This window comes from Camellia sinensis, chromosome 1, assembly GCF_055761805.1.
Source record: "Camellia sinensis isolate YWXY chromosome 1, ASM5576180v1, whole genome shotgun sequence".
Taxonomy (NCBI): domain Eukaryota; kingdom Viridiplantae; phylum Streptophyta; class Magnoliopsida; order Ericales; family Theaceae; genus Camellia; species Camellia sinensis.
In genome coordinates, this window is record NC_138961.1 from 132298036 (window position 1) to 132442214 (window position 144179).

Genomic DNA, 144179 nt, shown 5'->3' on the forward strand with positions numbered 1-144179 from the left:
TTTATTTCTGAGGGTTACAAGAATTGGTTTGGAGCTCTTGCATTAAATCTCTCTCTCTCTCTACTCCAAGCACCAAAACACTCTTAATCCTATACCATTTACCCTACACCTCATAGCACAAGGCCTCCATCCTCCATTCCAGCAACTTGAGGCTGCTTTCCAGAGGTGAAGAGCTCCCAAAATTGGTCCAAGAGCTGCTGGTCCATTGGTCTACAAGGGTGAGTCCCATTTTCCCTCTTTTGTGCCTTATTTTGCTTTGTATCTAAGCCATACTTGCTAGCATTTTTGGGCTCCGACCCAAATTGTAAATAGTCATATTTTATGCTCATCTCCATATTTGATTAAGGGTCTTTCTCTGTTTGAGGTCCCCTTCTCACCCTTTGTGTTTAAACTCTCTTTTAGGCCAATTTTTGCATAGTATTTTAGGCCTATTTGTGAGTTGTTTTGGACTTTTCCATAAACTGTAAAATAACTTTTTTTGAGCCTCTCTTCAACATTGTTGAAGGGCTCTCCTCTGTTTGAGAACAGAAGCTGCCACTTGTCTCTTTACCCCTCTTTTAGGCCTTTTCTTGCATGATAGTTTGGCCTTATTTGTGATTATTTTTGTGGCTTGATGTAAACTGTAAAGTGCCTTGTTTTGAGCCCCTCTTCAACTTTCTTGAAGGGCTCTTTGCTATTTGGGGCCATCTGCTGTCCCTTTGTGGTTAATCTCTATTTTGGGGCCATTTTTGCATGATAGGTTAGCCCTATTTGCGTTTATTTTTAGGACTTGTTATAAACTGGAAATATGCATGTTTTGGGACTGTCTTGCATCTGTCTTCATGCTTTATGATCAAATAATACATGCTTTGTATAGCTGTAAGTCATTCCATGTGCCTAGTTTCGAATTTCAGGTTTCATCTCGTGCATCAAGTGCCATATTGCCATGTTTCGGGGCTGTTTAGCATCATATTTTAGTGCTGAAATTTGCATGTTTGCATACCATATTTCATGCCTTGCCATGCTTTGGTAGAGTGGCATTGGTTGCCTTAGGCTCAGTCTTCGGTTTGCGTGCATGCATGCACGTATTTTGAGAGTCTCATTTTCATCTCATGGCCAGTAATGTGAGTGTGGCTGAGGTCCATTCATGTTGGTGTAAGTCCATTATGCATTGTGTATGCCATTTCAATTCATAGCATTGCGTATGCTAGGTTGTATGTTAGAGCATCGTGTGTGCCATGTTACATCGCGCGTTGTGTATGCCATTTCATAGCATTGTGTATGCTAGGTTGCATGTTATAATTGCATTCATGCATGTCATGCATATTGCATTGTGTTTGGGATAGGAGTTAGCCCGAGCACAGGAAACGAGGGACGTTTCGTACTTCGAGTGACGGAACGTGTCTCAATTCCCAGTCACCGACACTCCAGATTATCCATGATGGAGTTTCGGTCTTGTTGTGTTTATGTGTGCATTCATTTCATATTAAGTCGTGCAAATCGACTCCTCGGCCATCATGCATCGATATGCGTGATTGGTGGCACGAGGATCGAGGACTACACTTCCTGAAGAGTAGTCAAGCATACATATGTGAAAATACATTGCCATGCCCCTTTCCTGCTCTCTGTTGCAGCAAATCAGAAGTCAGCAGCTTTCAAAAGCCTTGCACAGCATTCTGGCATCAATTGCAAACAGAGGCTAATTGGGGCATCGCGATGGATTTCCGTGCCAAGCAACCCGAACATGCATCATTCATCATCCAGAGCAGAGTCGAGGCAGTCCCTAGCTTGTATGCTAGCTTACTACTTTCCTAGTTTAATTTGTTAATTAATTAGGAATTTGTATTTATTCGGACTGTATTGTTCATTTGGGACTGTATATTATTTATTCGGACCCTCCGAGCGAGGGCAATGTTGAAATAAGTGTGCGTGCGTGTGATGTATGTCTTCCAACCCCACGTCTTTCTCCCTTTTATTTACCAGCTTATGATGGTTAGATTAGGGCATGTTTTAATTAGCATACAGTATGATAGCATGTTTGCATTCATTCATCTGTCTTGCATGCACCGGGCTCGGCGCATCATACTAACTGCATTGTATTTTCAATTCCAAATTGAATACGCGTTAGCTGTAGCATCATCATATGCCATGTTTAGAATAGCCGAGCCTATCTTAGTTGCATCTTGCATGTGTTGCATTAGGCATTCCTGTATAGTTAGGATCATGCATGGATTTCTAATTAGCTTCTGTTTTGGCTTGGAGTACTCGGTAAGTTTTATGCTTTAGCATCCTTGCATGCGTGTGAGTGAATGCCATGATAGCATGCTTACCATGAGGCTATATGCGTGAAGGTTGGGTCATTTGGATTGGAACAATTCATCAATTGTGAGTTTTAAGCCCACTAGATAGTGGCAAAACCATGTTTTCTAAGCCCACCCGAGGGTGGCAAAATCTGCATTTTAAGCCTACTTGCGAGTAACAAACCACTTTCAAATAAACAAACACGAGACATTTTGTTCCAATTCAGACGATCCAGTCTATACTTGTATGCTGTGCGCATCACATAGTAAATCTAGGCTAATAACCGGAATAAGAACGCATTATGTTTTCAAAAATAGATATCATGGTTAGTAGAGGCCGATCTTTGATCGGGCGAGCGGGGGTGCTCACGAAGTGACCTTCCCCAATCGTACCCAAGTTCCCGAGCCGAGGCAACTTTGGTGATGACGGACACGTGGCCTTAGGCAACGAGTCAGGGTTTTGTTAAATTTTCCAAAAATAAAATATTTAGGTGGCGACTCTGTATCTGGCAAAACAGTCCATCTGTGACAATTTGAGAGTCCGAGCTGTAGTGAGCCCAATACGAACGGAACGGGGGACTCATTCCTCCCGGGGCGTTTGGGTACGTCTACAGTTTTTGGCGACTCTGCTGGGGATTTAGAGAACTTGACTCGAACTCATGATATCTTGTTTTGACTACACTTGTATGTTTCTTTGCATTGCATGTGCATTGGTGTGCCTAGGACACCGTGTCTGCCATCTGCTATTCCTGAACGGTTTGCCGGAGGCTTGTCTTGTCAAGGCATGACCATAAGGCTTACCGATTATGGCTCTGCCAGTATAGCAACACAAACCCCGGTTTTACCGGGGCACCCTTTTTGACCATTCGACCTAGTGCATATTCGGAATCCATAGTGACCATTCCAAGCTAAGATAGGTTGCTTACCCGATTTAGGTTGTTTGAAACCGCTACGTGCGTAGTGAAACCCCAGCTCCTGACAAAATAGGACAGGGAAACCCTACCCCAACATAGGGGTGTTTTGGCTCTCACTTGTCTGCTATGTGCTTTTAGAGTGCGTCTCTATAGGAATGCATGTATCAGTCTACAAGTTTGGACATCAGGCCTGCGGGCACCAGTTTAGTAGTTTGGGCATCTGGTCTGCAGGCACCAGTTCAGTACTTTGGGATTCAGTTCACCTGAGGGTATCAATTTACGGGCAGAATTTTGGGCAGAATTCTGTAGGAGGCACAGTTATTCAGCTCTGCTCATATGGGTTATCGTGAAATCGGGCTGAGATGCTGTATGTTTTCCCTTTTACAGGGTAGTCTGGGAACCATAGCTTCAGAGGGCTCCAATATCCCCCGGGTACACCGAACTTGTGTTGATAGACTTTGTCGGGTCAAAGATTCAGTTCAAAGGCAATCAATGTTCCTTTACCAGAGGCAGGGTGAAAAGGTCGGTCAGGCACAGACCACCAGTACAGCAGCTACCAGCTCAGTGGTCTTTGAACAGTCAGGTTGAGATTTCTGAGCCTACTGCAGACACAGGTATCCCAGTTGCCCAGTTAGATCAGGACAATATGTCGGGTCTGGAAGAGATGGTGCGCCAACTCCAGGATAGTATGAAAGCCATGCAGCAAGATGTTGTCCGTCAAGCGGAATTCACCAGGCAACAGGCCGTGGTCATAGCCCAACAGGCAGAGATAATTGCCAGGTTAGAGCAGCAAACTGGAGTATCTACTTCACACCAGGCTCCCCCCCCCACCAAGAGTTCCCATACTCGGGGAGGCAACCCACGTCCAGGATGATACGGACATTCCAGGCGGGCCAGCTCCGCCCCCGGTGCTACCCCAGCTGTCTAAAACACCCACCAACCTGCCAGACTCCCTCTTTGAGTTCAAGATGGACCCCACAGCATTGAAAGTGAGCAAGCTTGAGGAATTGTTCAAAAAGTCTCAGGGGGCCCGCTCTATTCCCGATATAGAGGATGGTTATACCGACTCAGTGGTGACCTGCCAGAGCGGTTTAAAATGCCGCATATCGATCGATTTGATGGCTCTGAAGACCCAATGGTGCACCTCCAACTGTTTTCTGATATCTTGAAGCCAATGGGTTTGACCACAGCCCAGAAATTGTCACTATTCGGCCGAACCCTGTCTGGGATAGCTGCAATCTGGTATGTAAAATTGGAGAACTCTGTGAAACAGAACTAGGAAGGGCTGGCTGAGGCCTTTATTACTCAATACTCCTACAACACACAGATCGAGGTCACGACTCGTGATCTCGAAGTCACCCGCCAAGAGCCAAAGGAGGGTTTCTCAGAGTTCGTGACAAGATGGAGAGCAAAGGCCTCAATGATGACTACAAGGCCTTCCGACAAAGATCAGATCAGGATGATTGTTCGGAATCTGCATGGCAAGTTGCTGCAAAAGATGGTCGTTCTACCTTTGTTTACCTTTCCAGCCCTTTATGAAATGGGGGTTCAAATCGAGGATGCCATCAGACAAGGGATCTTTGCAAAAGATAATGAGCCTTCAAAGAGGAATGTTGCTCGCAGTTCCAATACTACTACTGATGGTAGCACAGCTGCGAAATGCTCAGAAGTAGACACTATCACCACTTCCCTCAATGACCAAAAACCAACCACTTCAACTCGGCCCCAAGCCCGAAAATTCCATCCTCTTTACATGAGTCTCTCCCAAGCTTTGAAAAAACTGCAAGAAGAAGGGCACCTAGAACTCCTAGAACCCCAACCCCTTCTAAATCCTCTTCCACCAAGATATGACCCAGCTAAATACTGTGCCTATCATCAACAACACAGTCATGATACGAACCGTTGCATCTGCCTCCGTCATAAGATTCAGGATCGTATTGACGAAGAGACCCTAGCCCCACCAAAAGGACCTCAGGTTAGTACTGATTCGTCACCTCCCCATCTCAACCTCATTCATACACTACCATCCACCTTCGACCCCAGCATATACATCACCCCAGCCCATCTACCCAAGCTTGAGGTGTTCATTCCAGAAAGCATGGACTTATGCATGATGGATGCACCTGGACCCCAATCATCTCAAACCCGTGAGCCCACTACTTCTGAGCTGAAGAGAATGATCGAAGATCTTCAGAGAACTGTGACAGATTTGTCATCAACCACATCACATACCAGGGAGTTCATGTCAAAAGGCTCTCCAGTCTTGGAACGGGCTGTATTTGAAGAATGCCAATCCCTTGGCAATGTGGAGGCGAGTGGAAAGAACAAGATAGGGGCGGACCTGGATCCCCATGAACATCTTCTGTTGGCTATTGAGGCTTTGAAAGCCGAGGGACTGAACAAAGAGCAAGTGCTCGCAGTTGTTGCAAAGACTGTGGACGATATTTTTGCCACTCAAGTTGGGGGCAGTTTGAATCAAGGGGCAAGCCGGGAGAAGGGTCGTTGTATCAGAAACATTCCTTTCAGCTATAATCCTGCACGCGGAAGAGATCAGCAAACCAGGCCAGCACCTGCTAATCCCTCTGCTGGTGCGCCCAGCAAAAATCCACAAACCTTGAAGTACCAACCGCGAGGTCAGAGGGTCTTCCATGCCCTCTATATGCCTTTGTCCAAAGCTCTCCAAATCCTTATTGGACAAGGCCATCTCAAACCCCTTGAGCCTCGGCCTCTCCCGAACCCTCTTCCGGCTACACATGATGCTACCCAGTACTGCGCGTACCATCAGCAAACTGGCCATACTACCGACAACTGCTTTCGTCTTCGCCACGAAGTACAGGATCTGTTTGACAACGGGGTCATCCTCCCACCGAGCTCAGCAAAGTCTATTGGCACTGGATCGGTGAACTTGGGGGATAATGTGATGTGATCAAGGGATGAACCAGCTGCGGGTGGCGCTCGATTAACTCCAGACGTGGGAATGGCACGCACTGTTCTGAGCAATATGCAAACACCAGTTTTTGTGCTTTCTAACTTGGGTATTGAGTCAGTCTTGTTGTTTTGTATAGAGTCGGTCTTTTTGTTTTGGGTCTGTCTTGGTGTATCGAGTTAGTCCTGTTTTGTTGGAGTCGAGTGATTTCGAGGGTGTTACCTCGGACATCACTTGCTTATTTTGTGTTTGTCTTTTCGTTTTCTTTTGAGTCTGTTTCTGCCTTGGAGCCAGTTGTGCCAATAGATTCTGATTGAAATAGCAATGATTTTCGCACTCTTGTGTTTGCTTCTGCCATGTGCTAGTTGTGCCAGGATTTGAATGAAACGGCAGTGCATTCCACCTGCTCTCTTGTGCCTTGAAATTATTGCATTGACCTAAGTTTTTCAAAACTTTTTTTTGAACACTGCGGTGAAAACGAAGAGGAAGGAATTCCTTGGGTTTTGCAAAAAATTGATCAATTGAGAGAAAGAGAGGCATGCTAAGCCCTTAATGAATGAAATCATGCTTGTTAGTGTGAGTACTGGGAAGGATCCTGGCTTGATCCAGATTGGTTCTACATTGTCTTCATCGCAAGCGACTAGTCGCTTTCTTAAAAGATTTCAAAAAAAATGTTTTGCGCGGTCCTGCGAAGACCTGTGTGGAATCGCTCTTGAGATTGTGCAACCTAGGATTGCTCTCAGCCTCGAGACTCGACCCCTTGTTTTCAAACCTCGAACTCGGACTCAGAAAGTTCAAAGGTCAACCATAATGTGAGGCCTGCGTGGCCAGATTCGAAGCAGCCCTCGAACTAGGGGCAAGAAAAGTCAGATCAAGAAGATCAAGTGTTTTCAAAGGAAGCTTGCGAAGCTAGATCAAAGGCCCTCAAACTAGGGGCAAAACTGTCAAATGTGCTCGAAGAGTCAAAAAAATTGGGATGTTTCTCAAGCTAACAAAGATCAGCAAGAATGCCAAATCCCAGAGGGGAAGAGAGAAGAAAGTATTGCTAAAGAAAAACTGAGTTTCGATCTACAACACTAGGGGCAAATTCAGCCTCCACGGTATGGACTCCTGCATCGTCAGTGAACAGCAGCCACTCTCTTGGATTCAGATGGATTCGAGATCTCAGAACCATTTGACATGGACCAAGCTACACTTTTACCCTTGAGAGGCTCGCTGGGCCGAAAACCCAAAAGGGCGACCCAAGCAAAAGTTAGAGCAAGAAAAAGAACAAAAAAAAAGAAGAAGAAAAATGCATAGAACAAAAAAAAAAAAAGAAGAAAAAGAAGAAAAAGAAAAAAGATGAAAAGAAAAGAAAAGAAGAACATAGCTCGCAAGGTTGAAAACCCGGAAGGGCGGCCTTGGCAAAAGTTAGAGCGCAAAAGGAGAGGTTAAAATACCCAAGTGTACCTTAACTCCGAACTACGTAAGGCTTGATTCCCATCTTTGGGATACGTAGGCAACTTCATTCTGAAGTCCAGCCGTAAAACACTTCAAATTGATTGTGCCCATGTAATGGTTTTGATCATCTTCACTTTCTCTGTATCCGAGAATTTGGTTGTGTTCGTCACTCTAAGGACTGACTACAATGCGCTGCGGGGCCATTCAGACAAGGGGTAACTTTCCGTTGCCATTCAATGCGCTGTGGTGCCGTTCAGACAAGGGGTAACTTTCCGTTGCCATTCAATGCGCTGTGGTGCCGTTCAAACAAGGGGCAACTTTTCGTTGCCATTCAATGCGCTGCAGTGCCGTTCAAACAAGGGGCGACTGTCCGTTGCCATGCAGCTCCCCTCAAGCAAAGGGCAATTTTCCTTCGGATCTGAGGTTGTACATCTCGAGAGTGGGTTCTATGCTTGTTGAGCAGTGGTCATTTGAAAAAAAACAGTTTTTGAGAATTTTTACTAAGGTTGACTGATCTTCTCTCGAAAACTGTTCCATTTTTCCAAAACTGGACCTTTTTCTTGGACCCAAAAAAGGATAATTTTCAGTGCTCATAACCTAACTTGTATGATTTTGAATCAGAAAATCGAACAAGCGTGTTAATCTAACTCTCATTTTGGTTAAAATTGTTTTAGTAGAAAGCCAAAAACAAAAAATGGTGAAAATAATGAACTAGGGGCACAGTTGAGTCAGGTGTTATGTCTTTTCCCCATTGTCAACATACATGCCAGAAAAGGCACCATACTTGCTAAGAAGGGCACTCTACCTGCCAGAAAAGACACAACTGAGGGCGGCAACAAAAGGGCTGAAAGCTCTCTCATCCTCCAAGCAGCGAGATATCAAACCAAGCGCGAAGCACAAGATTGGAATGGATCAAGGTACTCCATTCCCTCATCCGGCGCATCGACAGATGTCACCGGAGGAAATAGCCGCGAACTAATTATGTTGGGCAAGAGCCCGCAACTTTCTGTTTATCCATCAACCACCCAGGGGAGGGATAAAAAAAATGAGAGATTGAAGAATAGAGAGGTGTGCACTGAGAGAAAAAGTGAGGAAAGGGCTTTTTCAGAAAAACAGAGCCTGAGGGCCGAGTGATGTGAGAATCACAAATTAGAAAAGGGTGGGAAACAATACCTGGAGAAACTGGCTCCTCGTGCACCAAGAGGTCTCTTGTCTTTGTAACAGTTGAGTGTTGTGTTTGTGTGTCTCGATTCTTGTTTTGAGTCGTTTAAGTGTCAATAGATGTGTTTAGGTTGCTCTACCTTTGTTTTCCATTGTTGAGTCGTTTTGGCTGTGGTCAGTTGTAGGCTCAATACCCGGTTAAGAACCCTTTTCTCATTTCAATTTCAAAAATCGTTTTGTGCTCAGAGTGCCGTGTCGTTCTCCACATTTGTGCAAATCAGGATTGGTTCTTTCATAAAGCCGCAGGATTCAACCCAGGTCATGTGAAAACAGTAAAACCAGGACCCATCTGAAGCTATGAAAGTTCCGGGCTACAAAGCAAAAGAAAAGAGGGAAAATGTCGGGCATCCGAGATTGTTTCAACTTCGGCAAGTTTCGTCATTGCATCCTGTATGTTCAGAATGAGCAGTGTCTTGTATGAGCTGTGTGCCGAATAAACAAAATACTGTGTTATGGGCTGTGAGTTCGGAATGAGTTGTGTTCAGAACGGACCGTGTGTTCAGAATCAGCGGTGTCCTGTGTGAGCCGTATGTTCCAAAATAAGTAGAATATTGTGTTATGAGCTGTGTGTTCAGAATAAGCAGTATGCCGATACGAGCTGTGTGTTCAAAGTGAACAGGATACTGTGTTGACTGTTTCACTGTTTCAAGCCAGAATGGTGATCAGAAGTGCTCTCCATGAGTACTATTCCCCGTTAGAGTAAAGCGGTTTACCGCCACTCACTCCATGAGGTGCTTTCTAAAGTGCCGCTTTGCTTGTTTATTGCATTCCTTAAACATCACGCTCCGCATTGCTTGCAACATGTATCGTATCATCACACTTATTGCATTTATTTGCATCTTGTGTTATCTCTTATTGTTTATCCTTTTACGCTGAGCAGCGTTTAGGATCGTTGTCCCCCGAGACTCAACTTAGGTTGCGTGGAACACGCTCCCGAGTTGTTTACCTCTTCTCACGGCTTCAGCATGGTTAGAGTGTTCTTTTCCTCACACGATTTCAGCATGTTTGGAATTTATCCCAGGTTGCGTTGTAGACGCGCTGGGCGGGTTGTCTTTGGACCTCCTCTCACGATTTCAGCGTGGTTTGAGTGTCCCATTCCTTATGCGATTTCAGCGTGTTTGGAATTTATCTCAGGTCGCGTTGTGCGCGCACCTGGGCGGTTGTTGTTTGGACCTCCTCTCACGATTTCAGCGTGGTTTGAGTGTCCCGTTCCCTTACGCGATTTCAACATGTTTGGATTTTATCTCAGGTTGCGTTGTGTACGCACCTGGGCGGTTGTTTTCGGACCTCTTCTCACGATTTCAGCGTGGCTTGAGTGTCCCGTTCCTTACGCGATTTCAGCGTGTTTGGAATTTATCTCAGGTTGCGTTGTGTACGCACCTGGGCGGTTGTTTTCGGACCTCTTCTCACGATTTCAGCGTGGTTTGAGTGTCCCGTTCCTTGCACAATTTCAGCGTGTTTGGAATTTATCTCAGGTTGCGTTGTGCACGCACTTGGACGGTTGTTGTTTGGACCTCCTCTCACAATTTCAGCGTGGTTTGAGTGTCCCGTTCCTTACGCGATTTCAGCGTGTTTGGAATTTCTCTCAGGTTGCGTTGTGTACGCACCTGGACGGTTGTTTTCAGGCCTCCTCACACGATTTCAGCGTGTTTGGAATTTATCTCAGGTTGCGTTGTGCGCGCACCTGGGCGGTTGTTGTTTGGACCTCCTCTCACGATTTCAGCGTGGTTTGAGTGTCCCGTTCCCTTACGCGATTTCAACATGTTTGGATTTTATCTCAGGTTGCGTTGTGTACGCACCTGGGCGGTTGTTTTCGGACCTCTTCTCACGATTTCAGCGTGGCTTGAGTGTCCCGTTCCTTACGCGATTTCAGCGTGTTTGGAATTTATCTCAGGTTGCGTTGTGTACGCACCTGGGCGGTTGTTTTCGGACCTCTTCTCACGATTTCAGCGTGGTTTGAGTGTCCCGTTCCTTGCACAATTTCAGCGTGTTTGGAATTTATCTCAGGTTGCGTTGTGCACGCACTTGGACGGTTGTTGTTTGGACCTCCTCTCACAATTTCAGCGTGGTTTGAGTGTCCCGTTCCTTACGCGATTTCAGCGTGTTTGGAATTTCTCTCAGGTTGCGTTGTGTACGCACCTGGACGGTTGTTTTCAGGCCTCCTCACACGATTTCAGCGTGTTTGGAATTTATCTCAGGTTGCGTTGTGCGCGCACCTGGGCGGTTGTTGTTTGGACCTCCTCTCACGATTTCAGCGTGGTTTGAGTGTCCCGTTCCTTACGCGATTTCAGCGTGTTTGGAATTTATCTCAGGTTGCGTTATGTACGCACCTGGGCGGTTGTTTTCAGGCCTCCTCACACGATTTCAACGTGTTTGGATTTTATCTCAGGTTGCGTTGTGCGCGTACTTGAGCGGTTGTTTTCGGACCTCTTCTCACGTTTTCAGCATGGTTAGAGTGTTCTCTTCCTCACACGATTTCAGCGTGTTTGGAATTTATCCCAAGTTGCATTGTAGACGCACTGGGCGGGTTGTTTTTGGACCTCCTCTCACGATTTCGGCGTGGTTTGAGTGTCCCGTTCCTCACACGATTTCAGCGTGTTTGTATTTTCTCTGGTTGCGTTGTGTGCGCACTTGAGTAATTGTTTTCGGACCTCTTCTTACGTTTTCAGCATGGTTAGAGTGTTCCATTCCTCACACGATTTCAGCGTGTTTGGAATTTATCCCAGGTTGCGTTGTAGACGCGCTGGGCGGGTTATTTTTGGAGCCTCCCCTTCCTCACACGATTTCAGCGTGTTTGGAATTTATCTTAGGTTGCATGGAACGCGCTCCTGATTGGTTTTCTTTGTTCTTCCTCCACTCACGAGTCCAGCGTGGTCGGCGTGTGTTCACCCTTTGCATCTGTTGCATCACATCTTACATCGTATCTATTTTACTGTCTGGTCTAGGAGACCTTAAATCCTGCATCTTTATTCGCACTGTCTTGTGCACTTCCGGGTCTAGGAGACCTTAAATCCTCTAAAGGTGCAATTCCTTTGGTGTTTGTCGTGCCCGAACGACTTCCAGTGGTCAGGTATAGCCACCTGCCTGTGTTAGCAGTGAGTTCCTAGGAGATCAACTGAGACGGTGGAAACTAGAGTTCGAATAGCTCTTGCCTAGAACGTAATGGTTCGGGATTTCCGAGAATAAAGTCTGGTTTAAATACCCAGAGGTATATCCTCGGCTTGAAATCTGTATGGCAGCCCCATAGATTGAGATAGCATGTGTATGCGCCTCAATTCTGGATACTGAACCAACCTAGTCTGTCACCCTGTTGGAGAATAGGGAAAGCTGCGACCATAGTCAGGGAGAAAAGTAGTACCTGTGGCTCAATCAAGAAAAAGCGAGAGATCCCCAGCAGCATGAGGCACGATATTGCATGTATGGTTCATTCGAAGCTGGTGCAACCAGACGAATTGCGCAGGTATTGTATCTTCTCCGTGTGAAACGTGGCGAGAATCGAACAATTCTCCGCATTCTTAACTGCTTGAAATGTGGTTATTGCTTTGCATTCTTGCTTAAAATTGTTGCATCTATTGTGAATATGTGCTTTATTACAGCTTACTGCATTTGCATGATCATGAAGTACCTTCGGCTTCTTGCATTGTCGGTTGCATTTTGCCCTTGCCTGCGGGCACGCCTGCAGGCGCATCTCTATTTATCTTGCCTATTTGTCTAAGTCTTCGGCCTTGTCAAAAATGGGTCGTCTCTAGGCTTTGACATTCACTCCCGTCACTTATGACTTCCGAGTTCTGTCAAAGAGGGGCAACTGTAGACACCCCATTTTTGACCGACCTTAAGACTCAGACATCACTAATTGAACGCTCGGTGATATTGCATATTGCGCTCGTTCAGAAGTTTTAGAGTCCCAGCTACAAGCCTTGCCTCCGGACTTCCGGACTCTTTCGTGTCTTGCCTCGGTTTGCAAACCAGGCTCTGTTTTCTCTATTTTCTCTTCCCGAAGGGAGGGAAAGGTCTCGTAGACCATCTCTCAGTGGCCATAGGCTACGTTTCGCGATCGTAGGCCATTTTTCCCGTTTGGAGCCCGGTTTCTAGTTTTTCGGAGCCGTCAGCCGTGTGCCTCGGTTCGGGACCGCTTAACCACCTCCGTTTGCTCTGGTTTTTGGTATACACCTTATTTCCTCCCTTTTGAGGGACACTGTGGTCCGAGAGACCAACTTCGTGGTCGAATGCCACCTCCGGTGCTTAACAGCCCATTTTCGGGGCCCCAGGCCGCGCGTTTCGGTCCCCGAACCTCCGTTTTGCATCCATTTTGGTTCATTTTTGGTGGAGACCTTATTTTCATAGTTAGGAAGCTTGTAGGAGGGTGGGAGGCCAGCAATTGTTCTGAAAAGCCAGCTTTATTTCTTCATCGCTCTCCGACGCCCGTTTTCCTCACTTGAAAGCCAATGTTGACCACCCCGGGGCCACTTTCTTGAACCCTAAACCCCATATTTGTGTTGTACACACCTGGGAGGCCACCAATATTTGATGGCCGACCAGTAATTGTTCCTAACCCTTTTGAACCCCTCTAAAAAATGGGTTTTTCTCTCTCCTGGTTCACATTCTCCGGGTTTCAACCACACAGTTGTGTTGTGCAAACATGAGAGGCCACCAATATGAGGTGGCCGACCAGCAATTGTCATTGACCCCTTTGACCCTTGGTCGGCCGGCCATGGGGGGTGGCCGGCCGGCCCCCTGAACCCTCAAAACCTGGCCGGCCATGACCCCCTCACCTGGTTCCTTACAGATATGCCCTCTTTTCCCCCTCAGATCCTGTATCCGAGAGGGGCTCTTTTGGGGGGGAAATTTGAATTTCATTTTCCCTTCCTTTTCCCTTAGCCTCTCCTCTATATAACCAGCCCCTCCCCTTTATTTCTGAGGGTTACAAGAATTGGTTTGGAGCTCTTGCATTAAATCTCTCTCTCTCTCTACTTCAAGCACCAAAACACCCTTAATCCTATACCATTTACCCTACACCTCATAGCACAAGGCCTCCATCCTCCATTCCAGCAACTTGAGGCTGCTTTCTAGAGGTGAAGAGCTCTCAAAATTGGTCCAAGAGCTACTGGTCCATTAGTCTACAAGGGTGAGTCCCATTTTCCATCTTTTGTGCCTTATTTTGCTTTGTATCTAAGCCATACTTGCTAGCATTTTTGGGCTCCGACCCAAACTGTAAATAGTCATATTTTGTTCTCATCTCCATGTTTGATTAGGGTCTTTCTCTGTTTAAGGTCCCCTCCTCACCTTTTGTGTTTAAACTCTCTTTTAGGCCAATTTTTGCATAGTATTTTAGGCCTATTTGTGAGTTGTTTTGGACTTTTCCATAAACTGTAAAATAACTTGTTTTGAGCTCCTATTCAACATTGTTGAAGGGCTCTCCTCTGTTTGAGGCCTCCTGCTATCACTTGCTTCTTTTTCTCTCTTTTAGGCCAATTTTTGCATAGTATTTTAGGCCTATTTGTGAGCTGTTTTGGACCTTTCCATAAAATGTAAAATAACTTTTTTTGAGCCCCTCTTTAACATTGTTGAAGGGCTCTACTCTGTTTGAGACCTCCTGCTATCACTTGCTTCTTTATCTCTCTTTTAGGCCATTTTTTGCATAGTATTTTGGGCCTATTTGTGAGCTGTTTTGGACCTTTCCGTAAACTGTGAAATATCTTTTTTTGAGCCCTTATTCAACATTGTTTAAGGGCTCTCCTCTGTTTGAGAACAGAAGCTGCCACTTGTCTCTTTACCCCTCTTTTAGGCCTTTTCTTGCATGATAGTTTGGCCTTATTTGTGATTATTTTCGTGGCTTGATGTAAACTATAAAGTGCCTTTTTTTGAGCCTCTCTTAAACTCTTTTGAAGGGATCTTTTCCATTTGGGGCTAGCTGCTGTCCCTTTGTGTTTAATCTCTCTTTTAGGGCCATTTTTGCATGATAGATTAGCCCTATTTGTGTTCATTTTTAAGACTTGTTATAAACTAGAAATATGTATGTTTTGGGACTATCTTGAATCTGTCTTCATGCTTCATGATCAAATAATGCATGCTTTGTATAGTTGTAAGTCATTCCATGTGCCTAGTTTCGAATTTCGGGGTTCATTCCATGCATCGGGTGCCATGTTTCCATGTTTCGGGGCTGTTTTGTATCATATTTCAGCGCTGAAATTCGCATGTTTGCATATCATGTTCCATGCCTTGCCATGCTTTGGGTAGAGTGGCATTTGATGCCTTAGGCTTGGTCCTCGATTTGCGTGTATGCGTACGCATATTTCGAGAGTCTCATTTTCATCTAATGGCTATGATGTGAGTGTGGCTGAGGTCCACTCATGTTGGTGTAAGTCCATTGTGCATTGTGTATGCCATTTCATTTCATAGCATTGCGTATGCTAGGTTGTATGTTAGAGCATTGTGTATGCCTTGTTACATCGTGCATTGTGTATGCCATCTCATAGCATTGTGCATGCTAGGTTGTATATTAGTTGCATTTATGCATGTCATGCATATTGCATTGTGCTTGGGATAGGAGTCAGCCCGAGCACGGGAAACGAGGGACGTTTCGTACTTCGAGTGACGGAACGTGTCTCAATCTCCAGTCACCGACACTCCGGATTATCCATGATGGAGTTTAGGTCTTGTCATGTTTATATGTGCATTCATTTCATATTGAGTCGTGCAATTCGACTCATCGGCCATCATGCATCAATATGCGTGATTGCTGACACGAGGATCGAGGACTACACTCCCCGAAGAGTAGTCGTGCATACATATGTGAAAATACTTTGCCATGCCCCTTTGTTGCTCTCTGTTGCAGCAAATCAGAAATCAACAGCCTTCCAGAGCTTGGCACGCATTCCAAGAACAATTGCAAACAAAGGCAAACCGGGACATCACAAGGGATTTTCCGACAAAGGCAACCGGAGCATGCATCATTCATCATCCGGAGCAGATTTGAGGCAGTCCCTGGCTTGCATGCCAATTTATTGCTTTCCTAATTTAATTTGTTAATTAATTAGGGTTTTGTACATATTTGGACTGTAATTATTCATTTAGGACTGTATATTATTTATTCGGACCCTCTGCGCGAGGGCAATGTTGTAATAAGTGTGCGTGTGTGTGATGTATGTCTTCCAACCCCACGTCTTTCTCCCTTATATTTACCCGCTTATGATGGTTAGATTAGGGCATGTTTCAATTAGCATACAGTATGATAGCATGTTTGCATTCATCCATCTGTCTTGCATGCACCGGGCTCGGTGCATCGTACTAACTGCATTGTATTTTCAATTCCAAATTGAATACATGTTAGCTGTAGCATTTCATATGCCATGTCTAGAATAGCCGAGCTTGCTATAGTTGCACTCTTGCATGTGTTGCATTAGGCATTTCTGTATAATTAGGATCATGCATGGATTTCTAATTAGCTTCTATTTTGGCTTGGAGTACTTGGTAAGTTTTATGCTTTAGCATCCTTGCATGCGTGTGAGTGACTGCCATGAATAGCATGCTTACCATTAGGCTATATGCTTATATGATATAACTGCCTGAATGCCTGTGGGTGAAGGTTGGGTCATTTGGATTGGAACAATTCATCAATTGTGAGTTTTAAGCCCACTAGATAGTGGCAAAATCATGTTTTCTAAGCCCACCCGAGGGTGGCAAAATCTTCATTTTAAGCCTACTTGCGAGTAACAAACCACTTTCAAATAAACAAACACGAGACGTTTTGTTCCAATTCAGACGATCTAGTCTATACTTGTATGCTGTGCGCATCACATAGTAAATCTAGGCTAATAACCGGAATAAGAACGCATTATGTTTTCAAAAATAGATATCATGGTTAGTAGAGGCCGATCTTTGATCGGGCGAGCGGGGGTGCTCACGAAGTGACCTTCCCCAATCGTACCCAAGTTCCCGAGCTGAGGCAACTTTGGTGATGACGGACACGTGGCCTTAGGCAACGAGTCAGGGTTTCCTAAATTTCCCAAAAATAAAATATTTAGGTGGCGACTCTGTATCTGGCAAAGCAATCCATGTTTGGCACTTCTTTCAAAAATCTGTTTTCTCAAAACGATTTGCCGGATTTGGACTCTTTGGTTCAGATTAAGAACCGTGACAATTTGAGAGTCCGAGCTGTGGTGAGCCCAATACGAACGGAACGGGGAACTCATTCCTCCCGGGCCGTTCGGGGACGTCTACAAAGGTTCAGCTCCAGGAATTGTTAGATAAGGGCTTCATTCCCCCTAGTGTTTCGTCGTGGGGAGCACCGGCCCTCTTTGTTAAGAAGAAAGATGGTGCCTTGAGATTGTGTATTGATTACCGGAAGTTGAATCGGGCTACGGTTAAGAATAAGTACCCTATGCCCCATATAGATGATTTGTTTGACCAGTTGAAGGGTTCCCATTGTTTCTCTAAGATAGACTTGAGATCGGGTTAGCACCAGTTGAGGGTCAGGGAGGAGGATATTCCTAAGACGGCATTCCGTACGCGGTATGGCCATTATGAGTTTCTGGTGATGCCATTTGGGCTTACCAATGCACCGGCAATCTTTATGGACTTGATGAACCGAATCTTCCGGGAATTCTTAGATCGATTTGTAGTCGTTTTCGTGGACGACATTCTGATTTATTCGCCTTCTGAGGAGGAGCACGAGGAACACTTGAAAGTGGTGCTTGAATTGCTTAGAGCCCATAGGCTGTATGCCAAGTTTGGGAAATGTGAGTTCTGGCTAGGAGAAGTAAAATTCTTAGGCCACGTGGTATCCGAAGAATGAGTGTCTGTTGATACGTCCAAGGTTGAGGCAATGCAAGATTGGGCACAGCCTAAGAGTGTCTTTGAGATCCGCAGTTTTCTGGGATTAGCTGGGTATTACCACCGGTTTGTGAAGGATTTCTCCAGACTAGCTTCACCATTGACTAGATTGACGCAGAAAGGGGTCAAGTTTGTGTGGAGTGAGACTTGTGAAAAGTCATTCCAAGAGCTAAAAGTTAGATTGACCACTGCTCCAATTTTGATTATTCCGGAGAGAGGGTTGGGTTATGCGGTTTATTGAGATGCCTCACGAGAAGGTTTAGGTTGTGTGTTGATGCAAGAGGGGAAAGTGGTAGCTTATGGCTAACGTTAGTTGAAAATACACGAGAAGAATTACCCTACGCATGATCTTGAGTTAGCAGCCGTGATTTTTGCCTTAAAGATTTGGAGGCACTACCTTTATGGTGAGAGGTTCAAGGTGTTCTCGGACCATAAGAGTTTGAAGTATCTGTTTACACAGAGAGACTTGAATTTGAGGCAGAGAAAGTGGATGGAGTTCATTGAGGACTATGACTTTGAGTTGCACTATCACCAGGGAAAGGCCAATGTTGTGGCCGATGCCCTTAGTAGGAAATCCATTAGTGATGTAGCTTGTATAGCCATCCGGGAATGGGAGATGTTGGGTGCACTTGGCGAGTTTGATTTGCTTCTAAGCGAATCTGTTGAGGCTGCGGCCTTGTTTTCTGTTGTTACGCAGCCGACACTTGTGACTCGAGTGTTAGAGGCACAGAGAGGTGACCTTGAGGTATAATCCCTCCGAGAGAAGATCTCGAGTGGGAAGGTTGAGAAGGGTTTGACGGTGTATCCCGACTTGAATGTGAGATACCGAGACCGTTTGTTTGTGCCGGAGTCTTGCCGAGAGGAAGTACTCCAAGAGTTTCACCATTCACGTCTTGCGGTGCATCTGGGAGGCACTAAGATGTATCGGGATTTGGGTTGCCAGTTCTGGTGACGGGGAATGAAGAGAGATGTGGCAGTCTTCGTGTCTAAGTGCCTTACTTGTCAGCAAGTGAAGGCCGAACATCAGAGGCCAGCGGGTTTGTTGCAACCCTTGCCTATTGCCGAATGGAAGTGGGAGCATGTCACTATGGACTTCGTTGTAGGTCTTCCGAAGACTCAGCGGGGTAGTGATGCTATTTGGGTGGTTGTAGACCAGTTGACTAAGTCAGCGCACTTCATTCCTATGCACGTGAGAGATTCGGTAGATCATCTTGCCGACTTCTATATTCGGGACATAGTGAGGTTGCACGGGGTCCCAGTGACGATCGTCTCAGATAGAGACCCTCTTTTTACTGCTAGGTTGTGGCAGAGTTTGCAGAGTGCCTTGGGCACTAAGGCCTCGTTTGGGAACAGGCTAATTTAGTAACTTTTTGGCTATTTGGCTAAAAAGGTAAGTAAAAAAAACTTGTATGTTTGGGATGACTTTTTGGCTAATTACGAAAAGATGTGCAAAAAGTAGAGAGAAAAGAGAATCTTTGACTTTTTGGTATGGGTTGTTGGCTTTTTGGCTAATTTAGTAACTTTTTGGCTAATTGGCTAAAATAGCCTCTTGCCAAACGAGGCCTAAGTTGACCTTTAATACGGCTTATCATCCCCAGACTGACGGGCAGTCCGATCGTACTATTCAGATCCTTGAGGATATGCTCGAGGTTGTGTCCTTGACTTTAGTAGGACGTGGGAGACGCACTTTCCCTTGGTAGAGTTTGCCTACAACAATAGTTTCCAGTCTAGCATCGGTATGGTACCGTTTGAGGCCTTGTATGGCCGACCGTGTAGGTCTCTAGTTTGTTACAGCCCAGAGTCGCCAAAAGAGTTATGCTGACCGTAGGAGGAGGCCTTTGGCGTCTGAGGTAGGTGATCATGTTTTCTTGAAAATATCACTTAGGCGAGGTTTGATGAGGTTCGGGAAGAGTGGGAAGTTATCCCCTCGATTTATCGATCCCTTTGAGATCCTTGAGAGGATTTGGGAAGTTGCTTATCGTTTGGCTTTGCCACCGTAGTTGTCCGGGGTTCATGACGTGTTTCATGTTAGTATGCTTCGGAAGTACGAGCCGGATCCGTCCCATGTGTTGGATTGGACTGACTTAGAGGTAGATGAGGATGCCTCGTATGAGGAGAGACCGGTTCGGGTCTTGGATAGGCGGGATCAAGTCTTGCGAGGCAAGACCATTCCCTTGGTAAAGGTTTTGTGGAAACATCACGGAGTGGAGGAAGCCACTTGGGAACGTGAGTTGGAGGTCCGCGAGAAATATCCGGACTTGTTTGTTGACGTGTAATCATGCATTGGAAATTTTGTAATCTTATTGAACCTTAAGAGCATTATATATGTCTTAAGTTGTAAAACATTGTGAATGTTTTGTTTTATGGAAGTATTGTAGAACTTGCCTTAAATTGGAAGTTTGTTATAACATTGTATATGTTGAATGTATTGTAGAAATGGAGACATATCATCAATGTGGAATATGATATAGAATTTTGAAACATGTATGTAGAAATTGATGAATTTCGAGGAAAGCATGTTGTTAATACATATTGAGATATGTGGTAAATTGCCTCTTGAATGGAGATGGAATGACCGGAAATGGGTCGAATTGTTAAACTTTGCATTTGTATTAATGTTGGGAATTGAGAAAATCTTGTTTCTGAAAAACTTGAATTTAATTTCGGGGACGAAATTCTTTAAGGGGGGGAGGTTATAGCGATCCCAGTTTTCCCTTTCGATATTTGTTGTATTCCGGACTTTGGTTCCGCGGAGTTGATAGTTGTATCTATCTTATTGTCATCATTTGATTCCATTTGTTTGAGTTTTAGGATGTGTTGGGCATGTTTCGAGCAGGTGGGTTGAGCCTTGGTCTAAAATCTTGTTGCCAGGTTTTTGGTTGTTCTGCTCGAGCGGGTCGTCTAGCGCTCGAGCGGAGATTGCACACTCCCAGTATTTTGGTACTCTGCAAAACTTCTACAGGTGTGATTTCTACGCTCGAGCGGATTTCCTGCGCTCGAGCGGGTCGCACTCGAGCGGGCTTGTTGGGGCTCAAGCGGGTAATACATTTTTGGTGTAAGTTTTAGGAGGGGGAAATCTACGCTCGAGCGGACTGGTTTTCGCGCTCGAGCGGATGTACTTTATTCTTGTGTCTTGGCGCTCGAGCGGGCCTTATTGCACTCGAGCGTGTCCAGATTTTTGTGCTTTACACTCGAGCGTCCTATTTTTCGCTCGAGCAAGAATGTCGTATATCAGAAGGCAGTTAGGCATTTTTGAATCACTTTTTACATTCACTCTCTCTCTCTTACTTTCCCAAAACCGATTTTGAGAGCCTCTCTCTCTAGAAACTCCCTTCTCTCTAGGGTTTGATCTAGTTAGAGTGCTTCCCTTTCCTTTGGCCTTTGTAAAAGTTGTGCTGATCGTCGAGGGCGTCATTTTGATCCGTGGATCTTGGGGTTTGGAGAATTTTGGTTTTCTTCATCTCCTTCCCTTGGGCTCCGAATTTGAGGTAGGGATTCCTACTCACTTTTACGGGTTTTGACGTAGATATTGAGTTTTTGTATAAATGGTTTTGGGTTTTGGAAATTAGGGTTTCAAATGTTTAATTTTGAAAAGAGGGTTTGTTTATTTTGGACCTTAAATACGTATTTGAGTTTCAAAATGAGTATATTGATGTTGTTGGTAATATATGGACTCTTGGAGTCAATATTGGAAATCAAGGGGAACATGCCATGTTTGGGTATTTTGGGGTCACTAGTGTAATTAATGACAAGTGTTGAGAAAATATGGAATTGAGTTGAATATAATGAAATTGGCTCATTATGAGATGGATTAGTGAAGTTGGATTTATTAATCGCTCACTTCTGGAAATATGGATAAATTATCTGTTAACGCATTTATTATCTGTTTATAAATAATTGCCTCGGGCTACCGGTGGAGGGTAGTCGTGGTTGTTGTAGACAATGCATGATGATTAGGCAAACTAAAACTAATCAATGGAATGTGTCATCGTATATGACAGTTGGAAGAATACATTAACTTTATGTATTGTTTGATGATGTATATGATAATTGTTTATATGCATTGTATTGTGTGGGAGGAGATAGAGGATGTACTCCACGGTTTAGGGGAAGATAGGGGATGGACCTCTAAACTGGTTAATATTTTGGAGAAGATAGGGGATAGACTCCGGTGATACAGCTCATATGCTTATCCGTTGAAGTGTTGATATAGCTCATATGCTTATCTATGGAAGTGTTGATATAGCTCATATGCTTATCTATGGAATTGTTGATATAGCTCATTTGCTTATCTGTTGAGGTGTTGATATAGCTTGTATGCTGATCTATTGCGAAATGGGAAACGTTTAATATGAATTATTATTTCGTTTAGAGTGTGTGGCCAGGTTCTGAGCCACGGGTATGAATTTGGAAATTGGATAAGAAATGGAAAATGAAATGAAACATAGACATAGTGGTCATGTAATGGAAATGGTTTATGAATTGATTTATGAGAGTTAAACATTTATCAATTGCTAATGTCTTAGTCACTGCTCATATTGTGTTTAGCATATCTCTACTGGGCGTTGGCTCACCCTATATGGGACATTATTTTCAGGTACAGGTAGCATGCCATCTCCAAGGACATAGCTTGGATGGTTGTGGGAGTTGAAGGCTCTTTTTGATTATTTTGTTTGTATTACGTGTATATCAAGCCAAGGGCTTATTTTGTATAGAGTTAGTACTCTTCTTTTGTGTAACCATGTGTTGACTTGGAAACTGTAAGCCCGTAGGGCATTTGCTTTTGTTGTTAACATGTAATACTGTTGTAAGAACTACTCTGATGAATGGAAAGGCGTTGATTTTCTTATATTACTGCATGTCTGAATGATAGGTATTATGTATTATTTTGAGGGCGTTACAACCCGCATATAAATGGGTGGTTTCGCAAACACAATGCGGGCGGATGCAGTTTGAAATATGGCATGTTTGCGGGTTGTGGGTTTAATCCGCACCCGCAAGAACCCGCCCGCACTTTTATTTATTTATTTATTATTATTATTTTTTTTATTTTAACCGTTGATTTCATTTCTATATCCTACCTAGATATTTTTGCCCAAAACAAAACATCCTTTATTCTTTGAACTTACTCTACCATTACATTTGCTAATAGTATTATATCAATTGAAACTGAATAAATAATGATCATATTATTATTGTTACATGACTGAACTTGACCCAGATGAAGTGTGATTTGGAATTTTAAATTCCTTCATGAATATGGAGTTCTAGTTTAGGATTTTGAAATATGTGCTTGTGTTAGTTTATGATTTGATTTGAGATTCTGAATGATTTGTTTGTGTTACGAATTGATTTTGTTGTGTTTTTAATTTTATAAGTTTTAATTTATTAATTATTAATATTGAAGCATTCTAGAAAACGGGGAGAAAAGGGCCCAAAATAAATATTTACAAAATGGGAAAAAAAATAAGGCTCAAAAATAAATTTTTGAAGAAAAAAATTCAATCCGCAAACAGCCTGCAACTGCCTGCACATCTCGAATCCTATCCGCAGAAATCGCAAACCGCACTACGGGCGGTTGTGGGTTGTCTTTTCCCCAAACCACATAGATGTAAGTGGGTCCAAACCGATCCGTAAACTGTCCAAATCTGAACCGCGAACACCCCTAATTTCGACACCTTCGTAATCTGGGCAAATATTCAAATATTGATTTCGACACCTTCGAAATCTGAGCAAATTTGAAAACTCTCTATTTCTTCTATGTTTCTTCGAAATTTTGGCCCAAACTGGCTCTTCTAGCTCTGATATCACTATTGGTGGGCTTCTATATATTTTGTATGAATTTGTGATGTCTCACACACAAATAATTCAATGAATTTTATTTCTCAGAATAGCAAATATAATTTTGTGGGTTCTTATCTCCCATCTCTCTATCTCTCAAACCTCTTATTGATTTTAATACATTAAACTATCATCATCTATTTATAGATTTTCAATCCGTGTACAAAATGTGTGTGCACAATGTTTTTTCATTTCTAAGCTTCAACATAAGAGCTTTCTTGAAACTTCCTGTTCTTCTTTATTTTGGCTTTCTCTTCTTCTCTCTAGAACTTTCCAACAATCTCTTGCTTGTTCTCATCTTCTCTAGAATTCTCCTTCACAAAACTCAAATTGAGTTTGTCTTTCCAACAGCACCAACTTTTAAAAAATCTAATTCATTAATATATTTTTGTTTTTAGATTTATTATATCATTAATAATGAGAAATTTAATATTACAATAGTAAAGACTATATAAATTAATAAGAGACAAAAATATTCACCTAATTTCATTATGTATGTTATTGACTGGTAACATATAACATCTCATTCCATACAATATTTTTTGAAAAATTTACCCATAAATTTTATATAGGGCAATATTGATCTATTTAGTTTTAAGAATTTTTTTATGATCCAATTAGTCCTTTTTGTTTTGGAAAGTTGTATATATTTGATTTGGTACCATTTGAGTTTAAGTGAATGCCTTTTTGTACTTCAATTTTTTAATTTTTTGATTTATTTTTTGGATGAGAATGGAAAGGTGAGGTGTGGAAGCTTCTTTTTGAGGGAATTGATGGCTGAAGTATTAGTTGTCGAGCATGAAAATTTATATTTCTATTAGTGTGGTTTCTGGTGTTACATTATAATGTTACATTAAAGTACTATGTTTAAAAAAAGTACACTACGAAGTTTTTATATGTTACATTAATTAGAGTATTACCGTAACGCCCCGAAAATATTACAATAAGATCAACCCACGACAAATATAAAATAATAATAGATGTTTGAAAGTGATGTTCTTTCATTCACATGGTTTCATCTTTTTACAAAAGTGTAACCCATGCAATAATACATTCACAAGTCTTAACCTTAAATCTATAACATGTGTCATCAATAAAAGATATGAAATAAGGGTTAAACAGATGTAGTAATGCCCTATTGGCTACAACTTTCCAAGACGGTGCTTGGTTACAACAAAAGTGAGTTTAAACTCAATACAAATAAATCCCCAGATTTGTAAAAAATAAATACACCAATAACCAAAAATAAAAGCTCTTGGCTCCAAGTCCTCCCAAGTTATTGTCTTAGCAGAGGCATATCATGAACACCTGAAAATGATTTTCCATAGATATAAAATAATAATAGGTGTTGCAGGTGATGTTGTCCCAGTCCGAAGGGGGTCACTTAGAGAGAAAGAGAGAGATGAGAAAATGACTCAAAAGTGACCCCTTTTGTGCTTAATATATGCGCAAATCACTCGAGCGCAGGAATGGTCACTCGAGTAACCAGACACAATGAAGACATCGCTCGAGCGCAGGAATAGTTGCTCAAGCGTACAATGCACCCCTCTCAGTAATTCAGACTTGTAAAAGTTCGCTCGAGTGAAAGAAGCGTCACTCCAGCGTAGATATCAAACTCTTAGCAGTTTGTAGACTGCAAAAGACCGCTCGAGCGAATAAGCAAAATTCTGGCATTCAACTCCTTGAAAACGAACTCCTAACCTGTTTCAAACACAGCCATAATACTCACACAACCTATTTCAAAAAGGAATAAGACAAACCAGAATATGAACACCCATTAAGACAAAGAGTCCCGGATCCAAGACAACAAACGGGTTTGGTGTAAATCGAAATCGTTATAATTGCGTTTGGGAAAAATACACTACGTTTGAGAAAAGTATACTAGGGAATTTTTTAGTGTATTACATTGGAGTGTTATGTTTGAAAAAAGTACACTAAGGAGTTTTTGTGTGTTACATTAATTAGATTATTACGTTTGGAAAAGTACACCAAAGAATTCTTTTAAAATGATACGTTGTTACGTTTGAGAAAAGTACATTAAGGGATTTTTTAGTGTGTTATATATTTGAATGTTACATTGAAGTGTTATGCTTGGAAAAAATATAATAAGGAGTTTTTTTAAAGTGTTATGTTTAGTAATTCTATATATTATATAAGCAAAAGGGAATTTTTAGTGAGAAGAAATATGAGAGTTCCAAGTGCTCAATCTAAATTTCTTGATTTTTCAATTAAAAAAAATAATTAATAAATCACACACTCAAACACTTTCTTTTTTAAATAAAGAATGCATTTTTCATTCCTAAAATCATTCCTTCATTCCTTACAAACAAACAAACAAGGAGTTTTCTAATTAAAAAATAATAATTAATAAATCATACACTCAACTCAAAAAGTTTTTCAAGTAAAAAATAATAATTAATAAATCACACACTCAAAAATATTTGGCCATGAAATATCTTAAAATATTTTAAATTTTTCATCATAAAGCATAAAATGATTTATATAATTAAAATTTTGTAACACTTTTTTTTTCCCACCATAGCCATTACTACTTAACGTACATATCAAAATTTATTCTTTTCATGCATACTAAACATTTATATATATATAGAGAGAGAGACAGACAGACAGACAGATTTACATATATTATGATTGAGTAATCTATATTTATATTTTTCAATTTTAAATAATCTATATCTATATTTTATATAATTACAATTCAATAATCTATATCTATATCATATATGTAATGCCCCAAAATAATAATAATGACCCACTTCATGATATTCAATGAAAGAACAAAAATTGACATAATATTAACCTTTTATTGATGTGATTTCTGCATATAAAAGATGACATATACATATATACATTCACAAATCACAGACCTTGAATCCATAGCATATGACATGTATAAATGAAGTGTAATAAAAGGAAGTACAAATAAATTTATGTCCTAATGGCTACATCTTTCCAAGTCAATCCTTGAGTATGACAAAAGTAAGTTAAACTCAATACATAGAAAGCCCAAGGTTTGTATAAAATAATTACACAAAAAAAAAAAAAAAAAGAAAATAACTCTCGGCTTCAAGTTCTCTCAAGCTATGTCCTTGGTGGAGGCATGTCATTAGCACCTTAAAGTTGTTTTCTATGTAGGGTGAGCTAAAGTCTAGTAGAGATTACTTTGAACACCATGTATGAAGTTTAACAAAGTCATAAGGTGAACGCATATGCATGTTATTTGCCAAACATTATACCTTCACTTTCAAAACAATGCAATGCCAATATTATATATCAATTCATAAAAGTAATACTTTTTAATATCAGAAAATAAGGCAGTGGATACGAGCCATTAAAAATCTCTATATATGTGTCTGCCAATAAGCTTTACAAGCACTATCAAAGTCATTATACCGGTATTAACCGGAAGAATCGACACCTAACCGTGTGGGTTTCTAAACTTTCACCAAGAATACTCACGCCAATAGAATTTACCACAATCACACTCCCTAACTAAATTCACCAAGGTATACACCATTTTTTCTCAAAATAATATATTTTCAATGTTTAAGTATGAAACAATGCTCAATGCATAATATATGAGTAATTAATTTCAATTGACCTAATCCTTACGCATTTTCTACAACAATGAAAGTTATCCTCCACCAATAGCCCAAAACATATATCTCTACTCAATAGATAATTTTTCAACAAATTTAATCTCATAAATTTCAAAATGGAAAGTGATAATACATATCTAACTCCACTCTCATCATCAATAGATACATTCATCTTATCTTTTCAAAACTCAATATCTTTTCCTTTTTTATAAATCAAATATCAATGATTTTTCAATCAAACATCCTTTACTTTCAAAATCACTTTTAACGAAGAAATTTCCAACATTTCAACACAACCCAACAATATTCACACTCACACAACCTTTCTCAAGAATCCATTTGAAAAACCCATATTTTACATTTCAAAATCAATGCCTAGATTTAAACCCAAAAACTCCAAATCACTAAACATTTTTAAAGAACAAATAACCAAGCTAAGAATCATATCAAAGGTTAAAGAAATTCCTACCTTAAGAGTGTTGGTCATATAGGCTAATTAAATGAAACAAATAGATTAAAAATTAATCAGTCAACTTACATAACATGAACCATGATTAACCGAAATACAAATGGAATTGAAATATTGAAATCAAGGGGGAAAACCAAATTCTGTGTGATACCACAGTGTCCTTAAAACAGATTAGTCGTCTCACCGTGGGTGCTGGAGGAACGTCGACTTCTGTCTCCCAAGATAAGATGGCTTAAACTGGCTAACTCAGAAGCACATTCTGTTAGCTTTGGCGAACCAAAAATGGCAGTAATCTCTCACACAGGAAGAAAATTGTAGACACAAGCAGACTGACTACATAATTCTAGAAGGGAAAAGTTGTATCTAAACCAAGGGAGATGGGTCTCCTTTTATACACCATGGGGGAGAGAGGAGGAGCCTCTAGCCATGAAGACTATCATCTAATGCCCATGAAGGCTGGCCACTAATGGCCATTACTCTTGCAAAACTGCTGGAGTAATGGACCAAAATTGATGGAAGAAAATATCTTACATATATATTTTCTGTATACACAAGTGTGTATTTCTACCACAATCAATGTGGGTGTGACGACCTAGCATGCCATCCATCTTTTTCCCTTGTTTAATCTCGAATTTGTCACGTTAGTTTGTCAAGTCTCACTTGAAGTCATGTTAAATCATTCGAGTTGTTGTCGTGCTCGGAAGTTTGTCTCAAATTCTTGTTCTTGCCTCTTTGGTGTTGATTTCCTTTTGTCCCGGAGGATGTGAGGTCCGGTCCAAGGTGCCTAGAATCAAAGGGGGAAAATTATGAGCTGGAAACCAAGGGTCGCACGTGCGGAATTCAAGGGTTGTTCGGCATAGCACATTGCTTAAATTGCAGGTGCGGAAGGGGAAGTGCGGGGGCAGCCGCACGTGCAGGGATTAGTGCCGCACGTGTGGTCGGCCTGAGTCCGAAATTCAGTCTTTTTTTATTTCTTTTGGCCGAGTTGTATCTCATTTTGGGGCTTCTTTCTCTCACTCTAAAGGTCATTTTTGCTCTTCCTTCTCTCTAGAAAACCCTCATGAAACACTTATACTCTTTGATTCTTGCAATCCTTTGGGTCTAGATCATCATCATCTCTCACTAATCTTGAAGATCAAGAACTAGAGCTTCACTTGGTACGGTGGAAGTCAAAGATTCTCTCATCTTTTGATTCTAGGGTTTCTTCTCTCTATCTTCTCTGAAACCTTGAGGTAGGGATTTCTTGAGTTATATATATATGCTTTGCTATATGAATGTTGATTTGAAAATTTCCTTGAAGTTATTGCGTTGATTTGAATTTGTGATCCAAAAGTAGAGAGTTTTTAAAGTGGGTTTGAATCTCAATCTTTTATTAATCCTAGAGGGTTTGCCTATTTATTAAATTCAAGAAAGATGGTTTTTGATAGGGTTTCATTAAGGGGAATGGGAAATGTTTGATTTTGATGAAAAACCCTACGAATTGGGGATTTTGGGAAAAAAATGAAAAAGCCTATGGATTTCTCTCATTTTCTTGTGTCAAGAGAATGAATGGGAGTAAACTTCTTCTTATGTTTGGAAAAATTGTAACCTATTTGATATATGAGAAATGAGATGTTATTTTAACATTATTGCTAAACACTTGAACATGTATTGTTGAAAAATGGCAAATTATTGTGCACCATGGATTGTGAGAATTGTAAACATTGGAGATAAATGTTTGAGAACATCACATGTAGTCTTAAAGAGACTAGTTTGTTAAGACTTATGGAATGAGAAATTGTAGCTATGTGTTGATGACATATGGCTAACTTATGAAAGAACATTGAGGAGAGGAAATGGGAAATGTGATTGTTGGCATTACTGTAGAGACATTTGAAAATGGAGAAAACGTTATGAGGTATGGAAAGATCATTGCATTGCATACTCATTCAATTATTTATTATGCATTTTGAGTTTTAGATTGAAGATATTTACATCATGAAAGAAAATGGTATGGTAATAAGAACTATGGAAATGTGTTATGGGGTAAATACGTTGGTAAGTCCGGATAGGGGGTGTAGATGAGATTGATAAGTTGGCTTGAGTGTCCGGGGTGAAAGACCGAAAACACGCGCGGAGGAGGTACCACTTCCCTTCCGGTTAGCAACCGGTAAAGTGGGGTTATTGGTAGTGCTCATTGAGCCTACTTGCAGACACCAACCTAGGGATTACCTAATTCGTATTTACCGCCCCCTATTGATTAAAATTGGAAGTTTTGGAAATTGTTGAGATTGTAAACTTTTATTGAAAAATGGTGATCTTCAAGAAGAGCATAAAAATGAAATTTCTTTAAAATGGTATGGCATGGCATTGACATTTGCATTTTTCATTGAGAGTTTACATAACTGTATATACTTTGTAAGAATTCTCTACTGGGCTTTATGCTCACCCCAATGGCACTTTGGTGCAGGTAAAGATGTGGTGATCCCGCCGAGTTGAGGGTGTGGATTTGTTTTGTGAAGAGTATATTGCTCTCTTATTTTTGTTGTAAATTTTTGTAAGCTAAGGGCTAAATGTGTATGGGTCCGAGAGACCATTTTTTGTAACTGGGCAATTGTCTTGGAAGATGTAAGCCCTTAAGGGCATTTTAATTGTTTAAGACTAGATGTTTCACATGCTATAGATTCATGTGTTCTTCTCATCATTGAATATATATCCGCATGTGGAACTTTTGTATAAAACCTTGGAGATTTATGATGTAAAGTTTGGAGAATGGCTATATTTAATTAATAAATGTGGCTTGATGTATTATACATGTTGGGTTATTTTGGGGCGTTACAGTGGGATTGGTAGTTATACACAATTTCCAAAACCTCATTCATGAGGCCATCTTTATGAGAAAATTTTTCATTCAATTCTCAATGGTTTTTGGTCATTCTTTATGTGGTGTAAAGACCTTGTTACAAAGAATCTAAACCCATTTAATCCCACCTCAACTAATGGTTGGGACCTACTTTAATTTCACATTAAAGTTTATCAAAAACCCATTTTTTCCAACAATCCTCCACATCAATAAAAATTGACCAAATAAGAAAAACGGACAACGTTTACAACAAAGACTCGGGTGAACTTCCATTAGAGAGAGAGAGAGTGAAAGTTAGAGAGAGAGAGAGAGAAGCACGGGTGAACTTCCATTGCCCACTTCACGCGCCAAACCAAAAACACCGTCACCGAGATTAGAACCCAGAAGAGGACCACCATCGCCGAAATAGCCCAGCGTCACTCTGGCAGTCGGATCGCACCAGTCTCCCGTCACCTCAATAACAGCACCTGAGCAGCATCTCAAATTATGGAAGTCCATTGGACTAACGTATGTCACTCCGAGCTTACAACATCATCACCGGTGACAGTGACTGAACAGACCAGTAAACCGAAACTGGATAACAGTCGTTGCTAGGGAATATAAAGCAGCAGCAACCCAAACCTATATCATCGCCTCCTCGATCACCATCTTCACCAACAACTCCTGAACATGGAAAACCAGTCAGTATCGGAGAACAAAACACAACACAGGTCACCTCTCAGCAACGGTCATGGCGCCACCCACAACCGGAGCTATCAGCCTAGATTACACCCAATGACATCATCCCTCTCTCTCTAGAACTAGAAACAGAGGCTAACAAGAAACAGACCCACTTCAGCCAAAATAACACCTCTAAAGGGTAAACACAACACCACCGGCGACATCAAGCTTATGAAACAAAGCAGAGCCCAGCCTGAGACCATATCCCACTGAACTGAGAACCAACCCACTGAATACTAAGGTCAAACCAGTGATGACTACACTGGTGACGGTGACTCAACCCAGGACAGAGCTCAAAATATGTTAAGATATGATATGATCTACTCTTGTTGTCTTGGGCATTGTTAGGCTGGTTTTTGGCCATTTGAGGGAAAGGGAGAGTCTCTCTCTCTCTCCTGTTTCTTCTTTTTTTTTTTTTTTTTATCAGGCAGTGTACAAACCGACATTGTTTTGTGCACTTCTGTTACATTCGTCAAAAATTACAACATGACATAAAGTCTAGAGGTTTAAGTGTTACAAATGAAACTATAAGGGGGTTCCGTGTTTTTGGGATAAATCATAGGGAGTTAAATTATAATTTACCCTTTAAAATTTATTGATGTTTCACCCATAATTTTATTTTATTGCATTATTTATTTATTTATTTATTTTGCTATTGAGAGCTTTGATCAATATCATGCTCCTCGTCATGTTTTTAAACATTTTCCGTTTTTTAAAATTTTGTTTGATTGGCTGTATTTTCAAATGTTATTTTTTATTTACTTTTCTCAACAACAGCAAAAAGTTAGATAGAAAAATTAAAAATACTCAAACAATTTTTGGAAAATTTGGCTATAAACCCCTCTTACCGTCCTTTTATTTTTAAAAGGACCAAGAAAAAAAATTATACTTTCAAAACCCCCTCATAATTATAAGGTCTTGTATAAATAACAAAATTTATTATTTAAATATTTTATCAAACTATTATACCCTCAACTAAATCTTCCCACCATCTTCTTCTACATCACTTTCTCTTTTTTCCTTCACCTCCACCTCTCTCTTCTCATCCGTCGCAGCCACCGCCCCTTCCCTCTCGGCCCTCCACAGCCTCTCCATGTCCCTCATCTCCCTTACCATCTTCGCCAAAATTCTCCTCTCTGCCGTCGCCGAGATCCACGATCTCCTCCTTCGCCACCGCTGAAGACAAATCTGCCGTCACACCTTCTCCTCTTCCATTTACGACGACTAATCGGAGGTTTTCAATCAGATCGCGAAGCATACAACAAAAATTTGGATCTATAGATACATGTGTGTATATATGTGTGTTAGCGATCTCAGTTCACAAATCTTGCCATCGCCGATCTCTCTCTTCGGATGAGGAAATCCGAAAGACGTATTTTATCGAGGTCTTATATTTGTCTAATTGTTGAAATTCCAATCTTAAATCTTATTTCATTGATGTTTATAAGGTTTTGAGAAGGAGATTTGGAGATCTGATTCTATACTACATATATATGTGTATATATATTCCTCTATCTACATATGTATCTGTTGCATGTGAATATATATATACATACATGTTTCAAAGTATTGTCTGTGTTTGTTGATTGTTGATTTTGATGTTATTTTCTGTTTGGTTCCCAATAGAATGAAGGTAAAGTTGAGAAATTGATCATTTAAACATCAAAGCAACAGTGAGGATAAGACTATATTTGGTTTTGTTATTATGTTTCTGTATTTTTCTCAGTAACCAAACACGCAAGGTTATTAATACATGGCACTTAGTGTGATTCAAAGTGGATACTCTCCTTAGATCATAGTAAAATTGTACTTTCAGAGTAAAATTTTACTCTGAATCACAGTAAAGTTTACAATGATTCAAAATAAAATTTTACTCTGAAATTTTACTCTGGTAAAAAACATGTTGATTTGCTTAAAGATATAAAATTTTACCTTGAATCATAGTAAACTTTACTTTGATTCATTTACTCTGAATCAGAGTAAAGTTTACAATAATTCAAAGTGAAATTTTATTCTGAAATTTTACTCTGGTTAAAAGCATGTTGATTTGCTTAACGATATAAATTTTACTTTGAATCATAGTAAACTTTACTCTGATTCAGAGTAATTATGATTCAGAGTAAACTTTTCCTCTAAAATTTTACTCTGGTTAAAAACATGTTGATTTTCTTAACAATATAAATTTTTACTTTGAATCATAGTAAAATTTTACTCTGAAATACACTATGAGAATGGCTTAACAGGAGAGATGATAGATATGAAGATAGTATAATAAAAGAAACAAGTTTTAAAATATTAAGGGATTTTGAAGTAACTATATAATTATTGTCATTTTGAAAGACAAATTAAACAATGAGAGGTCTATCACCAAATCCCCCAACATTTTTATATGGTTCTCTTTTTTGGGAGCCAAGTCATCTTTTGGTATTTACTTTTATCGAATTAATTTATATTTATAATAATAATAATAATAATAATAATAATAATAAACAAACAAAAAAAAACAAATTTTAAAAACAAAATCAAATGGGGATGGATCAAAATAGAGATAACCCCTCCTTGTTGTCGTAGATTGACTTCATTGATAACAATAACTTCTTTATTAAGAAGAATCAAAAACAACAAATATAATTTACAGTTCCAATTCGTAACTCGAATTTCCCGTGGCTCGAGTGGCCCGAAATATCAAAACGACGTCATTTTGATATTTTGATTTTTTTTTTTTCTTTTTTTTCATCCTTTCCGACTCAGACAGAGGAGAAGCCGAAGAGAAGGAAGAAGAAGAGAAAGAAGAAGGAGGAAGGTTAAAAGCAACACGGGAAGGTTAGGAGGAAGGTTAAGTGCTCCGTGCTCAACAACATATCATCATCATCAACAATAACAACATACAGAACAGAGATCAGATCAGCCAATATATTTTTTTTTTTCCTTTACCTTCAGATCTGGATCTACTAGAATAAAAAATTAAAAAAAAAAATCAAGAACAACATCTTCATGAACACATCTTCATCAACAATTTTTTTTTTTTAATTTTTTCTTTCATCTTCAGATCAGGAAAAAAAAAATAGAGAAAACAGATCTGCCGGTGATGGCAGTCGCCAGTGATGGCGATGGCGGAGTGGAAGAGGAAGATCATGGAAGAGGAAGGAAGACACGATCAGATCGGCCCTTTCTCCCTTTCTCTCTCTTTCTTCTCTCCTCTCTCTCTTTCTCCCTCCTTTCCTCTCTTTCTCCCTTTCTTCTTGCGTTTCACAGATAAAAGAGAAAAAAAAAAATCGAAATGAAAACGACGACGTTTTGATTTCGAGCCATTTTCGAGCCTGGGGATTTCGAGCTACCAGCCATTTTTCTATAATTTAACAATTCAAAGTGCCTATCATAAGATGCTGTATTAAAGTTTGATCACGAAGTCAACTATCAGTAAGAAAATGTATTTTAACTTGTAGATCATTTTATGATTTAATTGTCATATATATGGATTGTGGGAGACAATAGCCAAGTCTGTACTTAACCCAGGGTCAACCACAGCACATGCTTGTGTTTTAATGTAATAATACACTTCTCTTAGCTTTCACTCCATTCTTATGTCTAATTCGAGCCAACCCAAACACACAACTTGGCACCCATCTAAAAAAGCACACAACTTAACGACTATCTTAAATGATGATTTTTCCATGTAACTCTTAAATTGTATTTGGATCATAAATTTAGGTAGAAATTTAAAAAATGAACAAAAAAGTGGAGAGAAATTCCAAATCTGTATCTAAATTCTTGATCCAAAAGCAAACTATGGTTGCAAGGGTCACCCCAGAAATTTATTCTAATAAGATTATTTCAACTATTAGTGAATATCATCTTACCCTCTTAATCTATAAAATCTTAAATTTTGAAACTCTCAACTATTGAAATAGTATAAATGACCTACTAAAAGTTTTAAAATGAACAGATTTATATATAAGGAAAGTAAAGTGACATTCGCAAATAATTGAAAGATTTTGGTGTGACTAACTCTTCTAATAATTAACTATCTACGGAACAAAAAGAAAGTACACATGAATACCGATCATTTGGCCCTTCCTCTACTCTATAAATTTCCCGTCTACCGTACAATTAGGTCAAAGAGACCTCATTGTGTAACAGAAAGGAAATTTAGAACAAGAGAAATAGGAGACTGAGTTCATGTGACACTTTTGACATGTGACCATAACGTTCCTAAGTGTATGACATACTTGATTCCATGCATATATAGATACTCACACTGCATATATAGATTCAAGCTGTCACAGCTCAACGAAGAAAAGAATAAGAAAGAGAGGTTTGACAGATATGGCAGGGATAAGCATTACTAGTAGTTGTTTCTCATCCTCCATTTTTCCATTCAGAACCATGGACAGACACAGGAAACAAGGGTACTCACCCAGGATTAATAGGCCATCTGGGACCATCACTTCTCCAAGTAGAGGTGTTTTCACTTTCCTTGTGCTTTTACCTTTTCTTTTTCTATTTCTTCCTTATTTCACCCTAAAATTCATGGAAATTGTAAGATCAAGGGTGTCAGTGTGTATCGGTGCATAGGATACATGGCCACAAATATAGCAGAAAGTATAGGGACACAAAATCGGGCATAGAAAGTGCAGTCACCACTCACAAGTCACACACCAACCAATAAGTGGTCAGTGTACTTCCTGTGTCTTGTGTATGTGTTCATAGTAGAGCAAAAAACATAGTATTCTAAGAACAATCATCCAGTTAGAAAAAGATATGGCACTCTCAAATCAAATATACATGCTAACTATGAAGCATGAGTATTTCGAAAAACATACCGTATCCCGTACCGGATACTTACTGACGTATGATACCTCATATGGTGCGTCTGCATACGTACCGAGTACACGAAACACGTACCCAATTTTTTTCTTTTTAATTTTTGGCGTACCCAGATATACTTAATATATACCCAATATATACCCAAGCCATACCGTACATCAATTAAAACAATATTTTCTTCTACTATAGAGATAAAACTCCTTTCACTAGATTTCTTTTTTATTTTTAGTTTTATGTTTAGCACGATTTTAAAATTAAACTATGGTTTGTAAATTGTTTAATATATGACGTGCCATGGTGTATGTTTTTTGCAGACAATATAGTGCTAGTGGATGAGACTAGAAAAAGAGTTAATACAAAGTTAGAGATTTTGAGAAAAGCTCTTAAATCTAAAGGATTCCGGATAAGTAGAACCAAGACAGAGTATATGGAGTGTAAATTTAATAACAATAACAATGAAAGCAGAGGAGAAGTAAGGATTGAGAATCAAGAACTGCCTAAGAGTGAACATTTTCGTTATTTAGGGTCGATTATCACAACAGCAGGGTAGATTCATGTGAATGTGGCGCATAGGATTAAGGCGGGATGGTGTAAGTGGAGAAGTGCGTCTGAGGTACTGTGCGATAAACGAATACCCACTAGACTTAAAGGTAAGTTCCATAAAACGGCTATTAGACCAACGATGTTGTATGGGACAGAGTGTTAAGCAACCAAGAAACAACATGTAGATAAGATGAGTGTGGCTGAGATAAGAATGCTAAGGTGGATGTGTGGCAAGACTAGACAAGATAAAATTAGGAATAAATATATTCGGGAATGGGTAAGAGTAGCACCGATAGAAGATAAGTTGAGAGAAAATCGATTGAGATGGTTTGGTCATATTCAACGGAGACCAACAGATGCAGTAGTGAAGAGATGCGATACTGTAACGGCAGATGGAAGTGTTAGGGGACAGAGTAGGCCTAGATTAACGTTGGTTAGCATTGTAAATAGAGATATGGATCTACTTAATTTGACTAACGAAATAGCTTTTGATAAGGCCGTGTGGAGAAGAATGGTTCATGTAGCCGACCCCATTTGATGGGGTTTAAGGCTTGGTTTGGTTTGGTTTATATTGACATTTAATTTTGATTTATACATTTACTTTTGGTATTAAATGTTAATTATAAGTTGAATCTTAACAAATTAAACCATTTAATTCATTTTTACATTACTCAAAATTAAAAATAAATATTTTTTTACAAGTGTACCAAGTCGTACCTATACCCTACTTTTTTGCATTTTACCGTATCGACGTACCCATGTCATACCAATACCAGTACCCATACTCGTGCTTCATAGCATGCTAATATGTATGTCCTTTTTTCTTGTTGCCATGTTTTTTATGGGTTTATTTGCATTGGCCTTTCCTCATACTCAGCACAAAATCACAGAGAAGTTATGGCCAAAGCTTCCTCTACCATCTCAGCTCCAAAAAGATCCAAAGAAACGAATTGTCATTACAGGAATGGGACTTGTCTCAGTGCTTGGTAATGATGTGGATTCATTCTACAAGCAGCTCCTCAATGGGGAGAGTGGGATCAGCTTAATCGACAAGTTCGATGCTTCCGACTACACTGTCCAGATTGCTGGTCAGGTACTTGATTTCTCTGCAGAGGGCTACATCGATACAACTAAAGATCAACATTTTGATGACTCCTGGAGGTATTGTCTGGTTGCAGCAAAGAAAGCTCTCCAAGAAGCCAACCTTAGTCCTTATAAGGACTTAATTAAGTCCTTGAAACTGTAAGCAGCTCCTACCATCGTATTTTCACCCTCCACCAAAACCAGCTCCTCCGATCCCGTTCTCTCTTTTTCTCTTCATCTATGCAGTGTTTTTTCACCTAGTTTAGTTTCTTGCTCAATTTTCATAGCTTTTGACCTTCATGATTGTCCCACATTTCGTACCATACATGGCTCTAAAAGTCTTACTACCAATGGTGAAGTTCTTTATGTATGACAGATGGAAAGATCAAGAATTGGAGTGATAGTGGGATCAGGTTGTGGCGGTATTGGGTCATGCTCCAGTACAGTTGATGCTGATCTTAAACAAGAATATGAGAAAGCTTCATTCCTATACTCTACTACGAATGTGGGTTCAGCACTGTTAGCCATGGAAACAGGCTTCATGGGGCCAACTTACTCCATCACAACAGCTTGTTCGAGTGCATATTACTGCTTTTATGCTGCAGCAAATCACATCAAAACAGGGGAGGTAGATATCATGGTGGCCGGTGGTACTGAAACTGGAGTACTTCCCTGTGGTGTTTCTGGGTTTATGGCTTGTAAAGCATTGTCAAGCAGAAATAATGAACCCCAAAAAGCTTCAAGACCATGGGATAAAGATCGTGATGGTTTTGTTTTGAGTGAAGGCTGTGGTCTACTGGTAAAGCAATGTAACACTAACGTATATACATGTTCATGTTTGTACACTAAATGTGAACAATACACAACACTTGACTGGATAATTTAGAGCTTATGATGGGACCAGCTCATTTGTTCAACCAATTAAGAGTTGTGTATTGTTCACACTTGTGCGAACAAATTTGTATTCATATGTTCATACTTTATACATAAATGTGGTTTATTCATGATGTATATATTATTCATGAACAACCTACCTTATACTGTCTGTATGTCTAGTATGTGTTTTAGACTGTTGGTACGCAATAATTAGACCACCTTATGACATTAATGAGCAATAGAACAGGCCGAGGACATGCATAAAGAGAAATGAATCCATCCGTGTACCCAATCCATAGGCATAAATACTTTTATGTACATGTACATATAAACATTGTATATTCCATTTTGCATTCTATCTCTGAAAATTAATACTTGGGAAGTCTAAATTTTGTCAACTTAAAAACAAGGTAATGGAGAGCTTGGAGCACGCAAACAAAAGAGGAGCAAAAATAATAGCAGAATACCTGGGAGGCGCCATTACATGTGATGCTCATCACCCAACAGATCCTCGTTCAGATGGACTTGGAATTTCAGCTTGCATAACCAAGAGCCTGCTAAATGGTGGAGTCTCGCCAGAAGAGGTCTGCAAGTTCATTTATGACCTTTCTGATAAATTTGGGACCAACAGATAGATATCAGAGCCATAATCTTACTTCCTATTCAAGAGTTCCCTGATATATTCATCTTATAGAGATCCATTTAGCATTAAAAAAATGGCTACTATTTAGGGATTCAATCCTAATGCAAAGACTTATGATAATGAAACAAAGGTGAACTACATAAATGCTCATGCAACGTCCACGATCAAGGGAGATTTAGCGGAGATCAATGCCATCAAAAAGGTTTTCAAGGACACATCTGGAATCAAAATGAATGGAACCAAGGTAAGAACCCGTGCCACCAACTGGTTTTGAAATTTCCAATTCATGAAACATTTGATACATCATACAGTAATCATTTCCAAACTACTAGAATATAATCCATTTTAATTTCCATACCAACATCATTAACACGCACTACAAAAATTAACACTTTTGGCAACAAAAAAATTGGTCGCTAAAAGTCAATTTTTGGTCGGCAAAAGTTATCCGCGACCAATTTTTTTGGTCGCTACTTTGGTCGCCAATTGAGGGTCGGCAAAAGTAATTCGCGACCAAAATTGTAGTTGGTCGGCAAAAGTTGGATTTCGCGACTAAATTTTTAGTCGCTAAATGTTTAATTACCGCGACTAATTTATTTTGTCGCCAAAACACTTTGGTCGCGAAAAGTGATATTTTCGCGACCAAAAAATTTGGTCGCCAATTATCACATTCAACGACCAAAAAATTTGGTCGCCAATCGTGACATTCAGCGACCAAAAAATTTGGTCGCCAATTGTGACATTCTGCAACCAAAATTTGTTTGGTCGCCAATTGCAACATTTCGCGACCAAAAACTTTGGTCGCCAATTGTGACATTCTGCGACCAATATTTTTTTGGTCGCCAATTGTGACATTTCGCGACTAATCAATTGGTCGCCAATTGTGACATTCTGCGACCAAAATTTGTTTTGGTCGCCAATCGGGACATTTCGCGACCAAAAATTATGGTCGCCAATTGTGACATTCTGCAACCAAAATTTTTTTGGTCACCAATTGTGACATTTCGCAACTAATCAATTGGTCGCCAAAACTATAAAAACCAAACCAAATTTTGGTCGCCAATACCCAACAAAATAAACCTGTAATTTATAATAATTCATCCAATTTATTCAATATAATCTGTAAAAAGAAGAAATCATTCAAACCAACAAATAAATTGAATCATCAACATTCAACAAAATACATATATCAACCATTTCTGAACCTATTTAATTAAAGTCAGCAACAAAAATAAGTTTACATCCGCAAATAATTCGAAACTACATATTTCATTTAGCATAAAAATTAAACACATAACAAGTACTTGTTATTATGTTTTAAATTTTTATCCATGTACATCAACCTAAAAATATAACTAGTAGTCTACCAAATATTTTCTATACACACACATCCAAAAATATAACTACTAGTCTACCCTAATATTTTCCATATACATCTATACAAAAATATATAATCCTTCCAAAAATACAAAAAGTGCCAATTTGTCCTGTACAATTTAGCTTTGTGCACGAGTTCATCCATCTGTACCAAAGAAAAAGAGAAATAATGTCAGTTAAAATTGGACAAATAATGAAAAATGTCCATGAAAAGCAAAGGTCACATTAGCAAATTAAAATGACTACCATTATCAAATTGTAAATAAAACAATAGCATTCTTATGTCTATAGAATAAATTGGATGAGCCACAATTCCCCGTTTAACCATTTTGTGACTATTGGATAGTTTTATTTCTAATCGTTTTTATTTAGAGATAAGTATTAGAAAAAGCAAATACTAATATATTACTTTATATTTATCATGCATGTATTGATCAGTGATATAAAAAAATGTTTAAAACAAAAAATAATATATAGCAGCTCTCTAATAAATTTGATACATCGATGATTAATAGTTTGTATTTATAGTTGACTGTCACCTATAAATACAAACTATGAATTGGTGTTGATAGTCACCACCATATATAGCACACCACCGAAAGCATCCAGACAGATCTGATGCAGACCACCAAAATTGCTCCAGATCAGTCCACCTTCATGACTGATGCAATACTTCACCATGCAGACCACCAAAGGAAGAGAAAAGAAGGAAAAAAAAGAAATAGAGAGGAGCTAATTCAGAGCAGTTTTGGACCCCAAACGCCCCGGTTTTGCCTACTTTAACACACTTTTATGTCCTACATAACTAATAATGCGTCCTATCGAAGCGTTGCTTGCTTTCACAAGTTTGTTTGATCTAGCCCGAGGTGACCGCTACGATCTCGGGTTGTTTCCAGGCTGTTTCCAACTTTTTGCCCCAACCGGCTCTTTTTTGCCTTATCTATCACATTTTGGTTTCCATGGAACAGTCACAAATTCTTGTTTAACTAGTCATCCTTGGATCAGTGGAACATTACAATGTTTAAAGTTTCTATACTGGTCAACATAAACTAAACTGTAAATTCCATCTTTTATATAGTTAAACAAAAATTAGTTTAAAGACAATCATTTCTCTATGATATTCTCATCAAACGTTTATTTGCCTTTACTTTGAACATAAATATAATCAAATATGGTTTAACACACTTACCAATTACCATGACTATCTATTGTCGAGAATTTGGTAGATTGCGATTTTCCAAAACTTGCGCCAACATGCTCTGAAGTCCAAAAAGCTGCCGCTGCATCTCCTCGCGTTGTCTTGTATTCTCTGCCTCTTTCATTTGTAAAAAAGCTATAAAAAAAAATTAAATTAAAATTTAAAAAAAAAAAAGATACTAAATATCACTACTGAATGGATAGCAGAGAGAGAGTGGTTGAGAGATGACTATCAGTTTCACTACTTGCCTACAAAATTAACATACTAAATATGCACTAGTTCATTTTGATGACAGGAAAAGATTATAAAAAATAAATAATTAAAAAAAAAGAAAAAGAAGAAGAAGAGGAAGAAAGAAGAAAATGCATTAGTTAAGTAGCTTTGCATACACTATGCATTTAATCATAGATGTATATATGCACATAGGTACACATAATACATGCTCGGTATATTGTTTTCTCTTGATCTGTTGTTCATGTTATAATAGGCTGGAAGACATTCTTGATCATAATTTTCTCAAACATGAATGTCTAATTTTCTCAAAAAAATGTGCCCACCTGAACATAACCCACTCGCGAATAGGTTAGTCAAAAAGTCAACCTGGTTTACTCCTTCCAATAGCCTCAACTCCATCTCATTATGTACAGGAAACAGAACTACTCACTTATGTCCCAAACTATCTTGGCAAAAACTAATGTGTAGTCTAGATTTTTTTTTTTTGTATTTTAGTATATAACTAGTCAATAGTCTTTCTTCACCAAGAGTGATCGATGGGGCGGCCCCTACCACCTTGCAACCAAGTTTCTATTTTGTCTTGGGTACTTGATGTTCTTGCTATTTTAAGGCAATTAGGTACGTTTATCATCGACTAGAGAAACAATTTCTTCACACATGACTGCAAATTTGGTACAACTGAGTTATGGTTGATGGGGAGGCCCCTACCAGAGTGTAATGCTGTTCGAGCTAAGTCTGCCAAATGAAAATGGAGTCAGATTTTGTACTAGACAGTTCATCCTCAGAGAGTATGTCTTGGTTTGATGACTAAGAAAATGATACATGAATATTTACCCCCCTTTCTTTTTACCTCCTACGTACGAACCATATGTATAAATATAGGACCTATCATATCTACAAAATAATAAGATCCACCATTATTTTTCAACGGATCATGCTAATGACAAATTAATGTGTAGTCTAGATTTTGCAGTGTTTGTGGTGGGCTTCATCCCGTTCTTTTGAAGATCCTTCTCAATGTCAATCATATCACGTGGTAGTTCAATTCCCCGGAATAGCAATTTCAGGTCGTCATCAACCTTGATTGGCACTCGAGGGTCATTTGGATAGGCTATGTCCTCTTGCGAGTCGAAGTTCGATAACAGCCAGATTTGACCAGCAGCTTTCAAAGCCTATGAAGAAAATACAAATTTTGCTCTAAAACTCCAAGAAAAACGAAAATTAAAGGTTATAATGCAAAGTCCATGCAAGTATTTGGCTATTATTTTAGGCGGTAACACAAACCTGTAGATCCTCCATGACAGTTGGGTATGCATCCTTGAGATCAATAACAGCAATGCCCTCTGGAAATTTATGTATTAGGATGAGTAGTTGATTCTTGTCCTTCAGAGCATGTTTGGACTGTAATCAAATAAAGACCAAGTAAATTCTCAGCACAAAGACAACTTTTTTTCGAAGCTTTTGGGCAGGCACCTGTAACAATCTATGAACTCTTGGGGAAGATAGAGAAGTTCAATTGTCTGCCAGGGTTCCAGGTGAAAAGATTAGGATTTACCTTGTAAGCGAAGCACCTCCCATCATAGTTCACTTTTGGGTTATTCCTCAAACTGTCAAAGACAGCCTTGTTGGAATTAATGTCAACATAACATGCTTCATTTATTTGCTCTGGTGTAAAGGCTTGCCTTGTCTGCAGAACAAGAAACATAAATAATTAAGGTGTAATTAATCCCTTTCAAGTGAGCCTACAAAAAATGAGAGGACAAATCAACCAATGACTTCCCACATGCCCCTGCCTCGCACACTGGCATCCTGCAGGGGTAGGTGGGTTGTGCAGCAAGTATCAGCAGCAGGAATAAGTTCAAGGCTCACAGCATAAGAAGTATTGGAGGAACTATAAAACTTCTACAACCTCTATATTTTTTTGCTAAGTCTATAACATAACCTCTATATTTGAACACTGTAGATCTACCCAAAGAAATCTCACATTATCCAACCCCCAGCTGGATGAAAAATCTCGAGAGATAAATAATGCTCAATATGTAAAGAGCCCCAGAGAAATCGGTGTAACAAGTAGTGTCAGACTTGTCAGTGTTGGGAACCATAACCAGTTTCCTCTTAGCCAATATCATTGCTAACAACTATTATGTTATGTGACTAAGCACTTTGCATCCTTATTGATGAAACTGATAGTTTTCATCTAACATGTCCAAAACATCAAAGGTAAATATAGAAATTTTCAACTTCTCAGGAAAGAACTTGTATAAAATCGATATTTTCAAGCACTTTCTACTTATCCATCCCCCCGTGATAGATTTAGTTACAACGTGTCCGTGAATGTTCTCACAGAGGCAGAATGTTCATAAGAAGTGGTATGAAAGAGCACCTACAAAAGGGAAAAGAAGAGATATCCAGACTATGAAATGATGTTGAAGTGATGGAGGCTGAAGTTATTGAACTGAAAGCAAACTAAAACATCTTTAAACCAAGATCAAGATAAACAAATAAAGGCTGATGGACTTCCATTAATTTATTTAAAAGGTTCCCATCATATACATAGAAAAGGTTCCCATCGTATACATAGAAAAGTATGTAAAAGGTCTTAATTAATGTCCTCAATTTAATTAATCTCAATTATGGCATGACATATCACATTAATTTCTGTACATAACAAAAGGTTCCCATCGTATACCCATTGTCTTTGATCTTTGAAAATGAAACACATACAGTAAACATATTTGAACAAAGACCTCTAGTGAGAACCCATCATAAGCATCAGCACTTCAAAGGTTGCATTATTATTACACATCAACATAGAACTCAAAAATGTTAATATTCATACATATATGTGTGTATATAGACACATAAGAGGGGAACAAATGAGAATTAAGTTACCAACACTAAACAAATAGTCGATTTAATCAAACTTCCATAACATCGCTAACTTCTATATAAACAAATAAATAATCACCTACAAAATCAAGGAGGTCTCAAATGCATGCTATATGAAAGCAAGTAAAAGCAGTTTGTGAACTTAAATAAACAGTGAGCAATGGTGGTACAAATAATAACCTTGATGTAATAATTAATAATTATCAGATCAAGAACCTAACCTCTAATTCAGATATGTAGGCTTCATTTTCCTCATGTTTGGATTTCAGGATATCTGGAAGCCCGAATTTTTCCCTGAAATAGCATAGATAAAAAAAATGTCTTCAGGTCTCTTATATATATATATATATATATGTGTGTGTGTGTGTCATGCTGGAGAGAACAAAACAAAACCAAAATAAAAATGAAGGATTGCAATCATGTGTAGCACCCATATAAAATGAACTAAACAATGCCAATGCTCAGCATCCATATGAACTTAAGTTAGTACCAAAAGGGTAATATAGAAGAAACAATTGACATATCAAACTATACCATAAAATAACTGAACATGAGAGATGGCCTCAGCTCCAATTGATATTTGACCTGCAATTCCAGAGTTTTCTTATCAAGAGAGGACTTCAAGGTCTGAACATGAGCCCATTTAATATGCATGCCTATCTTAGTACATATATATAGCATTTAGAATGTGGCCTCATTGGAGTATGAGCCAAAATATCATTAACTAAATTTCTCTCTAAAAATTGGTCTCTAGAATCCACTCCCATGCTCAACAATTGCTAAGCATTATTCATTTAAATGCACATTTTGATTGTAGAGAAGCCATTGACAAAATCAAAATTGGATGACAACATTCAATACTTTCTATGCTATCCAATGACATAACTGCAACCTATAAAGAGTATTCCAGGAAGAGAAGCAAAGAGAATGTACACATGAATAACGACTTGGCTAAAAGGTGATCAAAAAGAAAATAGACTTATAATTTAAATGTCATCATAACAAATTAACAATCATTATCTTCATTGCCACCAATCATTGTCAATTCCTTCTTTCCTATCCACAATGCAAATCTTGATTAGCCTTCCTAGTCTACTGTTTACAACAAATTCAGACTGCTAGCAGAAGCAATCCAACTCCCTTTGATTCTTGCTACATGAAAAGAACATTGATGTTAAAATGATATTGAAAAGAACATTATTACTCCTGCTCTACCAGAAGCAATCCAATGTAAGTTGATGTTAAAATGATATTGAAAAGAACATTATTACTCCTGCTCTACCAGAAGCAATCCAACTCCCTTTGATTCTTGCTACATGTATGGAATATATTAAGAAGTGAACATGAAAATTATTTAATAATGTTTTTGACCATGGAAAAGATTAGGAGTGACTCACCAACACCCTTACAAACACCCGATATTTATGCATATGCTCAAAGCATAGAATAATAATAATAATAATAATAATAAAAATAAAACATTTAAACAGTAGGAGATACTAACCTTCACCAAGAGCTTGCATTCCAAATTGTTTGGTATTGGACGCCTGTGATCCATTGTCCGCTACAATAGGAGATTCTTGAGATTTTACAAAAGATGCCTATTGACATGAATTATGGTGTTTAAATAGAGTTTCCATCTTGTAGAACAAGGGAAAATTTAAAGCAGTTCAAAAAATGGTACATGTGCTGAATTAAAGATCTTTCTCCCAAAATATGATTTTCCACACACTAGACTAGAGCCACAATTATGATTTTCTTCTTCCTTTCTCCCAAAAGAAGGCATAACTACCGAATCCAAAAGAAAGTGTGAGCCAATTTGCATGTCAGGTATATAAGGTTATCATTCATATACCAGCATCTAAATTGATTGAAATGTGAATCAAATGAGCTAATGAGCATATGGCTCATCCCCACTAAATGGCAGTTATAGTAGTACCTGATTTCCAAACATAGCACATCACCATAAAATTTTCCACACACTATTTAGGTTATTGAAAGTAACCAAATTACAGGCATTTCGAAATTATGAAACAACATATATGGATAGGGAATAGAAAACAGGTTTCTCTAATCACATGGCATGCAAAAGACATCACAAATACATGGAACTTGAGGCACGCAAGAGCATGAGGTGCAGTGTAGTAAGAAACTAACCTGACAATTTCCATCTCCATGAACCATAAACTCCACCAACTCATATAACTGCAATCTGAAGAAGAACAGACATCTCCAGCATCAAAAACTATATATATGAAATAAAAATCCCACAGTTGCAAAAAAAAAAATAAATAAATAACAAAAATAAAATAAAATAATAATAATAATAATAAAAATAAGTAAATAAATAAATAAAGGAAGGCAAAAGAGACAAAGATGCATATATCTTTTCTTCTCTGGACGAGGGGAAGGGGAGCTTTTGTCCAGTCCTAAAACAATAGCTGAATACCTGTCCAATAATCTTTGATGGTCTAAAGTTGCTTCATCAACAGAAGGTATTTCTCCATTAAATACAGCAACATAATAGTGAGTTTATTTATAACAAGTCATCACTAAACCATAGCAAGAATTTTAGTACTATTATAGTTTCTCATGTTTACTCAAAACTTCAAGAATTTTTTCATTTTGAAGGTCCAAGCTATATATAGTGGTGACACATAGGTTATAAAAGCTTATTCTAGTCTTGCCTTGCATCATCGAGACAAAGCAGAATTTAAATCCCTCAAAGCTTAAAAAAGGCATAGAAAAAAGGTGCACATCCACAGAGTCTCAGGAGAACACATTATATGAATTGTATGTATTTATCACATTTCATTAAAATTCATATCCTAAAGGAGAAAAATGAAATGGAGATTGAAAAGGCAGCACAAAGATATATTTCCAGAATGAACAAAATCCCTCTTTACCTTTTGAGAATCCAGCGACTATTACTGTTGCCATATCTCCAGAATGATAATCCAGGAACTTGTGAAAGCAGGGATTCAATGACCCCTGCAGGAACTATTTTGTTCACTGTCCCCATTTCATTTCCCACTAGTTGACTATCAAAATCTCGCCAAAACTTAATAACATGGAGACTCTCCTCTTCAGTTGATCTCTGCACAACAATTCTGGATGCATAACCCTTCTCTCTCATTTGAAGGCATATTTCTGAGGGATTGTTTGCTGTAAGGGTAACCATATACAACCAGCCCCTGTCAGACAAAAGTTTGTCAGCAATGGGCAATATTTTATCAATAACACTCCAACCATTCTCTCCTCCAGCCCAAGCCGAGGCAATCCCTTCACGACCCACTACATCTTCAGGTGTTGGCACATAAGGTGGATTCACAACCATCACATCCACCAATCCTTATAATCGCTTCTCCAGTCCTGCCTGGTCGTTATAGACTTCTAGTGGACAATGAGAAAATTTCAGAGATTCCAGTTTGTTATGGCAATTTATGCCGGAACAAAAATATTAATGTGGCCTAAACTACAGAGTGCAGAAATTGGAAAGTAAACATTACTGATATCAAGCAAGTGATCAATAGCATAGAAATATTTACTATTATCTGCATCCCTATATGATCGTTAAACAAACTTCCAATTTTGAAAAAATAAAAGTGGCCAACACAAGAAACATGTATTATTACTTTTTTGTTACATTAACAAATTACTCCAAATTCCAATAATTAGCACTATTCCTTTTCCTCACAACAACAACAAGAAGCATGTTTTATAGCATGAGATGGGTTTAACTACATAGGTCCAATTTGTTTCCACTTAATTGCACCTTATTTAGAGTAAAATTTGAATTCACATGCTAAGTTGTTGTACTTCAAAAGGTAGAAACTTTTCAAGTTTTCATTTTATTTTCTTTTTCAACTTAAAAATCTCAAAATACTAACGTTGGTTTTTAGAAACTTTTTTTTTTTTTAAAAGATTCTATCGAAGCAACACTTATACAGCCAATATACAACACAATTGCTTCTCAAATCTAAACGAAATCGCTTGTCACTTCAGCAGCATATTGTGCCTTATGTTGAAAACCCCTCCCATTTCTTATGCATCTTCTAACCTCTAACTTCGTATTTTAGATGTTCAAAATTGAATGTTTAATTTTGAACTTCTAATCAGCAGCATTTACAAGTTAAACCTGAGATCATCAGCTAAACAATTTGGGGAAATGCAGTGTCCTCTTAGATTTATAATACAAAATTAAAACTTTTAAATCAATTCAAGGTTAAAAGGGCAGTTAGGATTACCAAGAGAGCCAAAAGTATAACAACCAATCCGAACAAATAGTATGCTTAATCTGCAATTAAAAATTTGACAAAATTTAGAGCCCGAGCAACAACTTCATGCACATGAACTGTAATACTAATCAATTGAAGGTTTTTCACTTTGACATTTTATCAAACACTTGGTGAATATACTATATAACCCAATTTCAACATAACCCATTTCCCTGAACCACCCATCAATGAAAATCTCTTATTTAGCATATCAAATTCTCATTAAAAAAAATTAACATCAATCAATTAAGCCCTAAAAGAACAAAAAAAAGTTGACATAAAGACACAGCGAGAGAGATCAGAAATAGATGGAGAGAGAGAGAGAGAGAGACGCGCACACACATACCAGAAACACACATACCAGAAAGACAGAGCGAGAGAGATCAGAAATAGAACCCCATGACTTATCAGGAGTCGCATTGTCTACAGCTGAAACCACATTCAACTCAGGATTCAGGGCCACAGGATTTTGGCCTCTGCCTCCCCTTCCTCCACGACCACCTGACCCAGATCGACCTCCAATAGGTGTGTAAACCTTCGAATCAACCATACCACCACCAACTCCATGAGAATGGACACTCCCAGCCATCGGAAGGGCATCAAGCTTCGATACCAGATTTCTCGCCCTAGCAAAAAAGAGGCTGTCTGGGATATACTTATTCGCGATCTACAACAGCTTCCTCACTCCCCTCCATTTCTGCGATGTCTGACCACCGAGATTGGAGAAGATTTAGGGCAGAAGCTGTTAGGGTTGAAGTTTCCTCCTGGATAAGATCACACGGGATCAGATCCTCCTGATCCACACCAGACATGGAAGCCTTCATACGATTAAGCTCCTGTGCAACCTCCACCAAAGCTAACCCCAACGATGCAACCCCTTTCTCTCTTTCATTCATCGCCAGAATATCACTCGTCAACCCTTCCATAGATTCCACAAAGGAAGAAGGGATACACAAGGCTACTCACTGGTTCTAAATTTTCTTTTTTCTTTTTTTTTTCTGTTTCCCAGGTACAAAACGACGTCGTTTTTTGATTGGTGACCAAATTTTTTTTGTCGCCAAAAAAATTTATTTCCCCCCTCCATGTTTCAAATTTCCCTCCACAAACTTTTGCGACCAAAAGACCAAATTAGTCGCAGAAAAAGTACTTTCACCGACAAACTTTTTTAGTCGCCAAATCTCAATCAACGGCGATTAAAATATCGGTCGCTAAAAATACAAATTTGGCGACTAAATTTTTTTTGTTGCTGAAAAAAAAATTTTGGCGACCAAAAATTTGGTCGCCAAAAAATATGTGACTTTCCGCGACTAAATTTGTAGTTAGTCGGGAAAAGTATACAACTTTCTACGACCAACTCATTTTTTGGTCGCCAAAATATAACCTTCTGCGACCAATAATATTTGGTCGTCAAAAACAACGATCATTCGCGACTAATTAATATTTGGTCGCCAAATGTCATTTTTTTGCGACTAAAATTTTTTTGGTCGGCAAAAGTGGTCGCCAAATGTGTAAATTCTTGTAGTGACGGTGGACTTTTCCAGTCAATGATCGGGCAGCAATAGCTGCAGCTGGATTAGAAGCCATATCAACTATAAGAGCAATCACGACTGGTTGTGTAACAACCCTCACTTTGCCTTAGTCATGCTCACGTGCATTTATATGATTTTGTCTTGTTAAGTTGCATTCATGAAATCCTGTTTTGTTTTATCTAAGCGTTGTTGCATGCTTTGCTCCTTGTTTGGTGTGTGTTTAGCCGAGGTCATCTTAAGCCTAGGTTGCACCTTTGAACCTCTTACACCTAGGACCATCTTGGAACCACTTTGGTTGACCTCTACCTTCGCCCTGGCATATTGGCCGTTATCATCTAGACATCCTAAATCCTTTATCCTTGCACCTGCTGATCTTGTTCCTGGACTGGTATGACCTAGACCAAGGTGTGGCACAGCTAGGCCGAGTGTTATCCTTCCTAGCCAAGATCATTGAGACTTTACTTGCCGAAGCCTATGTCTTGATCCGAGGTCATTACCTGCCAGAGTACCCATGTCGCCTTACTTGTTATATACACTTTGTCTTACGCATGTCTTGTCTTTCAATCACCTTTTTGAGGAAACCCAATCCGGTGGTGCCACGTGTCCCAGCAAAGGGTTAAGTCTGCTAGCAGTAGAGAAAACATATTATTTTTGTCATATCTAACAAGAGTAGAGTCTAAACCGTTTGATCCGAGTGCTGAGGTTAGATTCTTGATCTACTCTTGTTATTCTTTATGTTGATCCGATCACATTGCATGATCTAGCATGATTCATGAGCCATGCATTGATTTAAAGTTGTTTTAGAAAGAGAAAATGATGTTCATGTGTTCTTGAAGAAAAATCATATTTTGATCCGACAGTTTGTATCAAGATCCATGTTTTTGTGTTTGTTTTCATAAGATCTTCAAGTATGGGTACCCAAGTTCATGTTTTCGAACTCATCTCATGAAATCTCAGATTTTGAATAAAGGAGTTATGATTTTAGCATTCATGTTATTTATGTTCTTCATGTTCATGTTCTTCATGTGCTTCAAGGAAGGAAATCCAGATTTCCAGACTTCACCTTTCCCTAGGTGTGGTCACCAAGACCACTCTTGCCTAGATTTCACACTTAGGCCAAGTATCGTATCTCACCTTGGCCTACCTTGCATGATCACTTGCACCATTAGTCTATCTTGCATGAACACCTCGGCAGACAGCCGTTCGCCGAAGCCTTAGTAACCACACCTCAGCCAAGAGGTGTGGGACTTCGGAAAAAACCTGGTTGGTACCCAGCATGTTTTCCCCGAGATGAAAAATAGTGTTTTAACTTCCAGCATGTTTTGCTTTGACTTGACCTAGTCTTGAAGGAAATGCCGGGATCATTTGCATTCGTGTAAGGCTTGTCTTGAGAGTGCATTTCATATCCATCTTTGAGCATTCTTTCTTATCTTCTTGACGTGCATTCAATAGACTTTGCCATGTGTTTGTAGGGCTTGGACCCTTGCTTTAACCCCGACGTCTGAAAAGCTATGTGAGTGGTATTTTTAATAAAGTTATGTTATAAAGTTTTGATAAAGCTTTGTTTCATTTTGGAAAAGTATTTGATCAAGCATGAATGATTATCCCTAGTTTTGTATCACGTATTATATTTGTTTTGATGACATTCTGGAAAAGTCCTTAATGCCAGGGGACTATAATACAACTGCACCCTTGTTTTGAAAGTCCTTAGTGCTAGGGGACTATAATGCAACTGCACCCTTGTTTTGCCACTGACGGTTTTCCGCATGGGTTTGTTTGTCCGGAATGTCACCCTTTGGTATTATGTAGATGTTATTAACAACCAAGAAGTTTTGAAAGATTTGATAGATGAACTTGGTTCATGCCTTTGATTTGTAAAGTTATGATATGTATTGTTTTGGAAAAGATCCCGGACATTATTCATTCAAACATTTATTACTTATAAAATTCACTGAGTATCTAAGCTCACCCTCTCCTTATATATATGTAGGTGTCGAGCAAGATGGCGGTGACGCCTAGATGTGTTTTGCAAGTTGTATTCGAATTCATTTTGCTAGCATCTTGAAGATTATGCTTCTCAGCTTTGTATTTCATGTATTTTGTATATGTCGGCTTAAGAAGCCTTTTGATCAAGATATAACATGTATCTTATTTTATTTGTATTCAAGTTGTAAAACTATGTTAAGATGTATGTCATTTCCTTTGATCTATGCACAGCTCTTATGGATTACTTAGATTTAAATTTATTGCTTCCGCACATGTAAGCCCCATATGTATACTCTGATTATGTGTGAATCTTTGTAAGTTGACCTCTGGTAATCTCGAATTACTAGCCATCACGGCAACATTCTACTAGGGGCGGAATGGGGTCGTGGCAGGTTGGCTACACCCAACAATAAACCAATACGTATTTCACGAAAAAATTTGGCTCCTAATCTCTTTTGAAAGTAGTTTAACTACAAAATTCATTGCTTAGTTCAGTATGTATTTTGCTGCAGAACTTGGAGCCTGAGGTTACTATTGACACCATTCTGAATACCAAGATAAAGCATGATGTCAATGTCGGTATGTATAAATTATTTTCAAATATTTCTATACACAATGCAACAGAGAAATACATGCAAACAGAGCATCATGGCATGTGCTTGGAAGCAATTTCCACAAAGAATTCACTCCAACATTCATTCATATAGATACTTAAGCCGTAGGTCGTATTTGGGAAGGGTATGTAAGACGGAAAACACCAGCTAGAGCACGTTGCTTCAATGAGATAGCATCATTTTGTTTGCCACACCCCTCTATCAAACTGTCATAGCACGCACAGAAATGGGAGCTCTGTTTTGTTAGGTCTACCATGGTATATCAAACTCTACCAAGATATATATCAAACTGTACCAAGATGTGCATATTAAATTCCCCAAGCAAGAAGAAATAACATTTTATGGAGTTATTATGATTGTGTTCTCCTAGCCTATAGGATAAAACTTCAATAGTAATATAAAATAAAAAACAAAAAACAAAACAAAACAAATAGAATGAGAGAAGGCAGCAAAATATGGCTTGACATACAGAAGGGACAAACCAAACTAAATCAAGCCTCATGTCCAATCAATTTATTTGATAAATGAAAAACAAAGAAACAATTTCAAATCGATTACATAAGTTTAAATTTATAACAATATCTAAAGAGAAACTTTGTTCAAATGAGTACTAGAGTATCAATTGTCACAAAAAATGTATAGAAAACAAAAGGGTTAGGTTTCTCTCAAGTTCGAATCTAAACTTGAGAGAACCGTTTGGGCACCCATTTCAATGATCCAAACCTTCATTTTGGGCCCTCCATGTATATCATTCATGAAAAAATTAAGTCGATTCAATAATCGTTCCCTTTTCATTTGATAGCAATTGTCTCCGAAAAAATGGACAAGTGTGTTTTCAAAAATAGACCATCCATTTTTTCAGAGACACACGAGAAAATGAAAAGGTTATAATTATCAGATCGCCTTAATTTTTTCCATGGATGATATATATGGATGGCCTTACAAAATGAATAGTTCAAATCATCGAAACCTGACCCGTGGCAGTGCCGCCCGAACAGTGAATTTGAGAGAAGCCCTACCCAAAACAAAAATACAATGAATATCCCTGGAATGGACTGAAAAGCATCTTTAATGTATAAGAATTTAAAGAAATGAGCCCAATATTACTTACAAAGGCATTCAACAGATGTTTCCTAATACAAGTATTTTAGACACTTCCCCGGCATGTTCCCATCACTACATATTTAATACTTAGAAATTAAGGCACCTCCAAATCATTTTCTATTTCTAGAAAGATTAGTGTAGTTTTAAATACATGCTTCTTTAACTTCAGCAACAACTGCTTTTTAGACCTATAAATAATTGAATAAAGATTTGGATCCCCTTTTCTCCCACCCCCTTTGACCCCCTTTCTTTTTTATTGGTCACTTTTTCTTTTCTTTTCTTTTCTTTTCTTCTCCTCCAATCACCACCCGCCACATATGTGAGGGGTGGTGGGGGTTGAAGTTTGAGGCTGTCTAAATCACTGCTGCAAATAATTTCCTCAATTTCTATAATTCAGGCAAATCAAAAAGTAAATTCCCATTGGTGTTATGTATGTGTGTGTGAGAGAGAACAAGAGAATTACTCATCCTACAGGTTGCTTTCAAATTTGAACACACAATACCATCAACCACACATTACACATGTCAATTTTTAAAACATGAACCAAAGAAACAAAATTATAATGCAATACAATAGGATTTTCTCTAAACAAGATGAAACTTATAGCTCCTTTTCTCCCACATTTGTATGTTTTCAACTACTCTATCATATTATTCTTTATATGTAATAGCTATCTCTAACTCATTCAGATTCAGAGGACACAATGCGGTGGTTGCTTTCGCTCCATTTACACCCTAAAAAGGACTCAAGACAAGAAATTCCCTACAAAATGAACATAGAACAGAGGGTCGGTTTATAGAAGTTGTACATGTGCATATAATCTTTCATGTGTTATATATCATAGCCATTGGCCACAAGAAACATAGATCCAACCATATATTGTAAGGCTGTAATTCCTAATACTTCCCAAATAGTATATGCTGGTAATCTACCAAATTGTATATTGAACAATTTTATTTGTACTGTGTGTGATACAGATAATTAAACCAGAATCCAAAAACGTAACAAAACAGAAACTGGACAAACAAAACAGAAACAGGAAACTGAAAAATAAATTGAAATTTACAAACAAAATGTTAAATTCTAAAAACCGACCCTGTATTAGCTCAAATTTTGCGAAAAAGTTTTACATCATAACCATTTTCCAGCGTTGTATTTGTTATTGTTTGTTTGATAATACATTTCTAATGCACAAGTGAACCAGAAAGCTCACAAATATAGTTAGAACAACAAAATAAATAAATGCATCGCAACCAACAATAGAAACCAAAAGCAACTACGATATATAAAAAGTAAACAAAAATATTGCCCAAATCTTAGTGTAGCTAGGAACCCTTGCCCAAGTAACCCTGGGCATTCAGAACATCTAAGGTTGTATCATCAAAATATTCTGGAAAGACTAATCAAAGTGTTCCAAAAGACTAATATTTCAAAGTGTTCCCATTGGTTATAAAAAGATGCGTGCAACATGCCATAGTGGCCCTCTTAAAGATAATGAATTTCTATATTTGCACACTTGAATAATATCTAAACACAAAATAAGACTTGTTGCTCGACAACTGGAGTAAAACTTCAGTACAACGGTGATACCACATCATTATTGACACGTAATATTACCAACCAATCTTAAAACACCACATAGGAGGGTAAGCCCCACTACATAAATATAACTACCTATCCAACTCAATCCACTAATTAACACATGGAAGGTTCACAGTAGAGAAAAAAATTCAATGAAACGATTATACTTATAACAAACGAATCATTGCCTCCCATCTATGAAGCACGGGTACTCCAAAAATAGTGCCACACGAGTATCAAGTTCTTACCAAGTGCGGGTACGCGTACCAGTACAGCTGCACATGTGTCGGGTACTGCAAAAGGGGGTCCGGTACGTTTGGTTCAATCGTTGGTATGTTTTGGGTACGTCGGGGCCAAAAATCAAATTTATAAGACAATTAGGGATACCGGAGTAATTTATTTATATTCTTTATTAAAAAAAAGTTAAAAAAACACAGTGTATATAACCTAGGTTTTGTCCCTTATTTGCATCTATTCACTTCAGCAATAGCAAAGAGAACGACAGAGGTCTTCTTCGTCGTCTTCTTCATCGACAGCAACATCTCTTCACTTCGAAGCCCTCCGGCGACGGCAACGCAACCAAACGAAGCCCTCTGGTGAGTGTTCTTCATCTTCGTCTTCATCTTCATCTTTATCTGCTTCTTCTTCTGCTTCTTCTGCTTTTTCTTTATTTCTTCATTTTTTTTCTGCAGATCAGCAAGTGGTCTTCTTCTTCTCTATTCCTTTCTTCGTCTTCCCTCCGATGAGTGTTCTTCATCTCTTTGCTTTCTTTTTTTCTTTTTTTCTTTTTTTTTCTTTTTTTGCGCCCTTGCAAATCAGCAATTTTGATATTTCTCTGCAGTCCTGTCTGTATGTATGAATGAATTGTATATGCTTTTGCTGAGAACAGTCTAGCTTTGTTTTCAAAATTTACTTCTTGGAAATCACTAAAAATTATAAGCCAATTCATTAATGTCTTCTCATCAGAAGTGTTGTTGAGAAACACTGGCTTTGTTTTCAAAATTTACTTAGTTTTGATATTTGATTTTAATTTGTAAGTTGAATTCTTTAACCATAATTATAAAATAAAAATAAAAATATATATATTGGCTTACCGTAACCGTACCCATATCATACTTTTTTTGAGTTTTACCGTATCGACGTACCTGCACTCGTACCCGCACCCATGCTTCCTAGCTTCCCATGCAAGTGTACTATGTATATATGTCAAGGGTTTTGATACAGACCCCACAAAACCTAACCCCCACGACCCCACGCACTTTGTGAGAGACAGAGGAAAAAAATTAAAAAAAGAAAAAAAAATAATACATACATGCCTTGTCCACATCGATTCGGAGTCATGAGTCATCCATTTTGGCGTGGCAAGCATTAATCTATGTGCATGAGTTGGAGAGGTTGTTACAACTACATGGTGGGGTTCACTTTTCCTATATGGTATATTATGATTGGACGGTGATACACGTCACCGTTATATTCTAAATAAATCTCATTAGTCTGCGAATTAAAAAACAATAAATAAATAAAAACAACAATTTCAGGATTGTGAAAGCTTAAAAACTACTGTTAAAAAAAAAAGATATTCTATCATCTTTTATCTTGTTAGTTAGCAGAGAAAGCAAACCTCGTGAAAGGCGACCTAGTAGATACGCGTACATACATAAAATATATTTATTATAACACAAACAATGGAATTACCTGAACGACGCCAAATTGGGAAGTGTTGAAAATGCATTTCTTATTATTAATATTGATAGTACGTACAAGCTGTATTTATAGAAAATAAACTACTGCTGATCTAAGCAGATAACTAGCTCCTAACAGTGTAACTAACTCCTAACAATTAGCTAACCAATTACTAACTAACTATAACTGCAGTTGAAGCTCTGTTCTTGAATGTTGAAGTTGCCATATCAAAAGCTGTTGCTGAAGCTGAAGCTGAAGCTACTGCTGAAGCTAAAGCTATGGCTGTTGCTTCTGCACTAGAATCCTTATCACCCTCGGGCAAGCTGATGGGAGAGGGAGAGACCAGAAGCTTGGCTTGAAGGTAGTGAAATCGTGAAACTGAGAGAGGCTTTGTGAAGATATCAGTAATCTGATCAAGAGAAGGAATGTATTTGAGAAGCAGTTGTTTGGTAGCAATCTTTTCACGAATGAAGTGACAATCCACTTCAATGTGTTTAGACCGAGTGTGAAACACGGGATTAGAAGCCAAGGCAATAGCAGACAGGTTGTCACACCAAAGGATAGGAGGAATAAGAGAGTGAAGTTGAAGTTCACGAAGTAACATGGTTAACCAAGTAAGCTCAGATGTGGTGTGAGCGAGAGAACGATATTCAGCTTCGATTGAGGATCTTGAGACAGTTGGTTGCTTTTTAGCAGACCAAGAAATAAGGTTGGACCCAAGATACACACAATAGCCTAAAGAACTGCGACGATCGAGAGCATCACCAGCCCAGTTCGAGTCAGAGAAGGCCTGAAGTTCAAAAGAACTAGGACTGAAAGTGAGCCAATGAGCTAAAGTCCCTTTGACAAATCGTAACAGTCGCTTGACAGCAGCAAAATGAGCATTAGTGGAAGCATGCATGTGTTGACAAGCTTGGTTAACAGAGAAAGATAAGTTAGGTCGGGTGAGCGTAAGGTACTGAAGTGCACCAACAATATTGCGATAAAGCTCTGGTTGATTAAATGGAAGAGCAAAATCTGGACCAAGAGAAGGTTTAACTAACATAGGGAAATTGCAGGGCTTGCAAGTGGTCATACCAGCTTTAATGAGGATATCAGAAACATATTTGTGTTGAGATAAGAAATAGGAATCACCATAAGCTTGTATAGATATACCTAAAAAATAGGAAATATCCCCGAGCTCCTTCATGGCAAAGGCAATATGCATTTGAGCAAGAAATGATTGAATATGAGAAGAGCTATTTCCAGTAACCAAAATGTCATCAGCATATACAAGAAGAAGAGTAACAGTTGAAGAAGTCCTTTGAATGAATAAGGAATTGTCACACTGACTATTAAGAAAACCTTGCGATAGTAAAAAGCTGGAGAAGGTAGAATACCAGGCGCAAGGAGCCTGCTTTAAACCATAGAGCAACCAAAGACCAAGTACCTTGAGCAAGAAGAGCATTGTATTCATCTAACATGGCAGTGTGCCAAACATGGGAGGTGAGAGCTTGCTAATAGGTAGATGGCTCAATGTCAGAAAATGAGGAAGAAGAAGCCATGAAGACTTGATGATGTGCTTTAGAGCGAGTAATCATAGAATGAGAATTAGTAGAAGGAGGAGGTAGAGGTAAATCAATAAAAATAGAAGAAATAGGAGTAGAAGTGGGAGTAAAAGAAGAAAGAGGACCTGATGGCAAAGAAGAAGAAACATACTGAGGAAATAGTGCAGTCGGGACAGATTGAGGGAATGTAGAGGACTACAGAGGCGCAGACTGGACAGATTTAGGAAAGGCAGTGGACTGTAGAGGCACAGTGGACTGCACGGGCACTAAAGCTGCTGTTGATATGGGAGCTGGTGGCAGTGAACTAGCAGAAACAGAAGGATGATCCATAGGTGGAGAAAGAGAATAAGAAGGAGACCAGAAAAAGGATTGAAGCATAGACAAGGTCTGAGAAGTAGGAGGAGAAATACTAGCAAAAGGAAAAATATTTTCATGGAAGATGACATGACGAGACAGATAAACCTTACCAGAGGAAGGATCAAGACACCTATATCCTTTGTAAGAAGGATGATAACTAAGAAAAACACACAAAGTAGATTTATGTTGAAATTTATGAGAAGTGTGTGGCTTAAGCCAAGGAAAACATTGACATCCAAACACACGCAAAAAAGAGTAATCAGGTACTTTGTGAAACAATAATTCATAAGGAGAAGAATGAGGAGCCTTAGACTTAGGCATGCGATTAATTAGATAAGTGGCTGCAGAAATGGCATCAAACCAATATTTAATAGGAATAGAAGAATGGTGAAGCAGTGCAATGGCAGTCTCAGTGATGTGTCTATGTTTTCTCTCAGAGACTCCATTCTGAGGAGGTGTATAGGGACAAGAAATTTGATGAAGAATACCATGAGAATTGAAATTTTTAGTCATAGAGGAATCAGTACCCCCATCCGTACGAAAAATTTGCAAGTGAGTGGAAAATTGAGTACCAACATAGGCGGTGAATTCTACAAATTTATCAAATACTTCACTTTTGTAACACAATGGATAAAGCCAAGTAAATTTGCTATATTCATCAACAAAGAGTACATAGTATTTATAACCAGAAAGAGAAAGGGAAAAAGGTCCCCATACATCACTGTGAATGAGAGAAAATGGTTTTTGAACAGTAGAGTTAGACAATTTGAAAGGTAATCTATGACTCTTTGCTACACAACAATGAACACAAGTAAAATCATCATCCTTGGTTTTATTACAAGTGGAAGAAAGAAAGTGTTTGAGCTTATTAAACTTGAGAGATGAGGGATGCCCCAATCTCTTGTGCCAAACAGTGGCAAACACTTTATTAGTAGTTGAACTGCAGAATGCATTATGAGACTGAAATGAAGAAGGTGAAATAGCAGCAAAAAAAGGCTTGGGCTTAGATGTATGAAAGTGATATAAACCATGTGAATTAAGGCCCTTGTGTAGAATTTCCTTGGTGTGCTTGTCCTAAACAATGAAGGAAGAATCATCAAAAATGATTGTACAATTATTATCTTTAGTAAGTTTGTGTACAGACACAAGATTGGAAACAATAGGAGTGTGCAAGATGTTGTTGAGTTTAAAAGTATGATGTGGAGTAGGTAAAAGACCCTTACCAGTATTAAGAATAGGGATAAAATTACCATTACCAACAGTGATGTGATCAGTGCCTTGGTATGGTTGATGAAGACTCAACTGAGACAAATCATGAGTCATATGATCAAATGCAGCAGAATCAAGATACCAATGAGAGGAATCATACTGAGGTGGAGAGGAAGCAGAGGCCACAAAAGCTCTGGCGTTTGAAAAACCAGAGGATGATTGTGCTGAAGATGGCCTTGACAGATTTGGAAATTGCTGTGACTGATTTTGAACAAAATAATTTTCATTCAATCGATGCCAACACTCCAGAGCTGAGTGATTGGGTTTTCCACATATCTGACAAATTAAATTGTGATGTTGACTGTTGTATGAGTGTCGACCTCTGCCTCTAGATGAAAAATGTCCTCGGGAGCCATGTTGAGAACTACCTCGGTGACCTTTGAAATAAGATCGGCCTTGAGAAGAAATATCATGAGAAGAACCACGAGAAGCAACATATGCAACTGAAGGTTCATGAGTATTAATGTTCTTGATCTTGGAATGTATGTGAATAGATTCTGAGCATAGAAGAGATGAAAGTTCTTCCATAGAGATGGCTTCAGATCTGGTTCGGATTGTGGTTTTAAAAGCATCAAATTCTTCAGGTAAACCATTCAGGGTAAGAAGAACAAGATCTTCTGCATCTACAGGAGAAGAGGCAAGAGCAAGTTGATCAGCTAACTCTTTAATCTGACTCAGATAGACAACTCAATAGATGTGCATCAATTTGTTTCCACTGCAGAAATTCTGGGTTAACTGCTGTGGTTCCATCTGCATTTGTAATTGTTGATGGTGGAGAAGAATGAGAACCATCAACAAACCCTAGCAAATCTGTAGCACGCAATATATTGAGAAATTGACTTCTCCAAATTATGAAATATGAAGAATCCAGTTTTACAGTTATGAAAGAACTGAGATTTGAAATGAGAAGACTAAGATTTGAAGGAAGAGCATTGGAGGTAGGAGTTGCCATTGAAGAAAATTGAAGAACTTTGAAGAATGATTGAGAAAATTTGAAGATTCTTGGAAGAACTGAGAAAATGAAATCAAGAACCCAAGAATGCTCGTGAAAGCTTTATTGCTCTGATACCATGTTGAAAATGCATTTCTTATTATTAATATTGATAGTACGTACAAGCTGTATTTATAGAAGATAAACTACTGCTGATCTAAGCAGATAACTAACTCCTAAGGCTCCGTTTGTTTTGAGAGATAGAATGGAGGGGATTGATAGTGAGGGGATTATTAGTGAGGGGATTATTAGTGAGGGGATTAGTAGTGAGGAATTGTTAAATTATTTTTATATAAAATAATAAAACAAATAAAAAAATATAAAAAATTAAAAATTATATTTTAAAAAAAATTTCCCATATATCAAAAATAAAAAATAAATAAAAAAATTTCTAATCCCCTCACTATTTTTCTAATACCATCTCTACCTCCTCCTTACCAATCCCCTCTCCAAGGGTCTTCGTAATACCAAGTGACTAATAGTCCCAAGGCCTTCTTCCAAAACAAACAAGGCTATTACTAATACCTTGGTATTAGCAATCTCAATACCCTCTCTTTCACCCAAAACAAACGGGGCCTAACAGTGTAACTAACTCCTAACAATTAGCTAACCAATTCCTAACCGACTATATGGAACTGCAGTTGAAGCTCTCTTCTTGAATGTTGAAGTAGCCATATCAGAAGCTGCTGCTGAAGCTGAAGCTACTGCTGAAGCTGAAGCTATGGCTGTTGCTTCTGCACTAGAATCCTTATCAGGAAGCCATTAGATGAATTTTCCGAAGCTGTTCGAAAAGAGCAAGAGCAGGCAGAGACATCTCTTCCGTCCATCATTCAATCATTGGTGGTGATGTAGCAGGAATTAAAACCGTAGAAAATATGCTCGAGTCGAGAGATTGGAATGGAAGAGCGACGCGATAATCGAATTTGAATCGGATTTGAACTGACAACAGTGTCAGTCTCTCTCTCTCTCTCTCTCGCTCTCTCTCTCCATGTCGGTAATACGTTCCTGTAGATCTTTCCTTTAGTTTCGTCTTTTGCTGTAGTTATTTGGGAGCATTTCTTCTGCTGAGGTGAAAATGGAGACTGTACGGGGAGGAAATAATTCTCCTCGTATAATCCTGTTGACCAAGTCCACGCTCCTCCGTGCGACGTCGCTTTGTCACCTGAAAACACAAACGTGAGCTAGCCGGCGGGTGTGTGCCGGAAACCTCTCCGATGCCTAAGTCAGAAAACTTGACAAATAGACAAAGCTCTAAGTTCTCAGAAAGATTGTGTTCAATTACCTCCTCCTAGGTGATGCTTGTGAGCTTTTATAAGTTTCCCGTGGCACAATCCTAGTAGGACTTGTATTTCTCCATGCAGAGTCCTCCTAGGATTCATACTCCAAAGGATAATGCTTATCCTTTTACACCCTCCCCCACTGCTTAAACCAAGTGGGATGGTTTTCTCCATGGCCGAACTACCACATGACCGAAATAACACTGGCTATGCTGAGCCACATAGAAGGCCGAACTATCCTTAGCTCGGTCTTCTCTTCTAACTCATTACTTCGGCTGCCCTTGTTCAACCTTGGTGCGTTTAGACCAAACTTCCAAGTAGCAAGTTCTGACCGACCTAACCATTGTAAGTCACGACCGGACTAACTCCGAAACCGGCCTTCTCAGAACATACTGTGACCGGACTCTGAGACCGGCCTAACTGTGAGTAGCCTCCAGACCGGAGTAATTTCACCTCCTTGGGCCGAAGTAACTTTGTCTTCCCAAGGCCGGAGTAACTTTGCCCTTCTGGGCCGGAGTATCTATTGCGGCCTTCTTACTTAGTCCTTCGCGTTTTGGGCCTCAATGCCCAACTCGCAGCTCGGCCCAATTTTTCCCAAAAATTACCCTCTCAGAGACTGATTTGGATTATATCTATCGAGCTTGTTGATGTTTGCTGGGGAAAATTTTAAGCTCGAAACAACTAAATAAACAAGCCGTCTCCTGGATCATTCATGGGGCTTGGAAAGCGAGAGACAACTTGCTTCTTTTTACCTTTGATGATGCTCCTCAAACCGTTGGAGCTTGGTATTCCTGTGGCACAGATGGATTTTACTTGGTCTACCCTCGGAAAAGATGACAAGAACAAACGGAGAAATAATAGGGAAGAGGTTGGTTGGATTGGGCCGTTTTTAAGGAATCACGACCCCAGTTTTTTATTTCCTGGATTATTGGGCCTATTTTAGGCTTAATTTAGATGATTTCAATCGTTTATATTTTACGATTTGTTGAGTATATTATATTTGTAAAAAATTAAATTAATCAGATATCAAAAAATATGTGTTTGAAACATCGAAATAAAAATATATTTTTTAAAAATTTAATTATATCCGATTAACTTGATTTTTATAAGTATAATACACTCAATAAATTTTAAAATATAAACGATTTGAATCATCGAAATTAAATCCCAAAATGAGTTCAATAACCCAGCAAACAAGAAGTCCAGTCGAAAATTGAAGGAAGGGATCCTGGTTCCTTTTTAAGGGTTGAATTGAAGGGCACTGTGAAGGCTTGCTTCTCCATACAAGTTTCCTTCGCATACGGGTGCACTTAAAAAAATAAATAAACTAAATTAAATTAAATTAAAGTTATAAACATCAAAATTTAGAAATAAAACTATTTGTTAAGAATTAAATATTTTTGTTATGAAAATAGTTATTATTATATTTTTAATAACGAAAATTGGATATTAATAGTGAATTATTATCTTTTTAGGGCCAAATTTTTTGTCTTAAAATATAAATTTTTTTTAAATCAAATTATTTTTTCTGTAAAAGTGTATTTATTAGTGACATTTTTAAAATTTTGTCGCTAAAATTCTTATTTTTTTACTTTTCGAGACGACCTTTTAGCGACTTTCGTCATATCAATAAAAATTGATTCCTAAATGTCTTTTATGACAAAATTTTCATTTTTAGAAATCAACAAATTTGATCTCTAAAATTCTTATATGTTGTAACGGTAGAACTTGATGTCACCAAATTGTTACCTAGAGGTTTTTTTGCTTCATAAGAGTGGTAACTCTCCCAGGGAAGCAAAAGATCCATGCATTGAGTTCAAAATAGAGAAACTCTTGGATTTTTGTTTTGATTGTGATAGAATAAGCCATGACCGTAATAGTTGCAAGTTTGTTACGAGTGAGGAAATAAGAATTTCTGGATATGGGCCTGAGTTGAAAACTAGGATAGCCCGGAGCTCTGGATCACCGGTGGAGTACTATAAGAAACAAACAGATGAAATAGAAACCAGAATCAAAGTTTCTCTACACAGGCCACCAATGAACAAACAAGGGCAACCAGTCTCACAGGTGCGTGACAAGAGTGCGAGTGTGGTGGAAATTCGCAGTACAACAATGGCTAGTGCATATGGTAAAGGTACTGTTTTTGCAGAATATACCCCTGAGGTGCCAGGTGGAAACTTGCCAAACAATGAGGTAAATAAGGACAATTTAACTACTCAAGATAATTTCTCCCACAGAAGAGATAATGAGAATGTGACACAGCTGGCTATTAAGGTAAGACCAGCCCAATTCAAATAGAGGAGGTCAACCCAAACTCAAGCCCTATTCATAATGATTTGAGCACTAGAGTGGTAGACGAGTGCATGTCAACCGTGTTCAACTGGCTTACTCTGAAGAGGAAAGTGTCTGATAAAGAAGAAGAAAACAGGAGTCCTAAATTGTTCAAGAGTAATGAGTTAACAAAGGTCCCAATTCAGCCCTTACACATCTCTTCGCCTCTGTCCCTAATGCTATGTTTGGTTGGAGGATTTGGGGAGGAATTTGGAAAATGAAAAAGAAAAAGTAGGTGAAATGTGAATATATCATGTCTATATTTCACATAGTTTCACACACCTTTTCCCTTCTCCTTTTTAAATTTCTTCCCAAATCTCTCAACCAAACACAGTATAAAGGAATTTGCAGCGCATTCCAGTCGTAAATCGAAGGGAAAAAGTATCAAAGCTACTAGAAAAGGTCAGAAATTGGAGAAGTTTGGCCTGTTCAAAGTTACAGTTGAGTTTGAGAAATCGGTTCTAAATAATGGACAGTTGAGTTGCTCTTTGTCTTTTTTGGCCCTATTGGAATATGAAAAGTGCTGTTCACAAGTTCCAAGCACGTTCCCTTCCGATATTCATGATGAATCTAAGAATTAGGGTTTGGTGGCTAGCCTTAAACAGCCACAAACTCCATGTTGATTCTCAGCTAGAACTGTCAAGGGCAGTGGCGGAGGGAGCATGTGACCAGGGGGTCACGTGCCCCCCTTGGATTTTTGGATTTTTTTTTTTATTTTTTTTTTTTTTTTGCAAACATAAGAAAAAATTAAAATAAAAAATTACAAAAATATTATTAGAGTGAAATGTCAATGACATTTTAAAAATTATGAAAACAATAACGGTTATTTTGATTGAAAATAAAGAGACTATTATAAATAAATCATATTAGCTATGAAAATTTTTGAATGTAACGACGATATCATTATTAGTGATATGCGAGTATAAGTAATCTCACTATAAAGATATGAAATTTATTAGATTGTTAGTTACATTTGACATGTGAGGTTCACTCTTTATGCGTTTATTTACCATTAGTGGGTGATGTTACATACCAATGATGACGTGGTATTACCATTATATAGAATTTTTAATCAAATTTTGTATCAAAAAATAATTTATCATTATATAATTTATTTTAAGACTTATATCCATTTTTTTTTTTGTATTATTCATGATTATAAATTTTTTTTTTTTGATGTTTCCTGTAATCAATCATAAAAAATTTACGTGAAATATTTTTGTAAAAATTATTATAATTAGTAAGTGTCCCTCTAAATTAATTTTCTACCCCGTCACTGGTCAAGGGATGGGTGACCCCCAATAGTACAGATCCTCTAAAGGTTGGTAGCAACCCATCGTCCTACTGTGGTTTTCTTTATGGAAACCAAGAATAAATTGATTTTTTTTTGGAAAGAATTCGAAGGCATCTCTTCTTTACTCAGAAGTGGTATGTCAAAGTTTATAATAAGAGGAGTGGTATCCTCCAATAGCTCTTCTTGTTGTTGGGCTACATCGTTTGTCTATGCTCCTTCTCAAAAATCAGTTTGTTGGAGATTCTGGGATCAGTTTACGAAAGTGGCATCTGAAAATCAATATCCTTGGTTATGTATCGAGGACTTCAATGAAATTGGGTTACTAAAGGAAAAAACTGAGGGGGGGGTTGTGGAGTGTAGGATGAGTCAGTTGCAATCTTTTCTAAAATTACTATCTGGTTGTGCTCTAATGGATTTGGAGTTTAATGGCTCACCTTTTACTTGGTCAAATAATCAATGGGGAAGTACTAATATTCGTAAAAGACTTGATAGAGCAGTGGCAATAGTTGATTGGCGAGCTCTATTTCCGTGTGCCCAGGTATTCCATGAACTCTAATTTGGGTCAGATTATTGCCTAGTTATGTTAAATTGCTATGTGCCTCTTAAGCGGGTGCCTAGACTCTTTAAATTCGAAGCCATGTGGTCGACTAGTCCAATGTGTAGAGGTGATTCGGCCCAAGTGGACAGTATCTTAGGTTGGTTCACCTATGTTCCAGATGATGAAGAAACTTCAGTGTTGTAGGGACGAGCTCAAAATATGGAGTAGGGAGCAGTTTGGGAACAATAGCCTGAATATTGCTCTTCTTAAATCAAAGTTGTTGTCTTTTCAATCACAAACTTGAACAGAAAATAATATGCAATTTCAAGACCATCTGAAATCAGAACTTGAGACAGCTTTTAATAGGGAGGAAATGTTCTTACATCAAAGATCGCGCATTTGATGGCTGAATTATGGTGACAGAATACTGCCTTTTTTCATGCCTCGATGATTCAACATTGCCAAAGAAACCAAATCCTTCGCTTACAAATGGAAGAAGAGGAATGGTTGAACTCGGAACCTGATATTAACAAACATCTTCTTGACTTTTTTTTTTTCTTTGTTCACAAGTGTGGCGGATAGGATTTTTCTAGAGGCCCTATCTATGGTGGAACCCATGGTCTCAAATATTATTAATAGAATTTAACCAGTCTGTGATGTAAAGATAAAGGAAGCTGTCTTCTAGCTAGGAGTAGTCAAATCTCCAAGATTGGACGACTTTCCGGGGTTTGTCTACCAAACTTATTGGGATGAAGTGGGAGCAAAGGTTTGTGATGCTATGCATAACTTCTTCCTTTAAGGGTTTTTGCTCAAAGAGATTAAACAAACCAACCTGGTATTAATTCCCAAGGTTAGTAATTCTGTGTGTTATCTCAATTTTGACCAATAAGCTTTTGCAACTTTAATCTTAAAATCATCACCAAGATCCTTGCTAACCGCCTGAAGCCAATTTTAAAGAGCCTTATATCCCCAAACCAATCAGCGTTTGTTATAGGGCGAATGATTCAGGACAATATTGTTGTGGCCCATCAAGCTTTTCATACTCTCATATTAAAAAAATACGAGGTTGTTCGTGACATGGCTATCAAACTCGACTTCAATCAAGCTGATGATCAAATAGAATGGGACTTTGTAGCTGCTGTTTTGGAAATGTTGGGGTTTCATCAAAAGTAGGTTAATTGGGTTATGGCGTGCGTATTAACAGTGAGCTTCTCTATTTTTGCAAACGGTAAGAAGAGAGCCTCGTTCATTCCTTCCCAAGGGTTTCGCCAAAGAGACCCACTCTCCCCATATCTTTTCATTTTAGTGGCGGATGTCCTGTCAAAACTTCTCATTTTAAGCCTCAGACTGAATCAGATCTCGGGAATGAAGATAACAAGGCATTGCCCTACCCTTTCACATTTATTTTTTGCAAATGATGTGCTTCAATTTTGAAAGGCTGATACTTAGGAGTGCAAGAATGTGTCGGAGGTTCTGGACATCTATTGTAAAGCCTCTGGGCAACAACTGAATTTTGATAAATCAAATGTGCAATTCTCATCAAATGTTCAGGGCACTACTGATAGTTTTATCTATGCCCTCATCAGTCTAAAGATGACCCCTACGAGTGCAAAATATTTGGGTTTACCTTCTTTTTGGGGTCGGTCAAAAGCGGAAGCGTTCGAATTCATTATTGAAAAAGTTCTCTCTAAGTTGCAAGGGTGGAAATTGAAATTGTTGTTGCAAGCGAGAAAGGAGACTTTGATCAAAGCAGTGGTGCAAGAAATTCCGTCCTACGCTATGGCATGCTTCGTGTACGGGAAAGAAATAATTCTCCTCGTATAATCCTGTTGACTAAGTCTGTGCTCCTCCGTACGACGTCGCTTTGTCACCTGAAAATACAAACGTGAGCTAGCCGGCGGGTGTGTACCGGAAACCTCTCCGATGCCTAAGTCAACAAACTTGACAAATAGACAAAGCTCTTTGTATTCAGAAAGCAAAATTGTGTGTTGTGTTACCTCCTCCAAAGTGATGTTTGTGAGCTTTTATAGGTTTCGAGTGGCACAATCCTAGTAGGACTTCTACTTCTCCATGCAGAGTCCTCCTAGGATTCATACTCCTAAAGGATAATGCTTATCCTTTTACACCCCCCACTGCTTAAACCAAGTGGGATGGTTTTTACCATGGCTGAACTATCATTTGACCGAAGTACCCATGGCTATGTATAGCCGCAGAATAAGCCGAACTAGTTCTTCCTTTCACTTCTCTTACGTCGGCTTCTCATGCACAGCACATGGCATGGTTGGACCGAACTAACAAATCGCGACCGGTATAACTCCAAGACCGATCTAACTCAAAGATACCGCTAGACCGATCTATTCAGAATACATCATGACCGGACTAACCCTGAGACCGGCCTAGCACCAAATTGCCCGGACCGAAGTAGCTTTACAATTCTTGAGCCGAAGTAACTTAATCTCTCTTGGGCCGAAGTAACTTTTCGGCCTTATTACCCAGTCCTTCGCACTGTAGGCCATAAAGTCCTTCTTATAGCTCGGCCCAATTTTCACTAAAATTACCCTCTCAATTGCCCCTTAATTCCATCTGCATAGCATGATAGGGATTATCTGTTCATTTAGCCGAGCTAGAGTCCCCAAACCTTCCAGCCGAGCTACAACCGTTTAGCTTATCCTGCCGAGCTAAACTTAAACCGAGCCACTCTCATCCGGTCATAATGTCTTTTCAATCACCAAAAACTGAATCGCTTTCTATTTCGTATACACGTGGCACGTTCCCATTCGCAGAAGGCAACTGTCAACGCCGTCTTCGTATTTCGCAATTTTTGAACAGTTCCCGCCTTTTCTCTCTCTTTCCACAAAACTATCATTCTGCCTATGAATCATCTACCTATTCTATTCATCTTCTTCTCTCTTCGTGCCTCTGCTTCTCCAACCTCTGAGTTCCCTGAGCTCATGTTCTTTGTTGGTGTTGTTGCTCCCCTCTCCAGCTTCATCTTCTTCTGGTAAGCAAATCCATTTCACTTCCTCTGTTTTGCTTTCGTATTTGTTCTATGCATTTTGTTTACTGTATTTTTGCAAAACATTTTCTTCCATTTCTGTTTCGCTTCTGTACTTTTACGGAAAAACTTTAACAGAACCCCTGCGTGTATAAACTATTCTGTAGAAAACTAGTCTTGGATCCAAAATCATGTAGCAACCGAACTAGGAGACTGTTTATACTATATATGTAGATTAATTCAAACGATAACCGAACTAGAACTCGGTAGAAATAACAGTAGTTTCAGTAGGTTACCAACTCCTGAATCACTCTAGCCGACATAAGCTTACCGAACGAAGTTTGAACTCATTAAACTAGGAACCTCGGTCTTCAACCGAGCTAAGCCTTTGGGGCTAAGCCAGCTTTCCTAGTTTCTGAACCAAACTTGAGAAAGCTGCCCCTAGAGGCTCAACCGAAGTAACAAAACTCATAGTTCAACCGATTTAGGCCTTTGGGGCTAAACCAGCTTTCTGAGTTTTTTAGACCGAACTCAGAAAGTTGCCCCTAGACGATGAACCGGTCTAACAAAATTGTTTCCAAAGCCAGTATGCTGAGATGCTTGCCAGGATTTGGCTTAATAAGAACCCTGCTCAAACCGAGCTACCAAGCATTTTGTCGAACCGAGATAGAACCTGTCCACAAAGCTGAAGTAGGGCTATTTTACCTTGCTTTTAATTTGTAGCACGGTCCAATGATCTGTGCTTAACCCCTTTGTTTTCTACTTTGCAGACTTAGGTTGCCCAGGCACTCCTTCGCGCGCTCAACCGAGCTACTGAGCACAATTTTTGCACCGATATAACTTATTCGTAATTTATACAACAAATGGGTAAGTATAGGTATCTAGTAGACACTCCAGGCGGCCTAGCCGCATTCCGAAAGGACTATAATATACCTGATGACGTCCACCTGTCTTTAGCCGAAAAAGATGTCATTCCTTGGGATAATGAAGGCTTTGTCCCCTTTACCCTCTTATCAATTATTGAAGCCGGACTACGATTTCCAGTCCAACCTTTAATCTGCGAGTTTCTTAAGCAAACTAGATTATGCCCTACCCAACTATCCACCAATTCATACCGCATCATTATGGGAATAGCCGAACTGAACCGTCAAGCCGGACTAAACCTTGGCCTGGCCGAAATCTTCCACCAATACTCCATTGGTTCAAAAGAAGATGGGTGGGTCTATTATCTTAGAATACGTTGCCGCCGAGAGAAGATAATAAAATATACTCCGGACAAAGACTTAAACGATGACGATTTTTTCTGGATGTCTGGGAACTTTGAGGATCATCAAGCCCAGATTCCTAGCCGACCTATAAATTGAAAAAAATGAGAACCCGGTAAATTTACTTCGGTTTTCTTGCTTGCTTTCTTATATTTCGGTTTTTTAATCTTTCAGCCGAACTAACAGTTGTCTTCTTTCGCAGATTCTGCCCACCTTCACTCTTTATACAGCTATCCAAACCTAGCCACTTTGCGCGCCGCACTACGGTACCCAGAACGTAGTTGGGCCAAATTGCTGAAGTTCGAGCCGACCTACAGATACAGTGGTCGCCGAAAAGCCAGAGTGACTGATTTTCTTCTTGAAGACGCCCCAGAACCGGACCCAACCTTACCCCAAATCAGACTAATTCCACTTACTGCTGAAGAGGAGATGGCTAAAAAGAACAGAGTAAGGGCTCTCTTGACCGAAACCAACAGGGCCGAAGTACCACCAGCAAGTCAAACCCAAGAAACGGTGGTGGCCCTTCCTATTCAACAACCGTCCTCATCCCGCCGAGCCAAGCGCGCCCAGACCGCCGAAACTGAACCAAGTTTGGTTAATGAAGAAGAAACTACTCTTCCACCAAGCCTGCCACCGAGCCCCCAACCGAAGCCTTCTGACCGAACTACCACTTGCTGGGTACCAAAACTTACCTTCAACAACTGAGATATCCAAGATTCTGATTCGGTTGTTGCCGAGAAGGATCACTAGTTGGCCTTCAACCTGACCAGGAGTGTGTGCCTCCCCAAAGACATGGAGCACCACCAAAAGCAACTAAACACCGAACTGAAGGGTGTGTGCCTCCCCAAAGACATGGAGCACCACCAAAAGAAACTAAACACCGAACTAAAGGCCATCCGGTCTTCAACAAAGTCGATGATTCTGGTAAGTAACTTCGGCCGTTTTTCTGTCTACTTTTTTCAACTTTTACTTCGGCTAAGGGGAAATCTTTGTTTTGTCAGGCCATTCAGAAAAGCCACATTACTCATAGGAAAATGCTAGAGCTCAGGAAAACAACAAGGCAAGCCGTGGCAGAAGCCGAAGTGAAGTCGGCCGAGCTAGAAGAGGCCAGAAAGCAAACGGCCGAGCTACGAGCTGAGAACGGCAGACTGACCGGACTGGTTAGTTCGGCCGAACCAGAAAAGCAGAAGGCTGCCATTGCTCTAAAAGACAAGTACCTGCGCGAGTTGGTGAAGCTTGAAAAGAAGAAAGATACCGAAATATCCCAACTGAAGGAGAGCGCAAAAGGTGGCGAAAAGCAAGGCTTCAAGAAGGCAGAGGATGCTTATATCAAGCAGTACGAAGCTGCCAAGGAACTGTTCTTCAAGTGCGGCTGGAGGGCAGCTGTTGAGAAGCTCGGTCATGATCCACAGACCGAGGTTTTCAACCCTCCAGCCTACTTCATACCGAACTCCCTTGTGGAGTATGCTAATGCCATGCAACAGCAGTTTCTTGAAGGCTCAGACTCTGATGAAGACTCTGCCTCTGAGGATACTCCGGTTGTCAATGTGGATCAGACAGTTCGGTTGGAGCCCATGGTGGAAGACCTGACTATTGAACGTCCAGGGGAAACCGTGGTTCCAACCGAAACCACCCTTGCGACCGTGAGCGAGCTCCCGTCTGAAACCGGTCTTCGTGTTGATGCCGATGCAGCTTTTGATGCCGAAATTGAAGACCTTTTCTCTTGATTTTGTACTTTTTTCTCTTTTTTGTTACCTTTTGTCTTTGTAACCGGGCTATGCCCCTCTGTAATTGCTTTTCAATGAATGAAAATTTTGCTTGAACTCTTATTCCGGTTTTGATTTATATGCTTGCACTTGATCTTTTCATGTCCAACGCTTATCTCGGTTTTTGCTTGTTCGAACTAACTTATGCTTACCAGCCAACCACTCCTTAGCCGACATAATTACTTCGGCTGAGGAGTACACAGATTTGGTTTAATCCAGCCAACCACTCTTCGGCCATACCCTTACTTCGGCTGAAGAGTACAAAGAGTTGGTTTAATCCAGCCAACCACTCTTCAGCCATACCCTTACTTTGGCTGAAGAGTAACAGGAGTTAGTTTATTCCAGCCAACCTCTAAGTTAGTTTTTCCAGCCAACTTAGAATAAAGTGTTTGGTTATTCCGACCAAACGTCCTATAGCCTGGATCCTTATCCTGGGCTTAGGAGGGGGTGTTGGTTTATTCCATCCAACCACTCTTCAGCCTTACACTTACTTTGGCTGAAGAGTAAAAAGTTGGTTTATTCCAGCCAACCTCTAAGTTAGTTTTTCCAGCCAACTTAGAATAAAGTGTTTGGTTATTCCGACCAAAAGTCCTGCAGCCTGGATCCTTATCCTGGGCTTAGGAGGGGTGTTGGTTTATTCCAGCCAACCACTCTTCAGCCTTACACTTACTTTGGCTGAAGAGTAAAAAGTTGGTTTATTCTAGCCAACCTCTAAGTTAGTTTTTCCAGCCAACTTAGAATAAAGTGTTTGGTTATTTTGACCAAACGTCCTGCAGCCTGGATCCTTATCCTGGGCTTAGGAGGGGTGTTGGTTTATTCCAGCCAACCATTCTTCAGCCTTACACTTACTTTGGCTGAAGAGTAAAAAGTTGGTTTATTCCAGCCAACCTCTAAGTTAGTTTTTCCAGCCAACTTAGAATAAAGTGTTTGGTTATTTCGACTAAACGTCCTGCAGCCTAGATCCTTATCCTGGGCTTAGGAGGGGTGTTGGTTTATTCCAGCCAACCTTTAAGTTAGTTTTTCCAGCCAACTTAGAATAAAGTGTTTGGTTATTTCGACCAAACGTCCTGCAGCCTGGATCCTTATCCTGGGCTTAGGAGGGGTGTTGGTTTATTCCAGCCAACCTCTAAGTTAGTTTTTCTAGCTAACTTAGAATAATATGTTTGCAATGTTCCTGAACTTCACTAAAGCTAACTTTTACAGAGAACAGCTCATGCTGAAAAGAATCGTTTCTTATTGATGAAAGAAAAAATTACATATGTTTGAAAGAGAAAAAGCTAAAAATAAAACAACTTGAGATTGGCCGTGTTCCATGGCCTAGGGATTGCTTTGCCGTCCTTGTCTTCTAGGTGGTATGCCCCTTTGCCTGCTAACCCAACCACTTTATAAGGACCTTCCCAGTTTGGCCCTAACTTGCTATCTCCTGGTACCAAGGTGTTTTCCATTACTTTGCGCAGTACCCAATCGCCGATCTTGAATTGTCTTGGGTGCACCTTTTTATTGTATTTTCTAATTAATTCTCGTTGGTATGAGGCAATGTGAACCAGTGCTCGTTCTCTTCTTTCTTCCGCAAGGTCGAGTTCCAATGTTATGGCTTCTCCATTTAAGTCTGGATCAAAATTTTCGCTTCGAATGGTGGGGAGGCCAACTTCCAGTGGGATTACTGCTTCCATTCCGTAGGCTAAGGAGAATGGTGTCTCTCCTGTTGATCGTCGAGGTGTGGTGCGGTAAGCCCATAAAACATGAGGAAGTTCGTCTGCCCATTTGCCTTTTGCCTTCTCTAACCTTTTCCTCAGTCCATCCAAGACGACTTTATTTGATGCTTCTGCTTGGCCATTTGCTTGAGGATATGCCTGTGTAGAATTGTAGAACTCTATCTTGTATTCTTCACAAAAGCCTCTAAAGATTCTGCCGTCGAACTGAGTGCCATTGTCTGAAATTAAGGCTTTTGGTATGCCAAACCGAGTGATGATATTCTTCCAAACGAACTTCTTCACGTCTTTTTCATTGATTGATGCCAATGCTTCTGCTTCCACCCATTTTGTGAAGTAGTCAGTTGCTGCGAGAAAGAACTTCCTGTTGCCGAGTGCTGTTGGAAGTGGTCCTACTATGTCCAAGCCCTACATTGCGAAAGGCCATGGGCTAGTTAATGGTAGGAGTTCTCTTGCTGGTTGATGTATTTGGTGTGCGAATTTTTGGCATTTCTCACACTTCTTCACATATTTTTCTGAGTCTGTCTGCATGTATGGCCACCAGTATCCTTGTGAAATGGCCCTGTAAGCTAGCGATCTTCCTCCTTGATGGCTTCCGCACACCCCTTCGTGTATCTCGTACAAGAATGCTTCTACTTTGCTGGGATGTACACACTTTAGGTAGGGTCCTGAGAATGACTTCTTGTATAATGCCAAGGATGGGGAGAGCCAAAATCGCTACGATTTCGCTCTTATTCTGTTGGCTTCTTTTTTCTCTTCTGGTAGGATGCCGTCTTTTAAGAACAGGATAATGGGATCCATCCAAGAGGGGCCTAGGTCTGTGCAACATACCTCTTCTGCTTCGGGGTCTTCTATGCTTGGTCTAGGTAGGTAGTCGATTAGTAGTGGATGAGGTATGGAGGAATCTGCCATTGAGGCGAAGCCTGCTAGTTCGTCTGCTTTGCTGTTTTCCTCCCTGCCGATTTGCTCTATCCTTACTACTTTAAATTTCTTGATTTCTGTTCTGACCAACTCTTGGTACTTGGCCATCCTATCATCCTTTGCTTCATAGTCGCAAGAAATTTGATTTACCACCAGCTGTGAGTCGCTGTAGACCATTAGTTCGGTGGCCTTCATGTAGTATGCTGATTTGAGTCTTGCGAGAAGCGCTTCATACTCTGCTTCGTTGTTTGATGCTGGGAAGCCAAGGTTGATTGCTTGCTCAACAACCAGGCCGTATGGGGAGATGAGGACTATGTCAAGCCCTGCACCATGCCGGTTGGATGCTCCATCCACAAAGAGCTTCCACATCTCTCCAACGAACAACTTCCAGCACGTGGAGGGGTCAGATGATGTCGTGGGGTCAAGAATGGTGTTTTCTTCAAGGTCCATGCTTGCTGTCTGCCCCTCGCCATCTGATTGTACTGTTGGTGAGCCTTGGTTTGTTTCTTCCTTGTTGTCTTTAGTCTGGTCTGCCTTGGAGTCTGACTGAGTACCTTCTACTAGGGGCTGCGCTATTCCGGCGTCAACTTTCATCCCTAATTCGGTGGTGTCAGTTAGGTCGACTAGGCAGATATGATGACTTCCAGGAGTAAACTCTGCAACGAAGTCTGCCAAAGATTGGGCTTCTATTGCGGTCCTGGGTTGGAACTTGATGTCGAATTGTCCCAATTCTACTGCCCACTTCAAAATTCGCCCAGAAAAGTTCGCCCTCTCAAACAAAGCTTTTAGCGGGAAAGCTGTGAGGACGATTATGGTGTGGGCGTAAAAGTAGTGTGCTAATTTCCTGGAAGCCATCATCAATGCTAATGCCAGTTTTTCCAGTGGCAAATACCTTGTTTCGGCTCCCAGCAATGTCTTGTTGACATAATAGATGGGCAGGTGTTGGATTCCTTCTGCACGAACCAACACTGCGCTAACTGCGTGCTGAGAGACCGCCAGGTATAAGAAAAGTTCTTCACCAGGTACTGGGGTAACAAACAGTGGTGGGGAAGACATATATTCCTTCAAGCTTTCCAGAGCTTGGTCGCATTCTTCATCCCACTCAAACTTGGCTTTTAAGGTATGAAAAAATGGTCGTAGTCTATCCGACGACCGGCTGATAAATCGGTTGAGTGCAGCCGCCATGCCGGTGAGATGCTGCACTTCTTTTACAGAGTTGGGTCTCTCCAAATCCTGGATTGCTTTGATCTGGGAGGGGTCTGCTTCTATACCTCGGTTGGTCACTAGGAAGCCCAAAAATTTGCCAGATCCTACACCGAATGCGCACTTGGATGCGTTGAGGCGCAACTTGTGCTTCTTTAGGATTTCAAACATCTCCCCTAAGTCCTTGAGATGGTCATTCTCATCCTTGCTTTTGACCACCATGTCGTCGATGTATGCCTCCATTGTTCTGCCTAACAATGGTTCAAACATCTTGGTGACCATCCGTTGGAATGTTGCCCCAGCGTTCTTCAGGCCAAAGGGCATGACCTTGTAACAGTATAGTCCTCTTGGAGTTGTAAAAGATGTGACCTCCTGGTTTGGCTCATGCATGGCGATTTGGTGGTAGCCTCTGTATGCATCCAGAAAGCTAAGTTGGTTGTGCCCCGCCGTTAGGTCCACCAGTTGATCTATCCGTGGTAGAGGAAAGCTGTCTTTTGGGCATGCCTTGTTGACTGTTTTGTAGTCGACGCAGACACGCCATTTGCCATTCTTCTTTGGCACTACGACCGTGTTGGAGATCCATCTTGGGTAGTGCACTTCTCTAATTACTCCTGCCTCCAGCAGGTTTCCTACTTCCTCTGCCACTATTTCGGCATGGTGAAGTGCCGATCTGCGTGTGCGCTAAATGGCTGGCCTGGCGGATGGGTGGACATTGAGTTGGTGACTGATGAAGTTTGGATCAATGCTTGGCATGTCGTAGGGTGTCCAGGCGAACACTTCGATGTTAGAGGTCAAGAATTCCAAGACCTCTAATCTCTCAGTGCTGGACAACGACGAGCCGAGCAAGAAGAACTTATCCGGGTTCTTTTCATCTATTTTTACCTCCACCAAGTCCTCCACCGCTTTCTGATCAACCTCTTTGCCGACATCTGCGAATAGTTCATTGCTTTCAGGTTCTTCCACCGAATGAACGTATCCTTTGGCTGCGCGGCTGCCATTCACCATGGCGAAACATTGCTTTGACATGATCTGATCTCCATCGACTTCTTCAATTATTCCGGTGTCGTTGGGAAACCGCATTACTTGGTGGTAAGATGATGCCACTGATCGCATGGCATGCAGCCATGTTCTGCCCAAGATGATGTTGTAAGTGGAGGGAACCTTCAATACCCAGAACTCCACTTGTTTCATCACGCTTCCTGCTCTAACTAGAAGAATTATTTTGCCGACGAGCCATTCTGGCATGGAGTTGAATCCAATTAGGGGTGATACAGCAGGCGCCAAGTCTTTGTCTTGTAGTTTCAGCTGTTTAAATGTTTCGTAGTACATGATTTCACATGAACTACCCTGGTCAATCAGAATCCGCTTGACGTCAAAATCTTTGACTCGGAGAGTGACGACTAGGGCATCATTGTGTGGACAGTATATCCGTTCTAAGTCTTTATCTGAAAAAGGCATGACATTTGTTGCCTCTGTCTTCCCCTTCCTTGTGGCTGGTTGGGCACTTAGCACCTCTCTCAAATGTTCAGCCTTTTTGATTGATCCCCTGAGCTCGCATACACGCTCAGGTTTAAAGACTCCATGTATCACATTGATAATGCCTTGAGGTGGGGCGTCGATTGGCATTCCGTTGGGGTTATTGTGATCCTGGGGGACTAGCTGCGTCCCTCCTTCAATGTATTTGTCCAAGTGACCTGTCGTCACCAACTCCTCCAGGTGCTGTCTCAATGGTGTGCAATTCTCAGTTCGGTGCCCCTTTTCTTTGTGGAAGGTGCATCGCGATCTTTCGTCATAGTCCTTCTGAGCTTCTCCTAGCTTGGCTGGCCACTTGACAAAAGGCTCATCTCTTATTTCGCTCAGAATCCGATATATCGGTTTCTTGAACACCGTGGTTATGGCAGTGCGGATTCTCAACCATCTTTTATCCGAGTCTTCTCCGTTATCTCGTCTGCCACGTCCGTTTCTGCTCTGATGATCTACCGCATTGACCTTCGCTGAGGTCTTCTTTTCTGGCACTGCGGTCGCACTAGATTTTGCTTTGGCACGTGCACCATCCTCTTCTACCCTGATGTCCTGATGCACTCTTTCCATCAGGGCTTCCATAGTGAGGGGTGGCGTCATAGTGATCGAGTCCCTTAGTCTGTTCCCAACTGGTAGGCCTCTTTTATACTGTGCGATGGCGAGATTGGTGGGGCAGTCCCTAATCTGATTAAATGTCTCCCAGTAGCGACTGTTGTAGGATCTTAGGGTCTCTTTATCACCCATGTCGATGGAGAGTAGCTGGTCGATCTCCACCGAGGTTTTAGTGTTTGTTCGGAACCTTGTCACGAAGGCTTCTGCCAATTGTGCCCAAGAGGCTATGCTGCCTTCTGGTAGTTTCTCGAACCACGTCAAGCCTAGGTCGCCAAGACTTGATGGGAAGAGTATGTACATTAAGGCCTCGTTTCGCCTGTATACAGCCATGACTTGGCGAAAGTGGCTCAAGTGTGAGTAGGGATCCATCTTCCCTTCATATGTAGTGAATTTTGGCTGAAGGAAGCCTGATGGTAGGGGCGCATTTTCAATCGCCGGAACAAATGGTGAAGTCTGTAGCCTTGCTAATGCCTTGTCCATTGGTTCGTAGGCAGGGCGCGGTATTGGCATTCCAACCTCGACGCTTCCATGCATCCGAGGAGCCAACCGCTGTAAGGCAGAAACTCTGTGCGGATCCCGCGCCCTGGCATCCTCCTTGCATCGTGCTTTCTCTTCAAGCACGGTTCGTAAGTCGGATGATCTGGGTAATTCCGTCTGTCTAGATCTGGTTTGGTGCGAATGCGAGGGCCAATACGTGCTTCCTTCAGTGTATGATCTTTCAGATCTCGTCTTCTCAGACCTGGAGTGACGAGTTCTGGAAGACCAGGATTGAGTGTCGCCTGTCCTGAGGCTTCTGCTCTCTCCTTGCGAGGGTGTAGTATTCCTACTACGATTTTCTGAGTGGCGAGGGGGCGTCTTGTTTTTGCGTCCCTCTCCTATCGCCACTTCTTTTTTCTTCATCTGGCGTTTCAAGGCTTCCATGTCCGCCGCCATCTTTTTTATTAATTCATCTTGTTCTTTCACGCGGTCTTCCAGAGCTTGAGGATCAATCCTCCGTCTTTGCCGGTCAGGACTGTGCGAACGAGAGCGATGAGGGCTGTTATTCCGCCTTCCCCTGGTATCCCTCCTGGTGTTATGTCGTTGGGGCTCCAAATCTGCCATGGGAGGGACAGAGGGTAATCCTTCACGCCTTGTGCCCCCATCTGGAGTTAGCCCGTCGACGGCGGACTGCGGCAATTCTTCAATGTGTGTCATTGATCGTAAAGGGGAGAAGCTGTAATCAAGAGGTTTTGTTCTGTCTGTTATTCCCACAGACGGCGCCAATTGTACGGGAAAGAAATAATTCTCCTCGTATAATCCTGTTGACTAAGTCTGTACTCCTCCGTACGACGTCGCTTTGTCACCTGAAAACACAAACGTGAGCTAGCCGGTGGGTGTGTGCCGGAAACCTCTCCGATGCCTAAGTCAGCAAACTTGACAAATAGACAAAGCTCTTTGTATTCAGAAAGCAAAATTGTGTGTTGTGTTACCTCCTCCAAAGTGATGTTTGTGAGCTTTTATAGGTTTCGAGTGGCACAATCCTAGTAGGACTTCTACTTCTCCATGCAGAGTCCTCCTAGGATTCATACTCCTAAAGGATAATGCTTATCCTTTTACACCCCCCCCCACTGCTTAAACCAAGTGGGATGGTTTTTACCATGGCCGAACTATCATTTGACCGAAGTACCCATGGCTATGTATAGCCGCAGAATAAGTTGAACTAGTTCTTCCTTTCACTTCTCTTACGTCGGCTTCTCATGCACAGCACATGGCATGGTTGGACCGAACTAACAAATCGCGACCAGTATAACTCCAAGACCGATCTAACTCAAAGATACCGCTAGACCGATCTATTCAGAATACATCATGACCGGACTAACTCTGAGACCGGCCTAGCTCCAAATTGCCCGGACCGAAGTAGCTTTACAATTCTTGAGCCGAAGTAACTTAATCTCTCTTGGGCCGAAGTAACTTTTCAGCCTTATTACCCAGTCCTTCGCACTGTGGGCCATAAAGTCTTTCTTATAGTTCGGCCCAATTTTCACTAAAATTACCCTCTCACTTCGCTTTTCCAAAATGTTTTTATGCGAGGTTGAATGCTTAGTAAAAGTTTTGGTGGGGAAGCAACCCAGAAGGAAGAGGAATACATTGGGTTAATTGGGGCTTCTTGGCATTATCTAAATTTCAAGGAGGATTAGGCTTCAGGGACTTCAAAGCTTTTAATCTAGCCTTGTTAGCCCGTCAAGGGTAGAGGTTGGTGAAGTATCCAAATTCTTTTTGTGCCAGCATATTAAAAGGCATCTACTTTCCTCATATTACTTTTTTGGATGCAGCAAAAAAGCGTAGGGCTTTCTTTGCCTGGGCTAGCATTTTGCAAGGAAGGACTGTGTTGCTGAAAGGGTTAAGATGGCAAGTGAGCAGTGGTGCAAATGTCAGGTTCAAGGAAGATATGTTATGTACCATAGTTATGATTATTTAATTTGTATGATTTATGTATTATGTGTTTGTTATTCAAAATGATTTTTGTATTATGTACTCTATTGTTTTAATAGTTTATTTGTACCAAATGATTCTCTATTCAGTCTGAATAAATATCCATGATAATTTTTATACCCTTATACTCTCAAGATAATATTCCCCATTCTGTTATGTGTTCATAGTTGTTAACCACTTTCAGGTAACCTGTCAGGACTATCGCGTGGCGTAGGCACAAGGCACTTTTATAGTCATAGTGCTCCAGCATTGTAATTAAACAGAAGCTCCAATGTATATGTTATAATAAAGTTTTGGGTATTCTTTTATTTTATTCCGTTGCATTATTAATTCATGATGACCTTAGTTATTGTCTTGTCGTGACGCCGAATCTCTAGGTACCGAGTTTGGACCGTAACAGAAAAACCGAAATAATTTTATTTTCAATCATTACTCTATGGAGAACTCCTCGACTATACATCGAGCTGAAGCGGCAATGTCAGAATATGAGGGTGTTGTTAACAGTCTAGTAGATGTTAATTCTCAGTCTTCTCCCTTAAAACAGCTAGGAGCCGGAATCTAGATTCCCCCTGCTCAGAGACAATTCAAAATCAACTAGGATATGGCTACGGAAAGAGGCCCAAGCGTATATAAATAGAGAGAGAGAGAGAGAGAGAGTAGTGGCAAATCACAAGGCCCAAGCGTATTTTGGTTACAAAAATGTTTTAGACTACTAATTAGTGATGGCTCTAATGATGTGGCAATTGGTCCCACCCACTGCCACATGTGTTTTGTGTCTTGTTTTTTTTTTGGGTAATGTTAGGGACACCAAATTTTCTACCAAACAAATGACCAAATGTCTCACATGGGTGTGGGGTCCGCAATTTTGTGGGCCCCACACCCATGTGAGATATTTGGTCATTTGTTTGGTAAAAAATTTGGGACCTCTAGCATTTTCCTTTTTTTTTTTCTTTTTTTTTTCAATTGCCACCTCACTAGTGGTGGTATTAGTGATGGTAAATTAGTGGTCTATAGCATTGCTCTTTTGGTTAATCATACCAACATCCCCCAATTATTTTAGTGAATATCAATTTACTATTCATTAATTTTACATTTTGACTCTCAAAAGTCAAATTAACGTGTAACGTAAAAACATAATTAATGATTGTAAATCTTCATTTGTATAAGGAATATGAAATATGGTTCAACTTCTCTCATATTGAAATCTCAATATGAAAGAATTTGAGGGACTTGTTGGGTACCACAAAGAGTATCATTTCAATGATCCGAACCATTCATTTTATAGAATTCTCAATATATATATTATCTATAAAACAAATTGATTTTATTGCATTTATTTATGAAAAAAAAATGGATGATAATTATATTTTAAAAATAAACTATCCATTTTTTTTAGAGACAAATGCGATAAAATAAAAAGGTTACGATTATCCAATTGACTTAAATTTTGTCATGGATGATATACATTGAGAATTCTACATCATGAACGGTTCGAATTATCAAAACAATACCCGTAGTAGGCTCTACGGGCCCCTCAAGTTCTCTTATATGGAGATCTCAATATGAAAGTAATCCAAATATAATGATTTTAAAAAACTAGACTCTTTTCCAAATGAACAAAAATATTCTTATTTTTAGAATAATGAAATTGAGACCTATTTAAATATTAATGTATGTAGTACATGCTAAAATAAATAAGAAAAATCTTAAAAACATGTAAAGTAAAACATGTAGAAGCTCATGTTGCATTATAAATTAAAAATAATAATATCCTCCTAAATAAAAAAAAAACAAAAAATATTAATATTTCATTATAAATAAAAAAATAAATTTAGAAATCACATAAAATAATAATATTTTCTTCATTTGAAAGCTCAATTTAGTCGAAACAATTTTTTGAAGGGTATTGACGAATCTCACTTGCAATTAGATTTTCATTTTTTAATGTTATAATATCATAACCAACAAAAAAAAAATCCATTGATGTATAATGTTACACCAAAAAATAAAAATAAAAATGCATTTCAATTTATTTTAAAAAATAATAAATTGAGTAAATAAAAACAATTTATTTAGAATTATATAATCATCGTATATGTTGCAAATTAAAAATTAATAATAATATAAATATAATAAAATAATAGAAGGGAAATTAAGGGATGGAATTGAGGACAATACAAAAAAGCTATTTTATGTAAAAAAAAAAAATCTTTAATTCTAACAACTATAAAAGTTTGTACTGTTTCCTACACAAATCTGAGTAATTGTACTTCAGTTAATACTTTCCTAGCATCTGTCCTTAGGGCACATCTTAGTTGTTATAAAAATATAAAAAATTTATTCTTATATAAAATTTGACAAGAATGATATAATTATGGCATTCTTGCAATTATAAACCAAAGTGATAAATATTTCAAAAATACTAGAGTTTTTAAAAATTTTACCAAATGTCGTGTGAGATCCATATGAGATCCACATTGTGTGGATCTCACATTCATGTGAAATATTTGATAAAAATTTTGATAGAATTTTTGAGATCTCTATCATTATTCTAAACATTTAGACTTTCAACGAATAACTATTAATGAGACACATAATTTTGTTTCTACAGCAGCATTACTCGTTAATTTGTAGGATTTTATATACAGTGGTGCTAGGGACCCCCAGTGGGGGCACCCCCAACACCCCCAGTAGGCCAAAAACAATTTTTTTTTCCTTTCTTTCCAATCACGCGGTGCCACGTGGCACTGGGGTCATTGGGGGTCACTGGGAGTGGGGGTCTCAAGCTTTATTCTTTTATATATGATAGAAGTAAAGTAATACTTACTAATAGTTGAGGGTAAGTTAGATTATAACAAAATGATCGCAGTTACTCTATCGACTGAAATACTAAATTTCTGATCTTCTCACTATTCCAAGGGACAGTACTGGACCACCTGTCATGTTCATATATGTTAGTGTTAGTTGGAACATAGTAAGACAGAAAGTTTGGACCAGAATTGGAGGCTAGAAATTGAATAAAATTGTAGTGTAGGATTGAGATTAGGGAGGGTAATGGATGGGGTTTTGCGCATGAATTTTTATTTTTAAATTTAATTATTTTAGTGATATAATTTTGTATTTTATTATAAATTTGACAGTTTTGATCTACCTACCATTATGTTTTACCCTACATAATCAATGCTTTCTCAAAATATTTATATTAAAATCGAGTTAAAATAAAGGATGAAGAAATTTTGTCATCCCTAATTGAGATTTATAATATTCTTGTACAGTGTTCTACCCATCAAATTAATCTCAATCAACTAATATATTTTTGAATTTTTTTTTTCTCTAAACCGTAAAATTGCTCAGTTGAAAATAAAGTCTGCATGGTAATAAAAAACGGTTTTGCAAATGGCCGGGCGAGTCAAATTTTTAAGATTGAATTTGTAAAAGAAAATAATTAATAAATAAAAAAGTAAGGTAAATAAAGTGTAATATAGTAATTTTTCTTTTGAATTTACATCATCATCAATGCGTTTGACACCATTTTTATGGCGTAATTTCGTACTTATTAAAATATTTCATGTGATCATTTATCAAATTACTCTATTTTCTCTCAAGTTTTCAATGGAAACTAAATTTAAAGACTCCAAATTTTATTTATTTATTTAATATGATAGGTTTTCTAACAAAATAAATAAATGACCTCATTTGTTTTGAAAAGTGCCAACAAATGGGAGGAGAAAATTATTATTAAAAAAATTAAGAAATTTACTTGTTAGATATGAAAACAATGAGGTCAAAGTTTCTGTTGAGATGCTCAGAAGTAGATTTCTTAAATGAAAATGTGCTAGTGGGTCCTTTATTGATAAAAGATGGTCTTCCCACCATGTTAAAATCTTGGGCTAAAAAATTATGAGATGACTATCTTAATAATGTACCAATTTACGTGGACAATAACAATTCATCCGTTCTAAATATTAATTTTTTATTTTATTTTTTATTATTTTAAAATATTAGTTCTTTTTTAAAAATTAAAAATTAAAATAATAAAAGTTTTTTATTTTATTATTTTTTAAATTCATTAATAACACAAAAAGTATAATTATGACAATTATATTCTAAAAAAATGTAATATCAAAGGATAATTTTGAAAAATTAATATTTTTAAAATATAATAATTGTACTACGAGAAAAAGTTATGCACTATTTGGTAGAGCTCTCTAAACTTAATTTTACCATTATATTTGAGTGTGGTGTTTGTTTACCGTTTTCAAAAATTAATTCCACACTAACTTTTGAAAACTCTGTCCAAGGTAGGAAATTTGGGCTAACCGGTCGTCCTCCCTGACGTCAGGCCGGTCGTCTTCTCGGGCATCAGGCCGGTTGACCAGAATAGTGCATTTTTTTATTTTTTATTTATTTATTTTTTTACAAATGCCACATGTTATTTTTTATATTTTAAAAAAAATCGGAATTTTTTAAAATTTTTTGTGAACTTTGAATAGAATTTTGAGTTGTGTATTTGGTTATCAATTGTAAATTTTTGTATCAAATATCATATGTCACATCAAAAATTCTCCACTCAATTCAAAACTCTTTTCAAAATTCATTTACTAAATAAATTTTTCACACTCAAATTATAATTCCAAAACTCGCAAATTCAAAACACAATTATATTCTCAAATTATATTTAGAAAACTCTATCCAACACAACTTTAGATTTTCTTAAAAAAATTATTATTTTGAGAGGGATGGAGTATTCATTTCTAACATTAAATTTTATTTATTTTTTTTTATTTTTTTTTGAAGAATCTTTAATAATCCTTGAGAGTGGTGCTTTTCAAAACAATTAAAAAGTTATGCAAGTAAAATATAATAATTTTTAATTAAAATGGATAAAATAATAATAGTCCATAATTGAGGGATAAAATATAATTAATTAAAAATAATAAAAATGTATTTACCAAACCAAACCACATGCTATTAGAGGGATTGTCATCCTTTCCTTTCCATAATCGTCTTCCATAATTGTAGTTAGGGGGGTGTCATTGTCGTTGTCATCTCCTTTGATTTGCATTTAGTACAATCAAGTGGGGAGATCAGCTCTGATTTCAATGGAAGATCTTGATATAAACTAAAGAAAAATGGAGACTTGAAAATTGGTTTGATGCAAGACTTGTCTAGCTTTTCTTCAACAACAGTCCGCTTTACAGGTTTCAGCCAAGGAAACTCAAAGTTGAATACAAAAGCCAACTCAGTCCCTCTCTCTCCTCTGGACCCATGAAGACCTGGTTTTACCCTCCTCATCATCATGACATGAATCTGACAGTGATGTTCTTCATTGCATTGCTTGGTCTTCCCTTCTTCACAAATTGTTCAAGCTCAACCTCACTTGGGCCCCTCCAAGGTATCTATAAATCTTAATTTATACATATAGCTTTTGTTCCTTCACTTTTATCACTAGTAATTGAGGATTGGTTTAATGGGTATTCTTGTTTTTGGGTGGTTGTGGATTGATACTGATATTGGGTCCCTGTGTATTTACTAGTATTTGTTGAGCTTATGTGGTTTGGAAGATTCCACCCAAAACAATTGTGGATTTATTAGAGGTGGGTGGATGAGACTTTATAATCAACCTTTATGATTTGTGAGAAGTACTAATACCAATTTACAAAAACAAAGCACTATTTACTGTAAACTTGTGTGGAATTATCAGAGTGTGGACACACACAATATACAATATGCAATTTGACTCTGATATAGAACTTTCCTTTTTCTCCATAGTAGTAATGGTGAAATCTTGTGCTTTTGCTTCCTAACAGAAGAAGAAAAGGAGGGGGAAAAGGAATGCAAGTGGGGTCAGATGGGTCAGTCTTTCACTGAATACCAGGGAACAATTGTCATGTGCAAAACCATGTCATTGGCATTCTCTATGGGACAACTAAAACAACACACAGATGATATGAGTTACTTCCAGTTGGGTTTATAGTCTTTTTTCTTTAGATCTCCCCCTAAACTCACATCCCTCTGAGATAATACATTCCCAAAATCCTCTTTATCTGCCTTTTAGTTGAAGAAGCCTTGAGCCCTAGTTCTTACAAGTTGTGTATTGCTTTAATTGTTCACTTATTTAAATTCTATAGAATAATTGTCTGTCTGACATTTAGGTGAGGAAGTTTTGTGGTTTTCAGTTGAACAAGCTTTAATACCTGTTTCTTTAAGGTTTGTTCGTTCGTTCTAGTCCTCGCCCATTTCTTGATTCTGTGGTTTTATAGTTCTCTTGCTTTTTCCATTCTTCAATCAAATTTCACAAAGTAGGTTCTTTTTCTTTTCATGTCAACATTTTAGGTAAATCTATTTGAATTATTGAAGTTGTTTAGGATTGTCAAATTTATAATTGAAGGAACTTATCCTTGAGAAATGGATGAAAAGAGGGTCTTAAATTCATGTTTGGTTATATCTGATGATAGAAGTGATAGCTTGTATCCAATCTTCTTCGGTGTTTCTTGGGCATTCTCTGCACTTGGGCTGTTATCAGAGCCTGAAATGAATGATGAGAAATGGTCAGAAATAAGAAATAGATTGCTTCAAGGAAGTGCTCACCTCTTGGGATATCTTGTTTGGAGTGCTCAGAGGGAAGAAGCCACTAGTGGAAAGTGTGAGATCCTTCACAAGCTTCAGAATGCGCAGAGAGAGATTGAAGAGTTAAAGAGAAGGAGAAGTGAAGATGCAAAGGCCAATGAGAAAGTCGTCAGCATATTTGCTGCACAAGAGCAGAGCTGGTTATCTGAAAGAAAGAAGCTTCGACAGCAAATTGGAGCTCTTTTAAAAGAATTAAGAGTTTTGCAGAGAAAAAGGGACGAAACTATTTCTGAATTGAATGATAAGTTACAGAAGAATGAGAATCTCTTGCAATCCAAGGATAAGGAATTTGAGCAGAAAGAGCTGAAGAGTAGGGAGCTAGAAGAAAAACTAAAGGAGGCTATCAATATGGCAGAGGAATTAAGGGAGATTGTAAAGCTTGAAGCCCAAGAGCATTTCATGGAACTTCGGAAGCACAAAACTGCTGTCATTGAGCTCGTTTCTAACCAGAGACAGCTCGAAGCTGGGATGGGTCGAGCCCTCAGGCAAGTTGAGGCTGCAAAACAAGAGGTGGATTCAGTTTTGGAGCAAAAGGAGGAATCTGATTTGATGGCCCAGAAGCTTTCTGTGGAGCTGGTTAAAACACAAAAGGATTTGGAAAAGACAGACAAGATTTTGTCAGCTATGCTGAGGAAATCCAAATGGGACACTGCGGAGAAGCAAATGCTTTTAAAGGAAGTAGAATTATCGAAGGCCACCAGAAAGCAAGATGACTTGGAAACAGAAAAGTGGAGAACAGGTTCTCAATCTAGACGTGAGAGGCATTCATTGAAAAGTATGTTGTCTAAGCATGCCAATTCAAAATCAGAGGCCTTGTCGGATGGAAGAGGGGTGCATTCCAATGCAATAGTGCCATCACAGAGTGGGAGGAGTAGATCACGGTCAACTGATTTTCTTCTATACTATGACCATCCTGAGCATCAAAAAGAGCTAGAATTTTGTTCTCCATTTTATGATCAATACTTGGTAGAAGGAAGTGAGCAAATGGGTAAGTTTGCATCTTCATCATACCCCTCTGGATTTCTAGCATTTATTATATTTCTTTTAACTTGCAATGAACATTATCAACTGTTATTTCAGCTAAAAATCAAAGTTTTCTTCTCGGTTATGGAATTATCATTTTTTTTAATTAAAAAAATGGAAAAAAATAGGGAATATATAAAAAAGGAACAAAGTTAAGGCCTTCGTTGCTTAAGTGATAATAAAATGATCAATCATTTGTTGATTATTCCTAATGCTCAATTGTTCATGATAGTAGTGAAGCATTTGCTTATATTTTGTTTTGAGTCAAAAAATTTTGTGGAGTGTTTGCAGCTGATATTAAACAGTTGGTTCGATCTGAAGCTGAAAAATACAGTACTTTAGTTGAGCAGAGGCATCACCTAGAAATAAATGCTTTTTCAGAACAACTGAGACTTAAGGATGAGAAATTAGAAGCTTTTCGTAGGCGTTTACTGAGCATGGAACTAGAATCAAAGCGGCTGCAGTCTCATATTGAAGGGCTTATCCATGACCTATTGCAGCTCAGGCAGGGGAACATGAAACTTAACGCTTTGTTATTGGATCGGGAAACTGAGTTAAAGTACTTGAAGCAGCAGTTTGTCTTGCAGTTAGAGCCCCCAAGTCTCAAAAAGACTGAAAATTCATGTCCTAATGATATGGGTTTAACACATGAAACTGTTTTGTCTGATCTCAAGATTGTAAAGAGAAAACTAGGAGAGAAAAAACAAGAAATGAAGACTGCTTCAGCAAACATTTCTCAGGAGGTGGAGCCTCAAAAAACCTTGATCACAAGCCATTCCAAAGATATAATTTTGACTGTCCAGGAGATTGAGGTAGAAAAAGATGTCGTTTTGGACCCTGGTTCCATTCAAGACGTACATGCTGGCCCAGAGGAGGTTCACATTGTTGAAAAGTCAGCATCATCGGACCACTGCTCGAGTAAGAGCAATACTTCTTCATGGAGAATGGACCTTCACGCTCTTGGAGTTTCTTTCAAGATCAAGAGGCTCAAGCAACAATTGCTCATGCTTGAGAGATTGACAGGAAAGCGAGAAAGTTATGAAGATATGGAAGGTGACAATAAAGCGTGGGCTGGGATAAACGGATTCCACATACTAATGTCATTGTTGAGTAAACAAGTTAGTAGGTACCAGTCCCTCCAAGGAAAGGCAGATGAAATTTGCAAGCGGATGGTAAGCCCCAATTTTAACTTTTAATGCAAACATCATGAATTTTACATATAGAGTTTGTTTACATTTTGAAGTTTTCAAATCTTCGTTTTATAAAAATTCTACTATCATTTTATTTTTATTTTTTTAGATCTTTTCATAAATTTAGGACTTTTGTGACTGATGACGAACAGATTGAACTTATGTCCCCATATGAACATGTGTTGCATCCAAGTTCAATACACAGTAACCCTTAATATTGTGCAATTGAAATGGGTACTTGCTTAATATTCTCTCTCTATGATTCTCAGCAAGAAAATGATCTCAATGTGAGCCACGGAGGTTCTAGTGTCAGTAGGACAAAGGAAGAAACTAAAACACTAGAGCATTTCCTTGATGAAACATTTCAGCTTCAGAGATATATAGTTGCTACAGGACAGAAGTTGATGGAAATACAGTCCAAGATATCTTCTGGATTTGTTGAGGCTGTAGAGAATCTAGATGGATCTGAGAGCTTTGACATGAACCGATTTGCTGATAGTGTTAGAACACTCTTCAGGGAAGTCCAGAGGGGTCTTGAAGTCCGGATAGCTCGAATTATAGGGGATCTTGAGGGGACCATGGCTCGTGATGGGTTCAGGCATCTGCGAAAGTAGTAAATAAATAGTAATCTGGACTCTGATCTTGAAAATTAGGCTAAGAGGGTTCTGAGATCTTGGTTTTATTTCAACTTGTAGTCAATTTGTATAGTAAAATTGTCATTTTGTTTATGCAATAGAAGTCAATTGACACAAATCCTTCGTCTAGCTAGACATTGTGTGAAGAAGGTAAAAACAAGGCAATCTTGTAAATGGGATTTTATTTGACATTTGGAAATCTTGTTTCACTATTGGCAGTCTGATTTATAAAGCTTTTGTAATTATTGTTGTTTTCTATATTCTCTGGTTTAAGAATATTATTTTTATACTTTTTATTTTTCAGGATTTAGATAAAAATTCTCTTCAATTATGTGGTAATGTTTCAAGAATAATACTAAGGTTTGTTCTTTGTTGGAAGATATCAAATGGAACTAAATGAACTTCCCTAGAGTTTTGTGAAAGGCTTAGGTTCACAGACTATTGTGGCATTGAAATAGTTTTTTTCATTACGATAAGAATAGCAAAAAATACATTGTCATCAATACAATAATTAGCTTCGCAGACTATGGTTAACTAAAAATATATAAATTCGAGGCCTGTAAAATTAAAAAATAATTGATATATAGACTCGGGGAATAATTTGAGGACTTTGAGCAAAACAGTACCTTTTTTGACTCTACCAAAACATAACTAATACAGGATAATATCCGATAAAATGAAAAATGAGGAATTTAGTTACAAATTAGTGGTGTGCAAATAAGAATTGTACTTGGTGCAATTTACTGATTTGCAATTAATTTTCCATTTATTTATAGCCAAAAGGAACAAGAAAAAGAAGAGAAAATGCAATCCTCCCCAAAACAGAAACCAAATCCCTCCATTTGAGTTTGACCTCTATGTTTGATGCATGTGCTTTCATGGAACAACTCCGTTGTGCCAAAGCCTAAGATGGTTTGTCATCAGTGGCAATACCAATATCTTCTCGCTAACCAAAGGTAAAACAATAACCTCAACCGTACTCCATCTGTCTCTATCTACATATACATATGTATGCATCTATAGGCTGATATCCGTCCTGTCGAAATGCAGGGGTTAAGGGAGTGCTCTGGACTCTGTTAAGTTGAAATATTGGATGTTATGGAGTGGAATTCATTTTATGAAACAACAGCTTACCAGTCATATGCGGTCCTTTGAACAATGGGGGTTTGTGAGCTGGTTTTGCTAATACTTCAACTCATCACCATATATTGCTTGAATTTGGATAATGTTACATGACTTTATCACTGTTGTAAAAAAATTGGGCTTGACTCCATGAGTATTGGGTACAAGGGGTTGGGAATTTTCTCAAAGAAGTTACACTGTTGATAGTTCTTGTCATTGTATATGCTTGATAAAATTTGCTGATTGACATTACTTGTGCCTGTATCATCCAAGATGTCCCAATTTTAATAGTAAAATAAGAATATTACGAAGTCATATTCCGACTCTGATTTAAGTAACCATTGATGCACAAATCAGTGTTTATGGAAATTAAACTAGGGGGGAAAGACTTTGCTAGATGGTAAGATCATTTCAGGCAGAATGTGAGCATAAGTACTTTTTGACAGTTAGAAACATTGATTGGTTCTAGTTCAAAGCACAAAAGTGTCGAAGATGTCCAGGATTTAAAGCCTAATAAATCAAACACTTTAACTGAAAGAGTAGCAACCGGTATCATTCAACATGTAAATGAGATTGAAATGGAACCGCCACTACTTATTGGGAATTTGGGATGGTGTGGTCAGGATTATGAAAGGGGGGATGGTGAAAAGGGTGATTTTTACAGTGGCGCCATAACAGCTGTTATTTGTCAAAACACTTGTGTAAAATTCTTGTGCTTCCTTCTTAACTTCTTGAATCCTCATACAATTATAGCAAATTGTGTCTGCAATTTACTACCCAAATTCACGAACCTTTTCTAATTAGTCCTCCTCTAAAGTTTTGAAATGAAGGTTATGGGTGGATCAGAGTGGCCAATAGTATTTGAAAGTATGTAAAAGGTTTTGGGTCCAAATTAAGGATCTAATTGAAATTATTTTACTCTGAAAAGTTGGCCATGCTTTTGCATGGTTGCCATTTGTAGGCTCCATATGTGTCGAAATTGTAAATAAGCCTAAATTAACATTTGTAGTTATGGCCAGAACATGAACATAAGATTAGTGCTATTAACATATCACACTTGTCACATAAAAATATAAAAGAAAAAAAGAAAAACAAAGAAAAAGAAATTCGACATAACAAAAGCAAAAGTGATGATAATCCAAGAAGAAAAAGAACATGGAATAATTCTAAGGTGTTCTTGCTCTTAAGAGTTGAGAGCTTCAAACTGTCTTGTGAACTCCTTTGCAATATCATCACTAGTTCTTGGACTTCACCAATAACATGTTTAAATTTTTGTTTATGTAAGTTTTACAGAACTTTGTGGTTCAAAGATGGGTGATATGAGGTCGATTTTAAAGTTAGGCTATACACATTAGGGGAAACACAATAACTGAAATGTGTTTCTTCTCTGTGTTTCAGAAAGAGTATGTAGCAATAGTGCATTACATATGATTTTTCTTTTGAACTACTTTTCTCCAATTATCTCATATAGTTGATCCCAAAGTTGTAACACGTGCTTTGTTGAGCTTGACCACTTGAGTTTCAAACCTATAAATTGCTAGTTCTTGTTGAGCTTTACAAGTTTTATCATGTTGATCTTGCTGAAGATATTCTAGTTCTGAAATCACTTTCTCCTTGGCATGCTCAGGTAATGGAACAGTAGTTTGTGAGTTAAATCTTTGCGTGTGACCATTGGTATCAATTTTGGGAATGTCTTGCCTTATTTTTATGGAAAATATGAGGGAAAATGCAATATAGGTTCTTATGGCATCTGCAAACTATTTTTTCTCATTAATAATCACTTTCCGTTTCTGTTTTATTGTTTTGTCGTGCTGTTTTGATGTTGGTGTCAGAGACTGGATGTATTTAATCCTTTTAAAGTAGCTTATTAGTAGCCACCAAATTGGTTATATGGTTAATTAACATCTATCCTGCATTAAAGGCTGTCTCAACTCTGATATACTATTTCTGATGAAACTGATCATGACTAAATTTCCCCATGTGTTTAGGCTAGAGGTTTAAACACAACCTTTATTCACTGAACATGATGTGCATGTGTTTTTTCAGGATGCAAAAAGTCAACTCTTGCAAAGATATGCGAAGAATTTGGTGAGAAAGTTGTTCAACAACCATAGCACAGTAAATTGCGCTCGTGAAGACACTCTTTTTGACTGATGCTAGAATACAATTTAAATCACTGATTTTGAAATCAAAAATTCATTGAGAGAAGCATTTCATGAGGTGGGATTTAATCCTCTGATGATTTGACATGCCACACATTTGGTTGATGAAGAGTGAAGAAGTATGGAGCAAAAAGTTACAGAACTTTCAACACATTGATAGGTAGAATCAAGATTTATCCAAAATGGCACCTCTTGACACATCCTGAGTGCCAATGTGTTTGAATGATAAATGGAAGAAATAAAGAAACTCATAAACAGATGGAGATGTGACCAAACAGAGCAGTAGTAGCAGCAACAGGGTCATGAGTCTATGAGATGGTAGAGATGATTGGTAGGATGGGCTCTCAATGTCTTTATTATTCACTTGGAGTGGGTAACATCTCCCTTTGTTCCCTCTCTTTAGTACATATTTCAATTAGGGGTGGCTATCTTGAATTTTGCATTTAATGTTTCTTGTGCCAATCTGGTGGAGTCATAAATTTAAATAAATGAATAAATTAGCAAGTTTTATACCTGGTTGAAAATCCCTGGTTACTGGTATCTAGGTCTCTTGATTTTTATGCAGTGTTTGATTGAGAAAGGACTACATTTGCCATCAGGATGGAAATGTGGAAGGAATAGTGGGAATGGCAACAAGTGGGATGAGGCCGGTTTGTGGTGTCCAGTCCCTGTCTTGTTTCTTGTTGGAGCAGGGACAAGCAATTAGAAAATCATGGCAGGAGCAGAGGGAGGTAAAATGGGTAATTTGCTACTCGTAGGAGGGTGCATAATAACGAGAGAGAAATGATATGACATATGAGGAATAAAAAGTTATGAGTAATGAGAGGTGGAAGATTGAAAATGAAAGATAGAGATGAATATATATATATATATATATATTTATAAGACTTGTGCGTTAAAATTAGGTATTTGATTTTGTGTAGACGATAAGAATAACGTCTTGAGTTGTTGAAAAAGAGTGAGTCCTTCAATCAGTTCTTTTGGGATGTGTGGTAAGTTTGACCATTGCAAATTCTTATTTGTGGGAATATGAATACTAAATTTTTTTTAAAAAGAAAAGTTGGGATGACACAAAAATCATGTTTAAGATGGACATTTTAGAGGCATATTTTAGAGACATTTTAGACGAATACTATTTATTTATTTTATTTTATTGTGCACAATAAGTCTTGGGTGCTCTTTATTCACAACATCTCCCTCCTTGTGAGGTGTTTCTTCCTCCCATAGTGGAAGTTTGCTCGGTTTCTCCTTCTCCATCCCGTCGGTGCTAGATCTGCCTTGTCCCTCCTCCTCTGTCGCTTGCCATAGTTGTCACCACAATCCCACTCACCATATCTACCACGGATCTGGCCCGCCTCTACAGATCCAACTGTTCTTTGGGAATGAGGTCAAGTTTTTCCCATTTTTTTTTTCCTTTTTTTGGTTTTGTTGTGTTTTGGAGTCCATCCGTGCTATACCGTAACTTATCCACTATATGGTTATAACCTATAATTTATCTCAGACATGCTCTATTGCCGATTGATTAGCTTCTGCTTTGCCATATGAGTATGAGCACGAGTTGTGCATTTGAATTTTTTCATAGTCTTTACTTCTTTGTGTTTCTTACTTGGATCTTTTCTTTGCTCGGTATAAATTTATTTGTTGGATGGATTTTCTCTGATGTGGCTTCCTTAATGAAAATTTCTTTAGGATAAAAAAAGAGGCATAAATGAACTTGGGTGAATTGTTGAATGAAATATGTACATGTGTGTAATCATATGTGAGAGAGATACGGAAAATGGCACGTAGCTCGAATTCGGTGGCCCGAATTCGGCTCGAAATCCAAAACGACGTCGTTTTGGGTTTCGAATTTTTTTTTTTTTTTTTCTGCCTTTTCTTTCTCTTCCATTTCTTTTTTTCTTTCTTTTCTTCTTCTTCTTCGTTGAACACAGGAGAAGAGCAGAGGAAGAAGAGAGGAGAAGAGAAAGAGGAGGAGAGAGGGAGAAAGAGAGAGGAGGAGAAGAGATCGTTGCAGCACCACCGCCGTCGCCTCGCCGCCGTCGATCGTTGCAGCACCAGCGATCGTCGCAGCACCACCGCCGTCGCCTCCGGCCCCGCCTGCCTCCTCCTTCCCCTGTGATTATGCCCCCTCTAGTCATCCTCCTCCTCCTCCTCCTCCTCCTCTTCTTCTTCTTCTTCTTCTCTTCTTCTTCTTCTCCGAATTCGAGCCAAATTTGAGCCTCCAAATTCGAGCTACCTATCGGAACCGGAGAGATACCTTGGCACTCACACTAACCACTGTAGTCCAAATGGATTAGACAATGAACACACCACACTATTTTTTTTTTTTTTTCCATAAAATTTGTTCAGCAATTTAGATCAAGAACTTAACTCAAGGGTGAGAATCAATTTTTTCATCATATCTTTTTGAAACTACTTAACATATCTTTAAAATCTCTTTTAACCAATTTATGTAATTAAAAAAAAAAAATCTCCAATTCTGCATCTTTTAACAATTTGATCAAAATTAAGTGAGAAAAGAGTTGTTGAAAATTTTGATTCATTTCTCATTTGACAAAAAATTAGTCAATGATCGAAGACGCTTTAACTAGGGGCAATTTTACTTTTGAGTTCAATTACATTGATCAAGCCTTCAACTCAATGGCACACAGCCTCTTGATCATGCAGTAGTTGTTTTATTTATTTATTTGTTTGTTTGTTTGATGCAGAGTGGCCAAAACCTTCAGCCCATATCACTCCTTTCCCCAGTAAAAAGGATAATAGTAATGCTAGGGATCAGAAATTCCTGACACTAAAATTTCCACAAAAAAATAAAAAATAAAAAAATATATGGTTTAGATTTATTTTAAGTGTGAGTTCCATCATGCAAATGTTACATTTGGACCATATATTGTTTTTCTAAGTATTTTTTGTATTTGAATTTTTGATCCCTAGAATTATTGAAAAGTTAATTTGGAGAGAAATTTTTAGCTTAATAAATGTTATTTGGCCCGTTTGATATCGCTTATAACTTGTTGTTTATGATTATAGCTTTTTAAATTATTAACTTAAAAGAATTAAAGTAAGTTATAAGTCCATTTGGTGCAATTTTTTTTTTTATAATTTGTAAACATAAATTAAGCATATTTAGTTAAATAAGTGGTTATATAGTTTGTGCCATACAAATCTTCAGAACGTTCTCAAAAATATTTTTACACTAATAATTTGTGAAGCGAAATTTCACATTATCTGAATATTAAAGTAATGTGAAATATATAAGCATAAATTTACTCTCTCCTTAATAGCTAATTTTTTAGAGTTAAATTTGAGGTTGAGTTCCATTCGATACCTCAATAACTAGCTTTATAATTTTACTCATTTTTTGGGTCAAATAATTTTAAAAATGAAATGGAATAAGTTATAATTTAAAATTATAATTAAACACTATTAGTGAATTTTTAACAAATAAGCTAAATAAAGTAAAGGGGCGTTGTAGGAAATCCCATGATGTGCACCCTTTAGGACATATGCATCCTATCACAAAAATATATATTTCTATCACAAAATTTTGTAATATTAATTATAAAATGTGTAACCTCTTTATAAATTGGTGTAACAAAATATTCAAAATTTTGTAGTTGATATTGCAAAAATTTGTGACTTGATAACGATATTTTTTGTTATACCAATTTGTGGCGATGTTATGCATTTTGTGATTGATGGTTACAAAATTTTATAGTATAGTTACACATTTTGTGGTAGGGTGCATATTGTATGCATCCCACCATAGCATTTCCCAGCATTGTAATGTTTTGTTATTTCATATAGGTTGGATTTTTCTCAAATTTAAATATAAAATTAAACAAACTTGAGAGAGTTGTGGGGCCTAGTTTTTTTTAGATGATTGGAACCATTTGTTTTGTTGGACTCTCAATTTATATTATTCATTAAAAAAAATTAAGTCAATGTGATAATTGTAATATTTTTATTTTATTGTGTTTATTTTCAAAAATTGAATGGTCAATTTTTAAAAATATATTTAGAGTTTATTTTTTCAAAAATAAATACAATAAAACAAAATAAAAATTATGATTTTTAAATTGAATTAATATTTTTTTTATAAATAACATATATTAAAAGACTTACAAAATAAACGATTAATGAAATCGGTGCATGCAAATTGCAATTTGGAAGGCCTAGTAAAGGAAAATGAGTGAGAGCACTAATTAGTGCTATCACTAATGATGTGGCAGTGGGTCCCACCAGGAATGATTTGATGTTTTAGCCTTGGTGTTGTATTTTTTTTTTTTTTTATTAAGTGTCATGTCATTAATAGTCTTTTAAAATTTCAAAATTAATGATCTCTACCATTGTTGCCTAGTAAATGCCGTAGCTCAGTTAGGAGTTGGGACAATGACTTTTATCATTTTTATCGAAATCCTAAACCAGTCTGTCACTATTTATCAGTGTGAATTTTCTAGTAAGTGCCGGCCGGCTATGGAGTTGTTAAATATATACTCTCTGAAGGAGAATTTGTCAAACCTAAAGCTATTTCCAATTTACAACACCATTTGGCCCCTGTTTCTAGACTCCCCAAATTTTCATTCTAACATATTTTTCTTTTTAAAATCTAAAAATGTAATGTTTAACATTTTTGTCTCATTGAGATGCACTTGGGTTGATTATACATATAACATTATATAATTATATTTTATATATTATATGTTGAGGACTGTTTTGTGTTTGCACAAATAAATTTAATTAATTAATTATCTTAAAATTATCAAGATTTTATTTATAAATTATTAGTTTTCAATTTAAAAAGTAGGAACAATAACACCACATCATCCCCTCTCTAATATGTAATATTATCTATGTAGTAAATCTTTTTTTTTATTTTTTTATTTTCTAAATTGCTTAACATGGATAAATTAATATATTTTACTTGTAAAAATTTTTGGTGCATGATATATGATTGATTTAAAATACTTTAAAGCCGTCAGGTTAATTTTATTTTTTCTCAAACCTTCAATGAGATTAGTATAATTTATCTTAATTTTTTTTTTAATTTCAAATAAATTATGAAAAATTATAAATCAATAACACAAAATAAGGTCTTGTGTAATTTTGTGGGCATGGTGTAAGTTGTTTATGTGTTTGGTACAAGCTGTTGTATATTAAAAAATCCATCATAAAGTTTTTTATCATTATTATTTCAATTATTTTTTCAGTGTCGCAATTATTTGCAATTTTCCTAATAAATTACAACAATCAAACGATGATTATCATGATGATGGTCATGCAACATGACAGTCATACACATAAGTTGAGTTATGACCGTTGATGAACGTTGTTTTCTTGATTGCAACAAAGTCAAGATATTGGGGAGGGTCCCACAATATTGTCCAAAGTATTTTCTTCATTCAACAAACACATACATACATACATGTAAAGCTTTACCTTCCTTTTCTTGTGAATAACAAGCGCCATAACCGTTTTAAAAACCCGCTCCCCTCCCTCTCTCTCTCTCTCTCTCTCTCTCTCTCTCTCTAATATATATCACAGTGAAAATCAAGACACTCACTTCGTGAGCAGAATTTAGAGAGAGAGAGAGAGAGGAATGGGATCCGATTCCGAACCAGAGCCCCAACCGAGCTCCACTCCGCCCAAGCTCCCCCTATTCTCCCTCCCCAGCAAACCTCACGAGCCTCCGGGAATGGTCACACCGCCACTCCAAACCCTTGCTTCGGTTCCATTCCATTGGGAAGAGGCACCTGGAAAGCCCCGACCCTGTACCTCAAAGCCCAAAGCTGTAAGGTGCTTAGACCTCCCTCCAAGGCTCTTAAACGAGGCCAAAATTACCAATACGCCCTCCCCAACCACGGTCCTAGACGGGCCTTACTCAGCCCGATCACTGTCTCACACATTGTCGTTTTCTATGGGAAAAGCGTCGTTTAGGAGCCCCGAGGCAGGGGTGGTTAGGAAACAGATCGGAAAGGAGAGGTGGAACTTCAGTTCTTGGCGGTGGCCGGGGAGTTTCAAGCAAAATGCCGGAGCCGTCGATGATGGGGGTAGTTTTGACTTTTCACCCTCAGTTGGTTGTGATCCTTGTGAGAGTGATGTCTTGGAAGAGTCAGAGGTGAAGACCTCAAAGGTTAGAAAGAGAAGCAGCTTCTTTGGTTCCTCCAAGTCTAACCTGTGGGTAAGTAATTGTCAACTCTCATCTCATCAACTTCACAGTTAATTCATACAATATCAATCTAGTTTCAATTATCATAAATTCAACATTTCTCTATCAGATCATTATACTCCTTGATTTGTTTTTAAAATTTTAAATTTTAGATTGAAGAATCAACAAATTGCATTAATTTTACTTAAATCTTTTATATTGTGTCAATTTAGTCTAATTTAGTCCAATTAATAACCTTCTTTTAGAAATTAGACTGTAAAGGCAAAATAAATTATTTACTCTCTTTGAACTGATTGCCAGCCAGATTACATTTAATTTGAAATAATTCATTTATTTTTTAATGGAGTATTTTGCTATTAATTTTTGTCATCAATTGGACTAAATTGACATAATATAAAAATTTAGGTTAAAATTAAAACTATAAGGACTAAACTAATACAAAAAACAAATTATAGGGATCATATGTATAATTTGCCCAATAAAAAAATATAGGGTAAATTACAAATGCACTCCTGAGATTTGATTAAAATACGAATCGCTCTATGTGATTTTGGAAATTACATTCCACTCCATGAGGTTTCTAATTTTATAACAAATCGTCCTTTTTATTAATAAATCATCTAGTCAATTAACAATTTTTACTGATGTTAGAAATATATTTCAATTAATAATTTAGGTAATTTTATTATTTTATATAAGAGCAATTATGAATTTTATTTTTTTAGTTAATTTTATTAAATAGAAAATACTAATAAGGAGGTATTTGTAATTTTCCAAACCATGTGGGGCAATCTCTACTTTAAGGAAACCTCAAGCATGTATTTGTAATTTATCCAAAATAATATATTGTATTCATATAATTACATCCCAAAAACTCTGTACTAAACAGAAAATTTATAGAGAAAACACCATAAAATAATCCTATATATATGGGCTTGATTTGCTTTGCTTCTCTGAAGTGTCAAGAGTAATTAAATCGAAATTTAGGCCTATAATTGGAAAATATTTTATTTGGTTAATTTGTTTTTCCAAGTTTTTAATGGTATTCCGAATTGATATTCCATCTTTCATAAAGCTGATAAAAGGTTAAAACAGGTGCTGCCTCTTTATCCCTTTTGTCTTGCTCACCCCCAATGGCTTTCTTTGAATTTGCTCCTCTTAAAAACTTTAATTTGAAATTTTTTGCCTATACTTTTCAGTTCAAATTCAACTTCAAGTTCATAAAAGCATGTTCTATTTGATTCAAAGTAAGGACATCGAATTTTAACTCTATTCAAAGAAAGGATCAAGTTCCATTATTATAACATAAAATTCTTTGCGTGATAATAATTAATTCGTCGCTCCTTTCTTTTTTATTTCCTTTGGTATGAATTTTTCCTTATAAGTTACTAAAAAAATTCCCCCCCCCCCCCAATTCTCCCATAAATTTGTCCACTTTTTCATAAGAAAAAAAAAATACAAACCGAGTGTTTAGAACCGATATTTTTCTATAGTTGAACTGTGTGTACCTAGAAATGTTGCTTATTTTCAAGAATTGTCAAGCAGCTGTTAATATTCAAAGCTTAAAAGGCGACATTTGAGGAATGCAAAAAATTTAAAATATGAAATTGGTTGGGAACTCTTTTGTGTTTTCCTTTATTTTATCCATATGTTTACAGTTATGTATGGATCATAATATATGTACGTACATTATGTAATGTTGCAGACAAGCATTTATGAAAGTGTTAAGCAAGCAGTCCCATGGAGACACAAACAACAAAAAATGAAAACTTGATTGTTTCTTCTCGTGCAGTCATATGATCTCCCTGATCATTGAGTTACCCCCCGTGTTGCTCTCGTATATTAATTATACTAGTTTTTGCCCTTTTTCTTCTGTCAAAAAGACGAATTTCATTACATAGTTAGGGGTGGGGATTGAAACCCGGGTAAAGGCCCAATCACCGGGTTATCTACATGCTCTTGAATTATATTATACACTAGTTGAAACTCTTAAATTAATGTAATGGTGCACAGGCATTCCATATTATGTTCCCAGAATATTGTTTATATCTTATTCAATCAATGAATGTCGTTGAGATATTAGCACGGATGTACGACATTTTGACTCTCTTGTCCAATGTGAAACTTAGGTATGAAATGAATTACTCTTGAATGTATATTGACAAGATTTGTCATTTTTTAATTACTTGAATATGTGTTCTAGTGTTTCTTGCATAATCCTTGTGTTAGTAAATGTTGGAAATATGGCTTGTTGAGTTCAATGAAAGTATGGAATGTTGCTAATACAAGAAGCAATTGTGCTCACTGTAACCAAAGAACTGTAATGCAAGAGATTGTGTCTTGGATAGCAACACCAGATGGCAATAGGTTGGTTTTTTCGAGTTCCACACGTGAATTCTTAATTTTTAACTTAATTATTTAGTTATACAATTTCATAATTTACTCCAACCTAGACAAATTTAACCTACCTACCACTATAATCGACCGACCCTACCCTATCAACTCTCTCAAAACCTTGTTCATTAGAATTGAGTTTAGTCAAACACAATTGGGTCACATAATTTTGTCATTTGTTGATGTTGTCCATTAAGGAAATGTGGCATGTTTTAAGAAGGCCAAATAAGTTCAATGTATGGTCATATGCTCGGATAATAATACTTTTAATACTGTACCAAAAACAGATACAAGGCAAATTACACTAGTAGTCCATATAGTTTGCTCATTGTGTCATTTTGATCTCTACATTTTTAATTGAATAACAGATACAAGGCAAATTACACTAGTAGTCTATATAGTTTGCTCATTGTGTCATTTTGATCTCTACATTTTCAATTGAATCAATTTTGACCCTCAATTTTAAACCGTATCAATTTAATCTAATCGACAATGCCATTAGTGTTTTAGACAAAAAATTATCACTGAATTAACTAAATATATAATTGTCTATAAAATCATAACACATGCTACTTATGAGTGTTTTTCATTAAAGAATACGAATAATTGTAATCAATTATACTAAATTGAGGCAAAATTATAAATTCAAAATTAAAATTGAGTCAACTAAAATGACAAAAAAATGATACAAGTACCTACCAAAATTTAGGAACTACTCATTTATCCTAGAATTAAATCTTTTTTTTTTTTTATGCAAGAATTAAATCATTGAGAATTGTCCATTGATTGAATCATCAAGACTACATGAAATTTGGTTTCCTCTACATTCTTAAGACATGAAATTGGAGATGTAAATGTGAACATTGCTCTGTGGTAATTACAAAAATGACAAAACCAATAAAACAGGACACCCTGTTTAAAAAAACAAAAGACACAAGACCCTACTCTCTCTCTCTCTCCATAAAACAACTGTGTATTATATCAAAGATTTAATTAGAAAGAGAAGCAAGAGACCTTCTCTTCTTGTAATTGGCCTTGAAGCAGGCTTGCCGAAGCTTCTTGGTTCTCTCTGTCAATTCAAGTTCTGGCAGCTTCTCTACCATCCTTCTATGCTCTTCTAACATCTCTATTTCCCTTGTCAATCCCAACTCCTAAATTATTTGCCAAAACACAGTTAGGGCAATTTAAAATAAAAATATTAAAATGACAGAGAACCTTTAAAAAAAAATAAAAATACCTCCTTTATACATCATCATATTGTGCATTGATTAATTAGATTTTGCATATGCATACCAAGCTTCAAAAACATAAAGAGAATGGCTTCTCTCCTAACTGGAGAGAATAATCCAATGCTCAAAAAATAAAAAGTTTAGTTTATTTTATGTACACATCTCAACATGAAAGAAGTTGAAAGGCTTGTGGAGTTTACCACGGGTCCATTTTAATGATCCAAATAGTTTTATTTTGTAAGACCCTTGATATATATCATCTATAAAAATAATTAATTCGATCCAATAATCATAACCTTTTCATTTTATCGTATTTATCTCCGAAAAAAATAGACAACAAATATATATATATATATATATTCGAAAATAAACCATCTAGTTTTTAGCGGCTAACACTACAAAAAAAAAAAAAAAAAAAAAAAGGGTTATAATTATCAGAACAACATAATTTTTTTCATAAATAATATGTAATGAGAGCCCTACATAATGAAAGGTTTGAATTATCAAAATGAAACTCATGATAAGTGTCATGGGCCTCTTAAGCTCTCTTAAATGAGATGTAAATATAAAAAAAGTCGAACCCATAAATAAAATAACTTTCCAACATTTATACATCATCATGTTGTGCATTCATTACGACTTTATCTATTTCCTCGTAATCATGTTTGGATAATTAAAGAAAACAACGTTTTATAATACACAAATATTAGTGGAATTTTTTTAAGAGCAATTTAGTATTATAAAAAATAAACCAATCAGTTGACATTATTTCTCACTAAATCTTACTTTCTCACCAAATCTTAATAAGAAATGAAACTTCCAAATTAGATTTTTTTTTTCCTACTCATCATTTCTCCCATAATTTATACCCCAACTATGAGAAAAGATTAAAAATAAAAAATTCATCATTTTTTATTATTTCTCGTCAAATCACACAATCCGCAAAAGAATGAGAAGTAGGTTCACAAAATAAAGTAGACATTCTCAACAGAAAATATAAGCACTATGTCCAGCAAAAAAAAAAAACTAAATACTTAAATTAACAAGGACATATATATTAACAATCTAGCATGCAATGCACGTACCTTGACATTGTCAATGAGGGACTTCAAGCTCTTGATCTTACGATGTGGCCACCTCATTATATTCAGTTCTCTGCATCTCTTCTTCAACACTGTCAATCCAACTTTCAACTCCTTGGCAGCTTTAGTTATTGGAACATCAAAATACTTTTGAATCTCATCCAATTCCAATGCTGCACATTTTGATTTTCCATGTCCACAACTTTGCCTTTTCACCTCCTCTCTCTCAATTGCAGCAAATTCTTGAACTTCATTATTACTTGCCAAACTTCCTCCAACACTCTCCAAATGATGATCTGAAGAAGAATTCATGATCTCCACCTTAGTATCCATCACGATATCATCGTAAAATGATGGAATGTTAAAATCCCAAAAGCCCATATCACCGCCGCGGATATCTTGAAAGTCTTTGAACTCAAAATGGGTAATTTGGTTGTTCTGGTAAGGTGTCTGGCATAGATCAAACTCCATGAAACTGTTCATAAATTGGTCGAAGCTATCCGTGAACGTTAGCTGTTGATCATACATTCTGCACACAAAAAATAATGCAAAATCTTGTTTAACTACTAATCCTATGAAACGAAAAATTCTATGAACACATATTTGTGTCCAACTCTGTGATTAATTTATGTGCAAGCAGAAGAACTGGTAATGAAAACCAGACAAATGAAAAACTATTTTTAAAAATTACAACGTATTATTTTAAAGAAAAGAAAACAAAGAAAGAATATACCCTTGAGTTTGTTTTTCTAAGTACAACCAATCAAACTCATTGTGGTTCTTCTCCACCTTTGGAACATGAAGTTGTACTTCAGGAGAATCCATGTCGTAACGTGTGTGTGTGTCTGTGTGTGTGTGAGAGAGAGAGAGAGGGGGGGAAGAGGAGAGGGGTGGAGTATAAATTGGTTGAGGTGATGGTGCAGAGTATAGGAGGAGGATTGTGGGAGTTACAATATATAATATAGGATTGGGAGGAGAATCTAATTAAATAGGATATTAATTAGTGAACGATTACCAATCACAAAAAAAAAGGGAGGGCTGCATCATTTGTGTCTCTTTAATGACTTGTTTAAGTTACATAGGTTTATGTTATGTTTTACACATACATTCTCTTATCCATCATGTGTACATATGTATTCTATACATACATATATTTTGTTGCAAACACTAACACATATATATTTATGGGTCTGGCTTTGGTCCAGTCCACCATCGGACTGGACCGTGTTGTTGGGTTCGTGGGGCCCCATTACGGGTCCCGTTTTGAAAATCTGAACCGTCAAATGTGCAGAACTCTTCGAGTACTATATATTTGTAAAAATCATGTAATTCGGATATTGATAGCTATGTGATCAAATCAATTTTGTATAAAAAAAAATGAACAGTGAATAAATTAACGATTGACAAAAAACTGATTTGATCACATAGCTATCGATATCCGATCAACGTGATTTTTTGCAGGCATATAGTACTCGAAGAAATCTACACATTCAACGGTTCAAATTTTTAAAACAGAACCTGTGGTGGGCCCTCACGGACCCAACAGTACGATCCAATCTGATGGTGGACTGGACCAAAGCCAGACCCTATATTTATTTATTTATATCTCATGAATTTGCCACTAGATCAACCTAACCTGCCAACCTATTATTTTGATTTGCATTTCTTCCAATTTGAGTTTGTGATATAAGTTTTTTTTATAGTGCACATAAAATATATTACAAAAATTTGTAGTGAAAAATTAATGCGCAACTCAAACCCACTATGATTTTTTTATCTTAAAGTTGAATTTTAACACATTATATTTATGAGAAAAATTATTTATATGTATTCTGCACATAAATTTATTGTGTTTTTTTATAAGCCATGTGTGTTATAGTTTTGGGGTTTGTTTGATTAGGCTTATCATATTATATTTCTTTTGTTAATGAAATTGTAATTTTTCTCCCTTGAATTTGCAACTTATTCTCTCTTATTCCTATATATTTTACCTATATAATAAATTGAGTTTTAGCACCCTTCTTTCCTTTTTATTTTTTTCTACATACATAAAGAACACAATAGCGGCTAAATATTTTTTTAGACCATAGACTAAACGTAAAAATGAGGTTTTATTCTATTGGTCATATGAAAAATTGAAATCATTGACAATAAAAAAAAAAAACAAAAAATTTCTTAGTGAGGTTTAGATGACCGATTAAATTTCATGAGAAGGAGAAGCAAAAATAATGAAAATAATAATAATGTAGCTAACTATATCTTGCAATAAAACCAGCAGCAAATAATGCATTGGATCAAAATAATAATAATAATAATAATACATGATTAATATATTAGAGAATACCCATCTTCTAAACCAGTGGCTACTCCATAAATTCTTTTTAGGATGTTCATGAGTACTTTAAGATTTTTTTTCAGGGTAGATATTCATTTTTTTTTTTTTTAACTTTTCAAATCACACACAAATAAATAAAATAAAATAAAATTCGAACATATTGATATCATTGTTTCAAAAAATAAAACATAGATACAAAAATTTACATAAATATATTTTATTTTTATCACTATGATTAAAAAAAAAATTGAAGAAAACTCATTTAATCAAATTGAGATAAGTTATAAAACCATTGATCAATATTAACATTTAAGTGGTACACTTGTTGAGAATTGCAAAAGCACATCATTTTGTCAAAGATGTACTTTGTACAAGCTTAGAAAGCAAAACTAAAAAACATGTTATGTGTTTACTTCACAAAATATATATATATTGATTAAAGAGTTATAGAGTTGAGTTGAGCGTTTAAGAAAAGTGAGTTGGGTGTTCAACATAAAATTTTAACCTAAATTATATATGTATATAAATAAAATAAAACTAAGATGTTTAGAGTCGCCCTGTTTCTAAACACAATAGGATGTTTTTTTTTTTTTTTTTAATTTAAGAATTCTAAAAAAGTTAATTCTCACTTTGTGCATGCATGCATGCATCAACCACAACCACATATGGATGATTCATGCATGTCCCAAGTGTGAACACATTCCAAGAGGAATTTATGGAAGACGGCTGTTACACAAGAATTAACGAGAATTAATTAAGTTAGTAAATAAAATGTATTAAATGTTATTATGGATTAGTACAGTTTACAACCTGGATTTAGTGTCTGGTGTGATTGATTACTAACACTTAATAATTATTATTATGCGTTTAATAACATATAAGCCGTCAAACCCCCCCACGTACTGTCGTCCCCATATTGATGCGCTCAATATACCCTAAATATCTACGCCTGAATCCTCACTGATTTCAAAACATTATCATTAGTTTCATTTTATAATATATATAATATTACATAAAATTTCAAGAACAAATTAAAAAAAAAAATTACAAAGTTTGAAACCCTTGTTATAAAAGAAATCTTGAGATTTTAATCTTGTTAATTTGAATTTTAATCTTTTCATTTTTTTTAATTTAAATTATTTATTTATTTTCGTTAAGTAAAAATTGAATATTTTAATCATTAAACTTAACCAAAAATAATATTTAAGATATTTTATACATACCTACATTGAGTTTAATAATTAAAATACTTTTTTTTCGTCAGTTTTAATTAATAAAAATAAACAAATATTTTAAATTAAAATATTATAATTTAAATTGACAAAATTAAAATTTAATCTAAAAATATTATACAAACATATATATTCACGAGCTTCCTCTCTTTTTTTTTTGATTCAACAAAATGGATATGCATATAGGCTACTCCAACATATCCGTCAGGGAGTATTGCCCCTTAGCACCTACAACATATCTGTAGAGAACCCCACCGCACCTACGTCGGGGCCGAAACTTAGGCCTCCCGCATGCTTCAGGCGCTAAGGAATATGTTTAACTCCAACAAAAAACTATAGAGACTCGAACCCAAGTCTTGAGTGAGGGATTCAAAGATCTTACCTACTGAACCAACCTCCTGTTGGTATTCACGAGCTTCCTTTACAAATTGAGTGGGCATGCATTAATAAAATTTTGGAAAGTGAAATGGCACCTAGTAAACCAAAATGGTTGGAGTCAATTAAATATCAACCGCACACCTTCATTCATGATAATTTTATTCAGAAATGACAGTGTATGTTTTCAGATTCGTTCTATATATAAATTCTGTAATATATCAATCAAATCTTAATCATATACCTTCATTCATGATAATTTTTCTTACCCTTTTTTTTTAAGAATAATGTTATATGTACCAATTAATATACTAACTAATATACTAATTGATGATATGACATAATTTAAAAAAAAAATTAGTATTTATAATTTGTATAATGAATAAGGTCAATTATAATGTCATAACTAGTATTGATACACTAGTTAGTATATTAATTAGTACATGTAACACTACCATTTTTTTTGAGGCGTAGAGTTTCTATTTGTATAATATTATGTACAATGAGTTTTTAACTTCATACATGAGTGGTGAAATAAATTTAATTATAAATAAAAGTTAGGGTAAATTATAATATTATGTACAAGGAGTTTTTAACTCCATACATGAGTGGTGAAATAAATTAGGGTAAATTACAAATTACTTTTGTGATTTTAGAAATTACATTGTGCCTCTTAAGGTTTCTAATTTCATAACAAATATGTCATTTTATTAATAAATCATCAAGTTAATTAACCATTTTTAATAATGTTAAAATTTTATTTCAATTAATAATTCAAATAAGATATTTGTAATTTTCCAAACCACAAGAAACAATTCATATTTTAAGCAAAGTTCATATGGTGTATTTATAATTTACCTTGAAAATTATAACAAGTGCTTTAAGTTCATTCAATAATGTTACAATAATAGTTTTGGAGACCAAATTGCCCTCCCTTTAAAAGAGAATAATGCATTTTCTTACTATGTCTCTATTTTATCATATAATTTGTCATTACTATACTAGAAACCAGCATGAGTGGTATGATCTATTGGACTAATGTCATGATGATGCACAAGGTGATGAATAATTTTTAATACAAAAATGTATTTAACGTATATAGCACTATTTAAATGCATTAGTTAACAAAACTTTAAATGGACGGTGGTACTACATATATCAATTAATGTACATACTAATATACCAACTAGTGTTATTTTATTATTATGGATCTCACCTGTTATACAAATTAAAAATATTCAAAATCTCTAAAATTATACCACATCATCTGTTAATATACTAATTAATACATTAACTGATACATATAGTATTATTCTTAAACGGGTGCCCATTCATCAACTACCAATTTTCGTGAAACAGAAAATAAATTTAAGCTTGTTAACAAATATACTAAGAACATTAGTTAACAATCTTGTGTCGCAAACACTATAGTATCAAATGATGGGACTCGAGACAAAGAGGTAGCCTAGTGGTTTATCAGACAAGAAGTTTGAATTTCAAATCTCACTGCCATACCATTTTCCTTTAGGTTAGAAATATAGAATGTATTATATCTGTTTAAAAAAATTAGAACTAATAGGGAAATGTTAAAAATAATTCTTAGAGCGGTTGTTAATATTGAAAAAAATTTGTGTAAAAAGTGTATAAAAATGAATTGAAATATGTGAAAGTGTTTTGTGATATGCGAAGAAAATATTGGGATTATAATTTTTTTTAACATTTAGTATTTCTTATTGATCTTCTTTAAGACTGTTATTAATAAAACTCTTCGATTTGTACCACAAAAAGGTTTCATTACAATTGTTTTATTGTAGTTATAATTGTATCTCTCTTCCAAATTACCATTACAACACATACATTAAAAATTGAAAACATTAAGTAGCGTTTGGTAGAGTTTTAGAATTATGATTTGAGAATAAAGTTGTATTTTGAGTTTATGAGTTTTGAAATTGTGATTTGAGTGTGAAAAATTTATTTGGTTACAAGTTTTGAATTGAATTAGAAATTTTTGATGTGACATATGATTTAATTTAAAAACTTACAACTCATAACCAAACATAACCCAATTCAAAGTTCATAAAAAAAATTTAAAAAATTCCAAAAATATTTTTTATTTAAAATATAAAAATAACATGCACCAAAAAAAAAAAAAACACAAACGCTGTTTCGATCAACCGGACGGACGTTCGGGGAATGACCGAGTAGACGTGCTTTCAAAAGTAGGTGTGAAATCAATTTTTGAAAACTCTAACTAAATACTACACTCAAACCAAATGGTGAAATTGAGTTTTGAAAGTCTAACCAAACACAACCTTAATTTTTATTTTTATTTGTTTTGTTACTTCATGGGACAAGACACTAACACTAATTAATCTTACATATTTCTAATTTAAAGACGCTGCCACATTAATCTTTAAGATCATTGGAAAGTTATCGGAGTATCTCCATAAATTCACCGAAGTATTCTGAACATCATCGAAAAACTGAGAGATCGAAGAAGAGATATAGACATAGAGAGAAGATTGTACTATAACAACCATTTTTGGTTTAGATTTTTTTTGAATCTAATGTAAATCTACTCAGATTTACTCGAAGTCAGAACATTTAGGTGAGTCTTGTTTTGCAATTTTGAACAGATTTGAGTAGATCTATATCAAAAATATTGCTGGAAACTCATTTCCTTCATCGTTAGTGACGAAGAAGTAAGGAGTCGGTGGCTGCCAATAAACCCCAATTGATGGTAGTCACCAGTCAACAGTGAGTAAAAAGAGAAAGAGAAGAAGGAGATAGGCTCAAGATTTTTAGGTCTATACAAAAGTTATGAGACTTAAATGGAAAACAAATCTTTCTATGAGGACTTCTGACTAATTTGCCCTTCTTTTATAATCTATTGGGCAAGTTATCCATGTGGAAAACCAAGCAAACCTGCAAACAGACCAAGTGAACAGCAGAGCCCATCTCTACTGAAAATGGAAAGAAACCACAGGCATACAGGCCCAAGTGGCCAAGTAAACAGTTAGGATTTATATATATATATATTTAGTGATTTAAAAAAAAAAAAATTCCCTTTCATTCTACTCAATTAGACGAATCAAAAAATAATTTTTTAAAAAAAAAATAAAGAAAGATAAAAATCCAAACAAGTTTGCTTTTTGATTTTTTTTTTATTATTTTTTTTTTAGTAAATTGTTTGTAGACTTCTTAAAGAAAATTTACTTCCTAAATTTTTCTACATTAGATGAACCGAAAAAATAAAAAAAAATTCATTATATTTAAAAAAATCACTAAAAGTAAAAATTCAGATAAAAATGTGATTTTTTTTATTGGCAAACCAAGCCAAAAAGGTGAGCTTGGGCTAGGCTTGGAGGGAGGGTCAAAAGGAGGATTGGATGGCTATAATTTCATTGGTTCGCACGAGTGAAAAGGAATGTATAAATCATTCCTTCCTTCTTTAGAACCCCACTCCCCACCATTCACGCCTCTGAAGAAAACAAAACTAATAATAAATAATAATGAAAAGCAGCAAATTGTGTTGATCAAATTTATTATGAGAAATGATTCATAACTATAAATTTAGAATTTTGACATAAAACAAAAAAACATACATCAAATCATTTATAAGTAGGATTTACTGCCACATAAGTAGAGCTCTATTTTCAGTACTCTTAAACATTTTTGCTTATTTTATTTGTAACTCATATTATACCAAATTTAAATTTGTAATATACATTCAAATTTTGAATAGTTTAGTGAATATGTTTTCCTAGTATATATCATTTTTATATAAAACTAGGCATGGTTGGTTGTATTTTCATTTTGTTGTGTTCCCTTTTAATGTTTTTGAAAGCAAAATAATAAAAACTTTCAAAATACCTATTGTTTTCCTGATAATTTTATTTTGTGCACAAATATTTTTTAAAAATAATTTTTTGGTGTTTTTTGAAAAGCAAATTGTTTTTAAAAAAATTTCCTAAAACAATTGTTTACATCGTAAAAATTAAAGCATGAAACTAAAATACAACCAAATTCACAACCCAACCATACTCAAGTTTCACCTTAAAAACAAGGGGGGGGGGGGGGGGGGGGGTTTGCCTGAATCTTTTTAGGAAAAATTGGGGTACATCCCTCTACATGTTTGTGTGAAAGTTTTAAGGGTATTAACGGTTTGTTTGGATTTGGATAAAAATTTAAAAATGAAAAGAAAAAAAATAAGTGAAACATTAATGAAATATAATTATATTTCAATTACATTTCACACATTTTTTTTTTCTTTTTCTTTCTAAATCCATTCCCAAATTTATTAATCAAACACAATCTAAGAATTTGCTTACTAGTTGAGATTCTTAGGATTTCAAATTTTAGAAAGATAAGAAAAAATACTGATATAAATTGTCTAAAATAGCCTTATAAGCCTAAAACCTTGAATTTCTACGAAAGACGATTACGATTTTCTTCCCTCTCTCCATTTCTCCCACCAACCCTAAACTTCTACAAAAGATAATCTTGGGTCTGTTCTTCTCTATCGATTCTCTTCTCTCACTCTTTCTCCAACTTTATTCAATTGCGTCTGGTCATCAATGCCTCAACCGCATTTGACTAGCATCGCCTTAATCACAACCACTTGCTATCACTTGAACCAGATTTGTTGTCATTCATTCAAATATGAATCGCGTTGTCAGCTTTCATCATCGATCTATTTTCCACATGACTTTGTCTCGTGCCTCTCTCTCTCTCTCTCTCTCTCTCTCTCTCTCTCTCTCTTGTTTATCCTCCATCTCACTCTTTCTATTATTTTTTATCAGTACATATTTTTGTTTAAAACAATTCAATTTCACTAAGTTGCAGTGAAATTTCACTATCATGGTGAAATTACATGATAACAATGCACTAATGAAATTTCAACAAGAGAAATTTCACTATATTATACTGTATTGTTAATTTGTCATCCTTTTCAGCAAGTGAAATTTCACTAACTTTTAGATATTAAGGACAATGAAATTTCAATTTGCTAGAGATTGCTAAAAAATGGTCACCAACAATAGGCGATGATCATCGAAAAGTTGTCGCCGACAATCGAAGATGTCAATGGCGGTTGAAGTTAGAGAAATAAAACTACACTGAGGATAGTTTTGTCTAGAAAAAAAATTAGTGTCCTTAAACTTAGAAATATATTTTAATTGTTCTTAAACTAATACAAAATATTTTCTTGAGAGTTGAATACAAAATCCTATTTTTTTTAAAAAAAAAAAATTAAAAAGACTTATGTGTAAGTCCTAATAAGTGGATTTATTATCTAATAAGTCCTATGATAATTAATGGTGTTTTTCATGAAATGCTATTAAAAAACGTCATTAATTGTTAATTTTCAACGACAGTTTGAAAATTGTCATAAAAAATGTCATTAATTATGGGTTTTAGTGATAGTTTAAAAAATTGTCACAAAAAAAGTCAATAATTTTTAACTTTCAACGACAGTTTGAAAAATTCGTCACAGAAAAACATTACTAATTGTAAATTTTAACGACAATTTATAAAAATCGTGACAAAAAAAGTCACAAATTGTTAATTTTTAACGACATATACAAAAAAATAATCACAAAACATTATTCTTAGTGACGATTTTACTAGGATTTATTTTCAATAGGACTTGATGATAATTAACAAGTCCAACTATTAGGACCCATTAATAATTTATCCAAAAAAATTATTCAAAAAATTAATGTGAAATCTAAATTTATTTTAAATGTGTCTCACTAGACCATATTTGGGTTTAGACAGCAACGTATGATTTTTTTGGTTTTGGATAAGTTACTTTTTTTAATTACTTGACATCCAATAAATTTTTTATAATTTCACTTATAATGACATAATGTAATAGATGTTAATTTTTAATTCACCATACACTTAATCACGTGAGATTGTATTTTTTTTTACGATATCATGAGTGTGGAAGAACGTCTTAAATGTAAATCTCTACCATTACTTTTATTTGGGTCATAGTAAATTGGCCATAAATGAAAGGATAAATTATCAATAAGTCCTAATAGTTAATCTTAATTCTCATCAAGTCCTATTGAAAATAAGTATTGATAAAATTATTTCTAAAAATAATTTTTTTGTAATAATTTTTTACATACGTCGCTAAAAATTGACAATTAGCCTCCGTTTGGGAAGTGGGTTGGCTTTTTGGCTTTTTGGCTATTTTTGCCTGGGCTATTTTAGCCTGGTTTGGGAAGGATTTTTTAGCTTTTTTGGCTTTTTGTGTGAGAGGGGATTGTAATGATTATGGATTGGATTTGATATTTTGTTTTTTGTGACTAAAATAGCCTATTTTGTTTTTTGTGGCTATTTTAGCCCCAAACCAAGTTCCCAAACAATGCCAACTTTTTTTGGTCATAATTTTTATAAATTGTCGTTAAAATTTATAATTAATGACTTCTTTATGACAATTTTTTTGTATAAAATCTATTAACTAATAAGTCAATTTAATTAGGACCTACAATCTCTACCGTTACTTTTATTTGGGTCATAGTAAATTGGTCATGGCTTTGAAAAAGTTAAGCACAGGACTAATCTCATCTTACCAGATATTGTTGGGCCCACTAAACTTCTAACATTATGCCGTTGAATGTTACGCCCACGTTGGTATGGGGTCCACAAATCAAACCCAATTAGGTAGCTAAATTATGATGGTCTTGACCTTTTGGAAAGGCGAAGGAAGGGCCCCCTAATTCAACTATAAAATTGGGCAAAAGCGGATTACAAAGGGCTGGGGGTTGTTTAGTGTGTTATAAATAAGTGTATTTTTTATTTTTTTAGATTAAAAAATTAAAAAAAATATGAATGTTTAGGTTAATTTTTTGACTATTTATGAAAAAATATGTATTAAAAAATTATATAAATAAGTGTGTAAGAGAATATAATTAATTAATTTGTACGGGTTGGGCAATGCAGTCGGTTGGGTAGGAGATGGGAAAAGATTGCCTCCTTTTCGGGCTTTGATTAAACGGTGTTATTCTGCCCGTGGGGGCCCACCACGAGTCCCGTTTTTGTAATCGAAACCGTCAATGTGTAGAACTTATCGAGTACTATATGCTTGTAAAAAATCACGTTTATTGGATATCGATAGCTATCTGATCGTGTTAGTTTTTTTTTGTCACATGTTAACTATAACACTATCTATTTTTTATACAAAACTGATTTGATCATGTAGTTAGCGATATCCGATAGACGTGATTTTTTACAGGCATAAAATACTAGATGAGTTCTACATATTGAACGGTTCGGATTATCAAAACGGGACCCATGGTGGCCCCCACAGGCCCAACTTTACTATCCAACTTAGTGAATATACACATGTAATTTTTTTTTTCCTTTCACTGCTTTGCTTTGACGTCAGCACCTAGAGTGACGTGAAGTTGATTTGTACTTTAATATTATATATATATTAATTTTTTTATATATTTTTTTGGTGAATAGTGATAACTTTTAAACTTTTTTGGTAACTTTTTGACTTTTTGATTTTTTTTAAAGTTGCCAAACCAGCCCTATTCATCTTATGCGTTCAGTGAGGGATGTAAATTTAGTCTACCGCCTGTGGTTTATTCGAAATTCACTTGCGGTTTGGTGCGGCTCGTCCAGGCCTAGACTTGAGTTCAATCCAAGATTCTGGGATTGGGTCAACTATTTTGAAGTCTGGCCCAAACCGTGCGATCTCGGCTCGAAGTTTAGTCCATCGGTCCACTCAAAACTCACACAAACCTCATCCCGATTAAGGCGCAGTGTCATTTTTTGTGAAAAAAATAAAATTTTAATAAAAAAATAAGAAAAAAAAATAGTCCAGCCCTGCCCAGGCCTAGCCCAAGGCCTGAGTACCCCGCCTAGGCTGCAATTTTGCGTAAGTGGGCGGGCCGACCTGATTTTTGTTGGAAGTCGGTACAACTTGACAGTGGGTCAGTTCGGGAGGGACGGGCCAGGCCAGGCCAGATCAAATTTCCATCCCTAACTGTAATTACTACAGAATTGAGACAAAAAAATGAAGAAAATATTTACATATTAATGATAAACTTTGCTAAGTATATTAAAAGTCAAATTCATAAAGTTTTTCATGGAATTGATATTTATTTATTTTACTTACCATTGATTTGTCATTACCCCTAAAAAAATTATATAAAAAATATTAAAAAAATTATAAGACTTGATACTTGTAACAAAATAAATATTAAAATTTTAATTTTATCAATTTAAATATTAAAATTTTAATTTATTTTCAATCTTAATTATTTCTCTATTTTCGTTATGTAAAATTAATGAAAACAAATGTATTTTAATCATTGAACTCAAAGAAAAATAATATTTTAGACATTTTATATAGACAAAAATTGAGTTTAATGGCTAAAATAATAATTTTTTTCATCGATTTTATTTTATGAAAATAGGCGATTGGTTTATATTGAAAATAAATCAAAATATTAAAGTTTAAATTGACAAAATAAAAAATTTACGATTTATTTTATTATAAAGATCAAATCCTATGATTTTTTTTTAAACCACAAGGGGTGGTGGCCAAGTGGATAACACACTGGCCTTTCCCAACGGAAGAGCATGGCTCGAATCTTGGGAGCACAAAATAACTTCGGTTGACTGTACTGTACTCTGATTGAGACTCTGTCTCTTTTTGTGGCGGGTGAGTGAGGTCCATTGTATGCCCTGGTGGTGGGTTCCTTTCTTTGGGTTGGATTAAATCTGGTCGGCAACTGATTATTCCGGACTTAGGGCCCACGGATGCTATGATATCTTATAGAACGTTATTTTTTTGTTTAAAAAAAAAAATCATTTTCAAAATGTGATTGACATATTATTTTAAATGTGGTCCATTGAAGATGATGGATGATTTGGGTAATAATGTAGAAAAACTTTCAAGGATGACAATTGGGCAGAATGGAGATAAATATTTAGCGTTTAATCTCAGTTTTGAATTTTACCGGGACGTAGCAAAGCAGGCAAGTAGTAAGAACAAGTTCATTTTTTAATTTTAAAAATGAATAATGGATGTATTAAAATTGGAGCGTGTCATCCCAGTAACTCAACATTAGGTTGGAAAAAAAAATAAAAAATAAAAAAATTTGCAAGTCGATTTAACCTAGACGAGATTTCATAATTTGATTTAGTTTTTTCAATTTCTGATTTAGTCTTGATTTTTAAAATAAGAGAATTATACTTTAGAGTTGGGTCCATGATTTTATAGTTATGATTTTGATTTGAAAATGAATTGGACTGTTTAAATATATACATATACCTTATTTGTTATTCATCGTAAACACTTGAATACCTTATTAGTTTCTCTTATTTTATTTTATTTTATTTTTTTTAAGAATATTTCCAATCCAGGCCAGCCTAATTGGACCCGAGTTACTTTTGTACTTGGACTATCGTGAACTAAATGCTAAAGTTAGCCGGACAAACCTTCAATGGCTACTTGAGGAATTCCAACTTGAAACCTTAGATCAAGATTGAAAAACCTCCAATGTGTTATTATATAACGATAGAACTAATTTTAAACAATTATTGTTTGTAAAACGCCGACATAGTATATTTGATGTTCAAGAATGTCGTAATCATATTGTGAACGATGACGAGATTTATATAAAAATTGCAATTTCAAAACAAATTAAACTACATTTTCATAATTAATTTAGTTTGATTACAAAATTCACCTTGTTTGGTTCTAATTTTTGAAAATTAAGTTTTATTTATTTTTATTTTTTGTGTCTTTTTGTTTTTAGTAAAATTTTTAAATATTTTAAGCAAATTTGTTTATTTTTTAGATGCATCTGACCTAAATGTACTTAAAAATAAAATATTTAAAAATATCAATAAATACACAAAAATACAAAAATGTATTAAATTTTTTATATTTTTTTAGGGTAAATTACAAATACATCTCCTGAGATTTGATTAAAATACGAATCACCACATGTGATTTTGAAAATTATATTTCACCTCCCGAGGTTTCTAATTTCATAACAAATCGTCATTTTTATTAATAAATCATCAAATCAATTAATATTTTTTAATGATATTAGAAATATGTTTCAATTAATAATTTAGGTAATTTTATTATTGTATAGGGAATTTCATTTTTTTTAGTTATTTTCTATTAAATAAAAAAAAAACTAACAAGAAGGTATTTGTAATTTTTCAAATCACATGGGTAATCTGTACTTTAAGCAAACCTCAAGAGGTGTATTTGTAATTTACCTTTTTTTTATATATATATTTTTGATATTTAATGAATTTTTTAAAAAGTTTTTTTTTAACAAATATTATACCTTTCAATTGTATTTATATTAAGTATATCTTAAAAGTAAAAAAATTGCTTAAAATATTAAAAAAATTAATAAAAATAAAAAAAAATATGAAAAATAAAATATTCAATTTTCAAAAAATTAAAACAAAACAAGGTTTGATTTCATATTTCATGGAACTATATTTAGTAGTTTGCTCTTGATTTATTTCTCTAGTTCATGTGCGAACTCTTTGTCTAACCAGCATAATCTCTTTTGTAGTATAATTAACAAAAATGTTTAAGACCCGTTTCCCCATCCCCTTTGAACCCCTTTGCTTTTAATTGGTCTATTTTTCTTTTTCTTTTTTCTTCTCTCCCAATCCCCAACTCCCACGTGTGTGTGGGGGTGGTGGGGGTGAGAGTTTTGAGGGGGTCTTAATCAATCCTCTATAATTAAAGGGTAAATTATACTTACCGTACCTCTTTGAAGTTTGAAAAAAAAAAATAATTAGTTTTATATTTTTGATATAATTACATTTATACTTTTTATAATATAAATAAAGTGATTGAAACTAATGCTAATGGTAAGTAAATATCAAAATAAATAAAAATAAATATATATTTTAGTAAAAAAGAGATGAACATGGTTTTTATTCTTCACACGACTAAGTAACGAATTATTGATGGAAAAAAATTTAAGTGTTATATAAATTAAAATGTTGAGAGAAGTTAGTGTAATTGTGTGAAAAATATAGAGCTAACTGTATTTTCTTCTTACCCATTTATAAATAGAGATGGTGTAGCTGCTATGTGGGAGACGCAACAGTCCTTGTTATTCGGTCATTGGGGCTTATTTCGGAACTCATTTCAATAATTTAAATCATTCATTTTTTAAGATATATCGAATAGAATATACTTGTAAAAATTAAATTGATCAAATATTAATGACTTTTTCATCGAATTACATTTATATCTATAAAAATAAATGATAAATATAATTTAAAATATAAAATTAAATACAAATATAATTCAATAAAAAATTATTGGTGTACGATCAATTAATATTTTACATATATATTATATTTAATATATTTTAAGAAATAAATAATTTAAATTATTAAAACGAATTCAAAATAAATCCCCATAGCCATACAGCACTGATTGCTATGCGTCCAGTACCACAGTCACGTTATCTCCTTTCATAATTGTCAGAGAGACCATCACCATTGGTAGAAATGAGATTAGCAATTTGGTCTCGTAGCGGAAGCGAATCGAGTCGAATTGAGTTACGCCGAGTTTGAATTTGACTTGTGTGCTTATTAAATTTTTTTTATTGAGGTTGAGCTTGACTTGATAAGGATTTAGAATCAAATTTAGCTTGATTTGTTAATAGTAATGAAACTTGAATTTGGCCCGATTCGATAATTTTTTTTAATATTATTTTTTATTATTTAATATATAAATAATATATTTATACTGTTATTTATATATATATGTATTTTTTTATATATTATTTAATATATAACTAATATATTTATGTGGGGGCATATTTTTTAAATGACGACACGTGGTCGACAAGTCACCGGAGTGCCAGCCGAGGTTCAACGTGTCATGGTCATGATGCCGAGATGATCTCGGCTAAGCCGAGGTTATCTGTGAATATGTCGGAATCCGAAATAAGCGGATAAGGGACAAGAGTCCTAAAATGAGAGAATACTTCAGTTTGGGTAAAGATGAAACTCTTAGAGAGTTTATCCTAATCCTACTGGAAGTCCAAGATTAGCAGTAATCCTAAGTCCATTAGAGCTAGGCTTCTATTAGGATTAGGATTGAGTTTGCTATAAAAGAGAGACACCCATGGGTCTAAGGTATGCTTTTGATATTCTGTCTAGTGAGTTAAACACTATTGGTTATCTTTGAGAGATATTGAGTACTGACTTGATCGTCGGAGTACCCTGGATGGACGAGCTACCGCCGGAAACTCTTTTTTCTGTTGCAGGTGGTCGTTCGGGTTTAACCTATTCTGCTGGTGTTCTCCAGTCGAGTACTAAGTTGGGCTGTGTGATTGGAAAATCACACACACAATTTATTATATAATCTAAATAAAAATAAACGAGGTGAGTTTATGCGAGTTCGAGCTTGAGCTCGACTCGTTTACTAAATGAGTCTAATATTCGAGCTCGAGTTCGACCCGTTTATTAAATGAATCGAGTTGAATCAAGCCTTTAACAAATCAAATCAAACTTATTTATGAACAGTTCAATTCATTTACCATCCTAATTACACTAGCTTATCCTAACTAATCATCATTGCACATCATGCATCCAATGGTCAAACCGAATCAAACAACTCAGCCACAACAGATCCCACAGTCCAAACGAATAGAATCCAATTTTTTTAAAATTTTTTTTAGTGAGTGAACAATATACATATATTTTAATTAGTGTAAAATAATAAAATTTATCACTTTGAATAGAGTCAATATATAATAATGTTTATAGAATTAGCATTGTTACATGTATAAAATTTTTGCACATAAAAATTCTCCAAGAGAATAGGTCCCATATGGATTTCACATGTGGGTCTCACTCTCATATGACAACTTCTGTTTACAAAAATTTATATAAATAATATTTGCCGAAGGATGATATTAAAATAAATTAAAAAAATTAGAAGTTAACTATACTCATTTATAATTAAAAAGACAAAATAGATAAAGTATAACTTGTGTTACATAAAATCCATTACATGAGAAACGTGATCCACCAAATGATCTTAACCATTCATAAAAGAATAAAGGTATACTGCATCAATAGATATATCAATTAGTATAATGGATGTGATTTTTAATTTTATATTGGGTTTAGTTGGAAAATTTGGAAAATAATTTGGAAACTAAAAGGAGAAAAATAGGTAAAATATATATAAAATGTACTTATATTTTACCTAATTTTATATCTTTTTTCTTTTCTTTCTTTTTTTTTTTTTTTCCAAATTCTTTCTTAAAATGTTCAACTAAACACAATATTAAAGGCACAATATTATAATATATATTGATACATTAATGGTTCATAAAAGGTGAAGTGAACAAAAATAACCAAATTACAATAGTGTATAGTGTTGAGTCGTTAAAGCTTCAAAAAAGGAAAGACAGTAGACTTTGGCTCCTCATATCGTGATGCCTTGTCCCCACTACTGCATCTCTTCTTCTCCTTCCTCAATCATCCATTTCCCTCTCAACTCTCTCGCTTTCTTTCTACTACATGGTCTTTGGACTTTCTGGCTTTCTCGTCCTCAAATGTGCCCCCAAAACTGTAGTTGTCATTTTTCTCTTGCTTTATTAGTCAAAATCACAATACCCCAAACTACTTTAGTCTCTTTCAAAGGAATGGGTCTCATCTATTTATGTCTGCTTTTGGCCATCTTCACCAAATGGGTTTGATCAATTTTGAATGGGGAGTAGTGATTCTCTCTCTAGTTAACAGCTTCAGGTTAGTCTTTTGTATTCATTTGCTCAAATGGGTCTTGGTCCTCTGTTTGCTTGCTCAGTAAATCACTCAAAAGATGGGATTTTGAATCTTCCATCACTTGTATACATTCTTGATCCTGAGATTATCATAACATTGTGTGATTTAGAGTTAGTTACATTTATTTTTATTTATTTGTTCTCTCCTTTAGAATTCTTGGCAAGTTCCAAATGGGGGATTTTATGAAATGCACATCTTTTGATGCTTATATGTGAATTCTGTCAGTGTGTTGGTGAAGATTTAGACAAATGTGACTTTTGAAAATTCAGTGTTTAGTTTATTAAAATCATTAATTATTATTTTGTTCTTTGGGTTTGTTGCAGATGTTTATGGACTAACAATTCTTTCTCTCTCTTTGCAATTTGTATTTCTTTTCTTGTTTTTGTTTTTGTTTTTTTCAGTTTAGTTCAATACCTGTTTTTCAGTATGAATTGGGATTCTATCTTAGTTCAAACTAGTACTTACTGTTTCTCTCTCACACAGTGCCACAAATTTCCTGCTGTAATTATCAGCATTGTTGATTATGTTTTCAATTTTATTTTTCTCAGTGCTGAAATGAGTTTTTCTGTTCTGGAGTAAAAAAATGAATCACAGCATAGCATTTTACAGATAATCAGAATTTGAATATCATTTAACTTGTTTTTGTTCTTTTTCTTACCCTTCAATTTAATTTTGGTTGGGTTTTAGGGTTGGTCACAATTATTTTTACTGGATAGAGACTGCTTGATACAATTTTTTTCTTCAAGGAGACAATGATTTCCTCTTTTTCGCTGCCCATCCCTCGACAACCAGCAAATTATGATGAGGTTTCTATGCAGCAAAGCATGCTTTTCTCTGATAGTCTCAAGGTAATCTCTTGCTTATGTCCTTGATTTCCCCATTTGTTGCTTTTGTTTTCAGATCAGTAACTTTTTTCCTCCATTCTTCCCCAACTCCATCCGAAGTTGGAACTTTTTTGAGCAACTATACTAAGCCTTGTATCCCAATCAGGTGGGAAACTTTTTTCCTCGAGTGATTTTACAATATTCCCAATCATTACGGATCTTTAGAAGTAAATTCACCTCCATGTGATCCAAAATGAGAATTTCAGCTTTGGAGTTTAGGACATAAGTTTTTAGAAAGAGCGGGCATTTTTGTGGGTCAAATTTTTAGTATGCTTTGTCTATGTTGTTGTGAGACCATGAAATCCGCTCACATAGATTGATGAAGAGCTTCAACAAAGAGATGAATTCCGCCCCACAAATCTGCAAAACAAGCAACCATTAAAGTTATCCGACCGGTGAATTCCAGCAGGAGAGCTGTCCAATGATGAAGTTAGACCAAACTTTTCTGAGAGAAACAGAGAACTCAATAGTGTGTGAAGAAACTTTTACATTCATCTTGTTCGTTCACTTTATGTTCTGATCTCTCTCAATCTTTCTTACAATTAATAGCTTCCTTTTCATGCAGATGGTGTTTACCATTCAAGTTTTTCATTAAATGGAACTTGAAATGTTGCACGTGTTTTTCAATTGAGCCTACTGATTTAAAGTATGGTTTTGAAATTTTATATTACTATTATGTTTATTCCATTAGGATTTGAAGAATCTGAGAACACAGCTCTACTCAGCTGCTGAGTATTTTGAATTGTCGTACACCAATGATGACCAAAAACAGATGTGAGTTTCTCTAATTCATTAGAACTCTGATAATAATGAACGTGAAGAATCGTATTTTCCTTTTCCTTCTCAATTGTTGTATAATTTGCTTTGTTTTGGCCTCTGTCAAATAATTTACAGAGTGGTGGATACATTGAAAGATTATGCCATTAAAGCCCTCGTGAATACAGTGGATCATTTGGGTTCTGTGACATATAAGGTTAATGATCTATTGGATGAAAAGGTTGATGATGTTTCTGGAACAGAGTTTCGGGTATCTTGTATTGAACAGGTATTCTCGTAATTCCTCATTATTCAGTGACTGATTCAAAGGTTTTTCTTTTGGTTAGAAGAAATATTTTTCGAAGAAATTTATGTCTGAGAGTTGGTGAAAGTCAAAGAATATGGCCACCGTTATACTGCAGATCCTATCTTACACTAATAATGGTCTATACATGATCTAAGGTTATATAGGTCTTTAAAATACATAAAATGTAAACATTAAAAAAATCAAAAGGAATGATTCATGTGGTTTCAAGTTAATGCGTTCTCTGGTTAAAATGGTCGGAAAGTGACTTTAGTGGAAGCTTGATTGAAGCACGTCTTGATGATTGGCTGATGCCAGTTTCGGCAAGGAAAAATAACTTCTTCTCTTTTTTTTTGTTTCAAGGACTCATCACTGCAAAAAATACCATAGATTGCTTCTTCTTTCCTTGTGCAAAATCCATGCATTAAATTAGGTTGGCCATTGGTGATTAGTTTGATTATATTGACTCTCTTCATTCCTTTTATCTGGTATCTTAGAGACTACGGACATGTCAGGAGTACATTGATCGTGAGGGCCTTTCCCAGCAGTCACTAGTGATGAATTCCCCCAAATACCATAAGCGATACATCTTACCAGGCAATTACACTTAACCCTTTTCTCTTTTCATGAAATTATTATTATTTCACAAATTTTTTTTTTAATTTAAAAATTTTATTTTCTTGGAATTTGGAGATGAGTATGTTTGAATGTTTTCAATTTTTCATCTGTCACATTCAGTTGGGGAGACCATGCGCGGTGCTAGCCACATGAAAACAAAACATCAAGGTTGCAGTCTAGATGATGAGGATGACTGGCATCAATTTCGGAATGGTACCTTGTTTCTTTTGTCTACTATTCTACCTTAAGAAGCACAAACACTTTTAAGAATGTAATGTGTTGTGTCCGACACCGACACGACACTCGTTAGACACTTCCAATAGTTAGACACACATGAAACACATATAAAACAATAAAAATTTATATCTATCCTTCTCCTTTAGACTTCAAAAATTAATATATTTGATTTAAATATTCATTATATGGCCTACGATAGTTTTATCCTTATATATTACATATAGTAAATATATAAAATTATATATTTTGCATGTATCCCTACGTGTTGTGTCTTGTTGACGTGTCAGTGTCATGACCGTGTAAGTACTTCTTAGATTCTACCTCAATTTGTACTGCCTTGTTCTTCCCTGCGTTTATAAGTTCTTATTTCTTTTTTCTCCCCTTCTCTCCAAAGCTGTTCGAGCTACAATTATAGAGACCCCATCATCCTCAGTCAGGTACCGATGTCATAATTTGTTTTCACATCATACTGCTACAGGCACATACTTATAATTGTTAACTGGATCTTGAAAAATGTAACTTGGATGTCATTGCAGAAAAGGGCACTCGCCATCACCTTCTCCACGGCCTTTACGTCGAGCTGGAACCTTCTTGTTCACTGCCAGCATGCCAAAAAAAGAACTAGGTTTGTTCATTTGAACTTGTTGCATCTTGAACTAATATTGGCACTTTAAGTCCTTAGAAAAACTCAACTCATTTTTTTCTTCTTCTTACTAATGAATCAGAGAAGCGAACAGTTTCACCATATCGATTTCCTCTTCTACGTTCCGGATCCTTCTCTAGTCGACCAACAACGCCAAATTCAAGGGCAACCACCCCAAATCTCAGTCGACCAACCACCCCAAATGCTTCTTTTGGAAGACAGCGGGTAAGCATTTGTTTTTGTTTGTTCATTCTCTTCTTAGTAGAGGAAAAATTGAATGTTTAATCTGCAAAGAAAATGACAATCCATCCATCTTTCTACGATATTTATAAATTTATTAGGTTTAAGTTCATATCGTGCTTTTTCATAATTCTTGAATGTTGTTTCTCTGTATCAGTATCCTTCAGAGCCTCGAAAATCAGCTTCAATGCGTTTCCATCCTGAAAGTGAAAAGCGAAGCCCTAGAGAGATTGAACAATCCCCCAGCAAAAGTAAACGTCTTCTCAAGGCCTTGCTCAGCAGGCGCAAGTCGAAGAAAGATGACGTGCTATATACTTACTTGGATGAATACTGATAAGAAAAGACATGGAAAAAAGAAGGAAACGAACCAGTCATGTACTCTTTCATTAACTTTTTTCATTATTATCCAGCAGTGTTGTATTTTATTATCGTAATATAGTTATTTTTAAGTTGGTTGCTACCATTTGGATTAGGTCCCTTCGAGATGGGCCTCGTTCTTAGTCTCTCTCTCTCTCTCTCTCTCTTTTTTAATCTCTTGATCACCACAGTAGCGTACGAGGCAGCTGGGTCGGCCTGGGTGGATTCAATTTCTTCCGGCATAAGCCAATTCCTCTTTCTCATGTTTCATCATATGGATTACCTATCTTTCAGTTTCCTCCTGCAACTCCCTTCAGTCTCCTTTAGCTCTAATGGGCGTGGTTCTGTAGTTCTGACCATCTTTCATGCTGTAGGCTTAGCTTATCGACTGGTCTTGTATTAGAACATTTTATCTTACTCATGCCTTTGAGAAGATCATTTTTTGTTTGTTTGAACTTAATTCTAGGAATGATTCGTTTTACAATGATGGTTTGTAAGAGTCGGGTTTAGAGGTTTTTCATTCTCTCCATAATCCAAAAATAGTAAAGTATTAGGTTCAGTAAGCAAAATCATCCAATGAATGCATTCTGAAAATATCGAAGTAAACAATGACTAAAAAAAGTTATGAAATTTAAGGTACAATCCTTTGTGTTAAAAAAAAAAGAAAAAGAAAAAGAAAAAGAATGGGCAACCAAAAATGATATGAAAAATAATAAATAGAGTTGCATTACAACTGAATAGCTGGAAAAACCAATAATCAGACTGTATTACAAAGGGCATCAGAGTTCCATTCCTTAACCAAATTCTTCAATTGTTTTTGTGGCGAGCGTAAGAACATCCACAAAAGCACTAAATGATGCGCGAAAAAATCTTGCTTCAACTGCTTCAAAATGCCTGTACAATAGGAGGATGGAAAGGTAAAAAAATCATAATGGAAAGAATGGCACAAACTTGTGCACTGTTCACATATTTTTCTTTCGGATAATTTTTTAGAAGAGACTTACACAATTGTACAACTATTTTTTGATAAATAAGGAACTCACACAGAAAGCTTTTCATTAGAAACAGTCATCTGCCTTTTCACTTTGTCTGGCTGCAACTGCAGTTAAATATAAAATTTATTAACATCAGATTGATTGAAGAACAATAATCGAGGAAAGTTGGTCAGAGTTAAAGCATCGTGAGACAACACCTCCTTGTCAACAGCCAATGCTGAGTAAACAATTTGAGCATTTTCCTCAGACTCGTAATCTACTTCAAAATCACTGCCGGAAAAATAAATAAAACTCTCAATCAAACAAACCATACAATGGTCTTTGGATCAAAATCTTCAAAAACAGAAAAAAAAATCTCTCTCCCCTCAAACTGCCAATTCATTGCCCTGCATTATATTCCAGTGGGCACAGCATTCTTCTGCTCTCTTATTCATTCTTAAATCTTCCAACAAAGAAAAAAAAAAAGATTTTTTACAACATTACAAATTACAATGTATATCTCAAATTCTAGATTAGATGTCATGTAAATTATAGAAGGAAAAAAAAAAATTTGAAACCAGAAGCGTTAAAATGTGCCATATGGTTTGCCATAAAACCAAGAGTGAGAGCTACCCATGGGAGAACCATCTGGAAAATTACACTATTATGACCTCTACTTCAGATATGAAAAAAAGTCCTCTCCAAAATGATAAGGTGCAGATAGTCTCCATGCATAAAAATGGACCCAAATTAAACGAAATGTACTGATACCCCTAAAAACTAAATACAGAGTGGTAGCTCAAGAAATCTCGTGTTCGAGTCTAGTAGCCTGAGAAGTGGTAACGAGTAATTTGGTTGAAGGAGTATATTATGCCTCCAAAACTTGGCCATAGCTCGAGTCTGCCTAACAAAAGCTAATCAAACCAAAAACATTGCTAATCATCAAATAGAAAACCCCGTGTTGACACCGGTGCTTGTTTCCATGACAATTATAAAAAAAAAAATGTAAGATGCAACCCTAACGCTATGTTTGGTTGAAGAATTTGGGGAGAGATCGGGAAAGAGAAAGGGAAAAGGTGTGTAAAACTAGGTGAAATATAAATATATTTTATTTATATTTCACCTACATTTTCTATTTTCCTTTTCAAATCTCTCCTCAAATCCTCCAACCAAACACAGCATAAGAGATTGTTGTTTTGTTTTATGATGATTCCATGTTGGAATGGAATAGCTATTCCTTAGCTTCTCATGTGAAATATGTATTCTCACTTTTTGTTGGAATGGACATTCTCGTGGAATAACTATTCTCATTTCACTAAAGCATACCAAACGAGAGAAAGGGAATATAAAGCTAGAATAGACATTCCATTTCAGCACATTCCATCATACTAAACGTGCTCTAAATCATCCAAGACGGAGGTTTGGTGATGTAAAAAATTGCTCTAAAGTTACCAAGGTTTCGGTTGGACTCTAATTTGGGGCAATAAAGTCACTTCCCATCAAGTATATTTATTTATTTATTTATTTAAAAAGCTAGAAATTTCGAACATAATAATATCCCATAGGCTATAGATGAAATTGACTTGGATTGAATTCGTTTCTAGCTTCCAAGATGGTTGGTTAGACTCCCAAGATTTTAAAGCCTAGATTGTTCTCGAGATAATGCTGCAAATCCTATACACTCATCACACAATTGAATTGTTCCAGAGCCCTAAAATAAACAAAAAAAAAAAGAAAAAAAGAAAGGAAAAAATCAACAGAAACCAAAACTAGCTTACTTGAATAATAATGGTTATACATACTTTTGATTGTACAAGTCTTTAGCTTAGGTAATTGGTTTAATGCTTTTTAAAAGATCACAAATTTTCACAACTATTTGGGCAGCTGTTCTCTTGGAAATAAAAACAAATTAGAGTTTATATATGCTTCAAATAATCTGTATATATATATATATATAGAGGAGAGAGAGAGAGAGAGAGAGAGAGAGAGAGAGTATAACTAGCTGAAGTCCCAGTGGGAAGGAAGAGTTTTGCAATCTATTGAAATGGCAGAAGCACTAGCGTCCATCTTCTCCAACGCCCACCACCAGAATTGAAGACAGACCAAACCAACCACAGAAATGTTTCATCACTACTTTATCTTCAAAAATGTTAGGGTTCCGATTCGATCCGGTCTTGGATCCGCCATAGCTGAGAATCAAGATCCTCTCTACTTGAGCTCTCTCCTTGACTCTCTACTTGTAGGGTCATTGGGTCTCCTTTTTGATAATTCGAACAGTTGATATTTTAAGATTTATTAAATATATTATATTTATAAAAAATTATATTAATCAGTTATTAAAATGTATGTGATCGAAAAATTGTTTATTAAGTTTTTTTAAAAAAATAATTTTTAGTTTGATGATCTAAACATATAGTTTTTGATATCCGATCAATTTGATTTTTTACAAATATGATATAATCAATAAACTTTAAAATGTGAAAATTGGGCTCAAAAGTGGACCCAATAACCCAACAAGGAAAAAGTCAGGAAGGGAACCCAAGTAGAGTATGTTGATTCTATAGGTGAATCCAAAAGACAATCCAAACCCAATCAGTCCAGGTTATGGTTCGGATTGATTCCATCTTAAAATATTACTTACAATTTTATAAAATTTGAAACTAAATTAAATTATAAAAATTATAGAATCAAATCAAATCAATTCAAATCAAACTACACTTAAATGATTATTGAACTTTAAAAGTTTTAGTATGAAACATGTCATCATTTATAATATAATCACAAAACATTAATTATTTAATAACGATTGTGAAAGTTAAAAAGTTATAATTTCCGTATATATATATATATATATATATATTTCAATGATTTGATTAATTTCTAAATTGAATTTGTAACTATAAAATCACCGTATCAAATCATAAGGTATGATTTATGTATTTTAAAAATAACGACCTCAAATCAAATCAAATCATGCAACTTAACCAAAATCAATATAGCGATTCCGGTTTTGACTCGATTTTTATTATATTACAGACTCGGATCTTGTGGTTTAATGTTGTTATTTATGTCTTTTCCTCCTTTTCCTCTTTGAATTTGAGTTTTGGAATGTCTCGGGCGTGTTTAGAACATGTTGGTTGCCGGTTAATCTAGTATGTTGTTGCCTAGAATTTTGGTCTTATACTCAAGCAGGTCTTTTTGCGCTCGAGCGGGGTTTGCAAACAGTCAGTACTTTGCACGTCTGCAAAAAATACTGGAGGAGTGTTTTTTACGCTCGAGCGGCGTTTCTTACGTTCGAGCGGGTGGGTGTTCGAGCGTACATTCTTGCATTCGAGCAGTTTGTCTGTTGTTTGCAAAAGTACTAGAGGTGTGTATTATGCACTCGAGCGGGCCTCTTCTTGCGCTCGAGTGGAACAAAACTTTGTGTCTAATGCTCGAGCGTAGACTCTTCCGTTCGAATGGACTATGCGTATATCAGATCGCGAAAGTGACATTTTATATCACTTTTTTGCCCTTCTCTCTCTCTAAAACTTTCCAAAAACCTAAATCCACACACTCTCTCTCTAAAATACACACTTTCTCTCTATATTTTGACCTAGATCTAGTATTTTCTTCACCCTACTCCCTTTGAGAAAAAAGTAGAGCATCCTGTGAGCTTCCTTTTGATAAGAGTAAAGTCAAGTTTGGGCGTCTTTGAAGTTTCTTCACTTCTCCTTTGAGTTTCTACACTTGAGGTAGGGATATTCTACACCTTAATATGGGTTTTAACGTAATTATTTGTTGTTATGTATAATGGTGGGATTTGGGTGTGTTTTGAGAAAACCTAGGGTTTGAGTTCAAGCTTAAGAGAGGGATTCCTATGTAGTGTTATATAATTGACCATGAGGTTTGGGTATGAGGTTATATTGTGTTAAAAATTGTTGGTTTTGGCCTTTGGGCATCTTTTGAAAAAATGGGGGATTTTGCCCTAAATATGTTGGAATAATTATTTTGTATAAATAATGAAATTGGTATGAAAATTGAGGGGAAAGTATAGATGAATGGTATAGTTGGATTTGTTTAATCACTCACCTACAAAAATGTGATGAATTATCTGTTACAAATATAGAGTATATGTCTAGAAATATTTATATTGGGCTGTCGGTGGAGGATAACTATGATTGTTGTAGAAATTGCATGAGAATTAGGTAAATTGAAACTAATCATTTAATTGAGTCATTGAATATGACGATATGTTAAGGCATTGAATGTGCATGATTGATAGTCATTGAATGTGACGATACTTTTAAATACATTGTATATGTATGACATTTCGGGAGAAGAAAGGGGATGCACTCCATTATTTGAGAGGAGATAGGGGATGGACTCCATTAAAAATTAAGTTGGCCGGAGTGTCCAGGGTGAAAGTCCCAAAACCTTATGTATACATGGGTGCCGATCCCGCGGACGAAATATCCATAAAATGGCAAGGTTAAAATGCTTGAATGATGATTATATTGATTGAGAACCACTGAGTTGTAGTCTTGGTTGGGTTATTTGAAAAATTACACACTTGGCATATGATTTGAATGAAATGAAATAACTTGAAATGAATAAATGGAAATGGATTTAGATGTGAGTATCAGCACTGTATGGTCATGGGAAGAACGTAAGTTGGTAATAAATGTTGAATGTTTATCTGACACTTATATCTTAGTCAAATCTCATATATTGTGTTAGACTATCTCTACTGGACTTTGGCTCACCCTACTTGGGAAACTACTTTCAGGTACCGGTAACATGCTTCCTCCAAGGACATAGCTTGGGAGGACTTAGTAGCTGGAGGCTCCATTTTGTTGTTTAAATGTTTAGATGCTTATTCAAGCCAATGGCTTATTATATGTACAAAGTTGATAACTCTCTTTTGTTGTAACTAAGTTATATCTTGGAAAGATGTAAGCCTGTAGGGCATTTGTTTTGTTGTCATTAATTGATGTTACATGCTATAGATTTAGGATGGATATTTATGAATGTATATCGCATGTATTATCTTTTGTAATACGAACTCTGATGAATGCAAGTACATTGATTCTATTATGTTCATTTCTCTTATTTGTTGGGTTATTGGTATTATCCTTTTGAGGGCGTTACAACTTGGTATCAAAACGTACCGGGTTTAAATACTTTGGGTACGTGGGAAGTGATTAGTACCACAAGGGGCTTGTCTTGCTTGTTAGAAACTTAAGTATGGATAATACATGCTTATGTGATTATTTTGGTATGGGATTGAATTTCTAGGATGTCGATTGGATCTGGGGGTTTCTAGGAGTCCTATTAGAAAGGTACTCGATCACTGTTGTTTTTAATTGGAACTCTAGCAACATCGCAGGACTGTTATTATCCAGAGTTAAAATTCGTATGTGTTTATGTGCTTATGTGCTTATATGAAGTGATTTACTGTTGTCCATCGCATTAGAACGTGAGTGGATTAGCTTTGGCACATTTGTAAATGTGTCAATCTCTTTGTTACCTTTATTAGGATGTCAAGACATGGTCGCGGTGGTAAGTGTGGTTGGCCTAGGAGGCACGAGATGCCTATACTGGATGAGATTCTGGCATAGGAGGAGAGAGTTGGTCAGGACAATGTGGCCGAACCAGTTGGTCAGCAAGCCATAGGCGCTTTAGCCCGTGAGATAGCCAGAACATTGAGGGAATCCATGGACATTCTCAGAGTTGAGAATCAAGTCCAGGCCCAAGTAGCTGAAGTAGGGCCGTCTTTTCTGAAGAGGGAGTTCTTTTGGTCGAATTTGGACGAGTTTTTGGGAGGTCCTAAGGAGCCACTAAAGGTTGACGAGTGGTTAGAACAGATGGTGAAGATGTTTGAGATGCTCGGCATCGAAGATGAGGCTTTGATAGTGACCTTGGCGTCCTTCTAGTTGAAGAGAGACGCGGGTCAGTGGTGGAAGTATGCGTGAGGGCGCATTGGAGGAACTTGGGAGGCTTTTGTCGACGCCTTCCAGGACAAGTATCTACCTGCTACAATGAGGGAGAAGTTGAGGGATCAATTCTTCAAGTTGGTGCAATTGAACACACCAGTGGCCGAGTTTGAGGCCACATTCACCAATTTATCGAGGTTTGCACCGGAGTTAGTGACGATCGAGGAGCGCTGTTGTCTGGAGTTCGAGAAGCGGTTAAGGACATGGCTCATGTTAAGAGTGGTCGGATCCATGATCAAGGACTATAGGCACCTTGTGGAGGTTGCAGCCCATCTTGAGACTATCATGCATGCAGAGGAGGAGAGAATGAGGGGCTCTAGGAGGAGTTAGGAGAATCAGGGGGACAATAAGAGGCAAAAGGGTTCTAACTCCCAGTCGTCCCAGAGAGCTCAGTCGAGGTCCATTTTTCCTATACCGAGTTAAGGTTCTGAGAGAGGTGGTCAAGGTGATGTGACTTGTTTCAAATGTGGTCAGTTGGGCCACAAGTCTCTAGTTTTCCTGCAGAGAGGAGGAGGGTAGCGAGCAGCATCGTCTTCGGCTCATTCTCAGAGCCAAGGTCAACGGAGAGGCCAGCCGCTCACTTGTTATCAGTGTGGGCAAGCGGGGCACTTGAAGAGGTTTTGCTCACAGTTGGGTGGCACATCTGGTGCATCTGGTTTGAGGAAAACATAGAGTCACCAACCTACACAGTCATCACAGGCCTCAAGGCCCACTTAGGAAGCCTCTTCGGCTCAGTTCATGTATCAGACTTATGCTCTGAGGGGTGAGTAGATTGAGCAGAGACCTACGGGGCGCGTGTATGCTGTTACAGTGCCGGATCTTGTACTTGCTCCTTCAGTAGTGAGAGGTACCTTCTTATTTTTCAATTTAGTTGCTAATGTGTTGATTGATACGGGTGCATTCTATTATTTCATTTCGTCTACATTTGCATCAGTTTTGGGTTTGGAGTTGGCACAGTTAGCATCTCTTATTTGCGTAGAGTCACCTAGTGGTGGTGAAGTTATTCTGAAACAGGGGTGTCAGGGTTGTGACATCAAGGTTGCCGGTTGTCGACTTCCATTTGCATTTGTATTGATTGACATGTCTAGTTTTAATGTTATTTTGGATATGGACTGATCATCGTCATACTGGGCTATTACAGATTGCTACCACCAGAGGGTTACTGTATGTACCTTGAGTGGAGATTGCTTTTATTTCTTGGGGGACAGGGTGGATAGAGTCTTATCATCGGTATATGATCTGCATGGACGGAGTGAACTTAGTTGTCTTCTTGCTAGCTTTTTGAGTAGTGAGTGTGATGAAGTTCAGGTTGAGTTGCCTAGGGTGGTTTGTGAATATCCGGATATCTTTCCTGAGGATCTTACTAGTTTACCACCTCATTGAGAGATCGAATTCTCTATTGATTTAGTGCCTGGTACGGCACTGATTTCTATGGCATCGTATCGGTTTGCACCTACCGAGTTGAGTGAGTTCAAGATTCAACTCCAGGAATTGCTAGATAAGGGTTTCATCCGCCCTAGTACTTCACCTTGGAGAGCGCCAACCTTCTTTGCTAAAAAGAAATATGAAGCCTTGCGACTTTGTATCGATTATCGGAAGTTGAACCGGGTTGCTGTTAAGAACAAGTACCCAATGCCTCATATAAATGATCTGTTCGATCAGTTGAAAAGGTCTTGTTGTTTCTTTAAGATAGACTTGAGATCGGGTTACCATCAGTTGAGGGTAAGGGAGGAAGATATCCTGAAGACGGCATTTTGTACGCGGTATGACCATTACGAGTTCTTAGTGATGCCTTTTGGGCTAACCAATGCACCGGTTGTGTTTGTGGATTTGATGAATTGGATCTTCTGTGAGTTTCTAGGCCGCTTTGTGGTTGTCTTTGTGGACGACATTTTGATTTACTCACCTTCTGAGGAGGAACACGAGGAACATTTACAGGTGGTACTGGAGTTACTTAGAACCCACAAGTTGTATGCTAAGTTTGGAAAGTGTGAATTCTGGCTGAAAGAGGTTAAGTTCTGAGCTCATGTGGTATCCGAGGAAGGGGTGACTGTAGATTCATCCAAGATAGAGGCAGTGCAAGATTGGGCACAACCTAAGAATGCTTTCGAGATCCGTAGTTTCTTGTGGTTAGCCGGGTGTTATCGTCGGTTTGTGAAGGATTTCTCTAGACTAGCCTCACTTTTGACCAAGTTGAAGGGGAAGGGAGTTAAGTTTGTGTGGAATGAGACTTGTGAGAAGTTGTTTCAAGAGCTTAAAGTTTGACTTACCACTACTCCAGTCTTGATTATTCCAAGAGAGGTTTGGGCTATTCAGTGTACTGTGATGCTTCACGGGAAGGTTTGGGCTGTGTCTTATTGCAAGATGGAAATGTAGTAGCTTATGGTTCACAGAAGTTGAAAACTCATGAGAGAAATTGCCCTACCCACGATTTATAGTTAGCAGCGGTAATTTTTACTTTGAAGATTTGGAGGCATTATCTGTATGGTGAGAAATTTGAGGTGTTTTCCGATCACAAGAGTCTGAAATATGTGTTTACACAGAAAGACTTGAATTTGAGGCAGATGAGGTGGATGAAATTCATAGAGGATTATGATTTTGAGTTTCATTATCATCCGGGGAAGGCCAATGTCGTGGCCAACACCTTGAGTAAGAAGTCAATTAGCAGTGTGGCTTGTATTGCCATTTGGGAATGGGAAATGTTGGGTACTCTTGGGGAGTTCGACTTGCATCTTGGCGAGTCTGTTGAATTTGTGGCCTTATTCTCCGTAGTTGCACAATCTAAACTTGTGAACCGAGTGTTAGAAGTGTAAAAGGATGACCTAGAGGTAGAATCTCTTCGGGAGAAGATCTCTAGTGGGAAGGTAGAGAAAGGCCTGAATGTGTATCCTGATCAGAGTGTGAGCTACCGTGACCGTTTGTTCGTGCCGGAGTCTTACCGAAAGGAATTACTATGAGAGTTTCATTATTCACACCTTGCGGTGCATCTGGGAGGCACAAAGATATATCATGATCTGAGTTGCCAGTTTTGGTGAAAAGGTATGAAGAAGGATGTAGCCGTATTTGTATTGAAGTGCCTTACTTGTCAGCAAGTGAAGGCCGAGCATCAGAGGCCAGCGGGTTTGTTGCAACCCTTGCTTATAGTCGAGTGGAAATGGGAGCATGTTACGATGAATTTTGTTGTGGGCTTTCCGAGGACTCAGTGGGACAGTGATGCCATTTGGGTGGTAGTGGACCAGTTGACCAAGTCAGCGCACTTTATCTTGCCGACCTGTATCTTAGGGACATAGTGAGGTTGCACGGGATCCTTGTGACAATAGTTTCGGATAAAGATCCGTGTTTTATAGCTCAGTTGTGGCAGAGTTTGCAGAATGCCTTGGGCACTAGATTGACAACGGCTTACCATCCTCAAACTGACGGGCAGTTCGAACGTACTATTCAGATCCTTGAGGATATGCTTCAAGGTTGTGTCCTTGACTTTAAGGAGTCATGGGAGAGACACTTACCCTTAGTGGAGTTCAGTTATAATAATAACTTCCAATCGAGTATTGGCTTGGCACCGTTTGAGGCCTTGTATGGCCGACCATGTAGATCTCCAGTGTGTTGGGCCGAGGTGAGTGATGCACCTTTGTTAGGCCCAGAGTTGGTTCGAGAAACGACAGAGAAAGTTGCACTTGTCCATAAAAGGCTGGTTATAGCCCAGAGTCGCTAGAAAAGTTATGCCGACCGTAGGAGGAGACCCTTGTCTTTTGAGGTGGGAGATCATGTCTTTTTGAAAATATCCCCTAGGCGGGGTTTGATGAGATTTGGAAAGAGTGAGAAGTTATCCCCTCGGTTTATTGGCTCTTTTGAGATCTTTGAGTGGATTGGGGAGGTTGTCTATAGTTTGGGATTGTCGCCATAACGTTCCAGTGTGCACGACGTGTTTCATATTAGTATGCTTTGGAAGTACAAGCCGGATCCATCGCACGTGTTGGATTGGACCGACTTAGAGGTAGATGAGGATGCCTCGTATGAGGAGAGACCAATGAGAGTCTTGGATAGATAAGACCAAGTCTTGCGAGGCAAGACGATTCCTTTGGTTAAGGTTTTGTGGAAGCATCACAGGGTTGAGAAAGCAACTTGGAGCATGAGTTAGAAGTCCGTGAGAAATATCTAGATTTATTTGTTAATGTTTGAGCATATGTTGAAATTTTAATTTTGTTCATGAACTGTAAAGACATTGTATGTGTTTTGAATAATAAGGACATTGTATATGTTAACTATGTTTCGGAAATGCAAGCTTAATATGAACATTGTATATGTTGTTTAAGTTTTGGAAATGCGAATCTATCATAAACATTGAATATGTTTTGCAAATATGAGATATATGTGTTGAAATTGGTTTAAACTATGGGAGATGCATATTGGTAATATATGTTAAGATATGTATTGTGTAATGGTTCATCTTGTAGAGGGATTGAATGACCGACAGGTGGGTCATGGTATTGAGGATTGATTTGTAATTTCGGGGATGAAATTCCTTAAGGGGGGAGATTATAGCGATTCCGGTTTTGACCTGACCTTTGTTGTATTTTGGACTCAAATCTTGTGGTTTAATGTTGTTATTTATGTCTTTTCCTCCTTTTCCTCTTTGAATTTGAGTTTTGGAATGTCTCGGGCATGCTTAGAACAGGTTGGTTGCCAGTTAATCTAGGATGTTATTGCCCAGAATTTTGGTCTTTCGCTCGAACGGGCCTTTTTGCACTCGAGCGGGGTTTGTAAACACTCAGTACTTTGCATGTCTGCAAAAAATACTGGAGGAGTGTTTTCTACACTCGAGCAGCGTTTCTTATGCTCAAGTAGGTAAGCGCTCGAGCGGTTTGTCAGTTGTTTGCAAAAGTACTAGAGGTGTGTATTCTGCACTCGAGCGGAACAAAACTTTGTGTCTGACGCTCGAGCGTAGACTCTTCCGCTCGAGCGGACTGTGCGTATATTAGATCACGAAAGTGACATTTTATATCACTTTTTCGGCCTTCTCTCTCTCTAAAACTTTCCAAAAACCTAAATCCACACTCGCTTTCTCTATAATGCACACTCTTTCTCTACATTTTGACCTAGATCTAGTGTTTTCTTCACCCTACTCCCTTTGAGAAAAAAGTAGTGCATCCCATGGGCTTCTTTTTGATTTGAGTAAAGTCAAGTTTGGGCTTCTTTGAAGTTTCTCCACTTCTCATTTGAGCTTCTACACTTGAGGTAGGGATATTCTACACCTTAATATGGGTTTTAACTTAGTTATTTGTTGTTATGTATAAATGGTGGGATTTGGAGGTGTTTTGAGAAAACCTAGGGTTTGAGTTCAAGCTTAAGAGAGAGATTCCTATGTAGTGTTATATAATTGACCATGGGGGTTTGGGTATGAGGTTATATTGTGTTAAAAATTGTTGGTTTTGGCCTTTGGGCAACTTTTGAAAAATGGGGGATTTTGCCCTAAGTATGTTGGAATAATTATTTTGTATAAATAATGAAATTGGTATGGAAATTGTGAAATTAGGGGGAAGTATAGATGAATGGTATAGTTAGATTTGTTTAATCACTCACCTATGAAAATATGATGAATTATCTGTTCCGAAGATAGAATATCTGTCTAAAAATATTTGTATTGGGCTATTGGTGGAGGATAGCTATGATTGTTATAGAAATTGCATGAGGATCAGGTAAATTAAAACTAATCATTTAATTGAGTCATTGAATATGACGATATGTTAAGGCATTGAATGTGCATGATTGATGGTCATTGAATGTGACGATACTTTTAAATACATTGTATATGTATGACATTTTAGGAGAAGAAATGAGATGTACTCTATTATTTAGGAGGAGATAGGGAATGGACTCCATTAAAAATTAAGTTGCCCGGAGTGTCCAGGGTGAAAGTCCCGAAACTTTATGTATACATGGGTGCCGATCCCGCGGACGAAATATCTATAAAATGGCAATGTTGAAATGCTTGAATGATGATTATGTTGATTGAGAACCACTGAATTATAGTCTCGGTTGGGTTATTTGGAAAATTACACACTTGGCATATGATTTGAATGAAACGAAATAACTTGAAATGAATAAATGGAAATGGATTTAGATGTGAGTATCAGCATTGTATGGTCATAGGAAGAACGTAAGTTGGCAATAAATGTTGAATGTTTATCTGACACTTATATCTTAGTTAAATCTCGTATATTGTGTTAGACTATCTCTACTGGGCTTTGGCTCACCCTACTTAGGAAACCATTTTCAGGTACCGGTGACATGCTTCCTCCAAGGACTTAGCTTGGGAGGACTTAGTAGCTGGAGGCTCTATTTTGTTGTTTAAATGTTTAGATGTTTATTCAAGCCAAGGGCTTATTATATGTACAGAGTTGATAACTCTCTTTTGTTGGAACCAAGTTATATCTTGGAAATATGTAAGCCGTAGGGCATTTGTTTTGTTGTCATTAATTGATGTGACATGTTATAGATTCAGGATGGATATTTATGAATGTATATCGCATGTATTATCTTTTGTAATACGAACTCTGATGAATGGAAGTACATTGATTCTATTATGTTTATTTCTCTTATTTGTTGGGTTATTGGTATTATCCTTTTGAGGGCGTTACAATCAAACTGATTTGAGATTTTTTTTTTAATTTTTTTTTAGTCCTATAACCACTTCACTTTTGCTCACTTTTTACAAGAACCATCCACTGTACTGCAGCCAGTAGTACCACCGGCGTGTGACCTAAATGATGTAGTGGTACAGAGCCACTTAGAGATGGGGTCGTACATCCCTCTAGCTCGTACAGATTAGGGCATACACCTACGTCTCTCTGAAACCTCTACCAAAATTGGGTCGTCTGAGTATTCAACACATGGAACCCAAGCCATCCCCCTAGTTCCACAGGAGGGAGTGGGCCTATCCTTACAAAATCCCACAACTTGCTAGGAACCCAACGCAATTAATCCACCACTGAGCCCATCTTCTGACCAACATGTCCATCTCACATCAGGCCCTTTGGTTAATCCTAAGCCTTTAGGCCTAGAACCTGGCAACAACCACACCGCAATTGAGCCTACCTTATCCCAAACTAAACTAGTTTCTTTTGTCACGGAGCCCTTAAAAAGCCTTGAGGGAGATCTTCTTTCTAAAGCAGATGAAAACATACGTGGGCTACCCTTGGTTAAGAATCTGGACCCCTCCTCTCCAACTTCAAATACATATCCAACCCAGCTTATGGATGTATGTTTATCTAGGGCCCTCCAACATTTGACTTTGAAAAGGAAAAATTTGGAGGAAGTTGACCACACTACTCGTTACTCGAAACTTTTGAAATTTGGGGGAGGTGACAACCATGACTTGAAGCTGCTAACTCACATTACTCCTCCCTCTCCGAGAGCACTGGGTAAGCAAAAATATGTTCAGAAAAAAGATAAATCCTATACCAATAAGAATTTCAAAGAATTTCGAGAATCTCATGGAACCAACTTCGATCTGGTTGATGTCTTGGTTCAAAAATCTGCTAAATATGAGGAAGAAAGGAGTTTAAGTCTTGTAACTGTAAGTCCTCTCCTATTGATGATGAAGAGTTTGAGTCCCAAGTTCCCAGTACTTACCTAGATGTGGATCATAGTTTTGTTGCAAGGGTGTTCGTGGATGGCCCCAAGCAGCCACACATGTCATGTTGATTTTGAGCTGGAATTGTTAGGGGATGGAACGATCCCTGACAGTCTAGATTCTCTGCGGGTTATGCCTTACCCATCGTCATATAATAATCTTCTTAACAGAGACTAAGAATAAGCAACTCAGGCTAGACAGAATTAGAAGAAGCTTGGGTTTTCCTAACTCTTGTTATGTGGATCCCATGGGTGTTTCTGGGGGTTTAGCGTTGTGGTGGAAGGATGAAGTGAATCTGCAAGTTCGTTATAAGTCTACAAATATTTTCAAGTGTTTTATTACTCTAGGATAAGTTTTAGATGGGTGGATGGCAATCTTCGTCTATGCCCCACCTAGATAGCCTGATAGGAAAATTTTTTGGTAGTACCTCAAATTTGTGGCTACGGAGAATCACTACCCTTGGGCCTATTTAGGGGATCTTAATGATGTTGGTAGTATGGAAGAGAATCAAGGAACTGTGGAATGCAATTTTTCTAGAGTTCAACACTTTCAAGATTTGCTTACAGAGTGCGAGCTCATGGGCCTAGAGTTTAAGGGTCATCCATACACTTGGATGAACAATCAAACTGGTAATCACAATGTTCGAGAGAGGCTTGACAAAGCCTTAGCTTCGGTGGAATGGAGGCAGAAATTTCCATATGCACAAGTTTTTCATGAAGCCTTAATTGGTTCTGACGATTGTCCTTTACTACTTCAGCATCATGTTCCTTCCAAGATGTTTGTTCAAGTTTGAATCTATGTGGATTACAAGTTTGAATTGTGTTGAAGTCATCAAATCTAACTAGTTGCACTCAATAACTAGTTCTCCTATGGTCAAGTTAGTCCACAAACTCAAGTCCTGCTAGACTGAGTTTGGAGATAATCGCATCAAGCTGGCAACCCTTAAAACAAAACTTTTGGAAATCTAAATACTTCATTTTTCGGATGACAATCTGTGCTTCATTAGATTTTCGCAAGATGATATAGAGGAAGTGTTATTGAGAAAAGAAATGTTCCAACACCAACGGTCGAGGATTAATTGGCTGAAATATGGGGATAGAAACTCATCTTTTTTCCATGCTACAATCACTTAGAGAAGGCAAAGGAATTAGTTGGTTAAACTCCAAACAGCAAATGGGAAGTGGCTAGAATCATATTAGGCTATCAATGGGAATTTAAAGGACTATTTCCAAAATCTCTATCAAGCTTTGTCGAGTAGGGATTTGGGTGAAGCCCTGGAGGTGGTTGACCAAGTAGTTATAGCGGATATGAATCAAGCTCTTACAAGACCAGTGATTGATGAAGAGATTAAAGTGGCAACCTTTCATCTTAGGGCTTTAAAAGCTCTCGGACCTGATGGTTTCTCTGGGATTTTCTATCATAAACATTGGGAGTTGGTAGGAGTGGAAGTTTGTGCAATGGTTAAAAGTTTTTTTAGTAGAGGATTTGTGCTTCAAGAATTGAATCATACCAATCTCATGCTAATTCCCAAAGTTGCTGCCCTAGAAAAATTAACACAGTATCGGCCCATAAGTCTATATAATTTTTCCATGAAAATCATTACCAAAGTATTGGCTAACAGTTTGAAAGTGGTTCTTCGTGGACTCATCACTTCAAACTAATCGGCATTTGTATCAAGACGGCTCATTCAGGACAACATCTTAGTGGCTCATGAAGCTTTCCATTTTCTCAAGCACAAACGGAAAGGGAGAAGAGTTGATATTTCACTAAAGCTCGACTTCAACAAGGCATATGATAGAATTCAATGGGATTTCCTAGAAGTAGTCCTTCATAAATTGGGGTTAGATTGGTGATGGATTCAGTGGATCATGCAGTGTGTCACCACAATTTAGTTTTCAATTTTTTCAAATGGGGCAAAGCGTGTATCTGTATCTTTTTCATGTGGCCTTTGACAAGGTGACCCTCTCTCTCCATACCTATTTCTCCTTGTGGCTGATGTTTTGTCTAAATTATTGTTTCGGAGTCTCCACTAGGGCAATATTTCAAGCCTAAGAATGAGAAGGCATGTCCTATTTTATCTCATATTTTCTTTGTTGATGATGCTATTTTTTTTTTCTTCAGGCGAAGTAGAGGGAATGCCAATCTCTTTTGGAAATTCTGATAACCTACAGTGAGGTTTTAGGACAAGTGTTGAATTTTGATAAATCTGGTATCATCTTCTCGGCAAATGCTAGTATGGCTGTGAAGGGGCAATTTGTTCGACTTTAGGGATTTCTCAAGCTGATCCTAATGCGAAGTATTTGGGATTACCTTCTCTCTATTTGAGGTTGATGCATTTGGGTTTTTGATTGAAAGAGTGATCTCTAAATTGCAAGGATGGAAAAGCAAGCTTCTATCTCATGCCAGGCGAGAAACTTTGATCAAGGTTGTGGCACATGCCATCCGCTCATATGCTATGGCTTGTTTCTTATTCTTTCAATGTTTCTATAACAAGATTAATGCTTGTATTCGAAATTTTTAGTGGAAGAGAGACTTGGAGAGGAGGG

General features: G+C 37.0%; 6 protein-coding genes and 2 long non-coding RNA genes across 13 annotated transcripts; 3 read left to right on the forward strand and 5 right to left on the reverse strand.

Moving 5' to 3' along the window:
* Positions 1 to 24434: 24434 nt before the first annotated feature.
* Positions 24435 to 39442, reverse strand: LOC114287202 (uncharacterized). Its single transcript, XR_014338905.1, has 2 exons — positions 38901 to 39442; positions 24435 to 25154 (listed from the first exon to the last, which is right to left on the reverse strand). It is a non-coding gene; the product is annotated as an uncharacterized LOC114287202 (long non-coding RNA).
* An 884-nt stretch (positions 39443 to 40326) lies between these two features.
* On the reverse strand, positions 40327 to 42211 carry LOC145797400 (uncharacterized). Its single transcript, XR_014338906.1, has 2 exons — positions 41643 to 42211; positions 40327 to 40598 (listed from the first exon to the last, which is right to left on the reverse strand). It is a non-coding gene; the product is annotated as an uncharacterized LOC145797400 (long non-coding RNA).
* Positions 42212 to 42221: 10 nt separating this feature from the next.
* LOC145797397 (uncharacterized) lies at positions 42222 to 49990 on the reverse strand. The gene is made up of 4 exons (XM_082884447.1): positions 49413 to 49990; positions 43441 to 43572; positions 43170 to 43286; positions 42222 to 43057 (listed from the first exon to the last, which is right to left on the reverse strand). Exons 1-4 carry the CDS (start codon positions 49638 to 49640, stop codon positions 42818 to 42820), a joined length of 717 nt encoding a protein of 238 aa, XP_082740573.1. The 5' UTR covers positions 49641 to 49990; the 3' UTR covers positions 42222 to 42817.
* A 36605-nt stretch (positions 49991 to 86595) lies between these two features.
* Positions 86596 to 94893, forward strand: LOC114287200 (uncharacterized). 4 transcript variants are annotated; one of them, XR_014338915.1, is made up of 6 exons: positions 86596 to 87014; positions 87430 to 89237; positions 89564 to 90444; positions 91874 to 92053; positions 92148 to 92261; positions 94266 to 94893. XR_014338915.1 is itself a non-coding variant. In XM_082884468.1 (5 exons), exons 2-4 carry the CDS (start codon positions 88028 to 88030, stop codon positions 92003 to 92005), a joined length of 2223 nt encoding a protein of 740 aa, XP_082740594.1. In that variant the 5' UTR covers positions 86596 to 87014; positions 87430 to 88027; the 3' UTR covers positions 92006 to 92053; positions 92148 to 92421. The 4 variants fall into 4 exon arrangements, 3 of the variants coding, with proteins under 3 accessions (XP_082740594.1, XP_028086280.2, XP_082740601.1); XM_082884468.1 differs by lacking the exon at positions 94266 to 94893 and having other exon boundaries at positions 92148 to 92421; XM_028230479.2 differs by lacking the exons at positions 91874 to 92053; positions 92148 to 92261; positions 94266 to 94893 and adding an exon at positions 90732 to 91355.
* Positions 94894 to 99853: 4960 nt separating this feature from the next.
* Positions 99854 to 102735, forward strand: LOC114287199 (uncharacterized). Its single transcript, XM_028230477.2, has 2 exons — positions 99854 to 100562; positions 102256 to 102735. The coding sequence occupies exons 1-2, from the start codon at positions 99981 to 99983 to the stop codon at positions 102322 to 102324; spliced, it is 651 nt and encodes a 216-aa protein (XP_028086278.2). The 5' UTR covers positions 99854 to 99980; the 3' UTR covers positions 102325 to 102735.
* A 1159-nt stretch (positions 102736 to 103894) lies between these two features.
* Positions 103895 to 106080, reverse strand: RKD4 (RWP-RK domain-containing protein). Its single transcript, XM_028230451.2, has 3 exons — positions 105989 to 106080; positions 105259 to 105784; positions 103895 to 104095 (listed from the first exon to the last, which is right to left on the reverse strand). The coding sequence occupies exons 1-3, from the start codon at positions 106078 to 106080 to the stop codon at positions 103934 to 103936; spliced, it is 780 nt and encodes a 259-aa protein (XP_028086252.2). The 3' UTR covers positions 103895 to 103933.
* A 16560-nt stretch (positions 106081 to 122640) lies between these two features.
* LOC114287196 (protein ABIL2) lies at positions 122641 to 127154 on the forward strand. 3 transcript variants are annotated; one of them, XM_028230474.2, is made up of 10 exons: positions 122641 to 122976; positions 123700 to 123860; positions 124588 to 124670; positions 124791 to 124941; positions 125454 to 125553; positions 125695 to 125787; positions 126206 to 126248; positions 126348 to 126436; positions 126537 to 126679; positions 126852 to 127154. In XM_028230474.2, exons 2-10 carry the CDS (start codon positions 123765 to 123767, stop codon positions 127026 to 127028), a joined length of 975 nt encoding a protein of 324 aa, XP_028086275.2. In that variant the 5' UTR covers positions 122641 to 122976; positions 123700 to 123764; the 3' UTR covers positions 127029 to 127154. The 3 variants fall into 3 exon arrangements, with proteins under 3 accessions (XP_028086275.2, XP_028086276.2, XP_082740611.1); XM_028230475.2 differs by having other exon boundaries at positions 122648 to 122976; positions 123759 to 123860; XM_082884485.1 differs by lacking the exon at positions 122641 to 122976 and adding an exon at positions 122992 to 123075 and having other exon boundaries at positions 123759 to 123860.
* Positions 127155 to 127645: 491 nt separating this feature from the next.
* On the reverse strand, positions 127646 to 130231 carry LOC114287198 (transcription factor). Its single transcript, XM_028230476.2, has 4 exons — positions 130025 to 130231; positions 128244 to 128316; positions 128095 to 128150; positions 127646 to 127945 (listed from the first exon to the last, which is right to left on the reverse strand). The coding sequence occupies exons 1-4, from the start codon at positions 130090 to 130092 to the stop codon at positions 127846 to 127848; spliced, it is 297 nt and encodes a 98-aa protein (XP_028086277.2). The 5' UTR covers positions 130093 to 130231; the 3' UTR covers positions 127646 to 127845.
* Between the last annotated feature and the right edge of the window lie 13948 nt (positions 130232 to 144179).

What these genes read in the sequence shown, in the direction of transcription:
- LOC114287198 (XM_028230476.2), bottom strand. Translation starts at nt 130,092, where the DNA reads ATGGACGCTAGTGCTTCTGCCATTTCAATAGATTGCAAAACTCTTCCT. An exon ending in TCCCACTGGGACTTCAGCTA is followed by an intron (nt 128,317 to 130,024) that starts GTTATACTCTCT and finishes TTTTTCCGGCAG; the next exon opens with TGATTTTGAAGTAGATTACG. An exon ending in CATTGGCTGTTGACAAGGAG is followed by an intron (nt 128,151 to 128,243) that starts GTGTTGTCTCAC and finishes ATTTAACTGCAG; the next exon opens with TTGCAGCCAGACAAAGTGAA.
- LOC114287200 (XM_028230479.2), top strand. Translation starts at nt 88,028, where the DNA reads ATGGATGAAAAGAGGGTCTTAAATTCATGTTTGGTTATATCTGATGAT. An exon ending in AGAAGGAAGTGAGCAAATGG is followed by an intron (nt 89,238 to 89,563) that starts GTAAGTTTGCAT and finishes GAGTGTTTGCAG; the next exon opens with CTGATATTAAACAGTTGGTT. An exon ending in ATGAAATTTGCAAGCGGATG is followed by an intron (nt 90,445 to 90,731) that starts GTAAGCCCCAAT and finishes TATGATTCTCAG; the next exon opens with CAAGAAAATGATCTCAATGT.
- LOC114287199 (XM_028230477.2), top strand. Translation starts at nt 99,981, where the DNA reads ATGGGATCCGATTCCGAACCAGAGCCCCAACCGAGCTCCACTCCGCCC. An exon ending in CCTCCAAGTCTAACCTGTGG is followed by an intron (nt 100,563 to 102,255) that starts GTAAGTAATTGT and finishes GTAATGTTGCAG; the next exon opens with ACAAGCATTTATGAAAGTGT.
- RKD4 (XM_028230451.2), bottom strand. Translation starts at nt 106,080, where the DNA reads ATGGATTCTCCTGAAGTACAACTTCATGTTCCAAAGGTGGAGAAGAAC. An exon ending in TTAGAAAAACAAACTCAAGG is followed by an intron (nt 105,785 to 105,988) that starts GTATATTCTTTC and finishes TTTTGTGTGCAG; the next exon opens with AATGTATGATCAACAGCTAA. An exon ending in CCCTCATTGACAATGTCAAG is followed by an intron (nt 104,096 to 105,258) that starts GTACGTGCATTG and finishes CAAATAATTTAG; the next exon opens with GAGTTGGGATTGACAAGGGA.
- LOC114287196 (XM_082884485.1), top strand. Translation starts at nt 123,004, where the DNA reads ATGGGTCTTGGTCCTCTGTTTGCTTGCTCAGTAAATCACTCAAAAGAT. An exon ending in TAAGCGATACATCTTACCAG is followed by an intron (nt 125,554 to 125,694) that starts GCAATTACACTT and finishes TGTCACATTCAG; the next exon opens with TTGGGGAGACCATGCGCGGT. An exon ending in CTGGCATCAATTTCGGAATG is followed by an intron (nt 125,788 to 126,205) that starts GTACCTTGTTTC and finishes TTCTCTCCAAAG; the next exon opens with CTGTTCGAGCTACAATTATA.
- LOC145797397 (XM_082884447.1), bottom strand. Translation starts at nt 49,640, where the DNA reads ATGGCTGGGAGTGTCCATTCTCATGGAGTTGGTGGTGGTATGGTTGAT. An exon ending in GGAGGTGCTTCGCTTACAAG is followed by an intron (nt 43,287 to 43,440) that starts GTAAATCCTAAT and finishes ATTTGATTACAG; the next exon opens with TCCAAACATGCTCTGAAGGA. An exon ending in CTGTCATGGAGGATCTACAG is followed by an intron (nt 43,058 to 43,169) that starts GTTTGTGTTACC and finishes TTTTCTTCATAG; the next exon opens with GCTTTGAAAGCTGCTGGTCA.